Source organism: Drosophila eugracilis, unplaced genomic scaffold (assembly GCF_018153835.1).
Source record: "Drosophila eugracilis isolate 14026-0451.02 unplaced genomic scaffold, ASM1815383v1 contig_415, whole genome shotgun sequence".
Lineage (NCBI taxonomy): Eukaryota > Metazoa > Arthropoda > Insecta > Diptera > Drosophilidae > Drosophila > Drosophila eugracilis.
In genome coordinates this window covers 1,647,550-1,786,044 of record NW_024573278.1, presented here as the reverse complement: position 1 = coordinate 1,786,044, position 138,495 = coordinate 1,647,550, and the positions used below count along the sequence as shown (strand labels likewise).

General features: G+C 38.9%; 22 protein-coding genes across 23 annotated transcripts in view; 13 read left to right on the top strand and 9 right to left on the bottom strand.

Moving 5' to 3' along the window:
* LOC108116864 overlaps window positions 1-2,228 on the bottom strand; it is a 10,232-nt gene extending 8,004 nt beyond the window's left edge. The window contains 6 exon segments of the mRNA XM_017228930.2: window positions 1-63; window positions 145-290; window positions 370-531; window positions 596-786; window positions 845-928; window positions 1,236-2,228. The exon segment at window positions 1-63 is cut by the window's left edge and continues 520 nt beyond it. Of these exon segments, the coding sequence (XP_017084419.2) occupies window positions 1-63; window positions 145-290; window positions 370-531; window positions 596-786; window positions 845-928; window positions 1,236-1,736 (1,147 nt within the window). The 5' untranslated portion in view covers window positions 1,737-2,228.
* Window positions 2,229-2,917: 689 nt separating this feature from the next.
* On the top strand, window positions 2,918-3,178 carry LOC108116989 (cytochrome c oxidase assembly factor 4 homolog, mitochondrial). The gene has a single exon (XM_017229154.2). The coding sequence runs from the start codon at window positions 2,981-2,983 to the stop codon at window positions 3,176-3,178; it is 198 nt and encodes a 65-aa protein (XP_017084643.1). The 5' UTR covers window positions 2,918-2,980.
* On the top strand, window positions 3,162-3,631 carry LOC108116988 (probable peptidyl-tRNA hydrolase 2). The gene has a single exon (XM_017229153.2). It carries the CDS (start codon window positions 3,162-3,164, stop codon window positions 3,579-3,581), a length of 420 nt encoding a protein of 139 aa, XP_017084642.1. The 3' UTR covers window positions 3,582-3,631.
* Window positions 3,583-4,854, bottom strand: LOC108116987 (GTPase Era, mitochondrial). Its single transcript, XM_017229152.2, has 2 exons — window positions 3,880-4,854; window positions 3,583-3,824 (listed from the first exon to the last, which is right to left on the bottom strand). Exons 1-2 carry the CDS (start codon window positions 4,811-4,813, stop codon window positions 3,634-3,636), a joined length of 1,125 nt encoding a protein of 374 aa, XP_017084641.2. The 5' UTR covers window positions 4,814-4,854; the 3' UTR covers window positions 3,583-3,633.
* A 601-nt stretch (window positions 4,855-5,455) lies between these two features.
* LOC108117003 (L-dopachrome tautomerase yellow-f2) lies at window positions 5,456-7,225 on the top strand. The gene is given in 6 exon segments (XM_017229170.2): window positions 5,456-5,699; window positions 5,889-6,278; window positions 6,344-6,708; window positions 6,710-7,000; window positions 7,069-7,131; window positions 7,133-7,225. Coding segments are annotated over 6 exon segments (1,359 nt in total). The 5' UTR covers window positions 5,456-5,527; the 3' UTR covers window positions 7,211-7,225.
* Window positions 7,226-7,493: 268 nt separating this feature from the next.
* LOC108116921 (L-dopachrome tautomerase yellow-f-like) lies at window positions 7,494-9,376 on the top strand. The gene is made up of 4 exons (XM_017229061.2): window positions 7,494-7,742; window positions 7,997-8,341; window positions 8,398-9,053; window positions 9,114-9,376. The coding sequence occupies exons 1-4, from the start codon at window positions 7,580-7,582 to the stop codon at window positions 9,252-9,254; spliced, it is 1,305 nt and encodes a 434-aa protein (XP_017084550.2). The 5' UTR covers window positions 7,494-7,579; the 3' UTR covers window positions 9,255-9,376.
* LOC108116920 (mucin-5AC) lies at window positions 9,252-14,761 on the bottom strand. Its single transcript, XM_017229059.2, is given in 9 exon segments — window positions 9,252-10,251; window positions 10,312-10,470; window positions 10,540-10,681; window positions 10,792-12,219; window positions 13,338-13,389; window positions 13,487-14,025; window positions 14,102-14,322; window positions 14,380-14,442; window positions 14,444-14,761. Coding segments are annotated over 9 exon segments (2,961 nt in total). The 5' UTR covers window positions 14,585-14,761; the 3' UTR covers window positions 9,252-10,035.
* LOC108116922 lies at window positions 12,249-13,322 on the top strand. The gene has a single exon (XM_017229062.2). It carries the CDS (start codon window positions 12,326-12,328, stop codon window positions 13,319-13,321), a length of 996 nt encoding a protein of 331 aa, XP_017084551.2. The 5' UTR covers window positions 12,249-12,325; the 3' UTR covers window position 13,322.
* Window positions 14,762-15,012: 251 nt separating the features above from the next.
* LOC108116923 (polyadenylate-binding protein-interacting protein 2) lies at window positions 15,013-19,773 on the bottom strand. The gene is made up of 4 exons (XM_017229063.2): window positions 19,452-19,773; window positions 16,792-16,943; window positions 16,622-16,722; window positions 15,013-16,557 (listed from the first exon to the last, which is right to left on the bottom strand). The coding sequence occupies exons 2-4, from the start codon at window positions 16,933-16,935 to the stop codon at window positions 16,428-16,430; spliced, it is 375 nt and encodes a 124-aa protein (XP_017084552.1). The 5' UTR covers window positions 16,936-16,943; window positions 19,452-19,773; the 3' UTR covers window positions 15,013-16,427.
* Window positions 19,774-20,299: 526 nt separating this feature from the next.
* Window positions 20,300-22,579, bottom strand: LOC108117007 (sialin). The gene is made up of 6 exons (XM_017229177.2): window positions 22,102-22,579; window positions 21,604-21,837; window positions 21,235-21,543; window positions 20,897-21,179; window positions 20,592-20,833; window positions 20,300-20,533 (listed from the first exon to the last, which is right to left on the bottom strand). The coding sequence occupies exons 1-6, from the start codon at window positions 22,387-22,389 to the stop codon at window positions 20,369-20,371; spliced, it is 1,521 nt and encodes a 506-aa protein (XP_017084666.2). The 5' UTR covers window positions 22,390-22,579; the 3' UTR covers window positions 20,300-20,368.
* Window positions 22,580-29,146: 6,567 nt separating this feature from the next.
* On the top strand, window positions 29,147-34,445 carry LOC108116915 (prion-like-(Q/N-rich) domain-bearing protein 25). Its single transcript, XM_041818935.1, has 10 exons — window positions 29,147-29,778; window positions 31,331-31,638; window positions 31,703-31,820; window positions 31,942-32,547; window positions 32,659-32,778; window positions 32,841-32,960; window positions 33,024-33,428; window positions 33,538-33,669; window positions 33,734-33,883; window positions 33,964-34,445. Exons 1-10 carry the CDS (start codon window positions 29,715-29,717, stop codon window positions 34,062-34,064), a joined length of 2,124 nt encoding a protein of 707 aa, XP_041674869.1. The 5' UTR covers window positions 29,147-29,714; the 3' UTR covers window positions 34,065-34,445.
* Window positions 34,446-35,785: 1,340 nt separating this feature from the next.
* LOC108116919 lies at window positions 35,786-36,677 on the top strand. Its single transcript, XM_017229058.2, has 2 exons — window positions 35,786-35,953; window positions 36,014-36,677. The coding sequence occupies exons 1-2, from the start codon at window positions 35,901-35,903 to the stop codon at window positions 36,612-36,614; spliced, it is 654 nt and encodes a 217-aa protein (XP_017084547.2). The 5' UTR covers window positions 35,786-35,900; the 3' UTR covers window positions 36,615-36,677.
* Window positions 36,678-36,782: 105 nt separating this feature from the next.
* LOC108116917 (probable cytochrome P450 304a1) lies at window positions 36,783-39,182 on the bottom strand. Its single transcript, XM_041818908.1, is given in 5 exon segments — window positions 36,783-37,048; window positions 37,050-37,322; window positions 37,325-38,112; window positions 38,710-38,961; window positions 39,023-39,182. Coding segments are annotated over 5 exon segments (1,593 nt in total). The 5' UTR covers window positions 39,117-39,182; the 3' UTR covers window positions 36,783-36,862.
* Window positions 39,183-39,351: 169 nt separating this feature from the next.
* On the bottom strand, window positions 39,352-41,098 carry LOC108116918 (kinetochore protein Spc25). Its single transcript, XM_017229057.2, has 3 exons — window positions 40,883-41,098; window positions 40,601-40,817; window positions 39,352-40,167 (listed from the first exon to the last, which is right to left on the bottom strand). The coding sequence occupies exons 1-3, from the start codon at window positions 41,007-41,009 to the stop codon at window positions 39,846-39,848; spliced, it is 666 nt and encodes a 221-aa protein (XP_017084546.2). The 5' UTR covers window positions 41,010-41,098; the 3' UTR covers window positions 39,352-39,845.
* A 123-nt stretch (window positions 41,099-41,221) lies between these two features.
* LOC108116916 (probable aminopeptidase NPEPL1) lies at window positions 41,222-54,186 on the top strand. Its single transcript, XM_041818907.1, has 6 exons — window positions 41,222-41,404; window positions 42,325-43,358; window positions 43,424-43,580; window positions 46,271-46,447; window positions 53,710-53,820; window positions 53,903-54,186. Exons 1-6 carry the CDS (start codon window positions 41,330-41,332, stop codon window positions 54,032-54,034), a joined length of 1,686 nt encoding a protein of 561 aa, XP_041674841.1. The 5' UTR covers window positions 41,222-41,329; the 3' UTR covers window positions 54,035-54,186.
* A 369-nt stretch (window positions 54,187-54,555) lies between these two features.
* LOC108116802 (odorant receptor 67a-like) lies at window positions 54,556-61,072 on the top strand. Its single transcript, XM_041818954.1, has 2 exons — window positions 54,556-54,618; window positions 60,656-61,072. Exons 1-2 carry the CDS (start codon window positions 54,556-54,558, stop codon window positions 61,070-61,072), a joined length of 480 nt encoding a protein of 159 aa, XP_041674888.1.
* Window positions 61,073-61,939: 867 nt separating this feature from the next.
* LOC108116860 (odorant receptor 67a-like) lies at window positions 61,940-63,486 on the top strand. The gene is made up of 4 exons (XM_017228922.2): window positions 61,940-62,849; window positions 62,927-63,128; window positions 63,187-63,342; window positions 63,400-63,486. Exons 1-4 carry the CDS (start codon window positions 62,014-62,016, stop codon window positions 63,451-63,453), a joined length of 1,248 nt encoding a protein of 415 aa, XP_017084411.2. The 5' UTR covers window positions 61,940-62,013; the 3' UTR covers window positions 63,454-63,486.
* A 10,861-nt stretch (window positions 63,487-74,347) lies between these two features.
* Window positions 74,348-88,494, bottom strand: LOC108117004. Of its 2 annotated transcripts, XM_017229172.2 has the most exons (7): window positions 88,179-88,494; window positions 85,603-85,940; window positions 80,231-80,384; window positions 77,294-77,502; window positions 75,567-75,700; window positions 75,205-75,505; window positions 74,348-74,772 (listed from the first exon to the last, which is right to left on the bottom strand). In XM_017229172.2, exons 2-7 carry the CDS (start codon window positions 85,649-85,651, stop codon window positions 74,639-74,641), a joined length of 981 nt encoding a protein of 326 aa, XP_017084661.1. In that variant the 5' UTR covers window positions 85,652-85,940; window positions 88,179-88,494; the 3' UTR covers window positions 74,348-74,638. The 2 variants fall into 2 exon arrangements, with proteins under 2 accessions (XP_017084661.1, XP_041674874.1); XM_041818940.1 differs by lacking the exon at window positions 88,179-88,494 and having other exon boundaries at window positions 85,603-86,024.
* Window positions 88,495-92,999: 4,505 nt separating this feature from the next.
* LOC108116832 (rRNA 2'-O-methyltransferase fibrillarin) lies at window positions 93,000-95,117 on the top strand. Its single transcript, XM_017228883.2, has one exon. It carries the CDS (start codon window positions 93,472-93,474, stop codon window positions 94,507-94,509), a length of 1,038 nt encoding a protein of 345 aa, XP_017084372.2. The 5' UTR covers window positions 93,000-93,471; the 3' UTR covers window positions 94,510-95,117.
* A 6,894-nt stretch (window positions 95,118-102,011) lies between these two features.
* LOC108116803 lies at window positions 102,012-102,668 on the top strand. The gene is made up of 3 exons (XM_017228851.2): window positions 102,012-102,068; window positions 102,123-102,440; window positions 102,504-102,668. The coding sequence occupies exons 1-3, from the start codon at window positions 102,012-102,014 to the stop codon at window positions 102,666-102,668; spliced, it is 540 nt and encodes a 179-aa protein (XP_017084340.2).
* Window positions 102,669-102,744: 76 nt separating this feature from the next.
* On the top strand, window positions 102,745-114,497 carry LOC108116804. The gene is made up of 4 exons (XM_041818953.1): window positions 102,745-102,846; window positions 113,910-114,065; window positions 114,124-114,291; window positions 114,342-114,497. The coding sequence occupies exons 1-4, from the start codon at window positions 102,745-102,747 to the stop codon at window positions 114,495-114,497; spliced, it is 582 nt and encodes a 193-aa protein (XP_041674887.1).
* A 1,108-nt stretch (window positions 114,498-115,605) lies between these two features.
* Window positions 115,606-116,564, bottom strand: LOC108116839. The gene is made up of 3 exons (XM_017228895.2): window positions 116,124-116,564; window positions 115,959-116,060; window positions 115,606-115,899 (listed from the first exon to the last, which is right to left on the bottom strand). The coding sequence occupies exons 1-3, from the start codon at window positions 116,478-116,480 to the stop codon at window positions 115,699-115,701; spliced, it is 660 nt and encodes a 219-aa protein (XP_017084384.2). The 5' UTR covers window positions 116,481-116,564; the 3' UTR covers window positions 115,606-115,698.
* Window positions 116,565-138,495: the final 21,931 nt, after the last annotated feature.

The following is a 138,495-nucleotide window of genomic DNA, read 5'->3' as shown; positions in this document are numbered from 1 at the left end:
CAAAAAGGCTGAGGGATATTTTCTGCGAGATGCAATTCAGATCGGAATAGCCGTCAAGAATGTCTAAATGGGATTAAATGAAAAAGATAGTTATCAATTTATTCGAAGAGTAAGATTAATTATGTGAGCATTCTAGGGCATTACATGTCAGCATCCTTTCTGCGGAAATTTTCTCGTTCTCCTGAATATTCTGAGCAATTTCGATCATGCCCTCGGAGAATGCCTTCACAATGCATTCCACATTATAGGCGAGTATTTGTAGCAACAGCATCGGATTGTTTGCCATTAGACTGGATGGTAGAAATTGTTTAATTAAAGGCTGATAATCATAGAGTAAACAAATGATGCCCTGCGGTGGCATTAACTTACATGGCGCTGAAAAGCACTAATATCATATTATCGGAGATCGCTGTGTCATCAATAAAATCAAGATATTCGGCATTTTTGTCGTAGAGGTAGCCGCTTGTTATCCAATAGATTTCCTTGTTGCACTCAAGCAGCTTCTCAAACTTATTGTAGGCAGCATCGTTTCTGTAAAAAAGAGAAATAAGTAATTAGTCGGCAACTTTTTTTTAGGACTATATAGTTGGCTTACTTCAACATGGGGCTGTAGGCCTTGATCAGTACGTCTAGCAACATGACCACCATGTGTGCAGCCTTAAATTGATCCATCATGATAGCCATGATGGTTTCGCGGTATTCGAGACATTCCTTGCAGGAACAAAACGTGAAGAACTCCTCCTTCCGGTGCTTCACAAATATGAAGGCAAGATTCTGGAAATAAAGCTACAATGGATTAGGAGTACGTTTCAATATAAATATCACATATTCCAAACACACGCACCGTAATTGCACGCAGCTGTCCGTCGGCATCACGCAGTGGATTCTTTGGATCCTCGGAGAACAGACGCATGTTCTCAATGGCCATCTGGGAAAAGAGGTATTATGGGAATTTAATTTTATTTAAAAGATCCAATATGGCTTTTCATAGCATACTATATTAATTATTATTCCTATTTTGCCCTTTTTAAAAAGCCACGGAATAGTAAGTATCAAGGTTTTCATTTATAATCAGTACATCTTACTGATCCAAAAAGTTGATTTCAATATCTTTAAAGTTTAAACGCATCTTATCGTTTCTAGTAATTCCAGAAATGCGATTCGCACTTGACTTATGATTAGGTAGGACTTATATACTCTGGCTTTCTAGCCGATGTAAATAACCAAGGACCTACCAAATACGACCGCGTCTCATCGTTAGGATCGCCGCTCTTGTGCTTGCACTCGTGAAGCAGCTTATCACTAAGCTCCAGCTCGATGGCATTATCCTCACGTTGGCTCCACTGCATCAGCGATACTACCTCTTTGTAGACCGTTTCCGCTTTGGGAGCGGGGGCATAAGGATCAAACGGTGGCAGAGCGAGGATCGTGTGCAGCGTATTTATAATGTTGCCCTCGGGAAAGTTGAGACGCTCCAAAAGATGGCATGGCGGTGTGCTGCTCCGTGCCGGCTTCGCCTGTTGGACACCAACAGGCGGTGGCGACGGATTTAGCTGGGAAGTGGCGACGCAGGAGGATGTGGATGTGGTATCCACATCCACATCCGCATCCACGTCCATGGAGGACAAGGACATCACATGGCAGCAGGAAGGCGCCTCCTCCGATGGCAGTACTACGCCATTGACCAGCGGCTCATCCGCGTCCGTTTCTTTGGTGTGCGCCACCTGATCGGCCATTTCACGTGGAAAGCGGGGGTAGTGGGCAATTAGCCCAACCAACTCAATCCCCGGATCTCCGAATCACTTGTTAGTCTTTGGTGCTCCTACTGCTGGCCAAATCCGCGTATGCGCGACGCATTATTATATACGAAATCACAGATGTAGATGCACTTTCACTCGTTCACTGTATGCGCGCGCGTGTCTGTGTGTTTGTGTTGGTATATGTATATGTGTGTGGGGATTGGATTGGTTTGGTTTTGGAATCGGAATCGGAATTGGAAAAGAACGCAACGCGATTTCCCCCTTCGAAACGCGCCAAGTGCGCCTCTGCTTTACGGGGTTTCACTGCCGGTCCATCCGATTATATACCGTGACTTCCCTCTCCTCGCAGTTTCGTTTCCGTTTCGTTTGCACCCACGATTGTTGTGATTTTCCGCTTTTTGTGATTTTTCGCCTGCTCGTTGCAATTCGCTCGTTTCTTTTCTCGTTGATTGCAATTGTGCAGTGTGACCGTCGTGACTTTCACTCTGTATTCCATAGCGCAGTGTTGAGGTTGATCGAAATATGCTGTCTTAATAGGCAAGCTTTATCGAATCTATGTACATAGGTGTATAGAATAAGCGCGCGAATAGCTGAAAGTACAATTTAAAAAATTATAGCGTACGTTACAGTTTCAAACATATTTATACAACAACACAATGATATACTCTATACAAAAAAGAAAGTTTCCAATTTATAATTGATTAAAAAAGCAGAAAATGGAAGAAAATGCTTTGAATTTCTTCGATTCAAATCAAATCATATCATTATATTTAACTTAACAAAGTTTAGCTACGAAATTCTTTAAATACAAAACTTTGTTATGTCCAACATAATGGTAATCAAGGCAAACAGCACAACCTAATTTTTATATTTACATTTAGTAGTATTTACATATTGATTTGTATTTTAGGTTTGGCCTCTTCTGCTGAAAATATTTTCTTTTTTGCAAAATAAGAAATTTATTTATAATGAAATTGAAATCTTATTATATTTAAAAAGCCCTGTGGGAAATATAATTTGTACTGAAATTCTTTTTGCAATATATATATTAACTAATACATATATCTGATCAATTTGTTGGAAAACAATGCCGCGCGAGGTTATAAAAATCGATTCGATTGTAGCAACAAATATCGGAATTCTCATGCGAGTTGTTGACAACCCTGCCCGAATTTCGTAATTCGAAACGAACGATTTCAGCCGGCGAAGAACAGTGGAAAATGTCCGCATCGACGGATCAGGATCCTGTGGAACTTATGCTAAAAAAGACGGGCTGCATAGAGCTCCACTACAAGGTGCAAGAGTGCATCGCCGAGACGGGAGACTGGAGAGCTTGCCAGGACAAAGTAAAGGAGTTCAAAGCGTGCATGCAAAAGTACGTGGAACAACAGAGCCAGAAGTATGCCCACGTCAAGTAACATCCTGCAGAAGTTCCTCAGCAACAGTTTGTCTTTTGGCAAGTCCACCAAATTGGCGTTGGTGGTTCGTTCCGATCTGAAGATGTCTAAGGGCAAAACGGCAGCTCAGTGTGCACATGCGGCGGTCATGTGCTATCAGAGTTCCGTCCAGGGGACCAAAATCCAGAACGCCATTCTGCAGCGATGGTGTCGTCTGGGGCAGCCAAAGATTGTGTTACGAGTTGACAACTTTGAACAGCTCAATTCCCTGGAACAGCAGGCCCAGGAGGCGAACGTGGTGGCCGCCATGGTTCGGGATGCCGGTCGCACTCAGCTGGAATCCGGAACAGCCACGGTCCTAGGCTTGGGACCCGCACCTGCCGAAGATCTAGACAAACTGGTTGCGCATTTGAAGCTTTTGTGAACTCTTAGGTTTATTGAACGTTACAAATAAAATACAAGTAGTTAACAACAGGTTAGGAGGCGGTTTTCTTGATGCCCTTTGAAACCGTGGATATGGTAAGGGACACTGCTTGGCCAAACATCTCCACCAAATCTGACGTAACCCTCTCCGTAATTTGCCTTAGTTTTCCATTCCCTTCGCCGCAAATCAGGCGCTCTATCCGCGTGGTGGGGCATTGAACCTGCACGGAAGTGTAGATCACATCTGCAAAAAATTAGTATTAGAATTTATCTTTGATAGAGATTAGTAAACTGCGTACTCTTCTCTACACTGTAGTACTCTAGCTCGCACTTCAGGTTGTAGGGAATCTCCTGGGGCAAGTAATCCAGTAGGCGGGCTCGCACGCTCTCTACAATCTGAGCCTCTGGGCTGCAGTCGGTTCGGACATCGGCTGGGTACTTCCAAACCCTAGGCTTTGCCTGACCAACTAGGTAGTTTTGTAGCTCATGCAGGCCACTACCCGTCACGGCGGAGACGAGGAACACGTCGCTGAAGTGGCTCCAGCTTGACTCCCGCTTATTTATCCTTACTTCCTTGGTCAACGACACTGCTCCTTGAGCCCCGCGCTTATCAGCTTTCAATGTATCATTGGTGAGAGTCTTTATCAGATCCAGCAGCAAACGCTTCGACTTGAGTGCGTCGATCTTGTTAAGAACTAAGAAGCTGGGAAGGTTGCTATATGCCTTTAGTGTGTCCAAAACAGTGGGGTGCAGCTCTTTCCTCGTCCAGCCATTTGAGGCATCATGCACCACGGCGATGATATCTGCATGTTGGATGGCATGACGGTATGCACTTTTGAAGTTCTGGTCCAAGTGGTGCCGACGTATCTCGTGTTGGGTCACTAGACCAGGAGTATCGTAAAAGACCAACTGCGTTTGACCGGTGGTCAAGATTGCTGTGCTCGACTGACGCGTAGTGTGCACCTTAGCCGATGTTGGACACACTCGATGGTTAACAGTGTTGTTGATGAAGGTGCTTTTGCCTACATTGGGCACCCCGATTACGGCGATGTGCAGCGACCGTTGTTCCTCTTCGTGATTTCCAGATTCCGTTGGAGGTGGACGTGTTGTTGGAGCAACTGCATCATTTGTTTGGGCAGCACCGGTTAGGCTGCGCACATTTACCACGAATAAATTGTGGTTTTTGGTGCTATTGAGCAGTTTCAAGGCACTGGCAAACAGATTATACCGCATTTTTCAAAGCTTCGTTTACACTACGTTAAATGCCATTCACAAAACCGTATGTACGATAACGATATAGATTATCGATTTCGACAGGAAATTAATTGTTTTCATTCGCTACATTTGAATTGGCGCAAAATTTTTGAAAGATTAAACGTTAACAATTTAAATAATCTTCATTTAAGATTAAAATCCGTTACCCATGGAAAATATATAACCAAAATGTTCTCTTTAAAAATATATGAATATTATTATTATTTCCGCTCATTAAAATGTTATATGGGTTTGGAATAAAAACTAAGTTTGTTTTATTATTTGTTTTTAAATTCATAACAGAATGCTTTGCACTATACATATAAATTAAAATGCATTACATTGCGAATCAAAAAATGGTGTCAATAACCTCGATATTCATATTTCCGCACTTGTCGTAAACATATTCAAAATATTTTAATCAATAATATTTGAGTCGTGAGATTAATATGTATGCAAATAATTAGATTTTTATAGTCGATTAGTATTGACAATACTATTAGGTTAACAAGTCATAGAACCGGTTTGAGAACTCGTGAGAGTATCACTTCTCTTATCAATATTAATATTTAACTTTCGAAGCACAGAGCGTATAGGTTTGCAGTTGGGAACATATTAGCTTTCAGTTCCTATTGAATTCTCAGCCTGGAAAGACGAACATCATTCAATTCCCCCTAAGCAAACAAACATTAAATGTTATCGCCACATTTACTGATTCTCTACCTAATCGCAGGGTTAGGCCTGTTTTCCTTGGCAGATGGTGATCCAATGATAGAGGTCTTCAGATGGAAGCAGATGGACTTCTACAATCGTGGGGACGGGCACTTGGGCTTGAGCGGCAGGCCAGATAGGCCAAGCGTTTCAGGTGAGTTAAAGTAACAATAAAATATTTAAGTACATACAATAAATAATTGTTAACCACCTAGTAAATATAATGTAGCAAACACAAGTCCAACACAAATTTAATCTACCTAATCTATTGTAATTTTCTTATTTAATTAGACATGATTTTATTTTATAACCACATATAAAATATTCTTCTACTTTAAACTAGGTCCGGTTGTCTTCCCTGGGAAATATTCGCGTCGAAAACGTCAAGTTATGACCTCCCGTGATACCCCAGTTGTTATAAATAACCGAGTCAACACTGATGACCCCAATGCCCCTTACATTCCGTACAACAATGTGCCCATGGGAGTCACTCACTTCCGGGGACGCCTCTTTGTCACGATGCCCCGTCGACGGGTGGGCATCCCATCCACCTTGAATTACATCGATCTGGCCAAGGACGGCTCAAATCCCAGTCCCAAGTTGAGCGCTTATCCAAACTTTGCTCTAAATCAGTTCAATGCGAGTGCGAAAAACCTGGTATCAGTCTATAGAACCTCAGTGGACGCATGCCAACGCCTCTGGTTCATCGACACTGGTATGCTGGAGTATCCAAGTGATTTAAAAATAATTAATTAATGTATATTTTCATTTAAAATTTCTAACAATTTATCGTTTTAGATAATCGTCAACAAATCCGCCGTCCCAGCATTTGGATAGTTGACTTGGCCACGGACGAAGTGCTGAAACGTTTCGACATCCCGGAGAGTATTGCAGAGACGGGTCGCGGCCTGGCCAGCATTACCATCGATGTCAAGGCGGATCAGTGCGGCGATGCCTACGCCTATATCCCGGATCTGGTGTACCGTCGATTGTATGTGTATCATCTGAGAAATGATCGAATGTGGTCCTTCGAGCACAACTACTTCAACTTTGATCCGCTTTCCGGGGATCTAAGCATTGGAGGGCAGACCTTCCGCTGGGATGATGGTATCTTCTCGGTTACTTTGGGTGCCCATAAGCCAGATGGTAGCCGTGATGTCTACTTTCCATCCCATGGCCAGTACAAATGAATTTGTGGTTTCCAACCGAGTTCTGCAGCAGGAGTCCAATGCAGCACGAGACGATCAGGGTAACGATTTTCGCGTACTGGGAAACCGAGGACCATCCACGCAGTGTACGATGCATTCTTACGATCCCGGGACCGGAGTGATCTTCTTCGCTGAGATCCAGAAAAATGGAGTGGGATGTTGGAGGACAACAAGGCCAGTCTCAGCGGAGAACTATGGCAGTGTTTATTCCAATGCTATGGACATGATTTACCCCAGCGACTTGTCGGTAAGAAAATATAAAAAAATAATGTTGCCTCAGTATTTTAAACTATTATTTTATTTTTATTTTTTCAGATTGATGAGGAGGGAACCATTTGGATGATGTCCAACTCCATGCCCATCTTTATTTACTCCAACATTGGACACGAATATATACAATTTTAGGATTTGGAAGCAAAAGGCTTCGAGGGCCAAGAGAGGAACTGTTTGTGAGTGATTCGTGTGGGAGTCTTTTATAAAAATAATAATAAGTTAATGTATGGAAATTATTCATTAAACGTTTAAATAAATAAAATAAGAAATTATCTGAATATTTTTAAATTTTCGTTACAATTATTACTAAAAACTTTGTCAGATAGAGCTCTTTTTATTCACTAGAAATAAAGAGATATTCGTAAATATCTATTAAAAGCTGAGTAAGAGCAAGATTCGCACTTCTCTTATAATTCTTTTGTATTATATTTTCGACTCGCATCGCACGTATAGCTCGGTTAATCTCGAAAATGTCATCACTCTGCAGTGAAATCTCAGCCTAAAAAGTCCAACAATCGGAGCTTAACTCAAATTTACAAGCTAAGACATATAAATGTTATCTCCACGCTTTGTGCTCCTCTTCACAATCGCTGGGTTAGAGTTGCTAACCTTTGCAAATGGGGATCCCATGATAGAGGTCTTCAAATGGAAACAGATGGACTTCTATAATCGGGGGAATGGATATAAGGACTTGTGGAGCAGGTTATGCATTCCTGGTGAGTTTAACAATGAGTGACTTACTACATAATAATAAATTTTATTTTTTGATGACGCACATTTTGTGAATCATTCAGATTTTTCAAATATAATAATTTTTTGGGGATCTAAAATATTTCCTAAAATAAGTCTGAAAGAAATAATTAATAAGTAACATTAAAAAATTAATATTTCTTTCAATGAAGTTAATACATTTTTCTAATTTATATATTATTAAAAATAAAATAATAAATATTTTGTGCTTATTACCAAGATCTGCATGTCTACGGTTCCACTGCCTGCTTGGGCGAATCCCAACCCGATAACAATCGTAACGGAACCTTCATTCAATACAACAATGTGCCTCAGGGTGTAACTCACTTCCGAGGACGCCTCTTTGTGACAACACCCCGACGACAACCGGGCATCCCGTCCACCTTGAACTACATTGATCTTGACAAGGACGGTTGGAACCCTAGTCCCTATCTTCGGGCCTATCCCAACTTTGCCCTAAATCAGTTCAATGCAAGTGCTGAGGGTCTAGTATCCGTCTATAGAACCTCAGTGGATGTCTGCCAACGTCTGTGGTTTGTCGACACTGGAATGCTGGAGTACCCAAGTGAGTGTTTATATAATCGTAGGACTACTTAACTAAATAAAAATTCTTTTCTTTAGATAATCGCCAGCAAATCAAGCGTCCCAGTATTTGGGTTATCGATTTGACCACCGATCAGGTTCTAAAGCGCTTTGAGATTCCACAGAGTATAGTCGAGATTGGGCGGGGATTAGCTAGCATAACAGTCGATGTAAGAGCACGTAACTGCGGAGATGCCTATGCCTATATTCCGGATTTGGTCAATCGCCGATTGCACGTTTACCATTTGCAAAGCGATAGGATCTGGTCCTTCGTGCACAACTCTTTTAACTTTGATCCACTTTCTGATGATCTAAACATTGGTGGGCAAAAATTCCGCTGGGATGATGGCATCTTCTCGACTACTCTGGGACCATATCTAAACGATGGCAGCCGAGATGTCTACTTCCATGCCATGGCCAGTACAAATGAGTTTGTGGTGTCCAACCGTGTTCTGCAGCAGGAGTCCAATGCAGCACGCTCCGATCATGGTAATGATTTTCGGCTCCTTGGAAGCCGTGGTCCATCCTCTCAGTCAACGATGCATAAGTTCGATCCTAAAACGGGAGTGATCTTCTTCGCCGAGGTCCAGAAAAGTGGTGTTGGCTGCTGGCAGATCAGGAAGCCGTTTTCGTCAGAAAACATTGGATCTGTCTATTCCAATGCTACGGAGATGATCTATCCAAGCGACTTGACGGTGGGTGTAAAAATAAAACAATTTGTATATACTAAGAAACCTTTTATATTCATTTTTAAGATTGACGAGGAGGGAACCATTTGGGTGATGTCCAACTCCATGCCTATCTTTGTGTACTCAACGTTGGATAGGGAGAAGTTTAATTTCCGGATCTGGAAACAAAAGGGAGCGCTTGCGAAGAGGGGAACAGTTTGTGAGTGATTGTGTGGAATTGCTTTAATGAATGTTTCTCAAGTTCGTTACATAAGTAATAATATTGTTTTATCAATAATTACCCACTGAAACTTATATATAAAATAAATCAAAAAGCATTTACAAATGTACTTGGTTAAAAATTGCCTAAATTTGAGTACTCATTTTTATCACATCTTAAAAGTTACGACAGATGCTTTTGTCTTTTCGCACGAAACAAATGGAAACATGAAAGAAAACAACATCAATGAACAAAATCAGAGGCACTCCAATATTGCATAAGGATACTAAGTTGCACAGGTGTGTGTTTGATACGTGTGTATATATGTTAACCTAAAATACTTGAATTTCATGTTGTAAATTTTTCATAACTTTTCCGCATCTAAACAAATTCGAGGTGTAAATTTGGTAACCCTTTAAAGTGTCAGCTTTACATATAGTGTATATATATCTATATATATATATGTTCAATTTTGTATATATATGTATGAGTTTATATAAAATGTTGCAAAAATATATAGGTTTTTTTTTTGTTTTGTATATGATCCTTCAACGCTACACCTAAGTCCTTTAAGTAGTTTCGTTCATAGTAAGTGTAATGTGTAGTACGTAATATAGCAAAATGATTCTACCAGTTCTAGTTGACTATATAGTGGCTCCGTTCATTGACGTAAACACGAAAATGGAATGATTACTGGCCCAGAGCTATGCGAAATTGATTCGCTTATAGCTGCTTATTACAGTTACGAGTTATGTGTGGTTATATGGAATCGATCGGTATTGCTTGTGACTACTGTACTAAGTAATCCTTGTAGCTTCGCAGGGACTTTAGCTGCTTTTTCAGCTTGGTTATCAAATCCGACGGTTGCACCAAAATGGATATGTCCCGGCCAACAGAGTTCAGGCGATCGCGTATCTCAAGATCCTTGAAGAACAGATTCAGTGAACGACCATTGATCTCGGTTAGCATCCAGAAGGTGAGTGAACTGCCATCGCACGATTGCGTCTGAAATAGTTTCGTTTATAAGTATTCATTTTAATTCATTCTCTATTAATTTGGTTTTACCTTAGGTGGAAGACCATGCCGTGCAGCCAAACTGTTTGGCACCACATCCACTATTGTCGAAGTGTTTCCATCTCGAATCAGTCCCAAGCACTGACCCTCTCGATCTCGGCGAATGGCATATGCCCGGCCAAAAGGAATACGACGCAACAAGACCTCAACCTAGAAGTTCAGATATAAGTTTATTAGAGTTTAGTTAATAAATTGTTGGCAATCGTTTGAAGCTCTTACAAATAGCGTATTGGTGTTCCTTATTATTTTATTGGCCTCCGCAGCACTGCTAATGCTCACGCCTGCTATGGAGAGTAGCTGATCGCCAATGTGAAGGGCATTGTACAGCACCGGGTGCTCCTTTTGCTTCCAACCAGCAATCCTGTAAGGAAAACCATTACAGAAATTTGCAACACATTAAAAAAAATAAGCTTAGGATTAGACAACATACAATCTCCACAGAGATGATTCACGGAGAACTCCCAAACTTACCAAACGCCACCGAAGGCATCGACCCATGCGATTGAACCAACGCAATCTTTGCGCCTTAGATTCAGACGTACTCCACCCGGATGCATTATCTCCCTTCGCAGTTGCATCACCTGTTGCTCCCGCAGTGTCAATCGCTTATTGGGCGACTGCTGAGTGTGATTTGTGCTGGACGGCGGTGCTCCCTGTGGCGGTGGTTGCATGCGAAAGGCTCCATTTCGTGATGGCGTAAACTCGTTGTTGTTAGCGTTTCTTTGCGTTCCGGGCTGTGGGACTCTTTGAAGCGGCGCTTGAGCATCGGAGGTGGAAGAGCTGCGCCGGCGCTGCTCCTGACTGTCACCTGTTATATTCGAGGTGTTATTTCGTTGCGCTGGCGTTACTTGAGTACTGGTAGAGCTGGAAGGCGTGGACTGATGAGGCTGCTGTTCGATGTTGTTATTCGCTGCGCTCGTTGATTTATTTGATGTCTTAGTTTTTAGTGGAGTGTTCAGTAGCTTTAGGTAGTGAAAATCTCTTCTGCTGGGTCGCGAACTGATCACCAATTCGGTTAGTCCTCGAGTTAATTGAGGTGCCGCCCGTGGTGGTGCACTGGGGGTAACTGGTTGCGTTGTTGCCGGCGAAGCCAATCGACGGCGTGGTAGAGCTGGACTTCCATTGACCACCGATTGGGTGGTATTAGTGGTAGCTGCTCTTGTTGGACTGTTTCTGTTGGTAATTGGAATGCTGGAGGAGAGGAAAACCTTCTCGTAGTGCACATTACCACTGATAATGGAGTCACTGCTCTGTTCATTATTTACGCTAATATTCGTAATGCCCGAGGTGTTGGCACTGAGTATTATCTTCTTACTTAATCTCGGCGTCTGCGGCTTGGTAGGATTAACAGAGGAAGAGGCTGCAGAGGAGGTTGTGGCATTGCCACCGAGAGGTGGATAGCAAGTGCCATAGACAGCCACTGTGGTGGTTGCCTCGCCATCACCCAGCACCTTTACTTTGGTAGTGCCAGCAACCTGTGGACTGGGGCTACTGGAAGAGCTTTGCTTGACGGGCGTTGTATATGGATTACTGCTGCTGGACTGTTTTCCCAGGACTTGAATGGTACTAGTACTGCTACTGGCATTGGACGGAATGATTTGTACGTTGCTTTTATATTCATGATGGGACAGCTGCTTGGCATTTATGTGGGACTTGTTCTTCACCTCTGGAAAACGAAACACCTCGGCTGTGATGGCGTTCTTGGGCGGAAGTTCTGGCGGTTGTTCCTGGCCGTTGTTACTGATGTTAGAGACTTGAATGATTGTGATGTTGTCCTGAGAATCCTCGCTGTTAGCGGCAGCCGCAGCGGTGCTGGACGATTGGGAGTGGAGGGGTTTCCGTGGCGGTCTCTTGGATTTGTCGGCAGCGCCCGCGGACATTGATCGTGATGTTTGTGGTCTAAAGGAAAAGTAAAGATTAGTAAGCTTGAAATTAAATAAAACCATAGTAGACTGCTGTCTAAAACGCAATCAGTTTTATATATTTATATACGAATCCCAGAGGCATGGCTAAAAAGTTCTCTTTAACCGAAGAGAAGCTAGACGATCTTTTTGTGGAGGAGGTGGCCAGTGTGGTGAAACTGGTTGATCGGCTGCCCGATAAAGACCTCATAGTGCCCACCTGTACCCGGTGGCTCAAAATCTTTCACCTCGCAACGCCGAAGGAACGATTTTCCCGAAACTATATGCTCCTGCTCCTCCATAAACAACTGAATGATCACCGCTCATTAGGGTATCCATTTACGAATCCCGACAGTTCTGATATGGATTTGCGCGTTCTTCACGAAATGAGCCTAAAAACAGGTAATACAGAGCATCCCATAGGCAAGTATGACGTGCAATGCAAATCTGATGGGGAAGAGTTTTCCTCTTTCAGTTCTTGTGAAAATCTAGAGGAGGCTAACTGTAGGTTGGTTTGCGAAAATGCTGAATTGTCAAAAGAGTTGCAGGAGCTTCAGGGTCTAATTGAAAAATTGCAGATGAAGCGGGATAAGGCCGAGAAAGCCATCCAAATACAAAATGAGGATATTTACATGCTGGACAGGGAGAACCGCTACCTAAAGCGAATCTTTGCCGGCTCTTCGATCACCGCTCTAAAGGAACTGTGCACCGAACAAAATACCGCCTTATTTTTTGACACTCTATACAAGGTTCTTTGCGAAGACGAATCAGACGTTCAGCAGGTTAAGCACTTTAATGAACACTTTAAGGCCCTATTGCAAGCCCATATGGATCATTACCAGCGAGTGCAGCGTGCTCCTTTGCTGGATGAGGCTAGCCAAATGTACGACAAGCTACGATCCAAAGTGAGCAAGAAATACAAAAATGTGATGGCCATGAAACTAGATGCTCAGGGACAGGAGCTGATCCTAAGCGCCATGCGCTATTTGACAGTGCTGCGTAAAATTTTCCTCGCCACTTTTAAGGGCAAGCCAAGCACAAAGAAGGCAGTGGTTCAGTTTCTTCAACAGAGCTACGAGCAAATGGCCGATATGTTATAGGGAAAAAGTAACTCACCTGGGAATCAGACGTTCGCATTGCAGCATGTGTTCCAAATTCAGGATTTGATCTGTAATTGTAGATATATTTTTTATAATGATTTAAAATATAATTCGTTTAAATGTAACTATATTGCATTTATTATTTAAAAAGCAAATCTCATTTACCGGCAGAAGCGCGCTGTGCAGTAGCGGCTACGACATCGACGCGGACTCCATTCTCAGTGAGCACACAAGCCCTGCGCAACAGTGGCGAAAGGTATTCGTCGTCTGAGAGGTTAATTTCAGCATCGCTATTGGACGGTGGCTCCTCCGGTACTCCTGTACCTTCTGCTGCAGCCTCATGAGCAGCAGACGGCTCTGCTGACTCACTAATTTGCTCGCTGTAAGTGCTAATGGGGTCGGAGAGCATGTTGAGGAGGTGCTGCGACAATGTGTTGGACATGGCAGCTGGCGCAGGGGCAGGAGCAGCTGTCGTGGTAGAGACAGGTTGAGCCTGATGACTGGGGGCCACCACGCGCTCTACGCCAGGAACTAGAGCTGCTGGAACAGGAGGAGGTGGTGGTAGTGGCGATGTGGGATCCCTTGTGGGCAGCAACGGTGCGCGCACTTCAGGTAGCTTCGTGTAGAGGTTTTCGCGCGGCGACAGAATCTTCATTTCGCGCAGCTTGGAGCGCAGTGTTTCCACCCATTCTTGCATAATCTCCCTGTGAAAAAGCGAAAGTAAGTTGTTGGTGTTGAAATCTTAATTGACGTTGCGTGTGGAGAGCTTTTATTTCTTACCAAGAGACGGCATGGAACCGCAACACCTCATGGCTGAGCGTAACCACAAACTCGAACTCATGGGAATTGGGGATGAGGGAGTGGGATATGTGGAGGGTATCTCGCAGAGAAACGGCCCACTCGGGCAGATGTCCAGCTGCTTGACGAGGTTCCGCATATCCCTCCAGCAGAGCTTCCGTGTCGTCGTGCACGCAGAAAACTACCCAGCTGCATTCGGATTTCTAAAAGATAAGAGATGTAATAAACACGGACTGGAAGGTATCAAAATGTCCACCCACCTTGGGACCCACTGTGAAACGTTTGCCATCCGCTGTCAGTCGCTTTAGCCACGCATTCTTGTGTAATTTCCCGGAACTGGGCACCTGCTACTCCACCACCTGCCGCGCCCCCTCCTCCACTAGGGGCAGTCGCAGGCGATGGAGCAGGTGCACCAGTCGCATTCCCGCTGGATGTTGCAAGTGCTGCCGTTGCCGCAGCTGCCATGTCCGGTTCCCAAGACTTCGGTGTAAATTCCTTCCTGGGTTAGGCTTTTTTGCATGCCTTGGGCTCTTCGCTCTTCCGCTAATTATTCTCACATTTCACTCGTTTCTATTCGGGGGCACAATATGCTTCATTTTTTTCTGAACAACTGGGAAATCACGACGCCATTTTTGGTATCGGTATTTTGGATATATTTATCGTTTGCGTTACATCCGATATTTATCGAAACTGCAGCGCATTAGAGGTATTCTTCCTATTAAAAAACTGTTTTATTTTCAAAATTTAATAATAAACTTATTTTTCTTGATTAAATAAATTTAATGATCTTTATGAGGATATCTTTACATTAACGAAACATATATCAAATCAAGAACAAATATAAATAAAAAAATCTGTTATTTATCCCATTTAAATAAAATGAAAACTCCACATTTTAATGCTATAATAATACTTCTTTTTATTGAGATTTTTAAAATCATTTTTGATATTTTTTTGCTTGGGTTTTTTTTTGTATCTTTATATCACACGTAACGTAAGTAATGTAGTAGATCTTTTAATGCTGTCTTAAGTCACTAAGTCTAAGCTGATTGAAAAAATATAAATTTATCTTTGTCTACATGCCGAAACTAAAATAACAAAAATGAATTAGTTATTTGTGCATATGCATCAAAAGAAGTTTTCACTTAAAATTACAGAACTATTTGTTATTGCAGCGTTGGTTTCGTCTGTTATCATTTAACACTAGATATACATATATTTATGAAGTTTGTTTTTTGTATAAAGAGGCGTTAAACATTAGTATCTCAATTGGTTTTTAGTACACTAAATTACAATTGTAAATTACAAGTATTGCGAGAGTCAGAGGGAAAGTTAACAAGCGCTTCTTGTAACTTTTGCGTAAAACGTACAACGAGTTAACAATGGTGCAAAATTATTTTTAAAAAAACTAGTAAACACGTATCATTCACAATATGTCCAACTTAAAAACGAGTGTAGATAGTGGGCGGGGACGTTAAATTAAATACAAATTTAAACTACTATTAAAGTCTTTGAATATAATTTCAATTTAACGACATGAGGGTTACAAGTTCTGTTTGTTTAATATTGGTTTTTTTCTAACACAATCGAGTCTTGTTTGTTGCTTAACATTTGCTTTAGCTGGAAATTGGCATAGTTCAGTTGTAGTTTCAGTTATAGTTTGTTGACTCCTAGGTCGTTAGAAGTCACGACTCTCAGTTTTGTCGGGTGTAAAAAGTCATTTGTTTTCGTTTTGTACGTTAATACCAAAATTTTCACTAGCTTCAGCAAGCGCCTGCGTCTGCGTAACATTTTGGGTTCGGATTCTGGGGGCTCCGAATTTCTCGGCAAACAATATATTCGTGTTTAACTCTAATTACAGTGTACTTTTTGATGTACGTGGCATAGTTTGTTAATTGTTATTTGTCTGTTCTTAGTTTTTAGTTGTGTTTTTGTCGCTTTGTTGGTTTTTTTTAAACATATTTTTTTATATTTTTCTGCAGTGATTTTGTGTTTTTATAATGGTTTTTAAAAATATGATTCGTTTGCATTTCGGTCGCCAGCATTTTGGAGTTAGTAGAATCTATAGTTTCTTTTGGTATCTAGAAATTAGATATTCATGGGCTATACTTCCTCCGAATGCTCTAGCTGCTCAACTTGGGCATATTATCAATCTCAATCTCATTAGCGGAAATTTGTTTAGTCGAGTCTTAGCAAAAAAAAAAGAAGGATCTTCGGTTTATCTAAGGATATTCGCGTATGAGGTCCACGTGTTATGGGTTCGGGGTGGTTTGTGATTCTGTGGTGGCGGGCGGGTTATGAGCTGGCTTTATGAGGCAGGGATATCCATAACATGACTAAGCGGAATAAACTCATCGGCCATTGGATTTAGAACAGACTTTTCCACATTACACTGACTCTTGGGCAGTGCGGAAAGCGCCGTGTTCTGTTCTTCCGTTCTGTGGAGATCATTAGTTGATTAGATTAAGTTAACATTAAATATAGATGGTAGTCACTACTTACTTTGCCTTTTCCCACTCATTGATCTGCTCTTCCAGCTCGTCCTCAATCATGGCCTCGAAACACTCCTGCATAATCTCCTCCTCCTCCAGACGTTGCAGTTCCTATACGTTGATTAACCAGATAACAAGATTATTTTTTTTATATTATTTTTATAGGGTATGCAAGCTTACGTTCTTGTCAAACTCCTCCTCGTTTTCCATCCACATGTATTCGGAGAAATCTGGCTCATCGTCGATATCTGACAGCGACTCGTCGTCGTCCACGACGTAAATTATTTGATCCGTCCAGTCCACAGATGGCACTTTTAACAACATGATATTTACTGCAAGGAGATTTGGACTCGGATTACTATAAGCAATCTTATGAGATGGTCTTATATTTTTTTTTGCATATACTTATATGTATGCGAATGTAATGTATGTAAAATGGTAAAAACAAGCTTTATCTGCGATCCCGTGGAAATCGTTTATGATTAAAAATTCAATTGATTTATGAGCTTTAAAAATTAACATTCCAATTACCATTTAATCTCAGCAGTTTCAGAGTTTCTGAATTCATTGTCTAAAGTTTTAAGAATATTTTTACAATGACTACTGGTTTTTCAAACCCTTGAAAGTTGAAAAATTAAAAATCATGACCCTATATGTGTATATAAAAAGATATTAAATTATAAATATTTTAAAATGGAAATATTATTATCTAGCATTAAAAAATATAAAATAATAATAAGCTAGGATTAACATACGCAAGCTCTTCTGTATTTGAATACATTATCGTATTTGACCGGCAAAAAAGCAAAAAGCCGACCAGTTGTATTTGTGTTCTAAAAAACCGGTTTTTCTCACAATCTTATGGGATAAACAAAACAAAAATCGCACCTATACAGGTGAACAAAATTACACTAATACGTATTTGTTTATATAAATAAGCAAACATTTTCTCTTTTCTTTTTGCGCAACGTTTTTTTGTTTATGCGCGAGCGATGTCTATTTTTTGCGTTGTGGCCGCGGCATACAAAAATTTGAAAACAAAATGACTCAGCTTTTAGTTGAAGAGCGAAAAGAGCCCCAAATAAGTGGCCATATATGTAGGTACATATGTATATATTATGTACTATACTATATTATATAGTATCAGTTTATTACTCGTATCACTTGTAGACCCGTTAAACATTTTATGGGGTATAGAAATGCCGTTATCAGTTGGAAAACACAATAAGAAAGAAACAAGCAAACGTGTGAAATAACCCGAATGTCAAAAGTGGGAATTAATGCAAAAACGCAATAAGCCAAAGGCGACGATCGTCAGCGGTCAAAAACTAGGAGTTCATGGGCGTAACTAATTAAGTGTACGTGTGTACTTGTGACTGTAGTTTTGTTTGGTTTAAATTAATATAACAAAATTAGATATTAAACACAGCACAAAATCTCCTAACATTTATTTTTATTAATATATTATCACTTGGCTGTTTAAATTTAAACAAATTTGAGATACTTTTACATACCTAATAATCTTCCCACGCCTGTGCTAACATTTGTTTACAGTTTTTTTTGAATATGTGTAGGTGTTTGCTGGACATAAGATTTTATTACACTCAAATCTAGCTAGGTTCATATTCCCCTTAAGCAAGTCTTATCGTGTTATCAATAAGTGGAATTTTTTTCCTTTTCTCAACTTGTTTACTTAAATATTTATAGAAATCAGCTGGTTATTATCACCAAAACAAAACACTTGCAAAAAGGCACAGTAAATTGAGCTGGCAACTCTGGTGCTTTCTTGGTGTACGTGCCGCAACACACACACACGTACGCACAAATGAAGCTCATCGAATTGCAAGTAGAAGTTAAGTTAAGCAGCTACATTTTAAATGAAATTGCGAAAATTAAAATGTACTTGCACGGCGGACTCGACGAATTTCATGCATGTATTAAATATGTAAAGTAAATATGCATAAAATACAAAGGAGGTAAATAAACAATTACACAAACACACAGCTGGCTTTTCAAGTGCACTAGTGTTGGTGTGCCCGATTGAATGAACCTCCCTCAACCCAAAAAAAGCAGCAACAACAAATACAGCAGCGGCAATGATAATACAACACAATGTATTATTCAAGGTAACAAGTGTTTAAAGTTTAAACATTAATATTCTTTGGGTTTATGTACTTGGAGTCTAGCCCACGCACATGTACACGGAAAAAAATTAGAAAATGGGACTGAGGTAAGCTTTGGGATGATAAAACATCGTTTGTTTGTTCAAAAGTTTTATAACGAGAATATATATATTGTGGTATGATATAATATAACAAATATAAATCCTAAGAGAGGTTAAAATTTACTGGTAATAAAATCTGGGAAAATTTATATTTTTAGAGCAATTCAAAAGTTTAAAATAAATATTATATATGTTATTAGTCTTGCCTTTAATCATATTACTTAATATATTCCCAAAACGATGCATTTTTTTATTTAATATATTTAACGAAAATAGTTTCTTTGAAATTTGTTAGATATTGTATTTTTATAGTCATAAAAGGATATACAAAATTATAAAAGTGATCAATATTATATGCATTTTTCTCAAGTGTAAGTAGGGGGACGCTAAGTTAATGGCCGATCCGACACTTGGCCTTTATTGATTTGTCAAGAAGCGGTTTTACGTGAGCGTTTAAATGTTTTGGCGGAAGCGCCAAAAGGCAAATGAAAAACCAGGAAGCCAAGTTCTCTGACTTCCGCCTTTCCCCGTGCGCCTCTCAGATTTAGATAATTAAATTGTTAATAATTCGTTTGCTATATTTCGAAACCCTTCGATCTGATCGTCCCGTACTCACTTCCAATCCCGTCCAGATGCTTTTCCGATTTCCACTTGATATTTTGGAGTCAGTTCCTCCGGACGACTTGTTGTGTTTGTTATAATTCGATGATGGTGAATTGGTTTGTGTTGTTATAAGGCGTTTGTTTTTGTCTTGCACTGAGAATTTTGCGACGTTAGAAAATCGGGAAAACACCTGCAATTTAGTGTTGCATACAATCCAGATAGAATCCACACAGAGAATTTTGATATATCTATTGCGAAACGTATTCGAGTATGTGCTGTGTGCGGATACACGTCCGTGAACGTCAAGCAAACGAATTGAAAAAATTGAAATGATTAATAAAGCAAGTAGGGTAGAGGTGGAGAAGCATCGATGGCACTATCGATGCGTCGATTAATTTCAATCGATTTTTTTTTTTTTGAAAACTAAAGTCCCCCACTAATATATAGGATATAAATCTTCAAATTTTCCATTAATATTTTTATTATAAAAAATTGTTGTACTTTAATTGTATAATCAAAGTTCGATAATCAAACGCGGTTTATGTCTTTGCTTTGCAGTCGTGACTCAAGTCCAAAACGAGGGCTGCCAAATCTATATGTTAAAGCACACATTTATTGAAATGTCTTCGAGTGATCACCATTCGATTCACCGTTAATAAGTGTCTGGTTTAACGCATATTTTTATGTAATAAAATTAATTTTGAAAATATTCAACAAAAAAAAACAAACTATCCATTTAAAAATTAAAGGTAGGCTTGGTTTTTAAATTGTGAAACTATCGATAAAACTTGGTCTAATCAAAAAAATGAAATTATGCTTTTATTTTATTAAAGTAATTTAAAAGTTTTTAACAAAAAATGTACATGTATTCCGCGAATTTAAAATGCAAAAAAGTAAAAGCAAATAAAACATAAATACATAAAAGTACAGCTAACTATTGATTCCGTTTTCTGGAGGGGATCTTGTTTTCTCCTTTTCGCTGCGAGGATCCCAAGGTTGCAGGTTTGTACTGCTGCAGAATCCAAAAACCAACATAGCCATCATATTAAAGGCAATCAGTGAAATCAGTACCACATTCCACTCTTCTTTGCTACCCTGAAAGGTACGTTAAAATTGAAATATATACACAGTATTTAAATTTTTCCCATCTTACAGTATGCACCAGAGCGGCGACTAGATAAGGTGCTAGGAATCCGGAAAGATGGGCCATTCCATTCGCCAATCCCGAAAGTAATCCCGCGAAGGAAGGAGCAAAGTAGAGCAGCGTTGGCCAGTAGCCACTAAATCCCATATCCGTAGAAGCCATCACTAAAGCAAACATCACTAGGACCAATATTTTGTTACCGCAGTCAGCCAGGATGATGACTCCAATCAAAGACGTTGTCAAAATGCTGCCTGTTGTAAGGAAGTGACATTATATAAAAATGATTTCCAATCTTTGACATTAAGAAATCTTACATATTCCATACAGCATTCTCCGCATACAGCTTTGATCGCTACCCACTTTTCTTTCGACGTAGCTGCCACCCACAATGCATAACACCTTCGAACAGATACCTCCCAGATATGGAGCTGCCGAAAGAAAGCCCACTTCTCGCATTTCAAATTCCATAGCCTCGCGCATAAATCGCGGCATCAGCTGAGTGATGACCAGGAAGGTGTAGGTGTGGAACATGTGGGTCAGGACGAAAGCATATGCTGGTGGAGCCATTAGCAGGTGCTTCCAGGGAACTTTTAGTACCTACAAAGGATAGACAAGTTAGCTTTAAATTTCTGATCTTGTTCTTACCACTCACTTGCTGTTCCTGGAGTCCCTCATGACTCTTTTCTTGCTTCAGGTAATCCACCTCCTCATCTGAGATCCGTGGATGCTTATCCAAAGTATCGTATATGAGAAAGCAGCAGGCGATGCCAAAAAAAAGTGCAACCCCACCGACTACATAGAAAGACAGCTCCCAGCCAAAGTTGCTCAAATAATTGGCCACTGGGTAGACCAACATGGATCCCATTAGCAGTCCACTATAGGCGAACGACAAGAGCGCCGTTCGCTCTGTAGGATGAGCCCATGTGACAAATAGTTTGTACATCGCAGGATTTCCGGAGCCCTTTTAAAAAGTTTGTATTGCCTTAAGGAAGTTTTAAATTTCTGTTATTTTTCTCCTTACCGCCGATAGTCCACATATGACCAGGACAACAACTGCCGTCTCGAAACTGAAGTGAGCCATCATTGGAAGCAAGATATAGCCCACTGCCTCGCAGATCAGAGAAACTATAAATAATATCTTGCTGCTGCATCGGTCTGCCAGATAACCGGACAACGAGATAGAGACCACGTAGCCATAGTAGTAGACTCCCGGAAAAGCCAGCTCCTGTTTTCGAGTCCATGGTAAGTCGCCAGACTGCCAGAAATGAAATGAAACTTAAAATTTAGAGTAGAAATGACAACAAATATTTCTTTTTCTACATATTTTAATATTTTTTATTGGCTATGTATGTTTTTTATATTTATATTACTATCGTAAAACCCACTCATAAATATAAGAATCCATGTCTTTAAGCCATTAATCACATTCATTATTACGAACAATTTTTTTTTTTATTATTGCTTTTCATATTTTCAACTACTTATGCTAACTTTTATTTATTTTGTAGATTTGTCTTGCCTGAGTTTCTTCAATCAGTGGATTTAAAACAACCCTAGAGGATCCACATTTTCCCGTAGAGGTGATATTGCTCTCCGCCAATCGAAACAGTGCATTAATAAGGGCATCCTCCGGTCGTGGCATAACCATTTTGAGGATAATCATGCCGAGCATGTTCCTCATGGCAGCATGGAGGCATGTCGACAAGAAGGCGCATATGGCATAGGTCAAACGCACAGATCCCAGGAGATCATGGGTGGGCACACTCGATTGGGTGAGGCGTGGCAGTGTCCACGATCTGCTTTTCATGGTAATCAATTTTTAAACATATACGAGTACACAAAACACTAATTAAACGTTTGGTATTAAACCAAGCGTAGACCGAGCTATGGAGCGACTGATTGGCATTTCGTCGGCAATGCAAATGCGAACGCCTGTCGATCGGTTGGAGATGTTACAACGCCAACTTATTTGCTTTTTGTCACGATTTCACGGCTAGTTTATCGTCGCCCCTCTCACCAAAATATGGAGAATATGGAGAATTTATCTGCGAACTGTAAACTGTAAACGAGAAAGAAACACATGTAAATCTTATGGACAGTGGCGATAAGAATTCAAAATAAAATCAAAGCTCCGAAAGCTTTGTCAGTTTCAGTAAGTTTCTTGTTCGTTTTAATACATAAATTTTGACAAGTCGCTTAGAAAGAACTCTAAAGAGTTTAAATAATTATTGATTTTGATCAGTCATATCTGTATATAGTCGATGGATCTGTACTATATATGTTAATATTCAATTACTGAAATATTTCTTATATATTATTTAATTAAAAGCTTAAAAATACTTTCAAAAGAACAATTTTTGTTGAAAAGTGATTAAAATGAAATGATTTGTATATTGCATTCTCGCACAATTTTATGTCTTTCGTCACCTTAATTCTTTGCTCTTTGCATTTTATTTATAAAGTCAACAAAAGCTCAAATTTCATTAAAAGTTACTAGGCGGTAAATTTAAAGTCTCTTTTCTTATCAAACTTATTTCATAGATGTTTATTAGTAACCGTTAACCATATAATATGAGTGAATATTTAAAACGGGTACAAAAAAGCCAAAAATAAATCTTCTGATTTATAGAACAAAAAATTATATAGAAGAAACAATTATAAGCCCTTATTGTTATAAACAATATAAGATGTCATGTTTAATATATGTCAAGCTTATTAATAACCCAACTATTGACCTTTACCAATACCTAATTATTTCCCATTTAATTTTAGGCTGTCTGAAGGATTGTCCAGTAGACTGCTTAACTTGGTCAAAACACTCGTAAGAAAGGAAAATAAAAAAGAAAAGTAAAAAAATGACTTAAAGAAATGTCAGAAAAAAATTGTAAACAAAATGTGAATGTATTGTGCATGGCACGTCGGAAAACGTTTTTCACGTTCCGGTTTGTGCAATCAACCTTAGCTGCACTTTAATGGTTGACGAGAGAGAGGGAGTGGGTCGGAAGGTGCAGTCGGGTCAAAGTGCACGCTTTGGCCAGTTCAGTCCTGACAGTCAATTGGCTTTCGGATGGCCCGTGTCAGCCATGTCTTTCCCCATAAACTTGGATTCACACACGTGGCGCACACAAATAGATACACTGAAAATAATTAGCAAGTTGGTATGATGTCATATGAAATTACTTGTGCGTATATTTTACTTGGTTAAATTATAGATATCTTATCAGCTGACTGTATTATAAATTAACCTTTTATAAATTCAAATTTAATAATTGCCTAAGAAGTTCTCTCAGAAAAAAAAGATATACATATGGTCAATATACAGTTTGGGAAAAATAGCTATTTTTTAAAGTTCTCATAAGTATATTGTACACAGGTGAGTAAATAAAATAAATATTTTTATATATTGCTATTCAGTTTAGTAAATAAAATTCTAAAACTTATCTTTCCTTAAACTAATCGTTATCAATTGATACTTATTTATGGTATACCTTACCCAACTAAAGATGAAAGTAATATTTGTTAGTCGGAGCTTAATAGGCTTGAAAAACCAAGATGGGCTCTAGACTAAATAAATAAATTTACAATAATAATAAGTACTTAAATAAGAAAAATAATTAAAAATACATGTACACTTGTATATGATATATAGTCATGAAATACGTTCCCCGATTTGTGATGTATTTGGCACTATTTATCACCCTTATCCACGAACCGAACCCATAAATGAATTTGGAGACAACGGCATGCACTTTGCTTATCTATTTGGACGCATCGCGAGGTCTCAATGCGGCGTGTTCTATTTTCCGCTCCGCCTGCACTATGTTTCGATTAAAATTTTGAATTTTTTATGAGCCGCACATGTTAGTTGTCGTTGTTTCTGTTTCCGTTTCCGTATCTGCTTTTTACTTTTTTGTTATTGTTTTTCTGATGTTCTGTTGTTAGCTCATTTGGCATGCATATGGGAAATCGAGGGGGAGGATGTAGGTGGTTAGTCAGTCCTAGGACATTTTACATATTTACCGACTTTTTGATTGATTTTTTATTTATACGCCGCATATGTCGCGCCCACCATTCGAGTGACTAAACTTTCACATTTTCCCTACTTTATGGGATTCCTTATTCAGGTATTCCTCTACCGAATTCCAATTTCTACCATATTTGCTGTGAGCGCATATGTCGACATCGAATCTCGAGGGCAATGCATTGTTTGCATTTGCATAGCCAACATGTTACCATATATATATATTCGCCTTTTGGCGCAAAGTTACCTTGTGCCCTGGTCGCGTGTCCTGGCCAGGAAAACACTTTGTTTTCTCGGTCTAAAAATAGCCATTTTGGCCGCCAGGGACTCTAGTTTTTTTTTAGTTGGCCTAGCCAACTACGAGCGGGAAAATCCAACCAATTTCCACATTTACATCTACTTTTGGTCGTAAAAACAAATGTCCTGTGTACGCTGTTTTGGACATGCATGCTTTTCCTAAAACCGAAAATGACAAAACTTAACACCATTCATGAAGGTAACGGTATGTATAATCACCGCAGTGAAGCTTCGATAAAATAAGTCATTAAACATTTATGGTACAGTTTTGTTTAACAGTTTATAATTAATATTAAAAAAATATTTACTTTAATAAATATCTTAATATAACGTTTTGACCATCTGTTAAAGACCGTTTTGGTAACAAAAATGTAACTCATTGAGAAATCGGAATTTTATGTCCAGTACTTATAGTCATATGCTGTCATCTTCCACGTAAGTGTTGACGTTGTTGGTCAGTCATAGGTCAAAAGTGCGGCAGATGGTTAAATGAGGTCGTCAAAGGACTCATGATGACCTAAACAATGTACTCGAAAGAATTGAGAATGAATCTAAACCACAGAATGGCATATGGGCTACTAATTGCTATTTTGGGACTTTATTGTAATATTTTTATATTTTATTATATTTCTTTGTTTTTAATATTTATTTATTTGTATAATAAAAATTTAACTTATTTGTGAGTATTTGAAATTAAAAAAAAAATAAATGGTAAATTTATAATTAATAATATTACTTTAAAAAAGTTTTTAACTTATTAAATTCATTCTAAGACGACAATAACTTGTAAGCTAGATTAAAAAATAATAATCACGATGAGTTTCGGATGAGCTCCTAATACATCCTACACAAAGTCCAAAGGATTCCTCTTGATTTCCTTTATTTTTTCTAAAGAGAAACTTATCCTGTAGAGAGGATTGCCTTTCAATGGTATTGGGTTAACCCCAAGCCAAAGTTTTAATACATTTTAATTTTCTTTTCTCTCTCTGTAGTTCTTTTAGTTAGTGTTTTTTTCTATGTGGCTTAACATTTCCGACGAATCCTTTTATTCCCACCTGGCCAGAGAGAGAGAGAGAGAAAGAGCAAACAAGTGTTGTCCGAAATTGGTAGAGGGTTCAATTCCAATGCGGCCACTTGACCTAAATTTGTTACTTCTTCACTTTCTGGCAGGGATTTATTGCGGCTTATGTAAATTTTCTGTAGCCTTTGGGCCTCTCGTAGGAAATCATTTTGTAATAAAAACAAATAACAAGAAAAAACTTGCCTAAGTGCTTAAAAGTAATTTTCTATAATTTATTTTTGCTGTTCCATTTCGCTATCTTTGCTGAGTGAGTGGGTTTTTTTTTCGCTGCGAGAACTTTATGAACCCTCTAATAGTGCATAGTTTTCCTGACAGTTGAAGGGCGGAAAATTGTTGCTCTGCCAGCGGGTCAAAATACAGTCACCGTTGCCTTAACAATTAGGGCCCGAAGACGTGACTAAACCACGAGTCGCGTTCTTGGTGTCTCTCTTTAATGCACTGGAAAAAAATATAAGTTTACTCTTTGATAGGGAAAATACATTTTTTTAATAATCAATTACATTTTCTATATTTATTTCTATATTTTTGTAATAAAATACTGCATACTTTGTAACTTTTTAAAAAATTAAAAAAAATTTCTTTCCTTTCCGTTTAAAATTAGGGAAAGGATTTTATAAAACTGCTCTTATTAGAAACAAAAATAAAAGTTTTAGCACATTTTTGTGGGTGTATTTACTGCCTTCGTCCTGCTTTGACATTCTCACCTGCTCACCTGCTCTCACTCCTCTCGAATCGCGCTCAGTTTTTATTCATCGTCGCTGAGAGTCGTAAACCTACGAAGTCAAAGCAAAAGCCATTAGTAGCGGCTTGAAGTTCGCTACGAAAGGATCAAGTTACATTCGTCCTTTGAAACGTCGCTTCAAACAGAAGTCCTGTATTAACGGAGTGCGCGTAAAAGAATGCAGTGATATTTTAACGAGTGCCTAATGAAAATTAATCTTTGGCCAATAAATATCAATTTTTTTAAGCAATTAAACTAAAATATAATATAAACCAAAATTAAACAGCAATTAACAGCTGACAATAAAAAAAAAATTAAAAATTCCCATTACATAATTGTACCAAAGACTGTGTTGTAATTTATTTCAAAAATTTTTAATGAGCATCGATTCGGAGTGAAAAGTAAAATCATGTTTTTTCTCCGTTGACGGGTCATGGAGGTCATCACATTCGGCGCGCCAACGCTTAACGTATTTCAATCCATTATATGCATAACCACACGAAAATCACCAACACAGACACACTTATATACAGACACTAACCAACTAACTAACCAATACAATGTCATTAATAGGGCGTCATTTATTACATATCGAATGTGGAACTCATTCCCATTTCGATTCCCATAACCATCCCCATAACCATTCCCAGCTAACTAACGAGGCCCAATAGCATGTGTTCTTGAAATCCACTAATTTAGTTTATTATTAGTATTATTTGTTGACTTCATTGTTGCATGCATTAGTTGATTAAAGATGGCCAATAGATCTTAACCCAAAACTGGAAACATTTCTCTATTAATTAATGATAATTTCAAATTATTCAGTGGTCCTCTGAAGGCATAAAACATAAAATAAAAACCAATTAAAAAGTGTCCTGAGTTTAATATAGTGTTTGTGCTAACGAAAACCTGATTTAATTACTGGATTAAAACTAAAAAAAAAGCATCAACGGCAAAAGGAGAATCCCTTTAAGCCAAATGTAAGTGGACCAAAATAAAATCCCAGACTGAACTTAAATGGGGCAATACAAGTCGATAATTCCAAAGTGCGTCCTTGCACTTGTACCGAATAACTTTCGGGCCATATACAAATCCATATCTAAGTGTATATAAAAAAGTTATATATATAATATATATACATTTATATGTGTGTAGTTCGATAGGGTGGAGGAGAGGTGGGTATATAATTTCTCTTGCACCTGTCGCTGCTCTTTTCACTTCATCGCGTGCGTGGCAAAGCATTTTTATAGCCACAAAATGTCCTTTTACGTTATGTCTCCCTGAAAAGAAACAACAATAACAAAAAAAAAAAAAAGAAAGGGGAAAACAGAAAGAAAAACCACAAACAATAACAATACCAGCTAGCGGGAAAATTGAAACGCGGTCAGGAGAAGGCAACAAACAAATAGCGCCCCACGCATTATCACAGCCCTTTCATTAGTTTTTCTTTTCTGCTTAAATCTGAAGGAGTTACGGACTTAGTATTAATATTAAATTGCATTTGGCACTGATTGAGGGGATTACTTGGTTGAAAGGGCAACATTTAATTGTTTTGGCCACAGAAATTAACCCTGTTTTACATCGATTGGTCTTTATTTATGGACAATTCAATAAACACTTTCAAGGTCGTCTCTTGCGACACTCGTCGCCGACGTTATTTTACGCTATTTTTAACACATAACTCATATTCAATAATAAATACAATACAATTAGTAATTTTCAAAGCCGTCATTCGGGGTAACCTAACGACCATGAAGACTATGAAGCGCAGGCTCAAAAGACGATGAAATAATTGGTAACACGTAGAGTGCCCTTCCATGTGGTTACGCCTATTGAAGAGTCCCAAAATTTGGTATTTAAGAAAAGTACCTCAAAGTTTCTATATGTTCTATATGTTTTTCTATATATTAATAGTTTGCTGAGGGCTGAACAATAAATATAAAAGTTATAGTTCTTTGAAATAAGTTATAGGCATTTTTATAAAGTTCATTACATAATTGAAGAATAGTCGCCTTATATCTCAGAAACATTGACCTATCAAATCAGGATATTTAAATAGTTGGTCATAATACTTAATAGTTTTATTGTAAGTTTTTAAATGATAACAAGAAAAACAGTGATTCAACTTTAAGATTTTCAAATGCCTTTCCATTCAGGCAGATACTTCTATAAATCATATTTGGAATCTCAAAAGTTGAAAGACTTATTTCCGTTTTAAGCTGTTAATCGATTATTTGTTGATAATAATTCTTTGTATATATATCCCCTTGACTTTAACACTTTAATTTTTGTCATTATCATAAATGAACATTTTTCAAACAATATCCCATTCAATTATTAACAGTTTAAGAAGAAATCCCAGCTGGGCTAATTTTTATAGCAACAACCAATTATCAAAAACATTACAAGTTTTAATGGCAATTAACGTTGAGAAAACTAAATAAGCTTTCTGAATGAGTGATTCATAGATTAATTATTTTAGTTAGTTGTTGGTTGAGCTAATAAAAAGTAGCCAAACCATCGATACAAAATTGCCGTCTCAGCGTTATCAGCTTAACACTTTGATAATGGGAGAACAGAAGGGGTTAACATTTTACTACAACCATTAGACCCGATGAACAGGTGTGCACAGCCAGGTGTTGGGCGCTGATAAGTGGCCTCTTACTGATACCGATACCATTTTAAATGGCCAAAAAAACTGCTGGCAAACAAAGTGGGTAATCACTGTAGCCCTGGCAACCAATTCCGGTGACATTTGGCCAAAAACAAATTGCTGAAACTCCAATTTGGCGATAATTCCAAAAAGGGATTATCTGGAAAAACCATTGATTGCCACCGGTTAATCATTGTTGTATGAGTATTTCTTTATGGCCGCCATGGAGATAAGATTAACCGGAATCGAACACTCGATGTAGTCCAATCCCTACTCAAAATGGTCAGTTGCCTTTTAGCCATATTAGAAGGCAGTTCGGTGAAAACTCTCTCTATCCCTCTGTTTGCCAAAACGGAAAAATGTCAAACTTCCAATGGTTTCTAACGCTCGGCGTCCTTTTTTGTGCGGTTCTCAATCCTCAAGGTAAAAACACCAAAAAAAAAAAGAAACAAAAGAAAACGAAATGAAAACAAAAGTCGGAGAGAAAATCATATGGCCAAATGTTGTGGGCAATTTCCGGTAATTGAATTAAAGCCAACAATTAATCAAAAGTGTGAGAGGATATCAAAAGGTCAGCTGACCACCAAAATTGTTGGACAAATATTGTAGGCTCAGCCGGCGACAGTCATAACATTAAAGAACGACAAGTAATTAATGCAAACGCAATCAAGGTCAAGTACTTTGCCCTATTGACCCACCATCAACCCACCACCCCATTTATCGCATAAAAAAAGGACTCTCACGAATGTCCCAGGTTCCAAGGTCTTTTTTGCGGTTTGAGAAATTGTTTTGCCGGCCACGGAAAATGGAAATTAAAGTGGCAAAGCGTCGGGCGAAATTTCCAGCTTTCCTTTTTGTGTGTGTTCTATTGTTATTGTTATTACCATTTTTCGCGTTCTCATAGTTGTTCTTGTTATTATTATTGTTGTTATTGTTAGTTCAACTGCGTTTGATACTGTTTTATATGGAAATTTTTTCGTTTGCCGCAACCTCATCCGGAAGTCGTTGGCGTATACGTAATAAATTGTGGCCCCGACACGTTGCGTGCCAGAAGAAGCTTTGCCGTCGCGACGCAGGGAATTTGGCTTGCAGAAGCATGGGGCTGGCTTTTATAAGCTTAATAATCAGCTGGACAGGTAGATAAAAGGATAAGAGGGCGTGGCACCGCACAGGATTGACGAGGATGTTCAATCAATTAGCAATTTATCGCGTCAAGGAAAAGGGGTATTCTATGGGAAAAAGGGATTTAGAGTAAAAAGTTTACTGTTTTAAAGCAATTTTAAAGTTTGCAAAATTTAAGATGATGTTCATAGACGATTTTATAAGCTAAGGCTAGTTCTTTAATTAAAAAGCAAAGCATAAAACCTCTTTACGCTTGAGAAATTTCTTGCCACAAATCTCATATCTTTAAAAGATATTAATTTTATTTACTATAAGAATATGTGGTAAAATCTAGTGAGTCTAAGAGTTAATTATTTTGATATTTATAACAATAATTCCACCAACAATTTTGTATTCTTTTACATAAGTTAGTTGGGTTTCGATTAGTTTCTTAATTCATTTAAGGCATTCTTTTTAAAGGCATTCTTTGACTTTTACAAATACGAGTATGTTTGATTTCATAAACTCACTTTATTTCGGTTTGTCAGGCCATATTTTAATTTAACTTAAGGGTTCATATTTGATTTAATAGAATAGCTTCTTTAATATATGCCCAACTCTTCCTAAAAATTAATGAAAATGAAAATGAAGCAAGTGTGGGAACTGGAGCCCGACTTGAATAATTAAGCGGCTTGAAGGTGGACCCGAAAGTGAGGCACTAGGAACTAGGTCGCCTCGACACATCCGAGTGTGGTCACAGGCACCGTCGAGACGTTAATTTTTAACCAACCAACCAGGCTGGCTGGTTCGCCTGTGTCCCAAGCCCGTTCCCTAAAACACATTTGTTTTTTTTTTTTTTTGTAAACCATTGTAGGTGGAGGCGGCGCGCTGGCCGTATTTTGGCCATGTGAAAGCTCGGAGGACTGCACAGCTGACGGTTCAAGCTGCGATTTGGCCAGCGGTCAGTGCGAGTGCTCCACATTCGATACGGTCTTAGCGGCTAACTTCACCCAATGCCTGGCGACGTCGCTCATTGGTGACAAGTGCGACGAAAGCGTCCAGTGCAATCTTATGCCAACGGGGGCCAGTTGTAAAGCCGGGGTCTGCGATTGCGCCGATGGCCAGAACTATCTGCGTGGCAAGTGTCGCCCACTAAACGGACTCGGCGAGTCCTGCGAAACTGTAAGATTTTTTTCCTATATATATCTACTATATATCTTCTTTATTAAAAATAAACTATTAATAGGACTTGGACTGCTATTTTGGTTACGATCGTGCGTCTGTGAGTTGTCAGCAAAACGTGTGCGGCTGTGCAAATGGCTATTATAATAGATATGGAAACATCTGCCGTCGCAAATCAATGGGTAAGTGAAGTACAAAATCATATAAATTATATCATAAAGTAAATGATTTTTAAGGCATTTATAAATAAGACCTGACATTAAATTACTGAACTGGAATAATAATATAAATAAATATTTCCAGAAGAAAACGATGCCTGCGTCGTTAACGAGGACTGTGATGCACTGGGCGCCGATGCCGAGTGCGTGGGCCTAGTATGTACCTATGTTGACGAGATCACAACGACTCCGGGCCCCGGGGTCGAGGATACGGAGACCACCAATCCGGGATCGCAGGAGGATGACTCGACCACAGCGGAGGCGATCACCGAAACCGCCGAGGTTGAACAAGAGACATCCTTCCGAAGCCGACGACAGCTAACCAAGGCCTTTGTCCATGCTGCCCCGCCCACTCACAGCGATGCCTCCGCCCAGGTGTCCTTTGCTCCCCTTACCAATGGTGACACCGAACCGCTTATCTCACCGAGATCCCATGAGATCGCCGTCCAGACGAGCATCGAGCAATATGAGCTAAGGGAGGTGGGTAGAAGTGTAAGGAATGCGGCCACCACTACCACCGCTACAGCATCGACGAGCACTAGCAGTCGGCGGAACTCTAGCCGTAACCAAAGCCACGCCTATAGCCATCGCCGCCGCTTGCCCGCCCTCTTCCGCTTCGATGACGAGGACATCAAGACCTATTCCACGCTGGGATCCAGCCGCGATGACGATGACGTCGATGAGAAGAAGTGTGAGTGATCTTGGCCCCTTCTACTTTAAATTTAATTTGAATAGTTTTCACATATTAATATATTTATTATTCGGATAGTAAAACATAATTTAATATCATATTCCGATTTAGATGGTAGCAGCTGTACGGATAATGGAAAAACATGCTCGGGTCTGCCGCACTCGATTTGCACCAAAAATATTTGCCTTTGTCGTCAGGGTTACTATGGACGTAATGGAAAATGTTTTGCAGGTGAGTTAAAGGTAGTCTTACTTGTTATTGATCATAAAAATATTTTAAAATATATATCACAGAACTGGGTGAAATTGCGGAGAGCACAGACGAGTGCGAGTATGAGTTCGATGAGCTGACCAAAACTTGCGTTTGCCAAAAGAACTATTTCTACGAGAGGGATCTGCGGAACTGCAGAAAACGTAGGTTAATCCTCCTGACGTTTTTGAATCTATATAACACATTCTATTCATTCCCATCACTAGCCATCCAATATCACTTGTCCTGCACCTCGAATAGCCAATGCAGTCCATTTGGTGCCTCATATTGCCATCCGGAGATTCCGAGGAGGTGCACTTGCGAGGAGTACGCCCTGTACGATGCTATAAAACAGCTCTGCGAATATAAACATGGCCTGGGAGCTGAGTGCGAGTCGAATGATGCCTGTCCAGTGGATAACTCCGTGTGCTCCAATCGCCTGTGCGTTTGTGCGGAAAACTACTTTGAAAAGGACGAGACCTGTTTGCGGGGTATTGGTGCTGACTGCTCGGTGGAGGATGACTGCATAGCTGAGAACACCACCTGCCAGGAGAAAGACGAGGAGGATCCGTCGCGAACCTGCCAGTGCCGGAAGGGATACGTCCACTTCAAGGATCAGTGTCTCAAGGAAGGTTCGTATACTCTGAAAAATAAGTTTTGGGAATGAAATCAAGATATTTTATTTAGTTTTTAATTACATACTTGCTTTATAAATAAATAATTAAATATATTTCATTCTAGCTGAGGAGCTGGAGGATGAGTGCGTCGAGGATGAGCAGTGCAAGCCTCTCCTGGCCAGCTGTAATACGGAGGGCAAATGTGGATGCACAGATGAGCAGCACGAGAAGAACGGAGTTTGTGAGACAAAGCGAGGTAAGATATTACTTTATAAGTTTTAATATTTTTTTTTCTTAAATATTATAATCTTATTCTACAGAACTTGGAGAATCGTGCACCAAGGCCACCGAGTGCTATATAGAAAAGGATCCCGAGAACGTGGAGTGTCGCAACTCCGTCTGTCAGTGCAAATTTGGATACTCTACGAACACCGATCAGAAGCAGTGCATTCGAGTGATGCCCAGTAAAAGTGAGTATTAAGAAAGAGAGAGAAAATATATCATAAACACCTCTAATTTAATTTATCTTTTTACTTCCCTTTATCCACAGATTCTTCCGGTAGACCCAGTGCCCTTAAAATCATCACCTTCATGCTGATTGGCTCCGCTTTTCTGATCACCAGTGCGGCCATAAAGCAGGCCTACTACTAAAAAGCAAACCTAATCCCTTTTAAATGCGTTGTGAGGAATGTGGCAAGGATAATCGAAGGACCTTTTGGGGGGTAAAAATGGGGATCAGGGGTTAAACACCGGCCAGTATTAGCCAAGTTAGTGGCATGGAAACAGAACCATGCGCAACGTGAATATAAATCAAGTAGTCCATAAGCTGATATATAAGTGTCGAAGCAATATTTGAAGAAGAGTCCTCGAAAAGGGACTCTCGCTTAACTAATACGGCTAACAATAATGACAAATTATCTCTAAGTTTGAAGTTAAACTGCTTGTTGATAGGCTAAGCAAACAGTTTTTAACCAAATTGTAATATATACATCCTAAATAAACCAAGGCCAACGAGAAGTTGTATCAAATTCAGATATTTTTGTGTGCAAAATTATTTGTAAAAAAACTTTTCTTTTAAAAATTTTTAAATCAAACACCCTTGAAAATATTATCTAAATATAAATTTTTAAAATTAATTCAAATCTGCCTTATACCGTACTTCAAAATTCAAAATGAACTCTAAGGGTGAAGTCAAGAAGGAACCCTATGTAAATGGGTTTTTTAGTTATTTGATGGAAAATCATTTGCAATCCTCGGAAATGTCCTTGGAAGATGCACTGCATCAAGGAGCACAGAACTGGAATGCATTGAGCTTCAAGAAAAAGGACAATTATCGGTCAAGAGTGAGTATAAAATTGTAATTAAAGATATATTTAAATAGGAAAGGAAAACCTCAACCCCTTAGATTAAGAGGGGAAAACTGAATCAATGTAACAATCGCCGTCGCAAGCGTCAACCGGAAAAATGCCAAAGCGGGTTAAGGAAGACGCTCACTTATCGCCGACTTACCAGGTGTTAAGAGTGGTTGTAAGTCCAAGATGCGGCGTTCTTGCAGGCCAAGAAAATGCAAATCCCGGCACTTAAGACATTCGTGTATGCTTAAGAAATCACCTAATGTAAGTAAAGTTATATAATTTTTTGTTTTTTTAGACTTGAATTTTTAGTAAATAATATCTTACAAAATCATTAAATGGCATTTAAAATGCTTTATAACTATATGCTAAAATAATATAATTTGTCTATGGTATTTTCATGGCTTTTCCAAAAAATATATCAACTGGTATCTACCTTATAAAATATTACAACTTATATTTATTTTTATATACTTGAAAGGGTTTAAGCCTCCGATTGCCAAATGTATTATTAAATAATTCTTAACACATGACATTTTTGTCACACAACAGGATTTTTGATTACTCTTGTTTTAAGGTTTATTTGATGATTTATTTTTATACCCGTTACTATTAGAGTAAAAGATTCGTTTAAAAGTAAATAATATGTATCAGGTAGAAGGAAGCGTTTCCGATAAAGTATATATATTCTTGATCAGTATCAATTGTCGTCCGTATGACGCTGAGATCTAAAAATAAAATACAAAGTTCATTTTAGCGTATTGCCACGCCCACTCTAACGCCAACAAACCGCGGAAAACTGTGGCGTCCAAAATATTATAATGAATATCTTCGTTTGACCTTGTATATATACATATTTTTGATAATATCTATCGAATTACCAAAGATTTTTCAAATCGGAACATGATTTCGCTATTCATGAAGAAATTTTAATAAATCTAGTAGACTGTGGAAAAATTGACAGAGAGTTCTTGTATGTTTCACATGTCCAGAAAATCATTTCTCTCAAGATCCAAGACGACAAGACAACAGTGTCAGTTAGTTCCGGGTGAAATTTCAAAGTTGAAATACGTCAAGTCTATTTTGTCGTGAGACAATTGCTGAATTGAATTGCCTGTAAATTTCAAGTCTCAAAATGTCCCACCCTTGCCCGGTCCATAATAAGGATTCCTCCAGTGCTTTAATCATGTAAGTTTTAAATGGATACATTCGGATACCAAAAATAAATGGTTTTGGTTACCAATCTAGCACAAAATCCGCAAATTCGGACGACGCTAAGATAGCCATGTGTGCTTCCTTGGAATTGGCCAACTGTCGCGCTGAGAACTGCCAATTAAAGAAGAAGCTCATTGAATACGAGGCCACCATCAGGAGTCTCGAGCAGCTGGTGTCCACCATTGCCGACAAGCAGCATCAGATCCTAAACGAAGTCGTGGAGATGCGCAAAGAGAGTCGCGCCGCTCCGATGGCTATCACTGACCAGGAGAACATACCAGGCGGCCCATCTATTATGCTTCAGGATGATGATGAGGCTGAGGATGGTTATAGGCCGGATTCAGAATCCGAAAGCAACGATCCATCAATGATCGTCTCAGTCCGTTCATCGACAGTTTCGCTCGGTTCCTTGTGTATTTCGTCGACCAGCTCGATGGGCGTCTCCATGCTCGATGAGATGGCAGATTCTGAATTCGAAGATGAAGATTTAACAAGCGATTTTGAATTTGATAACTATTCCGACCAGGAGATGGATCTACCAGAAGTTGTGGAGGGAACTGATCCGCTTTTAATTACTTCTGACGTAATGTCGCCTGTACAGGATTCCCTAACCGAATCCGATGGCGATCAATAGTTTCTCTCGCATATTTAGGCATACTTGCTGAATCAGAGAAATATATGTTATGTTTAAAAACTATATGTTCTTGTTATTAATTACTTTTTGGGACTCGAGGGTTAAATCTTTACAATTGATTTAATTAAACTAAAATATACAATTTAAACTTGGTAATAGAAAATCTCTATCCCAAAATAATAGATTCATATTAAGAATATGCCTTAAAATTAGTTAACTGAATATTTTCTCATTGGTACTTGAAGTCATTAGTGCCGATCCTGCAGTTGCACCCAGAAATCAGGCGGCGAGATTATCAGCCCATTGAGGTTTTGAGAGAGATCTGGCAACTGATCATTTGGACCTAGGACAAAGTCAAAGTGCTGGCACATGGTCGCCGTCATCAAGAAGAGCATGTTGCGGGCAAAGGTCTCTCCAGCACAGAGTCTTTTTCCCTGCTCCGAAGGGCAAAGAGACATCCAGCTTAAGGCTGAGCTTGCCCTCTGAGTCAAGAAACCTGTCCGGTCGAAATTGTTCCGGATCCGACCAGACACGGGAATCCGAGTGGAAGGCATATAAGCTGGGCACGACAATGGTGTCCTATCGGGAATAGTAATAGTATTATAAATTAATAATACTAGATATAAAAGAAAACTAACCTTTGGGTATCCGGTAGCCCAGCAACTCGGTGTCCTCCAGTGCCTTGTGCGGCACATCCGAGGGAACCAAAGGGTTTCAATGCGTAGACCCTCTCGAACAGTGGCCTCCGTGAAGGGCAAGTTCTTTCTGTCCTCCAGAGTGGGGAGCCTTCCGCATCCCACTACCTCATCGATTTCGTTCTGCATTCGTCGCAGAACTTTTGGATACAACATGAGATACTGGACGAGTAGCGCTAATTGCACTCCAATGGCAGTGAAAGCTGGAAAGGAGAAGTCCACCAGGCCCATGATTAACTGATCCCGATTGAAACCATAACCAGGACATCGGCGCATCTCGGTTATATAGACATCCATGAAATTGCGCTCCATACCCTCTTCAAAACTATCCAAATACTTATCCACAAAGTCGGCAAAGAAGTGGCGTACAAAGAGATTGGCTTCATTCAGCTTATTGTAGCCACTCCACTCTGGCCAAAAGTAACGTATCCATGGCATGATGCTCAACATCCTTCCGTAATCATCAGCATTCCTTTGGAACTGCATTCCCATCTGGCAGAGTTTTACCATTCTACCCATTTCTTCCCTACTCTGGCACTCATTGTAGACAATGTGAAAGTGACAGTTGGCCGAGAAGGGGTTAAAGAGCAGCGGCAGGAGTACACGATATCCCCCTGGCTTCACCATTTCATGCTCATGTCGATACTTTGGTCCATTCCGGATCAGATCGAGCATGTCCGTCAGCTGCTCCTGAATGACCAACTCCAGTTGATCAAATCGTCGCCCAAAGCCAAAGTCTCGCAAATAGCGCAAGATGAAGCGACGCTGCTCCTTCCATAAGGGTCCATCCTGAAAGAAAATACCTACGGAAATTTAAATTTATTAATAATATTAACCGTCTAGGCTACTTGGGCTTATCACTCAAGGTGGCGGAAGCTATTTAATATTTTTTTTTAATGATTAGGCTTTGTAACGTTCAGCTGTGTTTAAACAATTAGTGCACGTCGTTGTGAAAAGTTTTATTTTAAAAATTAAACACACTTCAGTTATCAACGATTTCTTTATAATTTGTTATTTACCAAACTAAGAAAAATCTTAATTTTTAACTAGAATCATTTTTAATTGCCGATATCCAAATCCGCAAGGAACTGCAGATGTTAGTCTAGTTGTTAAGCTTGCAAAAATATTTCTTTTTAATAAAATTGATAAGATAGATTAGTGAATATCTTATACCAAATATACCTGAACCGAATTATGAGAAAATAATAATAATCTTTAAAAGATCGTAAAGTAAACAAGCTTTCACTTTCTATGGCTGAAGTGCACCAAGTGTTAATGGGTTTCGAGCGATAAGAATGTTTTGTTCGCCAACAGCGACAATTAACTCGCGATTGACCCCAATATTTTTAACAACGCCATTATAATTGTCCACTATCAATGATGGATTTGATTAGACTCACCTCGGACATCTTGGCCGGGATCTCGCATAGCGGCTACGAAGAGCTTAGGACGTCCATCGAATACCCTATTGTTAAGAATCTCACGTACTCCTTCTGAGCTATGGACAACAGCCACCGGAAAAGGACCCACATGGAGTCCTATGATATCCGATTTATACCAACGACTTAAGGTCAAAGCAGCCTTATGGAGATACTTAAAGTTTATCATTAGCATGAAAAGATAGCTCCCGAACATCGGAATCCTTGGAGGTCCTGTAAATAATCCATAAAGTTTGCGGACTTCTAGTTGAGGACTCTATTTCCCAAAACGAACCAGGAGGAAAACCGGAGGGTCTAAACACTGCATATCGATACGAAAGGCAAAGTAACACTGCGGAGCAGATCGCCAGGAGAATTTCCGTGATCATCTTAAAGTCCGGACACCAACTGAACCCGTAGCTGCCGTGCAGCTGCGTTTTTGTAGCCACGATAAGTCACTCACACTTTCGCCGGACAATAGCAATTAAGCAACGCCAATCTATATGGATCGGTGTTTATTCATAGATCGGCTAGTCGGTGGCACTCTGTCTCGCTTATGAGTTTTGTGATTTCCCGATCAACAGCGGTCGCTAATACAAAAGATTAAAGGTAATAATAAAAATGTAAGATCTAAAAGATATTTTTAATGTTTTTAACTTTATCAAGAACTAACTATGTATATGATAAGAATTAAAAAGTGTATATGTGAAAGCGGATAAAGCACATTTACAAATCAAGTGGACAGTAATATTTAAAATCCGATCAATCAAATCGAATGATAATATAAACCAACTACATGTATAGATATGGGCATTAAAATGATAGATGATATAAATTTTAAATGCAATTTTAATCTAGAAAAATTGTATTTAAAACTTTCTTAACGCTTCTTAGCGTAGAAAATAATCATATAATTGTGAGTGCTATTAAACAATTACAATGTGTACTTAGCACGCTAAAAATAAATGCACTAATCCGGATAATATGCCCAAACCGTTAAGCTTAAATCGCAATTAATCTTAACTGTGTGCTATTATTTTGTCGCCAACTATTTATAATGCCGATTGGAAGTGTTATAAAGGCCATGGGGGGCTTCACCAGTCTCAGCTAATCGGAAGTCAAGCCTGAATCGTCGGAGAGGTGAGATCAATCTCAATTATGGACTTGCACTTGGCCGCGTCCTTGGGCGGTGTAGCAGGATGGGATTCCATAGACATTTCCGTTGCCAGCGAGACGAGCTGTTGCCACTGAGATACATCGATATTTAAGCTATGAAGATGCTGACACAGTGAGTCCAACCCTTCGACATCGGTGGCCTTTAGATCAAAGGGTATCAACTCGTCGCGATTATCGCCATGCAGTACAGTGACACCTTTCACACGTGCCGGCAACGCCTCGCGATTAATATAGGTCCCTGTTGCCTTCGACAGCGTGTGGATGCTATTAAATTAAACAAAAGAACATTTATTATTTTCATTATTACTTATATACACTTTATATAGCATAATGGGCACTGCGTGAATGCTTTACACTTTTACTTGAGAAAATATTTTTTTTATGTCTTTTATGTATAATTCGTTTTTTAACAAATGAGTCTTATAAATCATTTTTATTGTTCAGGGGTTACGGGTATGTCCTACTAATGTTAATAACAAATGATCAAAATACCCATTGCGCATTAAGGTAAAATATGTCTTGTTTTTTTAAAGAAACTTAACATTTTGACAATTAGGTGTAATTTAGAAATATTTTTCAATTTATTCTAAGTTTTATTTAATTATTATAAGGTTTTCAAATGAATAATACTAGGATAGCATACTGTAAACAATTGTGTTTGTAAGAAAATAGTATTTAAAAACCTCTAAATACCCACCTTTCCATGATTTCGTTTTTGCGCTGTCTGACCAACATTTTTTGTTGTTTTATTTGCTCTCTCATAACCAAATTCCTCTGTTTCGTGGCCTCCACTTCTTGGGCAAGTTCCTCCATGAAGGAAACTCGCTTTTCCATCTCCTCACGACGTTGAATTACCACTTTTTGTAATTTTTCCACATCTCGATGATGATTAACAACAGCCTCCTTGACATCCACTAAGGCATTTAAGCAAAATTAAGCAATTAATACAAAAATGGTTCAATTGCACAAGTTAACTCACATAAATTGCTGTTGAATTTGAATACTTTCTTGATGACACTCGCTTCACGGGCTTCCATTTGAACCTGTTTGTCGAACAAAGCCTTTATACGTTTCTCGTAAGACGATTCTGCAGTTGTAATGGCCATATTTTAGTTTAGTTAAAGGAATTAATTAAATTATTTTAAAAATTCAGCGCCGCTTTTTGACTTCCAAGACGCTTGTTTTGCTTTCCAGTTAGCGGTGGCACTTCAAATAGAGATGACACTTTCATGGCGCGATAGGGCTGCCAGACCGTTATACAATGAATTTGTTCTACATATCGATTATAGCCATCGATCTATTGTTGTGAAAGTTACATCTCTAGGAGCCGGCAAGCAGAAAATTGCAAGTCAAATTGGCAAGACGAAAAACATAAAGTAATCGCATTTTCTGCAACAATTTGTTCAATTTGTGAAGTTATAAATTAATGCGTTTGCTGTTCGGCGTCCAGGCAATACGCAATCGTCTCGCTCGCACCTACAGCAGCAGCCGTTTTCGAAAGGTGAGCAAATAATTTAGTGCAAAATTTGCAAAAACAATTTGCAAAACAAGAACAAAGAGGCTAAAAATAGAGAATATAGATTTTGCATAATGCTTCTTGGGAATATCTACGTTTTAAGTGTTGTTTTAAATATTTATTGCAATGGATGGGTAAGGTGTTCTACTTGGTTTTGGAATTAGAAACCCCGCGAATCGGTCAACGACCCACTTGTTGTTCTTGTCGCGCCGAAACCAAGGTCACGATGGCATTTTTTAATTTGAGATTTAAAAATGTTTTGTTGGTTTATTTTTATCTTTGTTATCAAACCTATTGGTGCTATAAAGTATCATAAAGAAAGTTTGTAGAACTATTATTATATTTTTATTGCCTTACAACTGAAAAAACAGAAAATAAATGTCCCCAAAACGGTAATGTTTAAAATACTTAAATACTACCTTAACCAATTCCTAACTTAATTACATTATATACTTCTGTCCAATCTCAGATGGTAATAATCTGAAAGCTTAGACAAAATATATTATAATGAAAACTGAATACTATTCTTCGAATAATGAAATAAACATGAGATTGTTTTACAATCCTAACATTATTTCTCAATAAAAATTACATTACCTTACAATTACTTTAGAATCGCAATGAGTAACTGCTCGATTAGCTCAGATGGCATCCATCTAAAACCCCAAACCCGGACCTTATCTCTACGCTTTTCGCTCTCGTGATTTATAGGTGGGGTGGCTGCAACAATTGGCCGCCTCTGTGGTGCAAAGTCGTCGACTGATAAGCAACTGGGGCATTTTGAGTGGTAAACGGTAGATTAGCATCGATAAGATAGTACCAGTGGTTTATCGCTGGGATTCGACTGGGCTTCCCGGGTCTTGAAATCTGAATCTTTGCTCATTCACAATCATCTTCTCTTACAGATGGCAACGGACGTGAAGTTCAACGAGTCGCTGGGATGCAGCGATCCGCAAACACATCCGGTACTGATCATCGGACAGCTGCGCCATCTCAATCTGCTGAAGTTCAGTCATCTGGAGAGTAAGCTGAGTCCGCGAGTAACGGAAGAGACTTTCCTGAATGCTGTGGCATGTTTGCATCCGGCGCCCACCGATAAGGTTTCTCTTTACCTTGATGTGGCCACAGTGGCTGCCCTGCCATTGAAGGCCTCGCGACATAATACTGCCTCCCGGGCCCATGCCATCACCCGACTGGTGAAGAACCATGTGCTGAACGTTTCCGAGGAGAGTGTAGTGCTGGTCTGTGAACGTGAGAATCTATTCGCCAGTGCCTGTGCTGTGGTCCGGGCTTTTCCTCTCTATTCCCGTAAAACAGGGAACTTACTGGCTGCAAGCCAAGCAAAGTCAGGTTTCGGTTGCGGAGATCAAGGAGATGGAAACAAAGATATAGGACGGAATGTAGTAAACGTCGAGTTTCTGCTAATCAACAAAGATGGGGGCATAGAAAGCGAACCTTTGACGGAAGATGAGCTAAATTGCCTGAATGAGACCACCCGGGCGATACGACTGACTGCTCGCATTGTGGACATGCCCTGCAACGAGATGAACGTGGACCACTTCATCCAGGCAGTCGAGGACGTGGGTAGAGAGCTTGGCATCGCACCGCAAATAATCCGCGGTGAGGAGCTGCAGGAGCGCGGTTTTGGTGGTATCTATGGCGTGGGTAAGGCGGCAGCTGTGCCACCTGCTCTTGTAGTGCTATCTCATCAGCCACAGGGAGCCCAGGAGACCATCGCCTTGGTCGGCAAGGGCATTGTCTATGACACCGGTGGTCTAAGCATCAAGGCCAAGACGGGCATGCCCGGTATGAAACGCGATTGCGGTGGAGCCGCTGCGATTCTTGGCGCCTTTTATGCAGCTGTCCGTTGTGGATTTAAGGATAATTTGCATGCTGTTTTCTGCTTGGCAGAGAACTCAGTGGGTCCAAATGCCACTCGGTGAGTTTTAACTTGTTTACTTATGTGATTAGATTTCATTTACTCATTATTTCTACTTCTTACAGTCCCGATGACATTCACACGCTTTATTCGGGCCGTACAGTAGAGATCAATAACACGGATGCCGAGGGACGATTGGTACTTGCAGATGGCGTTTGTTTTGCCAATAAGGATCTAAAAGCCAATATCATCCTCGACATGGCAACATTAACTGGAGCTCAGGTGAGATATAATGTTCGACTTTTATAATTTCATAAATGTTGATAAGAACAATGTTCTCAACACGTGATTAAAGAGGAAATTCCGCTTTTAATCAACAAATCAGCGATTACACATGAGATGCTTTTAGGTTTAAAAATGTTAATTTTTAATAGTGTTTCATCATGATTTAATATTTGAGTAATCAATAGTGTAATATTTTAAAATATTCATTTGATTACGTAAAACTAAAACTGTCTTAAACATAGATAAATAAGTTTTACTCTCATTGATTTGTTTAGATGTTAGATTTATTGAGACTGTCAGCTTCACCGACTGACCTATTCTTTCCTTGAACCTCCAATTATTTAGCAGCTTCCTTTGTACCCTTTAATCGCATTAAAGGCAACAATTCACCAGATTGAATGCACATTTCCGCCACTAATGCAGCCAGCAAATTATTTCGCTGTTGGTGTCCAAGGTAATTTCGGTTTCGAGAGATCTTTGCGTCAGGTAAACGAAAACGGGGAGCTGGCAGGTAGTGGGTGGGTGGCCTTGGTATGTACTGTGTTCGGCTGCCTTGTTATGCGAGAATTTATGCCACGCTTTATAAAAGTCACGATGCAATTGACTTATGATCTGTATTCTTATACGCATCTGCAAAAACGGGAATACATTTGCAGGTAGATGGTTTGATAACAACACGGAAAATCTAAAATATTGATGCAATGTACGTTTTTTTGGGTTTTTTTAAACTTTGTCATTAAATACTTGTAATGATTATAAACTCTTATTTTTTAATATTAGTTACTGAAGACGGCAATAATTTGTATTATTAGAAATATACTTTTCTAATATTAAATTATTGGGATTTCCTTCTTTCCTTTCATGTAAAATTATTCGGTCAACCCTCAATGACCTGCTCATGCAATACAGCTGAAGACACCCGAAACACCCGACTCATTTCAAGACACTCGACTCATTTCAAGACACTCGACTCATTTTCAAGACACCCGACTCACTTTCCCAAAAATCATGGGTGCCTCAGACACTCGCTTCATTTGCTATGAGTGTTTAGGGTGTCTGTGCATTAGACTCATGTGCCTAGAATTGAGCGGGTGTCAAAAACGCAAACACCCTAAACGCACAAAGCGATCTGTGCACTCCGGGTGTGTGCTCTTTTCTTGCTGTTCATGAGTGCGACACACACTCGAAATGTATGAGTGTGATTCGGGTGCCGAAAAAAGACACCCTTGACGTTCTCTGGTCACGAGGTTAATTGGAAAAATAAATTGCAAATTTGGTTTTCACTGGCAACTTGGAGGAATAGCAGCAGCGGCAGCATTGGCAGACCAACAACAGCAAAGGATTCGTCGTTTGTGGTCGCTTTTGGGTTGCATCAGCGGAGGAGTGGGGAACAGTGTGGGGTAAAACTGGGGGTTTTTTTTAGGGTGGAGTTTCATTTTCCATTGCAGTGAGAAGGGGAGAGAAAGCGTAGAGGGAAAGAGAGAGCGTTAGCAACTGAGTAGCTGCTGCGATGGCGCACAATTACCATAAATCTTGACTGCAATTTGCTTAAAATATGATGCCAATTTACGTTATTTGTGGTTCGATGGGAAATAAATCGAAACTGGTCAGAGGGGCGTGGCATCCATGGCTTTTCCTCCCCATTTCGAAAGCTGCATTGTTCGCAGGGAAATTCCTTGCAAAATCGCAAGCCTAAAAACCGACAAAAACAACCAGCTAGCTATGCTCTTCTAAAAATTTCCACAATTTTGCCATTTTGTTCAGAATTTTCATTTTTGGCGCTTGTTGTGCTTAATTTCATTACACCCAGACACACACCTAGACGGGTGGATGCAATAATATTAATTGCCAGCATTGGGGCAACTGCCACTGCCACAGCCACTGCCACTGCAAGAACAAAAAGCAGGCAGCCAACACTTTTTCGCTTTTACATTTTATGTTCCTGCCGCTTGTTACACCTTTTGCTGTTGTTTTTGGCTGTGTGTGGCGGCTACTGGTTGCACTGGGAGAAAATGATCGTAACCTATGTTAGTTTATGGAAAGTATATAGTTTTCTATTTAGGAAAAATGTAGAGTTCCTTTAAGATTTAACTTTCAGAAAACCTATTGATGATTAAGTTAAAAAATTCAATTTGAACATTTAATGTAGCTCTGCTGTAAAGTTGTTGCTTTTCATTGACTTTAGGAACAATTAGAGATATCATTTCAAAGTGTTACACGCTTTTTAATAGTGTATTTGTACTGCTGTTGCTTTCAGCACTGATGTTTTTGGTGCTTTTGTTGCAACTCCTGGTGCTGCCTTCATTTGTCCAGCTGCAGCTGAACACGCGCCACGGAGTCCTTGCCTGTTGTTTGGGTGTTGCTCGTTCTAAATAACCTTGCACCTTTTTATTGCCAGTCGCGTCGGAAGCTCGCAATTTTTGTGCACCCCATTCCCTTTCTCCGTTCAACACCTTGCATCCACCCCTTTGTCTTCATCGTAACATTGTTAGTTGCCGTACAGTTTTATTGCTGGCATTTTGTTGATTGTTGCTTGTTTTCTATCAAACCCTCCCCAGCGAGTTCGAAAACCCATTCTTAAATATATATGTATATTATCTAGCCTAGCAGGTACTTGAATATTTCATTTGCGATTTCTCACAATACTCACTATATTTTTCTCTGTACTCTTTTTATTTTCCTTCCAGGGCGTTGCAACAGGCAAATATCATGGTGCCGTATTGACAAATTCGGAGACATGGGAGGCAAAGTCGTTGCAGGCTGGACGCAAATCCGGCGATTTATTGGCCTCCATTATTTATTGTCCCGAATTGCATTTCTCGGAATTCGCATCGGCCATTGCTGATATGAAAAACTCCGTGGCGGTAAGTACTTGGCTTGTACGATTAAAAATAGTTTGTAAAAGAAGAAGAACTTTACACTGTTTCTATAGCAAAAAAGGATATGAGCAAATTATGGTTCAAGAATTTATTAATTTTCATTTTCTGCATTGGGTAAACCATGCAAGAAGTGGGGAAATATTCATGGGGCATGGTAAATCTTGCAAATAACTTTTTAGGAAAAACAATTGTGGTGTAAATATTTTGTAATATTTAATTAAAGAATATTGCTTTTAAAATTGTTTTCAGAATTTATAAATGAAAATAATTGGAATGTTTAAGGAAATATTCAAAGTAATTGTTGGATACTGATTACTTCTCACATTTTAGTCTGTCTAGAGGCTTTTCATATCAGTCTTAGATTTACAATTTAAAAACCCAAACTAGTTTTGTTTTAAGGAAAAACTTTTACTTGGCAATATTTTTCCTGCTATCTTGATATCACTTTAAAAGCTTTTTCTACCCATCCCCAATCAAACTATCTGCAGATGCCATCTCATCCTCGTCACTCTAGCTCTCTTCTCAAATCCTTTTTTTCGGTATTTTCTTGGATTAACAGAGGGTTTTTTCCCCCAAATCAATCCCCAAAAGTACCTTAATTTATGCATTATCGAAGACACCCAAATGCTGTGAACTTTTCCGGCCGCCCGCATTTGATAGAGAAAGCGAATGACTTTGAGAAAGTTTTAATCAAGTTTCGGTGTAACTTTATTCATTTGTTTTCAATTCATTTTCATTTTGCGTTTGCGTTTGCGTTTTCCCCACAATCCATACATCCACTCTGCCTTTTGCACTCTCTCGCCCTCCAGAGATATATTTTACACACATTTTTAATTAACTTTATCGGTTGCACTCAATGTTGTTCTTTTGTCTTACACTCGACCGCACCGTTGCGGAAAAATGATGAACGTCATGTTTGGTTTAAAGATTGATTAGTATTACTCTGATTTATGCCATACACACGCCGCACTCTCCGGCATTCGCATGTATCAAAAACTTTGGCGTTCAATCTACGCCACCAGCCACTTTCGCAGCCATTAGAAAGGCCAGCCAGAGAGTCCGGTCCTGGCGGTCTGTTGGTTCTGGCCCTGGGATGGCACTAGGTGAGCCATAAACCCATCTCTGGGCACTAGCCAACGGAACGAGGTGGTTCGTCGTCGTCGTCGCCGTTGTCGTTTCTGCCCCCGGGCTCCCTTGCTCCATTCGGTTCGGTTCCCGTTTGGTTCGGTTCCAGTTCCTGCCACAACAGTCAACCAAATCGAGTTACCTTATTGTACGTCGCAAGCGCCTCGGATCAATGGTCATTCATCATTGTCACGCCGTGGGCGGATGGGGGGTGGTTGGAGGTTGTGGAGCTTGGATTCCTGGTGAGATGCCAGGAGGACGGAGAGTAGGAGGTAGGGTTGGCTGGCTGGCTGGTGCGTAGATGCCGGGCAGGTCAAGTGGCGTGGCAATTTTGGCTACCTGCCAATCGCCCACCCTGCAACCTTTCGATAAGTACACGGTGCAAAAATACATATTATATTTTTATTTTTAATTTTTAAATATTTAATACAAATTTATTTTAATTTAATTTTTAAAAATGGGTATTGGGGTAAACATTAATAATACATTTTGCTTAAGTTTAGAAAATTTTTTATTTTTATTTTTAAGTTTTTTTCCTCTGCAATTTGACTGTTTGATTTTTCGTCAGTCTGTCCTATCTCGCAGTTGGAAAAAATGGGGAATCAAGTCAAAATATCACACCATAGCATGTTGGCCATGCCACACACACACACACACACCACACCTCTTAACCCCTTGATGCCCAAACTGCAGTTGATGTGACAGCGCCGCGCACTTTGTCAATGGTGTCTGTGATAAAGTGTTTTAAATTCCAAATGCATTCAACGTTAAATGCGAAAAAAGGTGAAATACCAGCCCACCTATCACCCATTTGCTACCCATCAGCGTCACATTTTTTTCTGGCTTTGAGGCAAATTCCCACGCGCAGCGTTTAAATTACATGAGCTAGCTTTTTGTGCCCCTCCCCACACCTACAAACAGACATATCTACCTGTATTTTTTTGTGTAGAGTCTTTTGGGTGTCTTTTCCCCTAGTTTACCACTAAATGGAGGGATTATGAGTGTTGTTAGCGGTCGCCAGGGCTCTTTGTTGGCCGCTGGCTTTGGCTTCAGCTCATTTTGGCAAGCACCAGCAGTAGGTAGGCGGTGGTGGTCAGGTGATGATCCCCATCCTTCTCAACTCACCCCCCAGTCTGGTCCTTAAATAACCGATTCCCATTTGTTTTACGCCCCTCTTTGCCACGGCAGTCGTGATCCCCTGGCGCGTGGTGATATCTGCGGCTGTTGGCTGTCAGGATGCGATTGTCCTCGATAACGAGAACAACATGCTGCGTATTTCGCGAATTAAGCGAAACCATTTAAGCCGATAATTAGGAGGTTCTCTTTTTGTGGGTCGAGCTGCAGAAATCGATGTGGGTCATTCGATTCTGTTTTGGGGGACCGCATTTCGAATGCCATTTATGTAATAGTCGGTCTGTGGTTTCGCTTTGTTAAATGAGAATGTCTATTTCAAAATGGAAAGCCATTTAAGATATTTTAAGCTTGGGATGTTAATAATTGAAGAGAATATAATGACTGCGCCATAGATTAGGATATAAAATCATGGCCCACCATTAAGGGATTATTTTTGTTTAGGGTAAAAAAAGTACCAAAAAGTATTATTTTCATTAATATTAAAATTAAAGGGATTATTAGAATAATAGCTCTTTTAAAAAACTTTCTTCGGATTTTATAAAGTAATCTTTTCTGTTTAATAACGTATTTTAATACATTAATTAATATATATTTTCACCTCAACTTAACAACGGTTTATTAAAAGTTAAAGGCTAATGTAAGATATGGAAAAGCATAACTGAAATATTCAAATGTCTTAAGATTGGTGCTGCTTTATTAAAAATCAACTTTTATTTATTTTCCATAAACATGAATGTGAGCAGTCTCAAAGTGCTTCAGCGACTGCTCATTAAATTTCAATATTCGGCGAATTACTTTTAACTTGCCTTTAACCTCTAGGCCTTTTGCTTTTTAAAACCAAATTCCCTCTTCCACACCGCTAAGCAGAAGACAACAAAAATTGAGCAGAATAAAAATAATATTATCCCGAAATTTCAACAACTTTATGACCGTGAGGCTGTCCGACCTAGAAATCATTCATCCAGCCATTAAACTGGCTTCTTTTCTTGAGTAAATCAGACTTCTAGCAGTCTGGGTTGCGGCTTTCTTGTTTTTGTTCCCCCCGTTTAGTATCTACGTGGGGGAGAACTGTACTCGTGGAGCACTGTTCTGTGTCATAAGTAAAACATAAGCAACACGGCGGCGGCGACGGCAGGACAATAAAATTTGCTTAAACATTTCCAATTGTTTCTCAATTTCCCAACGAAGGCGCAAAGGAATCTAAGTCGAAAGTTACTCGACGTTTTATGACTGTGAAATTTTCCCATTGTTGGTAATTGATTTTTATGTTAAATCGTAAAAACGATGCTCCCCAGCTTCCTTATTTGTTGGGATGGCGGGAAGAGAGGGATGGGGGCATGAATTTTAGATAAACCCATTCTGTGGCAGCAACGTGTTGCAGTCTTTTGCTTTGCCGCACATGCGGCGTATGCGTAATTGTTTTTGTTTTGGCCCCGCCTTGTCCGCCTTGTATGCTTCTTCACTTTTGAGTTTTTATTGGGCGTCGACATTTTAAATTCAATTGTACGGCGACTTTTTACGTGGTTTAATGAATTAAATTGAACTTTTTATGCGGCAAAAGTTTTTTTACGGCACGACCTCCAGGCGCCAAGTATTTCATCGTTGTTGCGGTTATGCTTAGCCGGGGTTAAGTTTTTTGATTAAAGCCAGCCGCAGCAGTTTATAAATAATGCCCAAGCTCAGTGGTTTAAATGCAGATTTCACCAGGGAGATTTTGCCATGGTTTTAAAAAAAAAAAAACAAAATGAAAGGGGGTGGTGGAAAGTCACGTAATTTGCGAAATGATCCCCATTTCCGTTGCCTACTTGAGGGGGCGGCGACTTTGTTAACACAAATCTTTCCGCTTGTTATTTCTCGGTTTCCGTTCAACTTTTGCTGTTACCAGAGATGGCAATAGATGGTTAAAATCAATACAAAATTGTAGAATAAAAAAGCAATTAACAATAAATTATAATGGGAGACTACCAAGAAGTTTAAACATATTAAAGTCTATATTTCTACCCCATCTTATGTGATATTTCAACATTTCTTAATTTATTTTGTTTAATTAAATATATAAGGTTTTATTCAAGTATATTTATAAATAAATATTACATCTCAATAGTCATCTTTTTTAATCTTAAGATTGTTTTTAAAGCTGTTCCCCTTTTTAAAGTCGAATGGGCATCACCAAAGTTTTCTAATATTTTCTTTTCCCTTACTGAATCCTCTCGTTGTAAATGTCTATATATATATATATACATTTTTTATCCGCTTTGCCCTGCGGCGGCAAAGTTTTTAAAGCGCTGGATGCGACATTGTGAAAATTGAATAAAAACTGTAGCCGCCTTCAGCAAAACCATTTGATGGCATCGATGCCGGCAAATCCTTTTCAGTGCCCGCTCCGATTATTGAATGAATGCGTAATTGATACTCCCGACTGCTGCTGCTGGTGCTTGATGCCACAGGGCGTGAATCAGTCACCGATGTAATCTCGCTCGTTACCCCTTAACCACCACCCCTTGCATTCATTCATACATACATACATACATCGATACAGTTATCGTAGATTGAATATCACTAACCGCAGCTTAAATGTGAGACAATGTCGCCGGTTGGCTAATTTCAATTCAAGTTAATCGCAAATGAATCGCGTCATTGCAAATGCGGATGTTTAGGATATGGGACAGCGGATCCAGATGAGGATGCGGATACGGATGGTGTTGGTCTGAGCGATGTATATATATATATATATATCGGCGGGGTATATGCCACAGGGCGGTCCTCGAACGGTCACGTTCCACAACCGCAATTAGTCGGCGACCCATTGTCAAACTCTGAGGGAGATTTTGGTTTTAGGGGTGATGTGGGGGTGTGGATGGTTGACTGGTTGGCTGGGAGATTTGATGTTGCTTCGTTATTTACAAAAGGCCAAGAGAGATACAAACTCACATCATCATCGGGCACAAACACACACGCAGACAATCAGAACCCGGCCTAATGCAATCAATGTTAATGACATTATGTTGACAAATGTTTGCCATTATTGATGAAAGGCCGACTCGATTCGACTGAATTCGATTCGGTCAGAATCCATGTGCGTGAGTGCTCTGATCAGGCTCGACAAACGTTAAACATTTAATTAGCGCCACAGTTACATCGAGACCTTATTGACCTACCATTTTTGATAGGAATTCTCAGCTGCTTTTAGGTAGAAAATGGTATTAAAATAGAGGAAGAGATTTGAGAGATGCAAAAGGGTGTTAATTCTTTATAAGCTAGAAGGTTAACCAAGTTTTCTGCAGATCGTTTAAGCCGTATAAGAAACTTATTTTAATTAAATATCTTTTATGACTTGTTCTACATAATTTGAAAGATTAGAACTACTCCCCCTAGAACATTCGAATCACTTGCTTTGCTTTAAACTCCAACAGCAACTTTGTGGCTTACCACTTCCGCTTGTTTTCGACTGAATTGGTTCATTGGGAAACATTGCATTTGGAAAGTTTTGCTAGCACACATACTCACACACACACATGTTGCCCAAAATCCAGGCAAATCAAATCGAAGTGGATCAGCCAAGACATACTGGCTATGTGCACTATCGGCCAGAGAAGCGTCAGCCGCAAGTTTCATAACAAAAGCTGGTTATTAGCTGCAAAACCGCCAAAAGCAGTAGCAGCAATGTTAGGAGAAGAAATAGAGTTTCGTCAGCAGGAGTAGGAACAACAGACACTGGAACATTTGCGGCACTGAGAAAAATATTGCAACGATTAGAAACTTATTTTTAACTAAAACAACAAAACTGTAAAAGTAATTCCAGATAATATTTTAAAAAACCATTTATAAAAAAAATATTATTCGAATCTTTAAAGTTTTTAAATCTTTAAAACTTTCTTCTACGTGTTAGGGGCCAAACGCTGACTGCAGTCTTCAGTTTTCAGATTTCATTCTTCAAGTCTGGATTCTAGGGGGTTCTTGGGGCTCTGTTGCTTCAATGGACTTTTGACTTCCGCTTTTCGACGGACGATGTTTGCACGTCCCCTGAGAATGTGTGTATGGATGTATGTATGGGTGTGTGATTTTCATCTTGAGGAGGAACTGAGCGCGTTGTCATGTAATTTTCGCAGCAATGCATCCCCAAGTTGTCCGCTTGCCCTGTCGTCCCATCGTCCTGCCGTCGTGTCCGCTCGATTCCGTGGCTCCTGCTGCTGAAGTCTGCCAGTTAACTCCTTTTTTTGGCCAACTGTCAGCAGAGTGTTCACATGTGTGCGTTGGTTCCTCCTTTATTTGGCTGGTCGCTAGTGTGTGTGCAAAGTGTACTTTATGTTTGGCATTTAAGCGCTGCAATTTCCGCTCAAGTTAGTAGAGCGACTGCTTCCGCTACGCAGCTGCCAGTGCATGGCATATAATTTAGGCATTAGCACACCCAGGCATGCCACTAGCGAGGTGTGCTTGAAAAAGTATTTCAATGTAAATGGGAGAGATGTAATATTTAATAAAAATATATATTTCATCTTAAAATATATTTTTTGAATTGTATAAGTTCTAAAAGTCAAAATAAACTATCCAAATATGTAGGTATTATTATATTGATATCATCTTTAGCTTTTTCGGTAAAACCGAAAACTTAACTGCTGAAAGAAAAGTTTACTGTAAAAAAAGATTCAAAAAGTTATTAGTCTTTAGTTAGTTATTTTACGCATTTTTAGAACATTTTTAGCAAATATTTTCAATATTAGTTAAGAAAACATTTCATAAACATTTCCCACTTTCAATTATCTTTTCAATCTACCCTCTTTCGTTCATCTATCTCTATAAATATATTTTCTTGTTGCACTGCACCACAGGACGCTTTTTTAATAAAGCGACGCCAAGTTTTGCTTGTTGCATGCAGCACATCACCACGAACACCAACACCACCACCCACAACCAGATTCACATCCACAAAATGTATACTCCCCATATATGTCACCATGTCTAACTGAGATTTCCCCTTCCGTCTGCAGGATCGACAGAATGCCCAATCCTCTTGCGCCGGCCTCTTCATTGCCGCCCATCTGGGCTTTGATTATCCCGGCATTTGGTTGCACGTCGATATGGCCACGCCCGTTCATTGTGTAAGTGATTTCAGTTTCAGCTTCAATCCGCTTTATTATTTCACTTTGTACGTATTTAATATGATTTCTGTTCGGGTTCTAGGGAGAGCGCGCCACTGGCTATGGTGTTGCCCTGTTGCTGACCCTCTTCGGTGGCCACACGGACTCCAAGTTGCTGCAATCGATTGCCCCCACCGACGAGGAGCCACCATCGAAACGGCTGTGCCGCGATTAACTCAGCCTGCCTGCCATGTGCCTGACCCCGATAAATACGCATTTTAATCATTTTTTGTCTAATTGTGCTCAAGCATCCAATTTGTATAGCCGACAGGCACTAAACAAAAAAAAAAACAATATTATTTAGAAATAAACGAAGTACGATATTAATATGGGCTTTAGTTTTTTTAAACCAGTTTAAGGTTATCAACAAAAACACATTCCCTTGAAAGCAATAAAGAAAAACCTTAAATTTTTTTCAGCAAACAAATGAGTTGAGTAATTCCTAACCTTATTCTAAGCCCGCTTAAATGAATGGTATTTTTTGAGCCAATTTAATTTGCAGTTTTTGTAGTGTTAACATGCTAAAGTACACGCCCCCATGTCCACGTGTACTTCGCCAGCTTTGTCTTTGTCTGTCATTTCGTCCTTTGGCTGTTCAATTAAGCGACACTCTGGCTGCTGCTGCTGCTGCAGAAGTTTCTGTTGCCACTGTCGTTGCCAGGCGCCCGACATCTAAGTGGATTCATCAGCCGCGGCATGGCCATCGCCATTCTCATCATCGTCAGCGTGATCATCACCAGAGCTGGCATTCTCTTTGCCGTCAGTGCAATTGTGTCGGTGGCAACCATTCCATTCCATCTCCATCACCATACCAAGCCAAGCCATGCCATACCATACCATACCATTCCATTCCCGCCGACAATACAAATTAAATTGCAACATCATTGTGCCACGTCGTCACCGTCAGCGTTGCAATCGCATCGCATCGCTGCAGCCGTCTTTGTTGCCTACTTTTGTGCGCTCCAGAGCTTCACGCTCGCGAGTTTGTCAGCTGTCAGAGAGGGAGGACAAGGGTGGTGGGTTGGAATGCCACGCCCTCACCTCTCCCCAGACAACGCCCACCGACTAATGCCAATGCCGTGCACTTTTATTTGCTGAATTACCCGAACATCCGCCCGCCTTCATTTTTATTTGCTTTGTTATTCCATTTGCTTTTTGGGGGGTGTTGAAGCCCTTTTGCGCTTTTATTGTTTAATTAGCTTGAAATGCGTTTATTTTCATTCGTAAGTGCTGTAAACAACGCGTCAGGTTGGTCTATATATATATATATATATATTCAGGTGATTTGTTAAATCCTAGTAATTCTACCACCTTACCACCCTCGGGTATCATTCGTCCTCCATTTTGCTTAAGCCAGCAATTGCAATTGCACTTGCAACTGAATGGTGGCACATGCTGCAAGTGCAGTTAACATTCCGTAGTGGATGCCAAGTGTAGTTACCCCACTTTTGCCATGGCATAGTCTGGGGTTTTATCTTGTTAGCGGATCAGTCGAGGTCGCCTTTCAGGGAATTGGCAATATCGAACACTGGCAATTGTATTTTAAGCGGTGATTCCCTGTTGAGATAAATGTTAGTTATATGAAACGTTGAGTTAATGGTAGTTCTAATTGGACTGCATGAAAGTGAAAATATATTAGACATTCTAAGAACAAAGATGGGTAAATTATATGTCAGTCGATTTCATAATCTCTTTTCCTAAAATGTGGTTATAATTTGTCTGTAAACTACTAAGAATTAGAAAGTAATTTATCCGTTTAAACAAAGTACTGTTGCACATTACTGAATAGAATTTCTACATTATTTACACAAAACATGCCACAAATATTTCATAGCCATTAAATGATTTGCATAATTCAATTACTAAACATAAACTGCTGCCAGCTAGCTTAGTAGGTGGGATTATTTGAGCTTTGCACACAAAAAGCCAAATTATAACAGCTTTTTATTAAAGGCAGAGCGTAAATAAATGATACTTGACAGATGTTATATATCCACTGCTATTGCAATTTACTTTGGTGTGAATTTATTGATTTTTAAATAATTAGTTGAACTTTTTTTTTTTTTGTTAAATTTATAGAAAAAAATATGGTTAGCAAAACACATAAAAATTTAAATCCATATTTTGACACTTTATGTTTTTCATTGGCCAATTTGAGTGGGAAACATAAGCGCTGTGGAATCTGTGGCATCAGTTGCAAGTGAATTACAAACAGCAATGAAATTGGATTGTTGACTGCATACATATCACTCATACGACGCGTTGGCGGCAAACGATCGACCTCGACCCCATAGAGACTGAACCCTAAACTAAACGGCTTACCAGCGGGGCTCAAGGCAACTGCTCGATGGACGGCACAGCAGACACCATCTACCACTCCCTGGACATTGGTCATAAATATCTTCACACTGCCACTTGGACAACAGACTTTAAATACACTCAAAGAAAATCTTAATATAATTTCATATTTGCTTTAAAGAACCTGTATGAAGTCTTCCAAAAAAGATGTGTTGTTTTGTTTTGAAATCTAGTTAAACATTCGAAATTTCTGACATATTCAAAAGTTTTCCTTCAGTGCAATATCGTTCATTGTCCAGTCATCCAGGATGCCTCTGCAGCAGCAGTTGACTTTTGCCGCATTGGCGCTTGGCCCCCAGAGCATTTGCCCGGGTTTTTTATGCTCACAACTCAATTTGAAGGCAACTGGCCGAAGTGCGTGCCCGGGAAAACAAGAGCAAGAGGACAGGAGAAGACTGTGGGAACACAAGAAGCCGGGAGAAGGAACAAAAGCAATATTAGAATTTGTTGCCGGGCCGTGCGGCTTTTGTGGCACTTCTCATTGTTTTTCCCACAGAGCATCCTTGTTGTTTCTCCTATCCATGGCATGGCCAGGACGTCAGCACGACAGCTTAACCCCAGCACAGCGTTTAAGCTGCACAAGTTTCGAAACAAATCCCGCCCAGATCCATAATTCTTTTCCGCACCTAAAGTGACAGAGATCTCGGCTTAGTGTGCCGTCGCTGCCGTTGCCATCTTAATGTTTAATTTTTATGCCAGTCCCCTGAATTATGCAAGGCGCCACAGAGCCACTGAGATTTCCTCCCTCAATTCCCAATGCTCAATATGAAAAATAGATAATAATTTTATCCGCTACTGAAGTGCGTGTGCGTGTGCGGGGAGGGGCAGGGGTGAAAAATCACAGATAAATAATAGAAAACGATGAGAGGCACATAACAAATTGTCAATTTATAAAGTGAAAGTTTTTTGGCCAGAAGCTAATGGATGCCAAAAGTTTAATAAATAATAAATTAACCGAAATATCTTTGTGGCTAGGGTTTGGAAAAACAAAAGCGAACTGCGAAAAATATGGAGAAAATGATTCTCGGCGGAGCAATAGCTGTCATAAAAAAAAAAAAAACATTGGGTACTGGAAAACGAATGAAAAGGCGCAAGGAAAACCGCAGAGCAGGTGGCAGCGGGGGTGGTCGGTTGCTGATTTTCCCTTTGGCGGCCTTGGGGCAATAGCTTAAAATTAGCCATAAGCAAAATTACTGTAAAATGGTTTAAATGAGTGTAAGGGCAGGGGAATATAATAAGCCCACAAAAAGCGCATAATAGAAAGGCCAGCTCAGAGTGGTCCGCGAAATAAAGGTCGCGATGGGTGGGCGCCACATAGCCAACTCCCAACTCCCATGGGGCGTCCTGTTAAATGAAGAATAAAGCAACAAATACAAATACAAAATGTGCCTTGCAGACTGGTTATATACAGTCGGGGAAGAATAATAAAAGCAACAAAAAAAAATTTTTTTTTTAATTATTAAAATTATAATTTGTATCTCCAAAAAGGAAATAAAAATATTGATGCACGACTTTTGGTCATAAATACTTTCTAAAAATATTATTCCTTAAAGTAAATAAGTATAAGTTTTTAATATGGAAAAAGGTTCACAAGGAAAGGCAATTAATAATATAAATTCATTGATAAAAAAAAACTAAAAAAGAAACAGTATACTTTGTAATCAACTTCGTTAAGTTAGTAAAATTTTAGAGTGTATAAATATTTTTGTATATAATTACATACGAATTATGTAAAATATGTCAATGTTTTCTATATTATCCTTTTTTTTGTAAAATCTTCTTTTATACAACTCTTTTTCTTTAAATCTAAAATACAAAAATGTTCTATAACTTTTACAACTCCTATTATTTTTCCCACGACTGTATTACCTTCTGTCGGATGGCAAACATATTTTATGAGTTTTATTGTTGCCGCTGTTGGTTCTTGTCTCCTGGCGAGGCTGATAATAAAACTTGGCCGCTGGCAAGCATCGCAGCCCGCTGGGAGCATAATCGAGCCTTTTACATTGGTCCTGGGTGCCGGCACATGTAACTGTGTGTGGGTGTTAAAGTGAGAGTATATTTGTGTCTGATTTCATGCTAAAAAGGAAAAGAACAAATATTCAAAAATCCCGCACATTTCTACGAATTTCACACACACTCTTGAATCTAATAAATTATTTAAATATGCATTTTTTTCATTTGAAGTGCCGAAAGATACATTTATCAATTTGTGAAAATTAAAAGGAAATACAATCGCGCTTTTGAAGTGTTTTACTTGATTTTATGATGAAAATTAAAAGAGCCAAAGATTTGGTCTCAGGATTTATTAAGTGACTTTTTTTTAATATAAAATGTCTTATTTGCTAAAGGGATAATATAAAATATATATATATATGAATTCCCTGGACAAAGCTCTCTTTCAAGGAGGATTAACCGGAAAGTACCAAATGGTGTCCCCTGTTTCAGTCTTGTATATTTTTTACTACTATTGCTCCTTTTCGAGTTTTAACAAAATTGAAAATGCAGGAGCGCAACTGCAGTAGGAGCAGCAACAGCAGCAGCAGGTGAAACAGGCTGCCCGAAGGACTCTACTTAAATACCCAAAAGCGACTTTGACAAGCCTCATTAAGGATACATCGACAGTGTGCAGTAATAAGGAACGTAATAAAATAATGCTGTTGCAAATTGTGCTCCCTTATCTGTTGTCTGTTCAAGTACAGATAATATCATGCACTTATGCTGCTAAATATGCTTTTTGCTCACACACTTTTTTGCTCCCAGGTTCATGGGGATAAAATGCTTTAAGGCGTAAGTAAAAAATAAAAAAAAAGAAAGAAGGACCTGGTACAGGATTGACAACGGCATGAGCATATTCAAATTGCTTTCGGGCAGCTAATAAAAAGCTTGTAATCAAGTGGGACGGCACTGTAGATGGGGGGTGGCAGCAAACTTTTAGCTTTACTCAAGTCACAAACTTGGACATGTCAGAGGCAAAAAGAAAAAAAAATTTACTAAAAATAAAATAAAATAAAAATAAAAAATAAAAAGGGGAAATATGCTACTAGGATATGCATGAGCAGCAGCTTATGCACAGCATAGCTCATGAGTTTTGCATGGAGTTGTGCAGTTGATAGTTCCTTGCAGGACGAGATGGAAAAGTATTTGGAAAAGCAGCTGACTGGTTGGGGGGGCTGGCTGGCAGGCAGGCGGCTTCTCCTTGCACTTATCCAAGTGCACAAAGCAGCTAAGCAAAACACTCGTTGCAGCCAACTTAAGGCTAATTTAAGTGACTGAATCTGTATCTATCCGAGTGAGTGGCTATGTGTGTGAGTAGAGTGCGTGGCTCTCGGCTTTTACTCCAGGGCCTTCAATGGAACAGCAGAAAGAGAAGGTCTCTCCAAGGAGCTGCTTTCGACTTTTACCTGGCCCAAAGTGTCCCGGGTTAAGCTGCTCGCCTGCCTTTTCCGTTCAGCTTGCCATCATCAATGAAAATGCTCGTAAATTATGCAAGCCTAGGAAAATAAGCTGCACTCAAAAGCGTTTCCTTCCTTCTCGCCGTCGTCGTTGTCGTTCTTCACTGCAAGCACTTCTCTGTTCTTTGCCAGCACTTTGCCAATAGCTGAACCGAACGGGTGGCGTATGCGTGATATTCAATTAAATTACATAACGGCCACGCAACGTTGCCGCTTGAAAACAGCATCGAGTATTATATTTTAATTTTTAATCTCCCCTGAGATTGATTACTCGAAAATTGCAATATTTGATTGCCCATCTTGGCACGAGTTGTCGATTGCTTAAAAACGTAAATATCTGCTATATAAACAATCTTAAAAGAAAATCTTGAAAGACAAAATAGCAGTTTGAACTTTTACGAACAATCACCAAAACGGTCTTATCTTACTAATTAGTATAGTGATATTTCCATATAAATTTTATTGTCGGGCTAGACGGTAGCAGTTTTGGATTATCCATGGATATATTAGAAGCTTTTTGATTCAATTAATTTTAATGGAGGAAATAGAAATCTATTTGGCAGACAAAAAAAACTTTAAAAGGGTATTTTAACTTCAACTTTCAAAAGTGGAAAGACTTTTTGACTTCAGCCTATATAAAGAGCAAAGTCTTTTGGAGAGTTTCCATTTGTAAAATCGAATCAAAGGCGAAATGAAACTGAAGTCTTTTTGCTAGAGAAGTCTAATTTCACTGAGAAAGTGAAAAAACCCACATGGATTTCTTGAGGCTTCCGTTGATTTACTATAACACCGTTGGCCTAGCACCTTTTCAATTTTCGGAAAACGAACAGAAAGCTAAACTGCTTCGCCACATATACTTTGCTGTCCAGATGACCAACCTGAGCTTTATGCTTACTATGGAGATTTGTTGTAGTGTCCATGCGGAATAAGGTGAACTTTCTTAGAATCCTCTGAAGAAATGAATTAAATTTTGTTGATAATAGTTGGACTTTCAAAGTTCATTCCGGAGATCATTCAACAACAGAATTCCATCACCTCAGCAAAAGTTGCATCAGGAGTATGCCGTAAGTGATTACCTGAAGCGAAGTCACTGGATCACCAAGGGTTTTGGTGGCCTCTACCCCATCCAGTACACTATCCTTAAGATGCTAGATTCGCCAAGTGCCAAGCAATCAATGCCATATTTTATGTTGGCTCCATGGGACTACCACGATGACTGGAAATTCTACTTCACCTATATGTCCCAAGCGATTGCTCGCTATACGGCCACCTTTGGTCACATCAATATCGATATCATGATCTTCGCTGTCACTGTACAGGCCACCATGCACTTCGATCCCTTGTCCAGGGCTCTCAGGGAGTTTAAAGTGCGAGAAAGGGGATCTGTAAAGAGGATATAAGGGAACTAGAATCCTTGGTTAGTTATCATAACCAAATTCTTTGGTAAGTATAAGGTTTTTCTAATATTTCACCGATGTGATGAACGAAGTGTTTGGTTTGGATTTTGATTTGCTTGATGGGTTTCAAGATGATTTATATTACCGACTGTAGAGATATACCTTCTCTGCTCCATGAGACAGATGCTGATCGATGCGGTAAGCTAATATAAGTTAAATACTCCATTTAGTAGTAACTAATATTTTCATTATTCATAGTTTAGAGTGAAAATGTAGGCTTTGCTACCTATGACTTGAATTGGCTTGAAACGGATCATCGCTTTTGAAAGATGCAGATGGTGATTGCTTTTTTGTTTAAGAATATTTTTAATTTCATTTAACAACATTTTCTTGCAGTACTTGCAAATGACGTATAAGTTTTTCTGCGCTATTGAAATGTACCAGTTAAAGGATGAAGTGCACAAACTAAAATTAGTAAAACCAATAAAATTCGTTTTTTCATTTTCAAGGATATTGTTTAGGAAGTCTGACGTTCAAAGTTTCTGTAGGAATTTTTGTTTTGCCTTTAAAATCAATAAATATTGCCTTGTTTGAAAAAAAAAAAACATTAATAATGAACTTTACGAACTGAATGACTTCGCATTAATTTAAATTACACAGCTGAAATAAAGGTTAGCTTTTCGCCTATGAAGTTTGTTATTCCTTAAATTTGGAAACTCGAAATTGTGATTTGAATAATATCTAAAATTGGCTTAAGTACAATAATGATTTATAGATTAAGTGGAAACTTTAGAACTAAAAGGAATCCTCATTCCTCGATTTCTTCTCAGTGTACGAATGTCTTTGAAATGGTTTTTATAAATAAAAAATAAAATTTTGCACCGACTATAAAAGCGCGTTCGTTTTTCTCTTCGACGCAATTTTGTTGAGAAATCGTAACCGTAATGTGTTTCAAGTTTTTAAGGAACATTTTTCCAACCAAAAACCCGGAGCAAGTGCATCCTGAGGTTGCAGATTTTTTGAGGCTGCCGGTGATATACTACAATACCGTTGGCCTGGATCCCTACGAATCCTCGACCGGTGAAAATAAACGAGGAATCCTGTTCCACATATACTTTGCCATTCAGATAACCAACTTGACGTTCGTGCTGGCCATGGAGATCTCGTATGTGGTTGTTTCGTTTCGAAACAACGAGAACTTCCTGGAATCCTGCATGGTGATGAGTTATATAGGTTTTGTAATAGTTGGAGAATTGAAGTTCATAACGGTGGTATTTCGCAAAAGTAAATTGACTAATCTTGTGAAGCATCTGGAGTCATTTTTTCCGGAACCGCAGGATCACGAGGAGTATGCAGTGAAGTATTATTTGAAGCGCTGCCATCGTTATACCAAGGGATTTGGTGGCCTCTACACGACCTTGGTGGTGGTTTATAATCTATTCGCTTTGACCCAATACACCATACTCCAACTGCTGCACTCGCCGAATGCCAAGCAAATTCTGCCGTACGTGAATATGGCTCCTTGGAATTATCGGGTCAAGTGGAGATTCTACTTGACCTATCTCTCGCAATCGATGGCTGGGTATATGGCCACGTGTGGTCATATTTCCGGTGACCTTATGATTTTTGCCGTCGCCATGCAGGTCATTATGCATTTCGATCGTCTGGCCAAGGCTCTTAAAAAATTTCAGCTGGAATTTTGTTCTGGATCTCCTGAGGCAGCTGAAAAGGACTTACAGAAGCTGCGGAATCTGATTGCATATCACAATAAAGTCCTAGGGTTAATAATTTTATCAATTACTTATTTTATGTATATATATAGAAGATATTTCGTATTTCATCAAATAACCTCTACAGGCTCACCGATGTGATGAACAATGTCTTTGGGATTCCTTTGCTCTTGAATTTTGCCGCATCCTCTATGCTTGTGTGTTTTGTGGGATTTCAAATGACCGTTGGCCTTGGCCCCGAGCAGGTGGCCAAGCTGTCATTGATACTGGTCTCTGCAATGGTGGAGATATATCTGCTGTGTTATTTTAGTCAAATGCTTATTGACGCGGTTTGCTGAGAATGTCTTAGTTATATTTCTCACTTTCTAACTGTTCATACTTTTCCAGAGTAATAGTGTATCCTTTGCCGTCTACGATATGAATTGGATGGATGCCGATTTACGTTTTCGGAAAATGCTCATTTTTCTAGCTCTCAGGGCTCAAAGGCCAGTATGCCTAAAGGCAACAGTTTTTCTGGATGTGTCCATTGCAACCATGAGTGCAGTAAGTTATTGTCGATTTCTTCTATTAAATTAAATTTACCTTTTTTTCTTCTTATAGTTCTTGCAAATGTCGTATAAGTTCTTTTGTGCTATTCGTACGATGTACCAGTAAAAAAGGAATCATTATCCTTAGAATGACTATAAACTATGGAAAAAACCCACTTTTATATTAGAGATAGTCAGCACAACATTACGTCTTTGTTATAATCTCTTGATAACCTTCATTATCCGAATTGAAACTGTTTAGCTGAAATATATGAGTTTGTATTAGAACTATAAAATCGTTCTGGACATAAAACTTTTAAAATGAATTGCTTGGATTCACTCATTTATTATTTTTCGCTGTTAAACACAAAATGACGGTAAACTTTTTAATTAGGCTGGCGAAGTTTATGCGACTTTAATAAGACTTTAATGATTAACGTGGAGAAGAATGAAAATAACCAGCAGTATGCCTGCAGTAGAAAAACAGTTTTAACGTAGACTAAGGCGACTTTAGACGACGTCATTCGCATCTGAAGAAAATGCTGTTCAGTGCTAGAGTTGAAAGCGGAAAAAAGAAGCAAAGCTAAAAGGAAAAGTTGCATAAGGTGAAGAGGCTATCTTATAGCACAAACACACACACATACACAGAGCTGGGCGTAAAGTAGGCGTGACACGGTCGAAAAACTTGAGCCACGTTGAACTTTGGCCTTTCGGAGCTTGGCCGCGTTTACCTTGGCCGTAAACTTGTCCCAAAGACTTGCCTTGCTTGGCAATTAGTGCACCTTTCACAAGGTAACTCTAGGGCCAGTGATGAGAAAGAGTGCAAGCTGGAACTTACTTTAAAGATATAATTTAATATTAAAGAAAATATTTAAATAATTAATTATCCTTTACTGGGAGAGCTACCTTTACTGTAGGTGTTACTAGCTTAGTAACTTTTTTATACAAATATTAAACTAAGGTTAAAAAACAATCTTTATAATCTCAAAAATATGTTCTTTTTATTTAGTAATTTGAGATAGTTATCAAAAATATTAATTCTTGTTCTTTGTGCATCTTCGAAATGCATATTTTTGCTTACCTACTTGAAATTATCATCTCTCCCCGCCCTTTTTTTTAACCCTTAAATGTGTATATATGTTAGTATGTAGGTCTGGGCGAGGCCATTTAATTCATTTTCAGTAGCAACAGCAGCAGGAAGCAGCGAACACTGTCGCTTTTGCACACAATTTCTCATTCAGTTCCAGAAGTTTCGCTCGCTCACAAGTTTGTAATTCTTGGCCTGTTAACAAAGTTCATAAATACTTGAGAAAGTTGGCTGGGTTTACCCCGGCCCAAGGCCAAAAGGATAAGCGAGGGAACCTGATTTCGCATCCACGTAATTGGTATTGTACTTGATTCATGTTCACAGGTGGGAACAGGTGGGATTGCAGTTCATTATCAGTTGATTGGCTGGGTTGAGTGACCTTTGGAATGTTCAAGGGAATCATTAAATACCACAGATATTCGCCGATATTCCCTTTTATGGCCAACCCAACTAACTAACTAACAGTTTTAATGGCTGGCAACTATTTGGTAAGTGCCTTGGCCATAAAATTGAATCGAGCATATTGAATACTTAGTTATATATTGCTTGGCGTCCGGAGAACAATTTGAAATCCCTCCGTTTCCATCCCCAAATGATTTTCTCCCCTTTCCCATTTCACCGACAGTCAAAAGCACAGCAATTGCAATTGAAAAGCGCGAAGGAAGTTTCGGGGGAAAGGGGGAAAACCAACCCATCGTTTGCCAATATCAATGAGATCTCCGGAACCCGGACTCAATTCGCTTTGTTGCTCACTCGCCGCTTAGTCCCCGTCTCTTTTTGCCCCAGCTTACCCGTCTCTTTCGCTCCCTCCAGCGAGGGAGCATTTGAAATTTTAATTATAAAATATTGCTGGCAAAAGTTCTCAGGTCGGCAACGGTAGACCGTGCTGATGTGTTGGATGTGTGCTATCAAAGGAGGTAGCTAAAGGCACAGTGGATATAGCTTAAAGGAAACTGAATAAAAATGAGAAAGAATTCAAGATGTTTACTAGAAATGTATTGAAAAATTTAAAGGGGTATAAAATATGTTTAAAAAGAAAAAAAGTTAAATCTTTCATTGAAATACATTTTTAATTCATATTTCTCAGGAACTACCCCATTTTCTTGAGGATTTATGTTTCTAATAAATATTTATTAAGGTTTTAAAATCCCTTTTAGGCATTAATAAGTGTATAATTTTGTTATTTTTCCTAAAATAAACTTAACATTTAATTCAAGAGCTATTTAAAGTGATATCTGAAATCCTGACAAGTGGATTAGGGATACGTTTAAACTGCATGAGCATTTGGGGACACTCTCGTATATACATCGCCATCCTGTATCCCCAATGCGTCCTGTGTCCTCGCCATCAGTGACTTCACCAACCCACTCGTAATCACGTTACACACACTGTGTCCGTGCGTCCTGTCAGAAGTTCTCGCTGCAGGCATTCCATCGATGGTTCGTTATCTGGCATTTGGCATGGGGCTAGATCAATGTGGCGCAGGTGAGTAGCACAGGTGATGCAGTGGGTCTTTCTAGGAGAGAGGAGAGGGATAAGGACGAGATGGAGCTGGAGATGTAGTGGAGCAAGCATGGAGACGGTGGGGCCTTTGCACTACTTCAAAAAGTAATTGTTTGCGATTTGGAGAGTGTGGCGTATGTCGGGTAGACTTTGCCGGGGATTGGGAGATGCAGTCAGGCAGTCAGGACGGCGAGACTCTTGAGACATTTGAGTGGCCAAATGGGCGATGGGTTGGTTAGTTGGTAGCTAGAATCGGGGGCATAACGATGACAGCAAACGAGCTGCAGTTAAAGCTGCCTTGGGCTCACCATTCGTATATATCTCCTTGTTCCCATCTCCAACCATTGTTCTCCTCCAATCGTTGTCTCTGGCAGTGACTTTCGCTTTAGGAACGAGTTTATTTGCAGTCGAAATATGTCCCCAGACGGCAACAATAGCAATTAGTTCATTGTCAATAGTTTGCTCGTTGAAAATTTTCAGGACTAGAAAAGGCAAGGACATAGTCGACTGGCAAAGGGGGAGGTAGGGTTGGGGAGAAGGCGGCAAATTTAACTAAATTGTAATCGGAATATGCGCATGCAAATGGCATTAGCCTGGAAATGCAAATTACTTTACGGCATGCCAGTTGGAAATTCAGGCGAAGGATGCCAAGGACAACTGCCACAACGATGATGATGATGATGTTGATTATGATGGGAATGAGAATGGAGAAAATAGGATGCACTCAAATTGCCAGAGCTTAAATGAAGTAAGCTAATTAATTTTGCATTGTCTTCACTGACCCTTATGCCAGTATTGCCATCACCACCATCACCCTTTCGATTTTGGGGCCTTCGGATTGCGAATCCTTTGTGCCCCGGATGTTTACTTTTCATTAATTGAGTTGTGCAAAAGTCGTCCATAATTTCCATGCGCCTGTCGCGCAGCCTGCTGGCCATTACACAATACGGCAATTCCACTACCACTACCCCCACCAATTTTCCCTCCCCCATGGCGCCAGACTGTTAATGACATCGTTGAGTGTCTTGGCGGCAATTGTGCAAACTTTATATTATCATCGCTGGCATGACATGGCCCAAAGAGCATTTACCCAAGTAAAATCCTTTTATTTCCTCCGTAATTTTCTGTATTCCCATTGGATACGGAATGAGAGTATGGCCAAAAAGATCTCGACTTACTTTCAGAGACATCGATACGTGATTGCTTGGCATGACTATGCCCTTTGGGACATCGATGGCTTAATGCACAATTATCCACTGAAAACTTGTTAATTTCGCATATTGTCTTCCGTTGAAAGCCGGAATGTTCGTAATCCAATAATTGCAAGACAGAGCATGGTTATTGTTTTTAGCATACATGGATTTTAGCAAATTTCAATTTTAAGTTCGTGTTTTGATTAATTACAACTTGTAATTGACTAATTAAGATGCTTCGCCTAGTCTATATTGTTATGATTTACTCTCATTGTGTTGTTTTTGTTAATCAAATGTTTGGTTGAGCTTTAGTAATTAAATATTATGATTTTTAGAGTCAATGAGAAATAACAGTTGCTATTTTGCAATGAATGCAATGCAAACTTTCAATTTACGTTTTTGTTGAAATTGTTTGACATGGATTAATGTTGATTATGAACATGTTAATTTTGAAATCTGTTTTAGTTAAACTGTGTAAAAATGATAATTTCAAATATTAGAAACTTAGAAAGTAGAAATTTAATAAAAAATATTATTCTGGATGTTTCTTTCCTTTAATTTATTCTTCAGATTTTAAGCATTATAAAATGTATTGTTATGTAAACCTTATAAGTTAGTTAAGTTACTTAAAAACTATTATAAATAAGTAACTTCCCCCACTAACATTTTTCTTTTGGCAATAAACCACTGTTATAGGCATTTTCAATGCAATTTTCTGTGTCACTTGGGACGCAATTACCTGGAGGGTCATCGGTTGAGCTCTGATTTAATTTCTTTTTTACCAACATATGCCATCCAGCGAATTTCCGCTTCATTACGTTCGCAAACCAATTCAGTGTGGGAGCGAGTAGAATGTTTCCCTATACATCGTATATCGGATCAGAGCAAAGTTCGGGATGGTGTTTTTTTTTCTTTAAGATTTTGTTTTTTGCCATTAGATTGGTAAACTAGCAAAAATAGAAGATTGCGGGCTGCCTTAGAGGGAAAAGAAAGAGCAGCAAAATATATAGGGAAAAGAAATGAGCGAAATGGTTTCTACGGCATTTGTGTAACCAAGCATAAAGATGCTCGCTAGCAAAAGCACAAGCAAGTGGGCGGGCGACATGCATAAGAGCCAGTGGGCGTGGCAAAGGGTGGGTGGTGTGTGTATATGTGTGTGTGTGTGTTGACGAGGTCGCGCCCAAGACGACAAATTGAGCGAATGGATGACAATTTCGATTTGTGTTGTAAAAACTGCAGTAAACTGCAAAAAAACATCAAGCAATAGAACGGAATGTCAGCGAAGGCAATGGACAAAGTAGGGTTGGAAAAAAAGGGGGGTGGTAAAATTGCAAAAAACAAACACACACACACACACACAACTACACGCAGAAAAAAGGGAACCAACTAGATTGGAATAGAGAATAGGAGCTGGGAAATGGGAATGGCCACTCTTCGCATGTGCATAAACATTCGCTTGTTATATGTTTAACTTTTTCGTCGGGCAGAAAAAACATTTTTATGGAGTTTTGTTTTCATTTTATTTGCCATGTTTGTTTATTTTTATTTGCCGCTCGTTGTCGTTGGTTGTTTGGTTGTTTTTCCCCCGATTTTTCCTCAAGCCGAACCCATACCCATACACATTTTCCAGCTGCTGCTGATGCTGCTGCTGGTGCTGCTCTAGCTGGTGTTTCACTATCTCTTCAGCTATTTTTCTTATATTTTGTAAATTTTTTGTTTGCCCTCCTTGTTTCGCCTGCACATTATGCTGTCTTGCGTTGTCCTGGCCATATCCTTCGATATCCTTTTTGTTGTACGGCGCAACGAGCAAATGAAAAATAAGCTTTGAAAACATTTTGTGCCATTTAAAGAACAACATTTTGTTATTGTCGTCCCCTTGTTTGTCTTATATTACAAGTTCTGGTCACCCAAAAATTTCTGGACATTCCTGTTTTTGTTGTCCTGTGTCCAATTTGATTTTTATTCGCTTTTTATATATATATTTGAACGTAGTGTTTTTTTGTTGTGTGTGCCCTCTGGTTCGTGTTGTGTCATAGATGAAATGAGTTTCTCGGCATTTTCCAGTTGATGTGCTTAATGGTGTTTGCTTTTACAACTTTCTATTTGCCAGTTGTTCTTTGGCCGCATCTTTATGCTAATCACCATGTCACATACACATACGAATGTGGTCGAGGTAATGGCTGTGTGGTTCTGGGAAACAATTGAAAAATATTTACTTATTGTTTTAAAGCTGTTTTAAGACTTTAACTATGGAAGTTTTGATTTGTTTTTCAATATTTTAATAACCGTACCTATCATTTTACTTTCTTTCAAAATAATTCTATAAAGATATTAAATATTATAAAAATTTAACTTATCAGAAATAAACATAAATCTCACTGAGAATCTTCATTCTCAATTTGAAGTTTGATTTGCGTTTAAGTCTTAACCCTTAGATTAATTAGGATTTTTCCTGTTACTTTCAAAGATTTTTGCTATCATAATTTGGACTCTTTTCTTACATAGACCTGCATGGACATCAAATGAAAACCTCTTTCTAAGGATGAGGAGAGCTTTGAAATGATCTGAAAGTGGGTGGTAAGGTAAGAGTCTAAAGGAAAACCAAAAGGAACAGTCATTTACACGGCTGCTGCTCAGTTGCTTTTAGTGTAATTAAAAATGCAGTCTACAAATCTCTTACCACTTTCACCATCTTCCATTTTCCGTTTTCCATTCGCTGCTTACTTTCTTATGCATTTTCCTTTTCGGCCCCGCTGCGGTTTGTTGTTGTTGTCGTTAGATGAAAACCTTTTGGCCGCCATCCGTATTTCTTTTCATTTTTTTCTTTCCGCAAGCTTTTCCTTCAAGACTTTAAGATGCCGCCCATGAAAATGATTTAATTCACCGCAGTTCGCAATTAAACGCAAGTCGTGGGTAGCGAGTGCAACACTAATTGCATTTTTTTTCACGCCATTTTCTGTTGATAAAGGGATTTGGTTTTCCTTGGCGCCTGCAACTGATTTTAAGGCAGGGATGGGGTGTGGCACAAACTTAATTAAGCCCCCAATGCCAACTGCCTACGGTTGTGTGGGGCAGGGATTGTGGGTGGCCATTCAATGGGCTGTGGCTCAGCATCTTTAATAATACGTGGGCCGGGAAGCCAACTTGGCCGCAGGTAATGAAAATCCCGATGACAATTTTTAGTTGCCACCATGAAAACATTTCAATTGCGGTTGCAAGGCAACGGCAACGGCAACGGAAGTCGTTGCGCCTGATTGCCAGGAATGGCCAGGATCTGGCAGGATCTGGCAGGACAACTGCTAAAAGCAAAGCGGATAAAGTCAATTGAAGTAAATGCTCTCCCACTATGGTTTCACTTCAATTCTCGATACTTTGCCACTGCAAGAAATCTGTATAAAAGGGAAGTTTTTCTTAAAATCTAGGAAAAGCCTAAAGGTTTGTATAAGGTAAAAGTTTTCTGTATCAAAAATCTTATTGGATTTTCCATGTAAATGCGATAAAAATCATTCATATAAGTAAATATTAAATCAATTTGTTATTCGTTTTACTTTTCTTTTCTTGTAAAATTATTAGAAGGAATATTTCTTAAAATGAAATCTTTGAATTTTGCGTAAACCCTTTTAAAAAATGCTAATAAGTAAGGCTAAAATTATTTCTAGGCCTTGAAAGGGTAAATTTCCATCATGGAAATCCATTTGTTTTCAACTTCAAAGAAAACTTTTCTTAGTGTTTTTCATCCCATTTAACCAGTAATTACAATACCCAATATTATTGTTTTTTCCTGGCTTAAACACTTTCTATTTTCCAGTATTTTTTTTGCTACATTTTTACTTTAAAAAATCCCTGGGGAAACGAACGCTGCTGACTGGTGGTGCATTTAATCACTCCGGTTGTGTTGGGAAGCGGGAATATTTAGATAGATTTGGCACATCCCGCCGCAAGGACACACTCGGCTTCATTAGCTGCACTCGGTGAAGAAATGTGCTTGCAAAGCAGATTGCATGCAATCTCAGCATCTCAGTATATCAGCATCTCAGCATCTCATCCTGCGGGGCCCAATTTCTCTTCTTTCCCCCTCAGGAAGTTTCTGCGTGACTATGTGTGTGAGGAAGGCTTAAATAAATAATGGTAGTATGTATATATACATATATATATAGTGCACTTTGATGCAGGGCAGATCGACTCTTGATGGATGTTATTTTCTCGTTTTTCTTAAAGGCGCTTAATTTTCATTTTGGCTTGAGCATTTTCTGCGGGCTTTCCCGGTTTCTATTTACCCTTATCCCTCAGTTGGCATAAATGCATTAAAAACAATAAATGTGCAAAGTGGAGCGGCGCTGAAACGCTCGTAAAGTGGAGCAAGCTAGACAAGAAGCCAGCCAGGATGTGCCAGTATGCTTCGCTGGTTACCCCTTTACCCATTTTTACCGCCTCGAGGGGTTTTTCCAAAGCCCCCAAACTCCCATTTTCCCAACAATTTCCCACCATCTCCCCGTCCACCGTCACGGTCATTGCAAATTAATGGCCTTCAAAGTGGTTAAGCAGCAGGAGATGCAGTTCGCTGGACGCTCGCCGTTTCTTGGCCACCAGCTCATCGAGTCCACAAAGGAGTGCCGGCGAATTTTATGAGTTTCCACGGTGAAATAAGAAATTTTGCACAAAATAATATTACCCCAAAAGAGAAGAGAGAGAGAGGAAAGTAAGGGAGCAGGAGGTGAACGAGGCAGCTCCTTTGGCTGTCTTTTTCCGTGTTGCCATTAAGTGCAAAAGGATTTTCATTCTTATGCGCATCCTGTGCATAATACAGCAGCCTCTGCACACGCAAAACTCATTGTGTCTGTGAGTGTATCTTCCTGGATATCTCTGTGTGTGTCGGTGTCTGTGTGTGTGGGTTGGCAAGGATATGCCAATTTATTGCACACACGAGTGCATTAGAGTGCCAGAGTCCTTGCCATTCCCTCTGTATGTATGTCTCACTCTCTCGCACAATCTCTGTCCGTCTCTTTCGCTGGGCCAAAGTTTTTGTGTTCATTTGGCGATTGCGGCTGCTGCATGTCTGGCAGAAATTACTTAATCCTTGTGGTTTTCTGGAGCAGCAAGTGCATTCTGTGACCATTTCCCTCAATCCTGTATTTTTCCCTTAACCCCCTCTGCTTTCCTTACCACACCCCTTTCGTCCGTTTTCATTTGCCCATTAAAGCAATTGTAATTGGCATTTGTTGTTATTTAAGCAAGCTGGCAAAATCATTTATTTGCTTCCCTTTAAAGACCGGCTGTTCACATTGTCGGGGAGTTTCCACTGGACTCTGGAGTTGGGAATTCTGCCCCTCCTCCTTCTCCCTGGCTCCAGATGCATCCACATTTTCCTGTCTGTTTTTTTCCCCCTCTTTTCCTGATCCCAATCGCCGCCACTGCTGACTGCCCCGTCTTAGCGCCTTTAAATATTTGCCTGGGCCATTGCCAGGATTCTGCTCCTGCTGCTTTTCCAGGCGCTTTATTGCCCCCTGAGATGAACTGGATCCGTGCCTCCTCCCTTGGTTTTGCTACACAGAGAAATATAGCTGATCGGTTTTGTATGTGTTGAAAATTATTTCTAAAATAAACATGGTAAGTGTGTTATGACTGTGAAATCAAGCTTTATTATATTTTAGACTTTTAAATAAAATGTGGAATATTTTAATTATTTTTAAAAGTTTATTGGGTTTTTGTTCGGTGTACGAGTGCAGTTGCCTGGTCGGATGAAGGATGTTGAAGGGCCCCGTCCGTCCACGTCGCAGATTACAAATAAATTATCGCTTAATAGTCTTTTTACGCTCCTCGTTGTTACTGCCATTCCTGGCCAGCAACTTTGATCCCCCGTTTTTACATGACGTCGCGGGGGTAGCTCCTGTCCACTGGGACGATTTAATATGGCATTACACCTTGATTTTGTCGACTTAATAAATTTATTATTTTACATGTTTATACTCATGGAAAATTAGTTGCTAATTATACCATTTAATAATTTGCAAGAATATTTAATATATTAAGAAAACAACCAAAAATTAAAGTTTCAGTTTTTTGCCTAAAAAATTTGTGAAATGTTTAAGGAAATTCAGTGTTTTGTGCTTAAATACTGCCAGATGGTAATTCGCCTCAGTGATCTCTGTATGCTGATACTGAGTCTTATAGGCGAAACACCACACGAGGAAGGGAACCTCAGCAGCTTTCAAATGGGGTGCGGACTTTAAAAATTCATCGAAAATATAAAAGAAATAATAAAAGCGAGCAGGACAGTTAATTTCTGTCTGACGAAGCAAGTTTGCTGTCTGTGTTTGCCTGAAAAATAAAATAAATATTGAAAGAATGGGATGAAATGAGACTTCACTATAGAAATGCTTTAAGTTGTGATTTCTGTTTTGTTTAAAATAAATTTTCTTTTCGATTCTGTATAGTAAAAAAGTCAATTTCTATTCAATGTTGTCAAGTATTGAAAAAATAACTCAAATTTAAACTTTTAATTCTGTATAATGATTGGGATTACACTTTAAATTATTAGCAACCAAAGCAAAGTTGAGTTACAGATTACTTTTCTTAATCATTTCATTTGTTCAAAACAAATTATTAATATCTCATTCGGTAAATCAGAAGTTGCATCTTGATTACATTGTAAACATTAAATTTGTCTTCATTAATTTTTATTACATTACACAGACTAAAGATAATAGCAGAAATTATTGATACTTTTTGTATTGATTAGAATTTCAAAGCTTTAATTCAAACGAAGCTTCCCACCCTCCACTTAAAAATGCCTGGGGCCAAACTTTGTTGTGCAGTGTCGGCAGTTGAAGGGAATGGTGCTGATGTTGTGGATTGGTCTTTCCAATGCCACAAACTTGCGTATGCAAAGGGGGGATTGCAATCGAATTCATTGAATTCGATTTAAAAGCGAAATGAAAACGAGACTGATGGCGAGGGATGAGGAGGTGGCGGTGGCGCTGGCTATGAATGCCTCTGTGGGCGTGGCGAACATAGTTGATATGCCCAAAGGCATGCGAGGCATGTGCCTCAAAAGGCCAGTAAAAAAGAAGTAAAGGGGAAAAAAATAAGTGAAACAATAAAGCGCAATGCGAAGAAGAGGGGTGCCCCAAACAACATATTTAACGGCACTTTTGCGGTTATCTGAGGGCGGCAAAGAGTTGGAGGCATGGCTGAAAAAGATCAAAAAAGAAATAAGGGAAAAAAATATCAGACAGTCATTTGTTTGCTTGCTTGTTTATTGACGATGATTTCATGGTGTTCTTAAAACTCGATTGCACACTTAAAGGCTATTTACAGGATTCGCTTGCCTAGACTTAAGTTTACTTTTCCCATCCCCTTTCGATTTAACACCGTGGCTTTTATTACAATTATACATAAATATTACATTGATTCTTTTTTGTTTTTTTTTGGTTTGTAAATTCTCACGTGCATTTCAGTTGCTTAGAGCTACGAAAATGGTTTAAAAAACAGGTAAAAAAACAAAGTGAAGGAAAAACAAAAATGGAAATTCATCGCATTTTGTAGCGTGCCGACTTCCGTGTGCCATATTGAAATGTCAGCGGTGTGAAGAGTCGCACTGCGGTCATCGTCATCGAAATTGCCACCAGCAGCAGATGCTGCACTTGTGCATTTGGAGTGGCATCTGCAACAGAAAAGGCAGAGATATAGATACAGAGTCAGGGAGAGAGAGGGACCGAGGTCAGAGGTCACACTTTTATTAATTTGCGTTAAAAATTGTCCAAATAGCGAGACCGCGACCCGACTGTCAGTCCGCGTGGAAACGTATTTATTTTTAATTAGCGGCCGCTGACATTGCGGTCAAGTGCATTAAAAGCAATGGTGGCAAAAGGCACTTTAAACACTAAATGTGTATGCCACATTTTCATGTCATTAAGTTTCAATTCGAAATTAATGAAAAAATCTATTAACTTTGGGGCATATAAAAAAATAAGGCAGAACATTTATATTAATCAATTTAGATTGCATTATAAAAATGTTAAACATTTGATGTTGTTTCGATCAACTTCTTTGTGAAGTAAGAAGATATGTAATTCATAGATTTTCAATCACCTACCTGATCTCGAATTAATCAGCTTTTGATTTTTCTGATCGATTTCATCCCTGAAGAGCTGGGCAAACATGCTTCCTTCTCGCTGCAAATGGGGATACCGATCAACCTCTGCCACACACCTTAGTTCAAGGCCAAGTCTGGAAGGTGAGATTGTACGCTTTTGCTGGATCAACTTTTGCAATTGCAGTTCATGAAATTTCGGTTCATTGGCATAAAAATTCAATTGGGAAATAATACGACGCATACTATAGCCATGGGCCACGATCGTGGTCTCTATACTGGGCAGTAGATGAACCAGGGAAACCTGCAAAATAGGGGGATTAATACCTAATTTAAAGAGAAATTTGAGTGGGTTTTTGACTTACTTTTACCCCATTGATGTACCAGGTGATTCTAGTGAAAAGGCTGGAAAAATCAGTGCTGCAGTTAACCTGTACAAAGTCATCAAAGCGATACGTTGAGTGAAAGCTGCTGATTAGTGGATTGTTTTGAGGAAGTGCTGAAAGTAGAGCAATGATTTAGAAATTAAGTTAATGTAATACTAAGCTTAACCTTAAGTTTTGTATCGAAAATACTTCTTAGCAGGTATGAAGAGAGTTCTTTATTTTTCTATTCAAGAAAATGTTTACTTAAGCAACTAACAAAAACGTACATGTCTAACTAGCCGGAACAATGTTGAGTTGAGCTACTAAAAAAGTCCTGCCACTGAAGTATCCTTGGGGGTTAAAGGAGCCCACTTACAAATGCGTATGAGTGTGAGACAGATGACTTTTTCCCTGGCTGAGTGCATCTCAGCTCTCAGTTACGTCCTTAGCTAATTTTAAACGCACATTACACATGCAAATGGCGCACCTTATTTTGCTCTGGTTTTTATTTTCCAGCTATTCCGCTTCTGTTTCTGTGCTTTTGTTTGTGTTTGTTTTTCACCCAACTTCTCTATTTGCTTTTGATAAATTTTTAAAAATATTTTAGCAACAGTAGAGCCGGGGAAAAGCAGTAGCAGCAGCAGCAACAGCAGAGCCCGCGAGGCATGACTGCCCCGCATCTACAAGATATTTATTTTATATCAGCGGAAAAATAGATGATCATAAAACACATGCAGAGAAACATCCTGTGGGGCAAAAGTAAAAGCGAAAATAAGAGAGGAAGGCGAAACGCACACGCTGCGAGGGCAAAAATGGATAGGGGGGAAAATGGAGAAAAGCGGAGGCACTGGCAGTGGCGGAGCTTTTCATTTTAGCGATATCCTTTTTAAGCATAAAGTGCTGCCGTAAATCACAGAGACCGCACACATATACACACACTCATACTATAACTACAAGGAGTAGCAGGATGGGTGCCCTCCTTCTGTATCTGTATGTGTGTGTGCGGATGCGAATCACATGCATCTCTTGGTTACATTTTATGAACGCGCGCTGTTCCTCTCGCGAGCACATCCTGAATGGCTGGCTGCCTCGCTTTCTCCTTCCTTCACAGTTTATCCTGTGCGTGTGCAACACTGCCACACAGCTACCATGAGACACCAACCTACTACCACCGCTAGGAGCCACCACCCACAGTGGGCCTGCAGAGGCAGCCACTTTGCCAGCTCGTCATATATGCAAACGGCCCTGCATGTTTCTTGCAGTTTTCTTCCCCCGTTGTTTACTATTAAAATATCACGGAAATTACACATTTTACTCTGTTTATGCTGTGCAGCAGCAAAGGAAACACGGCGGGAATACGCCAGCGAGAAAGGCACCTATACACTGCGGACAAAAAGTGACCTTCGTTTTTTGTTAAGCGGTGTTAAGTTGACTTAACCCCTTGAAAAATGCTTATAACGTCAAGTAAAACCCATTTTTTTTTCAGCTCTTAAATCTAGATTATTTATTTCTTAGTTTCCCGAAAATTTTTCTCAGTGATGTTAATGTTTTTCTGCATTTGCATCACGCCCCCGCTGATAGTTTCTGAGCACGTGCTTTTTGCGGGCGATAGTGTGGAGTTCGGATTACCCACTGGCCCACTCTCGTTAATTTAAGACTAACAATTGGAATTGCATTTCATTACTCAAGCACCCTTCCACCCACACACTTCTTGTCCCTGGACTCACCTTCGACGGTCATGTTGGCATCGCGAGCAGTTAGCTGGAAGTGAGGAGCATCGCCGGACACTTCACACCTGTAGACTCCCGACGACTTGACGCCCAATAAATTGAGTTCTACGCGACAGGAGGATTCGTTACACTCGTTGCCTTCATCGATCAGCTGAACGCCCTCCACAGCGAACGGGATGTAGGTGGGCGGGGTAAGAGGCGAGTATCTGGGAAAAGTGGGTGATTAATTCAGATATATATATATATGTAGCTATAGTGTTGTCTTGAAAAGGTGCCAAAAGGCATCTTTTTAGAGAATAATAACTTTTTAAAAATATGCTAAAGATATTTTTTTTATCGTTTTTATTTTAAAACCAATAGTTGAGTACAAAAACTAGCTAAAGAGAACTTATCTAAAAAGGGAACTAGATATTTTAAAAAGTTAAGAATACTATTCTTTGTTGCCGAATAGGTTTTCATGATAGCTTAACATTTTATATTTCAAAATGAAACACAACAAGCTTTCGTTTAAAATGTACTAAGAAATAGCCAAGATGTCAACACTTTTACTCGGAATAGTAGGAGTTGAGATGAGCTGGCAAAGTGGCCGCAAATTGCAAAGGATCTGCACCCTCTTCCTTTTGGAAAGCCAACTGATAATCGGCAGATGTGTGTCGTAGGCTTGGGTTAAAAGCTTTCAAAGCCATCAACGCAAACCGGCCAGGAAATGGAGGAATCGTTTCTCTTTTTCGCCACTCGCAGACAAGTGGCTTACATGCACTCAACCTTAACTGATTGCCAATGTGGGTTCGACGTGTGGAAAACCGGGACGAGTGGTCGAATCGATGGAAAATCGAGGATAGAAAGGAAGGAAAGCTGAGAGCTAGGAGCTGAGGGCACAGCCCTTTAATTTGTTTTGTATTGTGGATTGATGCTCATTAATCCCACAAATGCCTCAAAACATGTAAAAAGCGGAATCCACAACAAAAAGTGTTCAAGTGGAAAACTTGTCCAACACACACACACACACACACAGAGAGGCCAAGTAGCTTTTCCCCTGCTACAAAAACCACATAAATAAAATCCTAGCTAAGGCAAAAAAAAATCGTTGCCTACTTTTGTGCGCTGCTGTAGTGTTGATAAGTCGCCTTCGAGCGCTACTTGTTAATAGCCATGATAGAAAAGAAGTGGGCGTGGCAAGGGGGTCCTGGGCCCGATTTCGCATTATTTGCGGCTTAGGCGGTAACTGCGGCAGCAAATCAACAAATTTGATAAGCAATATAAACGGCAACCACCGCCGTCCGATGCTCGTTACAAGGGGATTTGTTTGGGACAGAACCAGTGGGTCTTTTTTGTTCGTTGGGATTCACACACACAAAAAAAGGCCAAACTAAAATAAACATTGAATTAATTTCACTAAAGAAAGAGAAACAGTTGTTCTTTGAGTCTTAAGGACAACAATAAATTGGAAACTAGCAAAGAAGTTCGATTTGTTAAAATATTAAATTTTAAATAAAAACATTGACTAAGAATAATTTATTTATTTTGTAACAGTTTTGATTTAGAATTTTCGACAAATACTTCAAACTTAAAACTTTTATTTAAATAATATTTTATGAAAGTTTTGGGAACTGTGTGCCATTGGCAATTAGTTGCCAAAAAAAAAACTCAAAGAAAAGAGAAATGTTGCAAGTTATTTGTGAACTTCTGGCGCTCGCTCTTTGTTGCACTAGTGTTTGCCTTTAATTTGCATTCGGCTGGCAAGTGCAAGTGGAATTGCAATTTGCCTCCAGTTGACTTTTACGTGCTGCTGTCTAATTAAAACTTTCCCTCGCCCCATGGGACTCGCTAACTGTCTCGTTCCCTTCTCTTCTTCTCTCTTTTTTCCTATATATTTTTCTACTTTTTTTTTTTTATTTCTGCCAGCTTTTCTCGCAGATTTTGCCTGTGCGGGAGTTCATATATGTTATATGTACTCTGCTCTAGTCATTTTTAATTAAGCAAAATGCTTGGGAGACACCGAAGATTTTTTTAATTTTCACATCCTAGTCGAGAAAGAGAGTCGGAGAGTCTCGGAGCTGACAATAATGAAGTGTTATCATGCCACTTGTTTGCGGCTAACTTGGGGTCAAATGGCCTTTTAATCATCATATTTGGCCTGCCCAGTCGAAATATGTGCTCTTTTGGGCAATTAATTTGTTGTTTGCTGTTTGGTCCGCTGCAAACGATGTGTGCATAAATAATAAAAGCTCGCTTAACGGCCAACTTGTGTGTAAGAGTGGATGTGAGTATAGGATGAAGGGCTCGAAGCTCCCTCCTCTCTCTCTCTCTGTTTGGCCAAACATTTAAATTAATTTGCCAACACAAATTAATTTATTTAATAATTAATTGAGCAAGAAAGTCGGCCGACAATGAACATATTTGTGGGTGCGTGTGTTGTGCATGCACAGAAAACCACTCGGGGGTCAGAGGTCATGGGGACCGTGGCCCAGATTCTCATGCATCTGACAGCTGCGTGTTGAAATAAATATAATAAATTTATGAGGCAAAAAGAGTCTGGTACGAAACTATCAGGTCAAGTGATCATATTTGTTCGTTCGTTGAATAAACAAATACATAATTGCTGTGAGGTTCTCCTCTGACATACTAAACTGAATGGCTCTATAATTGTTTTATAATTGTCCACTCGATAACAGCTAGATCATGTTAAATTATATTTTAATTTGTGTGCTTAGTTGATGAGATAATGTTTTATTATTTGCTAGCCTATAGCATTAGAGAAAGAAAATTTGATGACCTAACAAGATCTAAATATTCATAATATAATAATTATAATTATAATTAAATTTTAAAATCAAATTATTTATAGCTATGTGAAGTACTGTTTATATTTTATACAGCAAACTAAGGGACATCCCAACAAAAAATGATTTAATGCGCCATTTCTGTACTTACCTAAAGAACTCCTTTCCGTTTTTGTACCACTTAACCGAATTTAACGTGTGACCACTTATGTCATAGCTGCAGGATAATGTCACGTTATCACGAAAATCAACAATTTGTGGCACATTGATGTCAGTCACACGTAGACACTGAATGCGCCGCACAACTGCCAGGGTTGCAAATGTTTGGGATTTTCCGGGGGAAAAGCAAGAGAGAGAGAGAGTAAGAGAGAAATGTTAGTCCCATGCAGCGAGATGAAAAACGTCAGATAAAATGATGAGAAATGCCATAAAAATGGTGAATATAAAAAAGAATAAATACGAAAAACTGGCAACGAAATGAAAATGTTTTGCATTCGTCGTCTGCTTTAAATTGAGGCATTAAACCAGTCCCATAGAATCTCGATTCCCTCACAGAGATTGTGTGGTAATAAAAAATTATCATTTGATTCTTTTTCGAAGCCAAGAGGGGAAAAAACTTCTTCCCTGCCAGACAAGTGACTGCAGAAAAAAAAAGTGAAAATCTCATTGGACAGATCGATTTTGTGTCTTTTATGGTTAAGAAATAAAATTTTACATTTTCAGTACTTTTTCTGTTTTTTAAAGAATTGTTCTTTAATTTTTGATAAAACTGAAATACCTGAGCATAAATAAGGTGTAAGGCTTTATTTAGATAATCCTATTAATACTACATAATTTAAATATTTTTTTCAAGGTCTTTCATTCTTCTGTAACATTTTATAATATTAATTCATTTCAAATTCTTTTCTCTCACTTTTTCCCACAAAATTTCTGCTCCTTCTTCCCCTAGCGCTCTCTTTGTCTGCTTAATTCATTGTTGCAAATTGAGAAACACTTTTAATCGCTGCTCTGCATTTTAAGCTTATCAAAAGTAAAATGAAAATGGCACGATTTAAAGCGTTGCAGTAGGAGAATTACGAACAAGAGCAACCGACGCACAACTCCTAATTGAATGAACTTGTAGAAATGCTGAGCACTAAAACTCAGACAAAGCTCTTTCCACAGCAACAAAAAAAAAAAACACACTAAACGCTGCCACCGCCAACAACAACAACAACAACAACAATAGCAATAACAACAACAACAAACCGCGTGCTGGTTTTTACAATTTGCAGAACGCTTTTAAGTGCAAACAGACAGAGAGAGTAAGGAATGAAAAAAAAAGGAGATAGGGAAAATGCCGGAAAAAATGGTTAATATCATTAGCTGCAATGGGTTTTTTCTTGCCATTGCCGCCGCCGTGGTGTTTTTTTTTCCGAGTTCCGAGTTCCTTGCATTGCACTAAATGCCGAAGTTGCTGGTGGTACAGAAATTTCCATAATCTTGGCCCTGTCAGTTGCTGCAGTTGAAGTTGCAATTGCAACTGGAGCACACTGCCGCATGATAAGCAAGAAATCCGCGAGACGTCGCCAAGTGGAAGCCAACAACTTGTGCATAATTTTCGCAAATCGCATTAGGTAACAGCAGCAGCAACAGTAGCAACAGCAACAACAGCAACAGCAGCGACATCAACAACACTAGCAACAACAGCACCTTGCAGCAACAGTTGCAACTGCAACACTCGTGAATTTAATTTGTCGCAGTTTACAGTTGAAATAACTTGCAAGGATGTCAAAAGTTGCAATTGCCGAAGGCGCACCACGAGCAGAGTATTTATTTTTCGGCTTGTTCGAGTTCGTCCTTCGAGTAAGAGGCGAAAAAAAAGGGAAGAAAACTCTTTGAGTTGGTGCAACATCTGGAAAATGGGAAAACGGGCCAGACAAACTTGTTTAAACTTTCAATAGACAAACAGACAAAAGTGCCTCTGCCTGATTCTGATTCCGATTCTGATTCGGATTCCTATCCCAGTGACATGAGTCCTTTGAAGCATGTCAAAGCAGCCGACGAACAACAACAGGAGCAGCAACAGCAACAGCAGCAGCAACAGCAGCAACAAGGACGACAATGGCAAACACATTTGCAAATGGCAGCGGCAACCGCAGCTTAATGACAGCCGTAGAGGAAAAGTAAATGGAAAACTTCACCTGCGCGACTAAAAAGACAGGACACAACTGTTGTTTGCGGTTGTGTGCGTGTCGTATTTATGTGTGTGTGTGTGTGTGTCTGCCTGCTTTGTATATGTAAATAATAAAAATAAGTACATCAAATACAGACAAACGAAACTTTTTTGCACGGCAATCAACGCACTTGAGTGAACTTTGCTGCCTAATAACGAAAACCAGGAGGAAAAACCATCGGCTCAGACTGAGGATGAAACCGAGTCGAAGGAACAACCAAGACAAGACAGCATATCAATTTGTTGCTGCTCCAAGGCACTGGAAAAAACTTGATGCAAAAAACAATTTTATAAGTTATAAGATGGGTTTAGCTATATAAATTTAAATTTTAAATTTAAAGATAAGTCTAAGGTGCTTAATACGAAATTGTATCCTTCTACCCCAGAGTTTGTTTCAGCGAGTTAATAGTTAGTCATTTTCTATGAATCAAACTCGAATTTTCGTAAATTAGAACCGCAGTTTACAATTTGTTAAATTGCAAGAATAAAACAAAAATATTTTCAATAAAGCTGAAAAGAAAGTGTGAAATTATTTGACCGGAAAATGTTTCTTTTATTTTGTTTTGTTTTGCTTTGCTTATATAAATAATTTGCAGGCCATTTCGATTCCAGCTTATGTAAATACCCACCCAATATTTATTATTATTATTATTTTTCTCTAAATAAATTTGCCCTATTAAAGTTCAGTGAAAGTGGAAATCGGAAAATTGCAGCAAATATTTGGTAGCTTTTTAGTTTTTTCTTGAAAAATATTTTAAGCATTCTAGCTATTTGTTGATGATTTTCCCGAGTGCCGACTTTCCCATTCCGTTTGACTGGCGCAGCTGTTCGGTTGTGGCCCACGAAGCTCCGCAAACAAAGAAGACATCTCAGCCAGCTCTAATGAAAGTCAAGGGCCAAAAGCAGTTCAATAAGCTCTTCTACTTCGAAGGCTTTGAGATGGCTTTAATAGGGAGTGCTCTAGCAGGACTCTAGGTTCTGGAATAGTTTGAGGAAAATACCAAATGTATTTTGGCTATTTTTCCTCGACTACTGGAATCAAATCCGCTTTAAGCATTTGCCGCCAAAACGAACGATAAACGCTCGAATAGACAAATCTGCAGTAAACCAAGGGAAAAGTAAGCAGCCCAAGGAGCCGGAAAGAAGTGGTGAAAAATCGAGGAAAATCGTGGGGCCAAGCGTCTATAATTTGCATACAAATGCGCTACCAACAACGACAAGTGGGACATTGGATTTCTGGGCGCCAGTTTTTAGGATCGAGGTGGGAGTTTGTTTTAGTTTGGCTTTGGGCTGTACTGCGGCAAACAAACACAAATAAAGATGCTAATCTCAGCAAAGCGCACTGGCTTCAAAAACAAAAACAAAAAAAAAACTACAAAATCACACAAAAAACAAGAGGAAAATCGAGCAGCTAAACGAGCAACACGAGCAGGCCAAGTTAGCTAGAAAAAGCATGGCCAAAAAGCATGGTCGAGATTTCTCAGCTGATGCGTGGCTCTGTTGTTTTTGGCTTCAGTTTTCCCAGATTTTTTTTTGTTCAAATCCCATTTGGTATGCAGCTGCAAACGCGTGAAAGTTTAAACTTGATTTGAGAGACTCCAGCTTTAGCTGCAACTTCAACTTCAACTTCAGAATTGGCAAGCGGCTTTGTCAGGGTCTCTTGGCCACATGACATGTGAAAGTCCATGTACCATCCAGAAATTTTCCGAGGGCGGAAATGTGTAATTTTTGTGTGCAAACATGGCAAAGACATTTACTCAGCCTTCGGGGAGAAATGGGGAAACGCACACTTACTAAAATTGAAGACACTTATAAAATCGGCAATTTGTTTAAATAAACTTTATGGCACTTGGGGCCGGGAGTCTCTTTGGCTCCTCTGCTCCTCGTCTCCTCGCTGTTGTAGCCAAATATTTATTTTCTTAGCAGCCAGTCACTGTTTGCAGTGAATTTTAAGAGCGTCTATAAATTTGAGAAAAGTGCAAATAAAATATAGCGACCGAGATAGATAGAGAGGCAAGGCAAGTCCTTGCCACAGTTTTTACTCAATGGTAGAGGGGTAAATCCTTTAAGGCGTACTCCGGTTTTGAAATTGTCGCATTTATGTTTGGTTTATGCAAATGTCCTGCCATCGCAGCCGAGTGTCGTGGCATTTGTCAATGTCTGTGTCCATGTCCTTGTCCTTGCCATTTGAGGTTCCTCAAACAATGCATGAACTCGTTAAAAAGAAAGAAACTCAGTTTGATATTTTGTTGGCATACATTTCCTCTTTTTTTCACTTTTTTGGTAATGAATGTGCTTTGCATATTGCAAATTGGAATAACCAAATATTGTTCAGTGAATTGTAAAAAAAAGTAAAAGAGGTAAAATTGATTGAAATTTAATTTTCAACGAGAACAAAACATTGGCACAGCGAATAAACTTCACAAAAATGGATCCTGTTAGTAAAACGCATATTTTTGTTTAAATGGGTGTTAGAAAAAGTAAATTTGATTAGCATTTCCATAAACTAATTCAATTTAGTTTATTTGATTAGCTAATCTAGCTAAAAAACAGTTTAATGAAAATTTTAAATGTTTTGTTTTTTTTACAGACAGATTTCATTCAATTTAAAGGATTGTTGACAAAATGTTATTTTTAGAATTTTCCTTTTGTAGCCATCTGGATATTATTTTCAACTTTCGTCTTTAAGTATTGCTCATCCGACGTGTTGTCTGAGCAATAATAGAAGAAAAGACATGGCTTATCGGCGGCAGACACATTAAAGCTAATTGAAATTATTATTATTTTTATTTCGATGCCAAGTTCTGGCCGTTTCGGTTCATTTTGCCTTTCATTGGGTCCATAATTAAAAGTGTATTTAAAAAACAATTTCGGCGGCATAAAATTAACATAAATTGATGCGGTCGAGGTCGGGTCAGAAGAGAGATAGAGAGAGAAAGACTATCATCCGAGCGGGTCAAAAGGCGGCGACACCCAAACAAACACATTTATTGCTATGCTAATTTCGTGTTCGGGTCACACAGAAGCCAAATGCACAAAAGCGGCGAGCGGAAACGGAAATACCTAAATGACTATGGCCATAGTGTATATGTGTGTGTGTGTAAGTGTGTATGTATATATGCTTGCCACAAAGTTGCCGACATCGTGGACTTTGTCGTAAAAAAGGTTTGCGGCTGCTTGCCAAAGGATTAAAAGCAAAAGGCAATAAAATGAAAAGTTTCAAATATTTTCATTATTACGACCGTGGTCTTTCGGCCGGGCTCTCTATAGGTTATATCCTGTGGGCCAGGACTTTAACGTTAACTTACCCAGCAGCATGTGCACGCCCAGCTGCAGCAGCCAGCGGCCAAGGTCCATTGTGGCCGGTCGCCTTTTAAAGTCCCCAGCTGATTTCGATCCTGGGCTTTGGCCTCATAGGACTCGGTATGCCAATGGAGGACGATGCGGCTGGTAAAGCGGAAAACTTTTCGCTCTTTTTGGCCAAACTCAATGGCCGGCCATATTTTCTATTAGTCCAAACTTTTTTGGGGGGGGGCAAAACTTTTTCAGCTCTACGCGCCGCCTCTCATGATTACAACGTCCTCTATCTACATAGATATAGTTTCGATATCGATAAATGCCATTGACAGGTCAGTGGGCCAATGAGCTAGAAAAATAAATGGAGAATCCTTGTTAGCAAAAAGAAATCGTTCACATTTGCCTTTTTGTTTTAAGGTTATTAAATTCGAAAACTTTTTTGGCGTCAAAGCACAAAAAACATTCATCGTGTAACATCAGTACACGAAGAAAAAAAGGAAGTAGTGTTTTATATTATATAAAATAAAAAATGTCAATTTATGAAAGTCGATCTGCTATAGCTTAAACTGGTAACTTCAAGATATGCAGATATTCATCTGCCAGCTATTTTATTTTTGGCATATAAATAAAATATTTTTCTCTCTGTATTTGAATACTCCCCTCTTACCCGTACATGTCTGACTTTTGTAAAGTTTCTCTTTGGATTTTTTATTAAACTTTTCTCGGCTATTTTTTTTCGCTTTCATTTTGCTTGGCCACTGCATTTGTTTATTGTCATTGTCAGCGTTATTTAAACGTTGACAGTTTCAAAAATTCACAGGAAAGCCAAAAAAAAAAAAAAAAAACAGAATATCCAAAAATATAGCAGACAACTTTGTCTGCCATGGAAGCCAAAACAAAAATTCCCATAGCTTGGCCATGGTCCAGGCAAAATTTCAAAGTCTGGGAGTAGAGGAACAGACATCCTGACCTCGGCAGGACGCTTCGGGCTTTTGTGGCTCAAAGTCCTTTAATGCTCTAATCAAATTGTGGCTTCTTTTTTGGTGGGCTTCCCCTCGTTAATGTTGTTGTTGTTTTTGTTATTACTGCTGATGCTGTCCTCATTGTTTTGGTTTCATTGACGCGTTTATTAAAATTACCGAGACAAAGTTTTTTCCTGCGGAACGGCAGTTTATTTTTTTATAAAAAAAAAAGTAAGCAGAAACAGACAGGCCAGGGAGGTGCGATTGTTGCTGAAAATATTCGGTAAATTTACAGGCAGTCGAGGAATCTGAATGAACAAATTACAATTGTGATTGGAGCAGACAGGAAGGCAAAAATTGCCAAAGGAAGGAAGGAACAATTGCACAAAGTGTATCAGTTAAATATTTGATTATTATGACTAAATTTGAATCAATGCGAAAATAACTGAGCCAAGGATGCTTGTTTCCGGAAATATTAATTTAAGAGACAGCTGGAAAGATTGTTCTTTAACAAATTCTTAAAATTAAAGAAGTACTTCAAGGAATTTCGTTTTTATTTTGTTAATTTACAAAATAAATTGTTTTAATTGCAATAAAGAAGATAAACAAAAAGCTTAAATTAAACAAGAAAAACATATCTAAGATAAAAAAATAAATTCAAATATTTTGATTCAAAGCTTTATATTTCGTAATTCGTTATCTACAATTCTTGGATGAGTAAGCAAAACAAATCATTGTCAAATTAGCAAGCGAAATGGCATTGTTCTTGGGGCCAGAGACCAGTTTGAATACATTGTTAATTGAATTATTTCTATGCAATTTATATTGCTGATTGACATGATCTTTCTGAGGGATGGCATTAGATGCCAGGCAACAAAAATATTTAGACAGAAATATGATTGCTGCAATTCCCCAAACCTTAAAAGATTGCCACTCATAGCATGCACATGACATGATAACGAAATCAAATGGAGAACTTGGCCGAATGCACAAAGAATTCTTTTATATAAAATGCCAATGCAGAGACACAATCACAATAATCGAAATGATTTTCAATTGATTGTTGCGAAAGCAGACTTCGCTTATGCAATTAGACAAAATGCTTTGTGATTCTGACTTGCTGATGAATCACAAGGACTTTTACCCTCGGGGCTTACTGAAAATTTCTCGAAATTCGCCTGTCTTTCAATTATAATGTAAATATCAAATTAATGCCAAGTATCGGCTAGCACTTGACGTTTTCATTTCCATTTCGAATTACATTTCCATTGCCAGTTGCAGTTGTTTGGCATATCAATTTGCTCTCAATTTGTTGTTGTGCATTAACATGGCGTATACGCAACATGTTTCCCATCGAAGCAGACAATGTCAAGAACTCACACACACGAGCAGATATACTCGCATAACCCTAAATGGAACACCTACACACACACACACATGCACACTCTTAGCGAGAGAGGGAGAGAGCGATAGTGACTTAAACAGCTCTGCTTGAAGCTGAGTTAATTACTTAATGGCAATGTAATGTATACACATACATAATTAACAAACATTTCATTGACTGGCTTAAATGACACACATGCACAAACACGTCCGCATCTGTCTCTTTTTAGCATTATACATACCCCTTTCTCTCTCTTTCACTCCGGTTGTCTAAAATCTACACATGACTTTTGAAATATTTATGCGCTTTTCAGCCTGCCGCCTGTGCAGTTGTTGCATTTCATATTTTCCCTTGTATGGTGAAATTTACATAAATCCATAATTTTACAGCATGCGTGGTAATATTTTTTTTATATATAACTTTATTTTAAAAATTCATTGGAAAAAGTCTAGTACATATTGAAGTTCCCTGTGTTTTCGTTTTTCGTCGACGCCGTTTAACAACAACAAATGCTGAACAACCGTACCGCCACGTAATCGGCAGCGTTTTCCCTTCGTACCGCTACGCACCAAAGTTGCCGTGAAACTGACTCCGGCATGCGAGTTCCAGATTCGGGATTCCGCTACGGATTCTGAGCAACTCTTTGATGCCGTGTCTAGACTTTCGCAGGACCAACGCCGATCCAGCTTCGTTTTCTGTCGGAAAATCAACAGAGAAAATGCTCAATTCAAGAGAAAAATGGAAAATCAAGTTGCAAAGCTAAAGAGAAAATTAGAAATGATACCTTTGGGCGCGGTAAGTCTCCTGGATTTTCTCTTGTTTTTAACATTTTTGGGATGCTGTTGCCTTTAGTTTGCAGCTTTGTGGTGTCTGTTAAGTTCTCATAATGCTAAGATTACAGAGTGGAGACTTTAAATCGACGTCGGTCAAGGCAAACCATGAAATGTTATTATTAACATATGTTCTTTAACAGCAATGTAAACCACGAAGGCTGTCTATTAACTTTAAGGATTTACAGATTAAAATTTTAATAATAGAATAAAGGAGGTCGTAGGAGGATATTTAATCTGAAGATTGTTTCGGATATAAAACTAAAAAAGTGAAGCTAAGAAAACTTGTAAGCTAAGGATGTAACAAGCCGTTCATCTAAATATTTAAAAGAAATCTTTAGTTTGAAATCTTGACTTATTGCCTTAAGCCAAAACTTCTAAACAAAAGGTTAAAAAATAAGAAATAATAAAGTTAGAATCATAAATTACAAACTTCCTAAGATAATTTACTACTACTAGTACTAGGCTGCCCTAGTCTAGCAACAATATTTGGACAACTCCGGGATAAAGCCAAATCTCCAACTGCTTAGTGCCGAATTAACCCGCGGCGGTCTTGTGCATCGAGGTAGACAATTGAAAACTACATTTTCCGCCCAATGCCACACCCACTTCCACTGCCACTCCCACTCGAATTGTCGGCAATGTGGCGGCCAAATCCTATTAGCCACATGCCAGTCTTTGTCGCTGTTGGCCGCATTTTGGCCGGCAGACATGGCGGAATGCATCCAGCAGCTTAAGCCGCAACTGCAGTTCCAGCTTGGTTCGGAAAAGAAATGGAATTTCGCCGGCAAGCCGCTTAGTTTCTTATCGATTTCATTTGTTGTGCTTGAAAAGGACTGCCGACGGAAAATTGAGGGGAAACGGAGGTGGGGGCTTGCGAAACAAATGGCAAATGGCTCCAGTTATCAGTCACTCGCAGAGTTGCAGCTGCTGCTGCTGCTCTTGGCAAGGCCAAATCGGGGTTATCTCATCCTGTTTCCGATTCTGCAGCTGAAGCCTCTGCAGCTGTCTGCCAATCTGATGTTAATGTTGTGCTGTGGTTTGTTGTACTCCTGTCATCCAGATGAAACACACTGCCATTGTTGCATGCACTTAAAAAAATGATGTAACATAAAATTATTTCATTGGTAACTCTTGAAAAGACTTAGAAATGTTTATCCAATAGGGATTTGTGATATCCAACAGCATTTGGAATATTTTGCTAATATTTCGTTCTAACTTAATATCTAAGTGACAGATTGAATTCCATATAAGTATAACATTTCCTTGATAAGTCAAAAGAAAAACTCATTAATCAATTAAAAAACTTTTAATATTTTTAATTGCATAGTCATTATATTCCTTCACACCTTCTCAACTTTTGATAAAACGTTTCAATCGCTAAGTGATTATGCTGTCAAGAAATATCCTGCGAAACATAACGCCCTATAATGCAATCGAGTTTACTCTTAATGGGTTGCAAGTTGATGGTTAAATTAAATTGCGTTAAAAATAAAATCAGCTCAAATCAATTCAAATGAATTTTCCACTCTGCTCGGCTGGCAATAATTAATTTTTGTAAATTTACGTCACAGCCGTTGGAGAGCTTGTTAAAAATCAATAAAGCTTATGGGCTTAATGAGCTCGCTAGGTAAAGTGCCACGCCCTCAACGTTTCGTCTGCATTAAGCTGATTTAATATTCAAGTATTTATCGAATATATATGTTTCGCACACTTTGCCACCAACTTTCATCCCGCCGTAAACTGAAAATATTCGAGCATATTTATTTAATTTCAGGCATTATTGTCGCCTGTCCTCTACAGGGATTTGTTCTAGGTCACGAGGCGAGCTCATAAACTATGTGGAATTTTGGCACAATCCGATTATTCGTTGGCCTCTACAGGAATGAAATTTTAGTGAAGTATTAAAGGAAATGATTAATAAATTCAATTGATTTGCACTCTGCTTAATCACTTTGTTTCTGAAATATTACATATTATAAAGGTCAAGTGGTGGTTTCTTTTTATAATTTATTACATTCAAATTTTAAATATTATATTATATTTAACCCTTGTAGACCCTCGGATGTTGCGCACTTAAATGCCTGAAAAATTGATTCAAATGTGGACCGGAAAGTATGCCGATGCAATGGCAAATGTATCACCACAGCTATTTCCCCCCGGTCAAGGGCCATTATCGTATTTTGCCTTCGTTGTTGTCGCCGGTAAAGTTCTTGCGGTTAAGTTTTTATTTTTGGCCCTTTACCTTTTCTTTTTTTTTTTGCCTAGCAATAGCTGCATATCCGTAGATGGCACGTGAGTTTCCCGTACCAGGGACATGACCAAGGGACTAATGGCACTCACACACACACACACTCGCACACTTGTCACGTGTTTAGACTACAACAAATATGCTAAAAATGTTATGCCAAAAGCCATGCAGGCGATGGGCAAAAAAAAGGGGAGCAGGGCATTTGGATTTTGCATTTTACAGCACCCGAAGGCAGCGCAGCTGCTAAACTTGGCGCCGTTTGTTGCCATTTGCGAAAATGCGCGCGAGTATTTTAAAAATGCATTCCTTCCCCCTCCCAACCAACTCACGCTATTCGGAATGGAACCCATTTGATCTCCCTACCCATTCCGCCCATCACGTTCCGGCCAAGTTAAGCAAGCAAAAGGCAGAAGCTGCAACGGCACCAGCTTATGGTCATATGATACTGAACGGAAAGTGTCAGTAAACGTTTCGAAAAATGGGAATTTCAAAAAAAAAATTATAATCATTATTTGAAATTAGTTTATGACTTTATAAAAGAAATTATATTCATATTTTCACAGATTTTATTGTTTTCTTTTTTAATGTATTATTCTTAATTGTAAACTAATCTGCTTATCTAATTAAATGTTTTTAGTTTTAAATTTGAAACTTAATTTCCATTTTTCTAGCATCTTCTGTTTCTTAGAACCGTGTCATTCCAGCATAAGGGTTTTCTGTAAAGGGTCTGCCATACGGATATGTGTGGTGTCATCTCGGTTCCCAGCGGGTTAATGGAGTTACAGCAGACGTGTCGTGTAGGTGGTCCCAACATGGACAAGAAATACCACTGCCATTGCCACTGCCCTCAAACCAACCTCTGGATAAACTTCAAACATGATCAAGCGAAATTTACATTGAGCCAAAGTTTGGCGGCTAAAAAAGTTCTTGGCTCTTGATTTTTCATGAACTGCCGTCGTCTGGCGTTTTCGGTGGCTCATTATACAGATGAGAGGGATGAGTTTTTTTTTGTGTTATTTTTTTTGGCTACTTGGCAAGACGCTCGCCACATTCCTAGGCAAATAGTCGTAAATAAGCAGCCGCTGTGGCAACAATAATGCGACTATTGTCGCTGCTGCGCCCAGAAGTATGCAATGCGAAATGCGAAAAGCGAGAAGGAGCCGCGGCAAGTTTATTAAAAATCTGAGTTTTCCCCGCCTTTCACCCACGGCCTCTGGTGTATTATTATTGTTTTCCTTTTTGGCCTTTCTTGCGCCTGTTTTATTTGATTTTCCCTGTGTTTTTTTTTTCATTTTTGTGATGTTTTCCGACATTGGTTTGTTTTTATACCCTGATAAGAGGGTACTCTAAAATTTAAAAAAATCTGGTTTATAAAAAAGGAATCCTTTTTGGTTACTTAATATTTATATTATTTTTTACGAGATAAAAAATGAAGATATATAATAATACAGCATACCATAACTTTTACAAATTGATTAAAGAGCATTTTAAAGTTCGACTGTAAAACAAATTTTTATGTTTGAGTTTTTTTTACTGTACCACTTGGCCAGGCTAGCGCTACATGCACTTGAGTTTCATTTGCTTGTTCTTCAGCAGAATGGCCCCCTTTCACCACCCCCTTGGCCCCACCCACAATGTCAGAGAGTGCATTAAAAATTGTAGTGGCCCGAAAAGTTTTATGTACATTGCCAGAAAAAGCGGGACAAAGAGGGGGGTGGCCCTAGCGAGCGCCAAAAGAAAACCACAACAAAATGAAGTCGAAATGTTGCTGCCTGCTGTTGTTTCGTTAGGTGTTCTTGTTTTTGCCCTGTTCTGGGCCATTATTATTGCCCATGATGTCGTTGTTGTTGTTGTTATTGTTGTTATTGTTGTTACTGCCACTAGTGCGGTGCAGTTCACTTTGTTAAATTATGTGCAGCATTTGTGGGCACACTTTCTAGACGCGGCGAATCGACTGACCTTTGTCCCACCACCCAACTCAGTACAAACCACCCTCTATGCTGTTCTCGCGGGGCATTTTCCCTCTGAGGTTCCCGCGGGCGGAGAATAAAATTAATTATTATTCGCATACAAAAAAAAAACGGAGCCATAAGGATGAGTTATGAATAGAATTTATAGTGATTACCATTTATGCATATTCAGTAATGGGAAATACTTGAAATAGCGATTACTTATTCAAATAATTGTGAAATTCAACGGTTTTAAGGGATCTTGAAAGATAAATGCTTAAAGTTAGTAAAAATATTGAGGTTATATTATTTGAAAAAATTCTTTATAATTTTAATGATTAGGTATTTGATCTTAGCTTGATAAATGCCATTAGAATCAAAAACTAAAAATTCATTTGGGGCAGTCTGAATCGCAACCTTTGAGATCCAAATCAAATTTTGATTAGTCTACCCATTTGGTTATAAATCGTTTTCGAATATTTCAAAAAAGAAAGAATCAATACGATGAGCAAGAAATCCAAGCGTCAAGCCCGCTCAAAAAAGCCTCGTAGTGGAGGAGGTAATGGAAGATCTTCTCATGCTGAACCATCGAAAAACACCTCCAAGAACTCCGTCGAAAAAGCTAAAAACACTTCAGCTAAGAGTCCGATCCAGAGCTCCATTAAGCAACCAAAGAACCTAGAAGCCGACATCTCAAAGGGCATTGAATCAGAAGATGAAGAACAGCTTCAAACTGATTGGGATAATGAAACCAAATATCAAGATGAGATTCAGGTTCAGGAGGTCAAGTTGGAGAGCCAGATATACGAGAATGTTGAAAACTCCTACCGCATCGAATCACATCGCCATTTCGGAGTATTTTTATCACGCAATCGCTTTGATGCCATCCTATTGTTAACCCGAAACATAAGCACCAATACAGATGACTATGGAGAGCATCGAATTAAATCGGATTTCCGGGGAAAACGCAGTGAGTTCCGTGCCTGGTCTCCCTTTCAATCCAAACTGGCAGCTGGGATCATGAGTGGTGCCAGTGATTTACATTTGCGTAGTGGTTCGAAAGTCCTTTACTTGGGAGCTGGCTTTGGTCGATCGGTATCCCATATCTCGGATATTGTGGGTGAATCTGGAATGGTGTATGCCGTGGAGCAGGGTCCGTGGGCGGGTCGTCAGTTAACAACTCTCGCGAATGGTCGTTTAAATATCGTACCTGTCATCGATGATGCCACCATGCCATATAAATATCGCTTTGAGGTTCCAGCCTGCATTGATGTTATTATCTCTGATTTACCGCAGGCAGATCAGGCTCGCTCCCTGATGCTAAATGCTAGACATTACCTGGTATCAGGAGGTAACTTTTTGACCTTTATGCATTCGGTTGCTGGTAGCAATGGGATGTCCAATAAGGAGGCAGTTGCCGCTGAGAGAGAGCTTTTAAAAAAGAACCATTTGGAGCCCACTGAAATGATCTCATTAGAGCCTTTTAAGCCAGGTTACTCCCTTGTTATGGGCGTATACACGCGAAAGGATGAGGCTGCTTAGATTGTTTAAGCTAAATGTTAGGCTTTTACTAAGCTTAATCAAAAAATATAAAAATAGAAACAAGTAAATGTAAATAAATATTTGAAATATAAATCAAAATATTGAAATCTTTATATTAGTAAAACCTTCAGAAATCTTCTAAATATTCTTGTAAAAATAAAGAATATATTTTGCATTTAAAAAAACGCAATTGATTTTGCCTTTCTTCCTATAGGAGAATGATAATTTATTATTTACAAACTCAATTGTTTATTCAGTTATTTTTTATTACCATTGAATAAAGGCAGACTGTGCACAAAATTGAATTAATCGGAAATTATTTATGCCCCAGTGCCGCCGAGCGAGAATATATCAACATATTAATGAAAATAGCTTGCATATAATTAATGAATTAAGTGAAATGCCTTGCCCATATATACATAGGTCCAAATACATTCGTGAAGAGCACTCGAACGGCTAAATCACTTTGAATTGGGGTTAATCAAATATTTATTCCGTTTTTTTTTTCGAATAAATATGTAATTTTATTTTCGCTCTGATGATTCTCCAGATTATTTCTGTTTCCAATTAACAGCAGACTTCAAAAAGGTTTGGTTTTTCATTAAATGTAAATTGTTTCAAAACGGTTTTATGGAAGAGAAAGAATGCTGTAAGTTTAAATATTTCATGTTACCCAAAGCTTCTTTCCCGTTTAAAATTTTAAACAATTATCACCTAGTAAATATAGTTTAATCCCTTAATTCTCTTAATTTTTTTCGCCAATGATTAAGGGCAAGAGTCCCTAATAATCTAATTCATCATATATCACGCATTCAGCCCGCATTTAATTAGAGGGAACAGTTTTAATTTAATTAGGGATTACAACTAATAAAACTTTTTCATTTCGCTGACTCGGCTGGATTGGAGCACAAACACCATTTGTTCAAACAAATGCATGGCAAAATCTTAATTAACCTCGGGGTGCAGAGCATAAACCAACGCACACCCATTCTATATACTCCATATATATATCTATATATATGTATATATAAGAGGATGTCTATTACGCGAGGGTCTCGAATGAAAGAAGGCAAGCTGAGCAAATAAAACTATGTCTGAGTCTGTGTGTCTGTGCGCGCACACATTCATTTTGTATGTTGCGCACTTTATTCCATCTATCCCAAAGACAAAACCAGTCAGTTAACCAGCAGCACACCCCAGCCCAGCCCAGTCTATAGCCTTACATATCTCTATATATCCCCCCTCCCCCAGTATCAGGAGCCAACTCAACCCAACTCCCATTCACCATGTGAAGCGAAAATTTCGCTGCTCGGGAATTACATTAAGCGTTGGGCATAATAAATTATTCCGTATGATATGATTCTGGTACATGATAAGCGTTTGTAATTTTAACTGTCAGTTAAATGAGTAAATGGCACTGAGTACCAAGTGGGGAATACTGGGCGGGTAGAGGCGGGTGGTTAGGTTTTTTGGTGGGATAGGAAGTACGAGCTCGGCATGGCAACGATTTAGAATACTTCATATTTATCTTTTGTTGGAAACTTGAACATTTGTGTGCGTAAATAAAAGTTGAGCGTCAATATTTGCCAACCTACACGCACACACACACACACACATACACTCACCCATTATATAGATACTGTACTAACACATGCACACATGTGTAATTACAACTCAGCGGTGGGCGGGGTGACAAGTACGTGACTATAATCATCGCGATTTCGCCACTGCCACCGCCTCATAATCTCCACAAGCACCACGCCCATCCATCCAGCTGACCCAAAACTCCCGCCCTACGACAACCTCCCCCCACCCCCTGCCTTCACTCCACGAAAAATCCCCTCCGCTATTTGCTTTGAAATTAAAAAAGTTTCGCACTGAGCTCTGTTAGATTTTTCGCTTCTGCCGCTGCCTTGATTTACATGTTAAATAATTTCGTGCTGCTCTGGCTGTTAGCCACCCACAACCCACTTTTATTACACTGAAAGAAAAGCTTGTAAATGGACATTAAAGGTTTATGATGGCTTCTGATTACTCTTTAATTTTTCTGATTAAATCTATTATATTTTTTATATGAAAAGCTATTAACAAAAATAAAAAAAATTTTGCACAACTATTAAATTAAATTAAAATAAATTTAATAAGTTTTGTTGCTTAAACAGTTGATTTTTATATTTATTCAAAGTTTTTTTTATACCTTATTAACCTGATATGAGTTTTTCTCAGCGCACGCACTTTTGCCCGCCCTTCCTGTCACATTGAAAAACTGTTTGAAACGCATAGCACAAAAGTCAAATATGAGCGGAATGGCAGACAGATGGGTGCTGAAGAAGGGAAGTTAGTCAATATGTACGCTGCCATCCCGGATCGCGCATTTGCCAAATCAACAGTTCATTAAATCACGTAGCTTATAAGGGGAAAGCAGCCGGACATGTCCGCATGAAAACCAACCCAATAATCCGAACTTAAAGGAATAATATCTAAGTCACAATGCAAACCTAGAAAGACTCAGTACTGAATGGTATTTTATTAGTTATTTATAAAGTGAATACAAATTGTTAAAATATTCCTATAGATAATCAAACTGTGGAATGTTGTTTGGGCTTATTTATTTAAATAGTTCTCTAAATTAAAGAGTACATTATTATCGAATACTTTGCTTTCAGACTTTACATTTTAAAACAGTGAAATGCATAAAAGTTTACAACATTTTTTCCATTCTAGCTATCATCATGCATTTAAAAGTTTTTCTATTGTTCGCTAATTGAGTGAAAATAATTGTAAACTATTTATTTTATATATATTGTTATTGATGCTGAAAGCTTCGAACTGATATCCTGTGCCCTCGAGACGTCCACGTTCGTTAGAGTAAATTCGTATTGAAATCAATTAATTCCCGATACACGATTTTGCAATTAGACTTGCAGTTTTTTGTATTCACAAAATTCGCTAATTAATTAGATTCACTTATGCGGTTGGCTGCTGGGCACATAAAATGCTGCCACATATACAAATTTCAACGTGCAACCGAAAATGTGGAACATACGACTTGCAACACGCAATAAGCTAAAACAGAATTTTAGTGCCAAAACCTCGGTAAAAAGTGAAAATCTGCATTTGAGCTGGGAGCTAAGCAAAAAACTAAAAAAAAAAAAGAAAAGTATCAAAAAAGAATAATAAAGTTCAAACTGCAAAATGGCAACAATGGCAAGTGGAAATGCGAATCGAGCGTGGAAATATTATGCCCCAAAGTCACTGAAATGCAATGCACAAAGCGCTGTCGAGGATTTTTGCCGCTGAAAGCAAATCGCTGGGAATCGAATGGCATTTTTAGCGGGGGGCGGCGGGAACAACGGTAAAGGGGCGTGGCAATGCAAAACAACTTAAAATGTCATATGAAATTTGTAGCGTTGCTGATTGCGCGTGTTAAACAGTCAAAGCGGGGAATTGGAAATGGCTCTACCAGCCACCCAAAAAGGACCCTTTTTTTCTCTCTTTCCATGAAGAACAACGCGTAAATCCAGTCACGCCCCAAAGACACACACATAACCACACCGAAAAAAGTAGGGGGCGGAACGTAAAACAAAAAGAAAGTGCACCAAGCCGCAAGCGAAACGTACAAAAATAAAAAGCGAATGCGAGAAATCACAAATTCCAACGAAATCTTTAAATCCCACGGATTTATGCATTTTAACGTTGCATTTTCTTTTCCACGGCCAATGCATGTGGGCTGTCCCTGATCTCGTCCTAGGTGCCCCTTTTTCCATACTTATGCTTTGGTTTTCCTTTTTTTTGATTCTGGATATGCGGGCTAGGACCTGGACTTTTCCGGGTGGCAGGCTGCGGGAGTTGGGGGTGTGGCGTTTATGTGATTTCTATAGTTTGCCAACAGCGCCTCAAGGTGTCACTGCACTCTGCTGCACTCGTATCCTCATCTCTCCCTATCCCCCATGTGACATGATTTGTTTTTGGGTGGACTTACACATTTATTATTTATTTCTAAAATTAAGTAAAATTTATTTTACCCAATTTTTGACTAGTTTTTATTAATTTTTAAGTTTTTTAAATATTTTTTGCATATTTTAAAATCTATACAGGTCTTAGACCCACTCTAATGTGCTTTCCCCAACAAACAGCACAGCCATCGATGACGCTACTGCGTTTCGTCCGTGTTCCCCGCGGCTCTCTGAAATTGCTGGTGCAGTCTGTCTGTGCTCGCTATCAGGACGACGACAGCAGCAGCAGGAGCAGGAACACTTTTTCCCCTCTGATTTTCCCGAGAGCCAACACTTAACGCCACCGAAAAAATGCACACAATCGATTGGCGCTGCCTCCAATGGCGCCCACAATCACCGACAGCAGCAAAAGCAATAGCAAGAGGAAAAGCTGGAGCAGACGCAGAATCGGAATCGGAATCAGGACCAGAGAATCAGAAGCTATAGAGCAGCGAGGCAGACATTCGGGGGCTGCAAAACTATCTGGCGCTTTTGTTTTACGATTCCTTTTGGTCCTGATGATCGTCGTCCCTGTCTCCGCTCATGGCCATGGGCATAATCGTGTTACTGTTTGCTGCATTGGATGTTTGTTTGTCTTCGGTGCTGCTTTCCCTTGCTTGTCCTACTCATACTCCTTTAACTACCTACACACCACCTCTCACAACTCCACAGCCGCCACCTCGTTGTCCTTTGAACTCCATGCCCCACATCCCCTCTGCCACTTCTGCTGCTGCTGCTGCTGCTGCAATCTCTGTGTAATATTTTATTTTCAATTCGCATTTAGTGCAGCCGTGGCAGGATCTAGGGGAGCGGGAATAAATTGTATCTGACAATTGGCAATTGGCCTATCCGAACGTTTGATAGTATCCCAGCACCAGCACCCAGCACCGTGCCCAGACTGAGCCCCTTTCTGAATCCCAGTATCCTATTCTAGTTTTAGCTTCAATCACACCTAGAAAAAGTAAGGTAAGCATAGTCATTAAAGGGTCTATCTTAACTCAGAAATTATACTACAAAATAAGTGCTAAAAATACAGATCAATCTCCAATTTTAAAAATTACATAGACAATTTATATTTAGATAACAACGTTTAAAAATCAGTTAATATTTGACGTATTTCTCACGGTGCATGCGCAACTTTTAGGGCTTGCCAATAAATCCATTGGGGGCGTAGTGGGCGTGCCAGCCGGCAGTTTATGCTGAATCACGAATTACATTAGACAAGGCCGGGCTTTGCCACAGTGGCACACACATCCGCAATCGCACGGCCACTGCCACAGTGCCTGCCAATTGGATTATCACATTGGCCAGGGTTCTGGGTCTCCAATTCCATCCAATTCCATTCCAGGGGATTCCCAAACACACACACACACACACACACGCAGAAAGACTCCCATGAACAGTGCCATATTCGCTGACAGTTTTCATTAAAATTTCGCACTGCCGCCAAAGTGCGTTTGGCATGCCTCAAACGACTCCATCAATGACAAATCCCGCTCCTGGCGGCCAGCGGAAAATCGAAAGTCGCCAGTGCAGTGATAAATGTCAAATCAGCTCTGTCGAGTATCCTGGCCTCTTTCTCGTCCACATCCTTATCCACAAAACTCATCCTCAAATGCTTTTTAAGCACTCACATGCCTGCCGTCGCACTTACGAGAGTTGTGAATGGATCAGGGAAATACGAACAAGGGGGGAAGGAACCTGATGTCCGGGACCATGTTGGAGGTACATTACGGGCAAACAAAAATTTGCCCTGTCAACTAAATGTCAGAAAAATGGTTTGGCAACGAGTTCTTCCTTGGAACATCCCGCTGCATCCTTACACTAGGGAGATAAGTCTCTACAGCTAGTCCCAGCAGCTATGGCTTTGCTACCTATTTTTATTTACTAATTTAATTTTTATCATTTTAACATTCTAACATTAAATCAGTAACTTTTTTCTCTTATTAAAGGAATAGTAATACTTTTTAAGATGTAAATATTTTAGTTTTAATGTTAATTTCTTAAAACTTTTCTCTTAGTGAAGCTAGCAGCTTGACACTGTCCCTGGCACGCACGCACTTGATCAATCATGCGACGCCATCGATGTTACCATCGTGGAGGACGAGGTTGTGGATTTTGCGGAGGATGCGGTTAAGGATGTGGAGGTGGATGTAGATGCCGCTGACAAGTGCGCTGCGTGGTATTTGCATTGATGACAACTACACGTCCGCAAACGATTATGGAGCACCTTTACCAATCCTGCCCGATTTGGGTTTGAAATGTGGGCAACACTTCGTTTTCTATCGTTAAACCATCATCTAGCCCATCGAAAATCCCTTCACCTTGTGGTCTGGGCATATTAATAAACCGCTCCGCCAGACATCGATAACAAATCGATGGCCATTCATCTTGGCTGACAAAATCGAGCGACATTAACCACCAGCCGAGTGGCAGTTCTACAAAAATAATAGCTAAAAATTATGTGTATAAAGCAAATATTGGAAAGCGACAGGCAAATCCAAACAAATGTTAGAGCTTTTAACCGGGATTATCGGCGCGTTATTTATGCATCATCATTTGTCTTGAGCTCAGTCCGCGGCGGGGAAAATGTCTGACCGCAGCATCTGGTTCTCTCTCTCTCTCTTGAACGCTCGCCAAGAAATGGTTAATTCATACCAAATTTTGGGTGTCTGCCATAATCCCTGGTAGCTAATTTGATTTTAAAGTTTTTAAATGTTGCTTCTAGACGAATTTGGCAGATAAAATTTAAAAGTACCTATAGCTCTTATACAATATGCCTAAAAGTTTGCAACAAAAGGTTGTGAATATCTAAATACGGTAAAGTTAAAATTTTGTTCTAACCTTTTAACACCAACTATGTGCTAGATTATTGATCAGTATAATGACCTGCAAGATTGTTGAGTTTTAAATTTTAGCTGCCTAATGATTTTTTATATTTCGAGCTATGTGAGCGTAAGAGTGGGCGTGGTCGGATAATGGTACCTAATGATGTGCTGGAATTTCAAAATTATAAATGCTTTATCCCTTTATATCACTAACAGTTCCTGGGAAACTAAGCGATTTTAGTTTTTCATGATTAGTGGGCGTTATAGTGGGCATGGCAGAAAGCTGCTTATAGAACTCAAGAATATCCATGCTTAATCCCAACTTTGTATCTTATAGTTTCTGAGATTTCCGCGTTCATACGCAGAGACAGAGAGACAGACGGGCATGGCTTGATCGACTTCGCTAATGATCCTAATCAAGAATATATTTACGGGTATAATTAAAGTGGGCAACTTATTTTATGCCGAAATTCACATATCATTACAGTATTAAAATGATTTCATTGGAGACTCAAACACCACACGTATATGATTGGTCACTTTTAGATTATCTTCTTAATTTTTAAATGCAAAATTAAGTCATTATAAAAACTTTATAAGTATGGTCGCTTAATGACTTTTTAAGTTTCTGCATACCATTTGGTTGTTCAAATTGGGCTATCTTTCAAAAGCTTCCAGTATGCGGTGCAGTTTAGTCATTTGTGCGGTCGTTGGATTGATTTTAACAGAGTTCAGTGTAGGTTCATGAAGTATTTAAATTTTTAACTAAATTTTCAGAAAGATTTTTTAGGGGGCGGTTGTTTTTAAGATGACAAACTTTGTATGTGAAAGCTATAATAAATCTTGGGTTGTACTCCATAATTGTCGCCTGAAGGCCATAAGTCGAAACAAGGTTATACTTAATATGAACGGAACATTTCTATATCCAGCATATGAAATAGAAGCTCATGGTAAAGTGTATAAAAGAGAAAATGGCTACAAGCCTTGGCTGTTTGACACCAAAGTTGATGCCTGTCGTTTCATGAGAGGAAAATACAATCCTGTCGCAAAAATAATCTACAGCCTCTTTGAACCATTCAGCAATCTTAACCACACGTGTCCCTATGTGGTAAGTTATCATCGATTCATTATCTTTTTGATAAACAACGTTTTGAAATAAACATATTAATAGGGACCACAGATTGTCCAAGGATTTTATCTGAAGCCCGAACTGTTACTTCTACCGTTTCCATCTGGCCAATATATGCTGGCCATAAGATGGTTTTTTCACAAGAAGCTGCAGTTCGATACAAACGTCAGCTTTTTGTTTGAGGAAGATATTTCGAAAAAGAAATAATAAGACAAAATGGAAGTGTATAAAAAATGAGATCTAAAAAGTTAACGTCGAGCTGGAGAAAGAAGTAGAAACGACGATGACTAAAAAGACAAAGAGGAGAAAATCAGAGAAAGAAGACAAAAACGTCTACACGAGGAACGAGGAGAGGAAGGAGGAGTATTCGAGAAGATCTGACGAAGTGATCAAGCGCTATAATTTTGGGATCTATAAAAAATAAATCGTTTTCATAGAAAATATTCAATGGAGTAAAAAATATAATATACATATTTTTGTAGAATATATTGTAAATATTATATTTTTAATTGTTCAAATGCTAAATTTCAAAGTATTAAAATTTTTCAATTGATTGCTTTTTAAATTTGAGCTGTTTAGTTGATCGTTGAAAGAAAGTCTGTTCTAAAGCTCGAACTGTTACTCCTACCGTTTCCGTCTGGCATATATATGCTGGCAATAAGAATGTTCTTTGACGGGAAATTGCAGTTTGATACAAACGTCACTTCTTTGTTTGAAGGAGATTTTGGAAAATCGCAATGAATATTTTTTTAAATACTATTGAAATGACTTCATGCTAAATTAAGGCATCATTAAGACAATAAAAGTAAAACAAAAACTGTTCGTTGTACCATTAATAGTTGCCGCTTGATGGGTTTTTATGCCGGTTACTCGCAGAGTAAAAGAGTATATTGTATTCGTTGAAAAGTATATAAAAGGCAGAAGGAATCGTTTTTGACCCTATAAAGTATATATATTCTTGATCAGGATCAATAGGCGAGTCGATTAAGCCATGCCCCTCTGGCCGTATGAACCCTGAGACCTCAGGAACTGAGATTAAGCATGCAGATTCTCGAGTTTCCTACGCAAGTTTATTTCAGCATTCTACCAAGCCCACCATAACGCCCACCAATCCTGAGAAACTAAAATCGATATAACCTCTGGAACTTTTTGAATGTGTGTCTTCGTTTTAACTTGTATAACATTTCTAGTTTATATCTAGCGATTTACCAAATATATTTTAAATTGAAAATTATTTCGCTATTTATGAAGAAATATGGGTCGTAAAGCCTGCTTTTTCCTTTGTTTCAACTAGCAAAATGAATATTTTAAAATTGTGTAAAAGAGAAACGGGTATCTTATAATCGCGACGCTCGATCAAAGCGTTTCTTCTTGTAATATATATTTAGTAGCATAGAATGTATTCTATAAATCAAAGTTGTAGTAAAGCTTCGATTTATAAGCTCAATATAAAATCTATATAAATATCTTTTCTAACAATAGTATGTTTGATTAATTTTAAAAATGAACGAATATCCCTTACTAATGGTCGCTGTAAATTCAAATGAATTCCTTTGTTGGACTCCTCCACTTAGTTGTGTGTGTGTGTGAGTTCCTTCTGTACTTAATTGAAAGTGGATTAGCGGCGTTTTATGCTCGGGCACGTTGCCACGCTTTGGCAGACTGTTTTGCTGGTTTCGGAAATGTTCTCTTTTTTTCAACCCACAAATACATTGAAAATTAATTAAGCCACACGATGAAACCATGCTAACAAGATGCTTAAAACAAAATGTTCTTCTTGGAAAAACAAATACCCAGCCCCGCCTGCGTGTTTCTTTTTTTTTTCATTTTGCGGTTACCTAAGATTACGCATACGCAGTGTGGTGCGCGTGTGAAAAATACTTTGCAAGAAAGTTTTATCAAACCAAAGCAAAAAGAAATTGCTAAGCCGGCCGTGTCTCTAACTCCTAACGCCTCCTTCTATTACTTTAATGGATTCACAAAAGCCCTTTTTTCATTAAGGTGAATGCTGGGGCTAGGATCTCTGGAGGCCAACACTTGGGCTTTCTTTTCGGCTCAACTTTATCAGACACCCAATTAAAAGGGCTTTATAACAATTACAGCTAATAACACGCTTCAATTGTGCCAGCAAGGCCAGAGGGCAGGAATCCACACCCAACATTTTTCCTGCTTTTATTTTTTTTTGCTGCTGGCTTTGGATTTTTATTGGAATTTTTGTCAGGCTGGTTTTTATTTTTATTTCTATTTTTGCGGAAAACGGAATTGTGGCGGCAATTAAAAGGCAAGACCACAGCAATTAGCAAATTGACAACCGGATTTGTTTATGCATTTAGCAGGCTTAGTTTAGCCGCTGACGTTGCCGCTGCTGTCACTTAAATAATTGAAATTATTATGGCCATTGTTTCGGCCTCTGTAATCTGTAAGCCAAGTCGAAAGCGAGTGGGCAAACTCAAACAGATAGCACGAACAAAATCTCTGAAATTTGATAAATTAGTTGTGGAACTAAAAAAGTTTTTTCCTATTTTCGTTGAGCATTGCATTGGCTTGCATTTCTGTGAGCGGCTTATCCCCCAGTCTGCTGATGGGCGCAAACTTTTCCTCGGCATCCTCGGCAGGCTAAATGCAAAATCCAATTTTTCGAATGAAAAGTCAAACAGGAATTTAACTTTTGATCCGTTTTTGGCAAAAGAGTCGGCAATCAGTGAAGAAGGGGTAAACTCGCTGTGCAGCTAGCACTTTTTTTCTCCCCATTTTCCATTTTCCGTTTAACAGCTAATAAATTTTTCGACCCTCAAATCAATATGTATTTCGTTCGACCTAAAAACCATCAATGAATCGATAGCAATTTCAATTTAACGCCCATTCTCGGCAACTAATTTGCAATCATGAGAGTTTTTGTTAATTTTAATTTGATTATACCATATTACGCATACGCCACCTAAGCCCATTTCCACATTTTCCCATTTACCACACAGCCATTTCGATCGCGATTTTTGGGGCTGTCAGTTTTGATGGCTCGGCGAAATGATTATCATTGGAAGCACATAAAAATAATATTTGTCGATTTGTGTTTGCATTTTATGCAAGCCCACTGTCGTCCTCGGCCATCGGCCATTGGCCATTGTTTTAGCGTTTTATTTGCTTTTGGTCCTGGGAAAATATTCCAAAATTCAAATCTAATTAACATTTGGCGCAAAAATGTTTATAATGGCAAATGGACAAATGACAGGAGATGGGGAGAATTGGATGATTTGAATTTTAATGAGCTGCGATTGGCATTAATTGTCAGCGGCCTAATGACAGACGGCCGGGAATTATTTACATAGCGTGTAATTTAATAAAAACCATTCGAGAATCATGGAAAATATCTCTGGGCATTCCGTGCATGGCAAATGCGAGAAGTTCGATTTAAATCGAGTTTGATTATTGACAAAGCCGTTGTAGATCTCGTATCGCTTTCAGCCCATAAGTGACAATGCAACAAGCGGAGCAGTAAGAGCGCAACAATGCCTCAAATACAACACAACGCAACACAATATATCACGCATACGCAACCATGCCGTCACTCAATCCACACATCCATACATATCGCACTCACACAGTTGCAGATGGAAACTTAGGAGCATATGGATGTGCCGTTGCAAACACATGCTCAATTGAATTGAAATTGAATTTGCAATTCTATGCGCTGCAGCTAACGCCATTTTCTTTGCCATGCGGGAAGCCCCATTGCCGATTGCCATCTCACTCACACACTCTTCTCTCTCGCAATCGAAATCCCACTCACTCCTCATTTTTTTGTAGTGTTTTTATTTTATTTACTCTGGGGATGGAAGTCTCCTGACATGGTTATGAACTTGGTCGGCGAAAAGTTATGCCCTCGTGTTGCAGCATCTGATAGCCAGCATCATACGAAACAGTTTAAATTCTACTAACTTGAAGGGTTTAGGGAATAAGTTTGTTTTATTGATATGGGATAGAAAGAAATAATATGTTTTTGATATTTTATATACCACAAATCTCAGTTTAGTTCGTAAAATAATAATAATAATAATATTGTTAAAGAGTTTTTTTTAGACAAAAATGTTAACTTATTTCTTTTGTTTATTTAATATTAAGAATATTAAATATTTATTATTAATTAAGAGCACTTTCTTCATCAAATACCAAGTGATTAATAGAGTTGCTTAAATCTTTTATATCTATGTTAGGGCATTGGTATATTCCGGGTTTATCGAAACCATTTTTTAGCCCGCCTTTTTTTTTTTGCAAATTTCTTTGCCGGGCACTTGGCAGCTTTCCGTTCGCCTCCATACCATTCGATTTGCTTTGGTCCTGCCATCCTGCTTTCCTACCGTCCTGCCACTTTTCCACTCTCCGGCTCTTCTAGTCGCTCCTCTTCTCATGCGTATTTGTGTGTTTGCTTTCGCTTTTTGCCGTATTTGCATTTCGTTATTGAGACTGAGACAAAGCGTCGCACAAAAAAAGTGCCGAGGAGCCTGCTCCGCCTCCTGCTCCTGCTTCTGCATTCAATCATCAATGAGATTTTGCATTTTACACTTTTCACTCTGGTTACGCTTTTGCTGCATTTGCTTCTTCTCTATCTACTGCTCCTGCGGATTCCCTTTGCCATTCGATGCAGCCCTTTGTTTGGTTTTGCCAGCTGGAAGCTCCTGCTCCTTTGAGTCCTTCAGCCCCGGCTGAGTGCCTCTTGAGCCGCTCTCTGCCGTTCCGCATAATTGTTGCCCACACTTGGGATCTTCGGATCCACCATCCTTGTAAGATTTTGATTGATAAGACCCGGCCAAGTGTCTCTGATTTATTGATTAGTTGTCAAAGCGATTGCTGGCGCAATGGTTAAATTTGCCGGTGGTCAAAGCAATTAATATGTAAATGTGACAAATATCTTATCGGGTTGTAGAAACATTGAATGTGTTTCTTAAGAAGATCTAAGTGAGAGACTGAAAAAGGAATACGTTCCAAAAAAAAAGACGGACAGACATGGGTGTTAAATTGAAACTCGCCTCTACTTGTAGTTTTTTGCTGAATTTCTTAAGACATTTTATAGGATTAACTTTACTTAAGAACTATTAAAACTATCCAATAAATTGTGCAATATTTTGATTTATGTTTATCCATTTTTGACACCTTTTGACTTCAACTTTTAATAGCTTGCTTTTATAATGGTTTCTTCTTTATGATTTCGAGGAGAAGAAACCAGAGTTCAGAATAGGCTTTTTTACAGTGCTCCTGGAGGCATTCATTCCAGTTGCATTATGGCTCCCCACTCGACATTCGGTACTCGGCAAAATGATTTGTATGTCAGCCGGAGGACCGAAATGGGGGGCACATGTTTGGCATGCCAAGCGCCACAAAGTATGCCGCACTTTTGCTTTGTTTTTGTTTGACTATTGAGGTAAGTGTGTTGCTTTCTTCTCGCCGTTATGGCTGTGCTTTTGCCAAATGCAAATGGCATTTTGCAAGGACAAGTAGACCAGCAGTAACAACAACAAAAACAGCAACAAACAAAAAAACAAAAACATGAGAAAACTGAGAACTGAGAATAGGGAACAAGAGCAAATTGCATGTAGCGAAACTTTTCCTCATTACGCAGACGAAAGAAAAACAACGTGCCCGGGCGCTCCTCTCATTTTCCCTTCGGGCAAGTGCTGTATTAAAAATTTAAAATGCCATTGGAGTTTTTTTTTGTTTTTCGTTTTTTTTTTGGCATTGAAGCTGCACTAGGAGGGATTACTAACCATTTCCGGACAGGTGGCGTCGCCTATAGATTCCCAAAGATCGTGGAAAACCATCAAAGAGCGCAACCATTTCCGTATGCAAATTATCTAGCTGAGTGGCATCAAGTTTTTGCGGACCAAGGCCGAATGAAAGGCAACCCCCGCTTGGGGTTTTTCACCATGAGCAGCGTCCCTCCCTTTTCGTTACCTGCAAAAAATTTTCCGGGAAATTCGCAAAGGCTTCTGCTCGAAGTTTTTTACGTGCGCCGTCATAGTTTGTCAGCTACTTTCGTTGGCGGTTTATGCAGCTGCATAAATGTTACTTCTACTTACGTAAATTACAAAATAAAGTTATTACGAAAAGTAATTTAAGTTAAAAATTTTCGTGAGCCATCGCAAATGTGCAGCCAACTGGCAACTGGTAACTGGTAGCTGGTAGAACCAAAGGTGGGATGTAAAATCAGTTAACAAGTTGCCAGCGAACGCTCTTCCTTCCCAGCGGGCTTAATTGTAACTTAAAGCCGTTTTGCAAATTCGCTTAAGTAAAAGTTGGCATTGCTTAAAAAATGGTAAAAGAAAATAAAAACAGAAGAGGATAAATCAATTTGCATTAAACATTCAAAGGCTGCAAACAAAAATAAAAAAAAAAAAAAGAAAAGAGAAATGCAGAGCATGCAACAAAAAGTGGCAGGCAGAAACACTCATAAAGAATGCAAACTGGAGGTTAAAACCGTAGCACAAACTTTTAGTTTGCTTTGATTGAGTGAACGTGGCCAAAAGAGCGGGCGGAAAATCCCATCCAGCTTTGGCCACGCTTAATCAATGGCCCAATGGTCAAATGGGCTCACAAAAACAGGAACAACACGATCGCCTTCTACCTCTGCAACCTCTCTTACCTGCAATCGCAATCATGGACACATTCAGTTGGCCGACAACAGGACAACAAAACCGTAAGCAATTGCCAGTCGCATAATGTCCTGGCCATCATCATTGTTGTTGTTGTTGTTGTTGTTAGTGTTAGTGCTGTTGTTATTGTTGTTGCAGTGGCTCGGAAAATCAAGTTGAAAGTTCCTGGCAACTTGAGGTGCTAGTGTCGTGTTTTTGTCAACGGGCCAACAGCAGCAATTTCCGTTTCCTGTTCGCCGCTGATGGAAAAACGAGGCAACGAGTCAACGAGTATAAAAGTTTAGATTACAAATTCACATACGTAACTGCAGCCGTACACTGGTCAGCAGTTGATTTACCGCTCAGTTACTGTTGTTGCAGTACAGTGAGAAAAAAATGAGTGAGAACTTGCAATAAATGAAAGTTAAATTAAAATGTTCTCTTTTACAAATGCATACAAGTTCAAATTTGATTAAAAGAGTTTTTTATATAAAATATTAATAATTGCATTCCTTAAAATCCTTCTTTCTAAAGTACATATATTGGAAATCATTTTGATCCTTACATAAAAGACTTTTAAAATTTCAATTCCATTTTATTAGCTTCCAAATTTCCAGTGCAGCTTTTCTTTAGCCTTGTTCCGTTTGGCGTGTTTTCTTTTTTGGCCAGGCTTGTGTTGGCTTGGTTTTTCGTAGCCGGGCGCATGTTTTGTGGTCAACTCGGGGCAATGGCAATGCAATTGGGGCTGCCTTGGCTTCAGATGCTTCTCCAGCTGCTCCTGCCGCTGTACTTTTTGCCATTGCCACTCATGCGTGCCACGTGCTATGCTTTGATGTGGTGTTCCATGCCCACCACCGCCTTCATGCCTCTGCCAGATTCCAGCTCCTAAATAAACTTGGAATAATAAGAGTCAAAAAAAAAAAAAAAAAAGAAAAAGGAAAAGAGAAGGAAACGAATTGCCACACAAGCTCGCCTCAAATGTTACTTCTGCATTTGGGCAAATTGGACTCGGCGAAAACCACACGGAGACACGAAACTTTGTAAATATTTTATGCATAAACACATACCACCTGGAAATGGCTTTCGACACAGCATCAAATAATATTTACTCGGCTAACACATACACACACACACACATTCGCTTAGAGGACTATTCGGTTCATTAGGCCCAAAGAGCAAGTTGGGCCACAAAAACCTGCAGATCAAGTCCGGATTGCGGCAGCTCAATGAATTTACCAACGATTGGACAACCCACAGTAACGGATACGAATTCGGTCATCTCAGGGAATCGACGAGAATCCCAGAAAAGGATATGGTTGTGTATGAGGATGTGGATGTGGATCAGATGTCGCAACGGAAAGCGGTCCATAAATAAAGCAGCCTAATCAACACTGCCATTGGCAGCATTATTGTCACGTATTATTTTACATTTGTCTACGTTTGGCTTTCTCCTCCATCAATATTCTTTTTTTTTTTTTTGTGTCTTATTTTTGTATTTTTCCATTGTTCCTGGCATTGTCCTTTCGCTGCCAAGTGCATCCATAAATTGTGAGCTCGGTTCGGGCATCCTTTTTATTTATTTACTCCGTGTAAGTGGAGTTCACTTTGCAATGCAATGCGCTGAGTGGAAGCTTCTCGCCGTCGTTTTCCCTTTAAATTCTTCTTATATGTCTCAGTCTGGAATGTTTCTTGGCATCATCATCATCTCTATCATGACTGCATTCTTTGGCTATTTTTTGGAAGGATCAATATATTTTCTTCTCCTAAATGCCACGAACTTTTGACTGTATTTGGGCTGAAATTTAGATAAACTGACATTAAAATATTCTTTTTATTTTTTATTAATTTATTTAGTTACAATATTAAAGCGGAATCGTCGAACTTTCAACTTTTAGCTGAAATTTTTAGTCTTAAAATGAAGGAAAATGCATTAAAATTCTAATAAAATGTATATCTTTCTTAAAGTAACATTAAAGGAAGACCCATTTCCATTGAGGTTATATCCTAATTCACATTTCTCGGCTTTTATGCTGCCCTATGCTAATTTGAGCCCTTACTCGCATTCTTGCTGGCAGCTTAATCATGCATGTTTACACGCAAGTTCGAGTGGCAAACTCAAACACCCAGAGTTAACAACAGCAAAGTAAATGAATTGCACGGATGAAGAAAGGTGGCCCCTTCAACCATCCAGCCCCCTCATTGTTATTTGCTTACCCTGGGGGGCGTGGCAACCCATTTCCAGTTCCAGTTCCAGTCCGTTAATCAACGAGCGCCTGCCTGAACTCAAACATTTAACTAAATTAAGTTTGTTTGGCAAGAATTTTTGCATAAATAATTACAAATGCAAAAGGCTTAGACAGCTGTGATCAGATATGGGTTAAGAACAAGGATATATGTAAATTATAATTCCAGGAAATATCATTATTTTTATAGTTCTTCTAGATGTTAACGGTTTTTAGAGTTCTTAAAATTGAGTCTCCTGTTATTTTATTTATTTTGTTTTAAGATTTTGAAAAATACTATCACCATAACGCATGAAAAGTATTATTATCAAGGGTCTTGAAGTAGAAAATATTAAATATTTTATAAACTTTTTATATACTATTGGCTAGGGTATATGGAAATTGTATGCATTATTCATTTTATCGGGATTTGAATGTGACTTTCTTCTCGAATATCCCTTTTTCAGAGTGTCAGAGTTCTGTTTGTTAACTTTTTGTTTCATGTTTCGCTGGTTCGTTACTTGTTCTGAATTTCTTTCAGACTGTTATGTAAATGTGCCCACTTTTCTAGCCATTAGCCTGCCTTTCGAAGAAATCAAGCAGTCAGGGCTGACAAGTACTGCATGAAGTTGGGGCAAAAGATTTGTTAATTAATCCCAGAAAACAGGGTTTCATTTGCTCTAAACTCTGAACATTTAAGCCATATACTCGTGTGGGATACGTGAATTATTTTGAATAGCTTTCAAATATTAACCATTTTGGAAAAGCTAAGCTCTTAAATCGTTTCCGCGCAATTTAAATATTTAACATTATAATTAAAGAGCATACTATTTTAAAAGCTATTCGCCGAATAAAAAAACAATATTGTTATTAACATCTTTGAAACAGTTTTGGCTTATTATTTTGTTAGTTTATGTTACATATAAAATCTATTAAAAAAAGTAAATTTCATATAATTTGTGCTGTTTTACTATAGACCAATAATAATCCATTTTTAATAATCTGCGTGTAATTAGTTTAAAATGGGCGTTATGGTGGGCGTGGCAAGATGCTGAAAAAAAATGCAAATGATAAGTATGGACTCAAGAATATGCCTGCTTAATCTCAACTCTGTATCTCTTTTAGTTCTTGAGATTTCAGCATTCATACGGACAGACGGATAGACGGACAGACGGAAGGACAGACGGACATGGCTTGATCGATTTCCCTATTGATCTTGATGAAGAATACATATACTTTATAGGGTCGGAAAAGCTTCCTTCTACCTGTTACATACTTTTCAACGAATCTAGTATACCCTTTAACTCTACGAGTAACGGGTATAATAACCAATATATATTCTAGTTTTTGTGAGTGCATGAATCCATATTTTTCTATAGTAGATAGAATATATAGAATATATAATTGACATATCGACTTTTTTTTCAATAAATCTTCTACCCTTTAAATATAACAAATATAATGACCGTATTTGTCATTATAAAAAACAATTACTTTTCAACGAGTGAGTAAACATTAAACTTCATAATATAACATTACTGAATTCAGTGCTTTTGAGTGATATTCACCGCTCGCAATGTGTTGCCAAATATCTGTGTTCGCTCCGGCTCTACTGTTCTTTTCGATGGTCCAAAATGTAAGTGCTCTAAAAAAGTATTAAGTTATCGAACTCCTTGCTTATTTCTTCATAGGCATACTCCGCTTTCGAGTTTACAAATGTTAATTGCACTTTCATGGACGAATCAGTCTGTTCATTCGAGTATTGCTTTCTAAAAACCGTTAATCGAACCTACAAATACGGATCCCTGACAGTTAATCTACACAAGGTGCCCATTAGGAAAGTTAAATTATGAAATCAATTTAATTAAAGACATTCTGACACTAAAAATAGGACAAGTTTAGATCAATTTTGCGTTATATGAACGTCTGCAGGTTGATGAAAAATAGAAAACATTCTCCAATCGCCTCATTCATTTTTAACCTCCTTGGTCCCTATTCGAATATGAATCATACTTGTCAAGGCTTACCTTAAAAAATGGGTGGAAAACCACCAAAACACCAATAAAAAAGTTTTTTAAAATTTATCTAAATAATTTAAAATCAAACATTACCTGGGTTTTTGGACCATGGAGACCATATAATTTTAGCTACATCAAAAAAAATCGGTATTTTATGGATCATTTCGTAATAGTTAATAATAAAACGTTTTGTACACCATCAGAAGAATACTCAAAAAATTATAAAAAAATTAAAAAATATTTTTATATAATAATAAATAGGTATATCTTTTCACAGGTATTCTTCTCCCTTTAATAATCAGATTATAAAATAGTATATTCACATCATTATTGTGTTCAATGCTTTGGAATATTATTCATTATTCATGAACATTTTATTAATGTGATATTAATGAGTTTAACATGACTAAAATTTATATAAAATATAAAATCGAATTTATATTTTGATCAGTACTTTTTCGCACTCACACTGTTTCGGAAGTTCTTTGTCTATTGTTTGCTTTTTTTGCTCTTCTTAATCGTTTATGATGTGCGTATGGATTATTAATAAACTTATAAAATTTTGTGTATTGTTTATATCCTAAGAACTTAGCAAGTTTTGAGCTAACGAATGTGGTTTGCACTTCCATGGACGAGTCATTTTCTTCTTTCGAGTATTGCTACATAAAGTCTGTGAATAGGACTTACAAATACGGATCCTTGAAAGTTAATTTACACAAGGTGCCTATATGGAAAATTAAAGTATGAAATGGACTTTGATTAGAGGCATGCCAAAAACTAAAAATCATTCAAATTTCAGGTTAATGCTGCTTTATATCAACGGCTTAACGGATACAAACCTTTTCTTTACAATATCACTGTTGATGGATGCAAGTTCATAAAAAACCAAAAATATTCCCCAGTCGCCTCATTCATATTTAACCTCTTTGCTCCCTATTCGAACATGAACCACAGCTGCCCATATGATGTAAGTCCTCCCAAAAACCTTCTATCTATTCTATAATAAGTATCTTTCAGCATGATGTTATTGTGGATAAAGTGCCGACTTCTTACTTAAACCATCAACTAACGAATGTGCTGCCATTTCCAGCATCTGCGTATGGATTTTACAGCGATTGGTATGCCGGTGGGATAAAACGGGCATCAGTTAATGTTTATGGTACGCTGACATAGTAAAAATATATATATATATATGTATACCCGCTTAATGGATTAAAAAATGATGTATGAAACGAAATTAAAAATAAATTTTCTTTAAAGTTCAGAAAATAAAAATTGTCAAATTATAGAAAAAATACAAAATGAATTACTAATGACAAATTTCATTAAATCGAGTTTCTTGACCCCATTCAAAATAGCCAATAAGACAGTACTTAGCTGTTTTCCCTGAAGGTAATGTCTCATTTAATATTATAATAGATACTCAAGAACCTTTATCTAGTAGAATGCGTAATAAACCTTTAAATGTTATTTAAAAAAAAAGTTAAATCGTAAATACCGGTTAATTAAGATGTGGGACCGGAAACCAATGTCTGTATTAGATATTGTGACTTAATTGCCATTGTAATGTCTCAATTAAAAAGTGTTTTAATGGTGCGCCGAAACTACTGGAATAACGATAATTAGAGCAACCGGCCAAGGGGAAAACTTCAAGGGCCTGCAGTGGCTCAACGGTCGCCGACTGCAGTTAGAGAGATAGAGCTGGAATGGAGAATGTCCCGACAATGTAGAACACCATCCATCAAATGTCAATTGTATGCCAACTGCCAACAAATCAAGCTGTCATGAGGCAATGGCAAAAGGCAGTCGTCGAGCCAGTGGAGCGTTCAACCAGAGCAAAGTATTTCTGGAGCTCCGCTCCATATTTAAAATTATGCCACTAAAGCAGGCAGTACACTGGGGAAAAAAGTGTAAACCTAAATGAATATGTTCTATACAATGAAGAACGATGTGGAGTTTATATTTTAATTAAAAAATTTCTTTAATTATTAAATTAAGTGAAAGAAGTTCAATACAAAAATCAGAAATGAATATTTCTTCGCTGATTTATGTAATGAATTTGTTAATATTTCTTAAGAGAAAAACCCCCTTAAAATAAATCAAATTTCTTTCTGTGGAGCTGAGAGGCAGCTGGTGTCCCCTATATATGCTCCATCCATCTATCCATCCAGCGTCTCGTTGCAGCTGTCAGTGCTCTATTCTGCAGTTCATCATCATTGTCATTGACATTTTCGAGTGGCTACAATGGCTGAACAGAGGAAAACGCGGTGGGCGGGTCGCACTGATTTGCATTGCTTTCGATTTATTTGTGCCTGAAAGATTTATGCGACTGGGCGGAAGGTCTATGCTGGCACACAGCCACATACCCTAACATCTACATCAAACCTATTTCGGGGATGTGAGAGTACATGGCTGTGCAGTAGGCAACCACCAGACGCGTCTCGTCCGAGGGAAAGATGGGTCCAAGGAACTCCAGCATGCTAGGCTGTTGCAGCACGATCGATCTGTATTCCTCAAATGTGATGACAGTATCTTGGTCTTCATCAAATTTGAGGAGTAGAAAATCAACCATGTCCTAGAATAGTTTAAGAAACGATGGATATGTGATTGAAATTGAGTCTAGTTCCAGCTCACCAGTCGCATCTCAAGTACCTCGTCATCGTCCCCGGGAAAAAACCTCTCGACCGAACTGGAAATAATCTCTCGATTGATGCCCAATCCATTTTTGTCATAAACCTGTTATTGGGTTAATTATTATGTTTAAAAAACTTAAATAGAACCTAAGTTTAACTCTCTTACCCTGTAGGCAAACTCCATTTTCCGTTCCATGTCACCACTCATTAGGATGGTCATATAGTTGACAAACTCCATAGGAGTCACGTATTTTCTACCCCCTGATATCAGGGTGACAATGCGATCCACTACGTCCATGTCGTACAGCTGTTGGAATCCAATCACAATGTTAACGAACTGAGCGGAGGTTATCCGGCGGGCAGTGGTTCCATTTTGGAGGCAATACTTGTAGTAGATCAGCAGAATGCAAGTCACCTCCGAGTCGTTGAAGGGCACCATTCGGGCGATCTGAGGAACCAGTCCACTATATATCGACTGGAACCGCAGGTTGTGACGATCGTTCATGGTGAGGTCCAACTTCATCTTAACTGGCTGGAAAAACAACTAATCAGAATGAAAAAAACAAGAAAAAATAAGGAAACTTGAGTTTCAATAACAAGAATAAGAATGAAAAACTAAACTGACTGCTGATAAATGAAAAGAGAAACCTTAAAGAGGTGATTCATTTTTGACTCTACATATTCCTTTCTATTTCTAGATTTTCTCCAATCGATAACCATTGTATAATCTTAGCATTTTTCTATATCTCTAGCAAATAAAAGTAACAAAATACCAGGAGAAGTTCAATCTGATCTGTGGTAATAATAGAAACCAGAGGAGGAGTTACCATAGCTCCATTTAAATTTTTTTGGGGCTGCAGGAAATTGATGCCATTACCCTCTTGTCTGACATTTTAGTGCAGTCACCGGAAGTGGCTTGGGGCGTCGATTTATTTAAAGAAAAAATCAAAGAGCATAAAAGTGAAAGTGGGTGGGCGGTTGGTCGGCTTGTTTGGCCGTGTAGGAGGACACTTTTCCGGGCAGACGCATACATCAAACTGCCAGACAGACGATGGCGGCCCACAACATGCATATCAGTCAATTTATCTCCAATTGTGTGTGCGTGTAAAAAAATTACGCAATTTATATGGCATGAGGATGTCCATGGGTGTATGTGCTTGTGTGTGTGTGTGTGCTCCTGCGGACCCATTGAACTTTCCCAGGAAAATCTACATATTGATAAATGACCCCAACAGGCAGCGAGGCAGAAAAATCGATGGACGAGCCCCACTTGACATTTAAAGCGCCGTAGCGAATTTATGCGAATTTATATTGCCTTTGGCTTGGCCTGTCTTTGATTTCATTTAATCAGATGTCGATAATTGCAATGTCCCCTGCCCCTCGAAAACTGGGTCACATTACAGGCACTGGCAGGGATTTAATAAACTTAAAGTAAACTTTATTATGCACAGACGACAGATGGAATGACCAAACTGTGAGTCCTCTGGGGAAAAAAACTTCATCAAAATGCAGCCTCTACATGGTGGAGGACTACTGTTGGAAAATGGTGGAAAATCGTAAAGCGACAGCAGCGGTAGCAAAGTGTAAAATAATTACTCGGCTTTTTCTGCATTACTTGGGCGCTTTTTGACGCACTGTTTCAAGTAATTAATTGAATAAGCGCCTTGGCCCGCAATTGTATTAAATTGCCCGCTGCATTCCCACTGATTGACTTTCTGTCTCTGCGTCAATAATTATTCAAAGTGGCATCGCACGCAGATCCTGCTGCGAGAGAGCCTTGCAACACAGTTTAAAGTTCGCCTGCAATTGATTTCACTTAAATTTGTCAGCAGGTTCATTGGGAAGAAAATCTGCAGAAAAAGAAAGGAATATCCAATAGTTAAGATTTTTTAAATGATTTTCTAAGTAAAATTTATTGGCTTAAAAATGTTTAAACTTAACTTAGTCCAAAAATATATAAATTTTAAAATCTAAGAATTTCTTGTTTTTCTCCCAGTTTTCTTTTTAAGAAATCTTATTAAAAGAGATGGCAACATCAATATCGTACGAAAATTAAACAAGGGAAAGTCTTTCTCAGTCTTAAAAAGGTAATTACATCGAAGCCCTGAAAGCCCTTTTGTTTGAGATGTGCAGTAATATGAAGAGAACATTTTAAATATATTTCATTGCCTTGACTTCTGGGCGAAGGAAGGTTTTGAAGGAGTTCAGATATTTGTGTTTTTTAAGTATCTGGTTTGCATGACCTTCTCCCTTCCATAAAACATCGTGAAAACTTGCAAAGTAGTTGGTAACTTTTATTGCCTGGCCAGTACTTGTCGACAACGTACTTGGGAAACGGCGGGAAATGAGTGATCATAGTGTTTCTCATTTTTTTTTGATGACCATCAAAAATACATGGCTTGTTGGGAGTCCTGGCAAACATGGCCTTTGCATTGCATAATTGCACTGGCAAAGTTTACGAGAAACATTTAGGTGCATACATCATTATATATGTATATTACATATTTGGTAGAAAGGGTCTGAAAAATAAAGGAGGAGAAAATCAGAGGCGGTAAGCGCTGTGTGAATAATTGTCTGTTGCCACATAGCTGGGAAATAATTTGCAGCCAAACGTAAAAAGCCGCACGGTAGCACACATGAAATTATAACATTTAATTTTTAATTATGAGTGTTATTAACATGCCGGCAACTTTTCGCCACAGACACACGGCAACCGAGGCAACTATGAAATAAATGGGAGAATAAAAAAGAAAAACCCGCACTGAGAGATAGAGAAAACAGCAAGGGGGCATGCATCATGAGTTCATATGTGAATGCAATTATTTTGCATTTTAAAAAAAAAGGAGCCATGGAGCCCTTGTAAGCCGTTTGCCACCTAATTATCTTGACTAATTGTAAGGCAAATAAAAGCCACAGCCGCTGCCTTAATAATATAACACTTTAGTCAACCCAATGGTCACCTTGAATGGCAACCAACTTTATTATAAAGTAATAAAGCCAGGCCTGCGGTAAAGGGGATTATTCTGGGGCTTTTCGAAAAAATAAACAATGGAAACGCCAAACAATTGAATTATTTTCCGAGAAAGGGCAACTTTAATGGAAATGTTTCAAGGAATTAAATGATTTAAATGAATGTTGTATAGTAGCACATTTAATGGCTATAATTAAGTAGTTCTTCAGTTAAAATGCATTTTAAGGGGGAGTTTTAAAGTTTTATTATATTAAAATAAGTTAAAAACTTATTAGGAAGGCTCATAACTTTTAGTTTGTTTTGAAACTCAGAATATGAGCTTTAGAGGTTTAACAACTGAACTAAGATGGTCATTAAATTGTATTCGCACCTGATTGTCGGTATAAATGGAGGAATTATTTTGCATTTACATGCAACAAAAGCGATAAATATGATCGTGCGCCATTTGTTTGTGTTTATATAGTGGAAAAAAAAACAATGCCAGTTGGTCACTGATTTATGGCCAGAGCTGGACTCGGGTCATGTCACTTACAAGTCGAACAGCAGCTGTTGGTTGGTGCAACTGGGGCAGCATCAGCAGTTGCAGTTGCATCTGTATCTGCGGTCGCATTGGCTTTGTTTCCGGGCCACGTTCATTATTCATCAATAGTTTTTTGGCCAGACCGGTTTAATGTAAAGTGCGCTGGGCTTTTTGTGCATGTTTATTTTAAGCGCGTGTACTGCAGGTGTTGATGCAATATTAATGGCATTTTAAATGCCACAAATGCCGGCTTGCGTAGAAAGTCTTTTTGATATTTTTCACCAATTAATTTGCCATTTAATTTTTAATTATATTATTGCCGACGGCCGAGTGGCTTTTGTAACACGAACATTGCACATTTCATATGCAAGTTTTGCACCAAATTTATTGTAATTTACTTAAGAGCCATTCCCCATCACATTCGAATATCCAGCGAGTTTACGAGTATATGGTAAAAATGCAATTTGCTTGTTATGTGCATTTTTAATGGCACGTAAATAAATTGCTGCCGCGCCATATTAAGCTCAATGCAGCAAACCCAATTAACATTGCCTCAAATAGCTTGTCGATGCTTGCTGTTTGCCAATGTTATGTTTGTAGGACCAACTTTAAGCTTCCCGGACTTCGTTGTATGTGAAAATTTACTACGGCAAACTATTTACCGATTCTCTGGTGTCTCGTTAGCTGTTTCTGTTAGTTAAGGGCAGGGGGCGTATGCGCAATGTGGTCGATGTACGCACAACATAGCCTCTTCCCAATCATCATTGCGGGGGCCTAATATCGCCCTGGTGTCACGTTTGTCTAGCAATCATCATTACAGACATTAAAATGCCCGGAGGCCCAATTTCTTTGCAGTTAATTTGATGAGAAATTCCCAATATTCAAATAGCATCAAAAGGCACTTGGTTTTGATGCCAATTTTCAATCATGTTGAAGTAATTTATTCTGTAAGCTTTAAATATAAGGTTTTTTATAAAATATTTCTCTTTAAATATTAAATAAAATATTTATACTCAAAAGAAAGGTTTTTCTAAGGCTTATCATAAAATAGCAGGTAACGTAATGCTTATCCCTACTTGCTGGTGTTGAAGCAAGTTTCCTGGTAACTAAATCCGTTGAAGAGGAGAAGCTGGCCATCCAATTCAGTGGCTTATTCAATTTACGGTCACTACTATCTGCAACAATTGCCGGGAGAAGAGTTTTCAGGCTCAACTACTCTGGGTATTCCAGTTTGTCTTGTAATTTACTTGGCTAATTAGATGCAGCGACTGTTGCCGCCAAACGAAGGACACACCCATTCCAAAGTTGCAGGCGGTCGTGAAATTTGCATAAATTTGGCATGCAACTTGTGAAGGCCGTCACATTGTGTTGGACATGTTGGGTTTCCAGAAATTTCAAATTTCTCTGGCCCCCACCGCTCATGACAAATACAGTGTCAACGTTTCTTGGGGCAGGGGGCGGCTACACCCTTGGGACATAAATTAATATAAATTAATTTAAATGTTAATTCGTTTATCGCGTTTTGTCAAGCCCGGCGCGTTGTCTTTGTCGTAATTGCCAATCAGCTGGACGGACCACGCCCCTCGTCTCTTTTTGTATTTTTTTTTGGTTCGCCCTTTAATGGTCAGAAAGTCAATTAGTCTTTATTAAGCTGCAGGTCGCTGACTCGACGGACGCGTAATGCAAATGCTGTGTCTTTTGGCCCCATAAAAATGCACTGCACAGATACGTGAATTTCAGATACAGATACAGATACAGATTCAGATACTGAAATACAGATACAGAACACAGATACAGTTACGAACAGTATGGATGGCATGGCGTTGATAATAAGCAACATTCACCAAACAACAAAAGGCAATTTTAATGAAATAACCATGTGCGTGGGGGCTCGTGGAACTGGCATCCTGGGCAAGAGAGTTCACTAACAGCGTGCGTGTACAAGATGGAATCATTAAAGGAAATGAGTTTTTTCCCCATCGGGTTATGACAAAAAATGCGTTAAAATAAATTATTTTAATGTAGTTCTCATGTCAGTTGTATGTTTGAGATCCCCACCATTCCCGCCATTTCCACCTTTGTGCGAGTGCGCGCTTTTAAAATATTCATGTAATCACAAAAGTACACATGTAATAAAAAAAAGAGGCAAAAAGAAGTGTATGAGCACACTCGAAATGGGACCGAGTTGTGTGCAAATGTTTGCCCAGCCTACGGATGTTGAAGGTAAGAGCTTACACTGGACAAAACACGATGGTAAATGAAGGGAAATATCCTAAGAAAAAGATAGAGTTTTAAAAGAAGCCTATTATATAAAGGTACAAGATCTTTAAATACTAAATATTTTATGTTAATAAATTTTAAATAACTTTTAACAAGTGGTAGATGGTTTGAAACATTCGTTCATAATCATTGATTCTTCCTTGTACAGAATATAACGTAGCATACTTATTGGCATATATGTGATATAAGAACCCATATAACTTGTTTGAAATGAACTAAAACTCTATTTTTCTGCCAGTGTGCAGTTAGTCTTACTGGTAATAAGCCCAGCGACTCGGAAATATGGGCCAGGGCTAGCGCCTTTGACAGCCGCAGCCACAAAGCCTGACCAGAGCTCAGTTCAATTTGTCTCAGCTACTGGCTGCTGCTGCTGCTGTGAGTATTGGATTTATCGGGGTCGAGGGTCTGGCCTGTTGTCGCCAGCAATTTGTGCAGCTGCTTGGCCCCGAAACTAATTGATTTCGATTCTGTCCAGGCCTACGCAGGGTATAGGATGCACGATGCAGGGTGCAAGATCCTCAATGTAGGAGGCTGGGAGGGCACCTGCTGGTTGAATTGCAGACGCCACCGCACACATAAAACAATGTCAGTTGGGAGAGAAACGGTCCTCACTAAATTGAAATCAACGGTTTGGGGCTAAAGCATTTTTAGTTTAACTTAAAAATGGATACGAAAAGAGCTAATTGAAAATTTGTATTGGAGGTTTTAAAATTTAATGAACATATTTAAATCTAAATTTGATAAGGTCAAATATTGAGTTTAAATTCGTTCAACCGTTCATAATAGGCACATGGAATTCCTTGAATCAAAAGCACATTGAGCTGAGCTTACGGTGGGGTAAGCTTGGTCATCTCTTTGAAGGGCAACGCGGCGTGTGATTCATAAATAGAGTTTCGCCCACATATCCGGCAAAAAACACATAACACATAAACGAATTAGGAAAATTGTTTTTTGTGCGAATGCTGCCATGCATTTGACACAAGTGGCGCGGCATCAAAATTCAACTGAAAAATTAGCCTCACATTCGGGATCAGCGACTCGTGTCCGTCGGGGTCAAAAACAACTGACCCCGTGTTCAGGCGTAGCCACAATTATTGAAAGCATTTTGGGTTTTGTGGCCAAATGCAGCTGCTGACCATTTGCCTCGTGCCACGCCCACACAGGGAACTCGGTTAGATAGCCATTATGTGTTTAACATGTTTTAATGAACACAAACTAACACGACGAGTCGGCACAAAAGGATGTATGTATACACGACTGAAAAATCGCTGATTAACTATTACTAATTGGATGAATAAGCGAAAAAAAAAAGAACAGGAATGCTTGTTTAAAAAATCTATATACTTTAATCAGAAAGGCAGGTAAATGCTGTACATTTTTTGATTTTCAGATAACATTTAATAGCAGCATTAAAACTAAAATAAAGCTAATAGGCTTTTGTTTATTTAATTTTCCAATTAAAATGTTTAGAAGTTAAAGCATGAAAAGGTTTTTCAACAGCAGCTTTTTCAATATGTTTTTAAAACCGCTTTATTTATTAAAGTTATTATATAACAAACTATTTAAAGTCTTCCATAGACTAGAGAAAAGTACGTTTCTATACTGCCTTAGGATATGCTTCCTTGCTTTTGTAAATCGAAACTGAATATTTGACCAACACTTAATCAGTGTGAAAGTGGCCGATTGTTAGCCCACTTATTACCACGTATCATAGTAAAATAGGAAAATTTATTCAAATTGTATTTACTCTGTATTGGCATTCAAGCAGTTGAGCATTTTCAATTGACGTTTTAATTTTCCCCATTAAGTAGTTGTCAATACGATATGCAAATCTTTCGCACGGCAACGCAGATTAAGTAAGTGCAATCAATAATCAAATATAAACGAATTAAATATCAAATTCACATTTGACTTTAGACAAATTGAATTCTATTGTGCAAGAATTTTAACATGCGATTGGCATTGCCATTAAATTAAAGTCTACTTTGACGGATGTCCCCAACCAATGGAGGCTGTGCATCGATCAAATGTTTGTCAATGGTTTCATTTTTTTTTTTCAACTTATCCTACTGTCAGTTGGTGTTTGAAAAACTTTGACATCGCTGGCGTTGTTTGGCTTAATTTAAAATTCAATTAAATGCAATTTAATTTATGGATCGCAGTGCAAATGGAAAAATCTCCAATTAATAATCTGTTTACAAATTATTTCCGAATTAATTCTCGCTTGCGCACATTACGCTTGTAATATAATTAAAAGCCATGGCCTGACAAATCAAAGTGAATTATGCAAAAACAATTCAAAAAGGCGCGCAATGTCAGTGTTAATTAAACTATGATTTCTCTAAATAAAAATATTGCATCCCCGCAAATGCTGTTTCAATTTTCCTGAGGACACCTTACATATTCTGTGTACCTGTACTTGCTCTGTGTGGAAATCCTTTAAGAACCAGGCATAGTAGTTATTCAAGAGGTAAGCCTCATATACACACTCCACCCACTGAGAAGTCGACCATCCGCTTGTTTATTTTACACAGGAGTATTTTTAGTCCTTTTTCTACTGCTGCTCCAGGGCTCGTAAATATATTTGCTTTCGCTTTTTGCCGTTACAGAAACTTGGCCGCCACCGTTTGCCGTTGTTGCCGCCGCCTTTAGTTGCAGCCACAAATCTTGGACGAAACTGAAACAATGCCCAGAAACAAAGGCCGGCGGAATGACATCGACAACAACTTAAATGACAGTTTATAGCTCCCACGTTGAACACGTTTTAGGTTCTCTTCTACTGGCTACTGGCGGACAATGGTTATTAAGCGGCAGCGGGAGCAACAATATGCACAGGGAAGAAATTTAAGTTAAAGATATAATTTTGTATAAATATTAAACTAAAAATATTATCATTGGATTGGAATCAGAATGTAAAATGCATGCATTTCTGGCATCATTCTTTAGTAATGTCAACATTTCTCCACCTAAAATATAAATTTTTTTCTCCGTGTAGAAACGCCGTTGAGTAAACCCAAAACGGCAATGAGCGGATTTGTTGGCACAAACAGCAGAGGCAATTTATTTTCCAAGCCAAAAGCGTAAAATGAACAGGCGAATCGGGGAAGGGGAAGGCAGCAAATCAGCGCCAGCGAAATGCTTTCTTTTTTCGTTGTTTTTCTAGTGTGTATGTATGAGTGTGTGATTGTGTTGGTTTTGGCGTCCACAGTGTCAATTTGATGTATCGATGCGTGTGGTCACCTCACCTCCCAGCTCATTCGGTGGCAATTGTCCATTTCATTTGCAGTTGATTAGGCATTGCTCATGATATTCATCATAAGCCGCGTGGCCGCCAAAACAGGACACTGACACTGGCAAAAAAAAAGGTTACATTCTACTTAACGCCAAATGAACTTATGTACAAAAAGATATATGTATATCTTATAATCTTATTTTCCTGTTTAAAGAGATATTATGGTTTCTGTCAAGAAATTGATTTTCTAATATGTATTTTTTCTTCATGTGCAAAGTGTGGCTTAGGCCTCTGAATAACTGGGCATACAAAACCAAATTATTGTCATCCAATGGAACAATACTGGGAATTCAGCCTGCCCGAGATGGGCAAATATACACATGTTGCGAAGAGCCATGCCCAAGGGGATCAATGGCGTTAAATAACTTGAAAATTGAGTCTTGTCCCAAGATGGGAATTGTCGCAGGAATAATGTCAAGTGAAAATATTTAGTTCAAGAGAGAGAGAGAGAGAGCCAAGGCGATTAGTTTGCGACGAGCCAGGGACATCAATTATAATCCAAATGAGCCGCACACACAGAGAACCAGAAATTGCCGGGTCCCAAGTAATCCGCCTTGGCAATAAAATCAAACAAACTTCTTCTGCCCACTTGAAGGCTCTTGGCTCTGGCTTAGCTCCTCAATCGCTTAATCGTTTTGTTATTTATACATCTAATTTGATCTGTAATCGATGGCGAACCGCCCACAACTGCGAATGGGAGTCACTTCTACATCTATATAGGTTGCTACTTCCTTCCGCTCCTCTTCAGTCTGATACATGACACTTGTAAGCGAGCGTTTTGTAATCGGAATCCTTGTTAGGCCCAGTATCAATATGTCGACGCAAAGCCTGGTACATAAAATGACAAAAATTATTGAACAGCGATTACAAATGCCACAACAATTGTGGGGGCTTACTCTATGGCAAACATGGATTTAATTGTTTGGCAATTTTGGGTTTATTGTTTGCTGTATTTTATCAATTTATTGATATTTGCAGATTGGCGGGCTGGGGAAATGTCAACTAAGATCAAGTAGGAAATTCTAGATTTGGAATCATTGCAAAAGAGATATGTACACATTAAAGCGAGCTTATAGTTTGAAGTTTTCTGCTTTTATGAATGAAAATAGTTGTTGAAATCTTAATGACTTTCTTGTTTCCATATTGAAAGTTTTAGTTTTCAGTACTTTAAGTTTGCCAACCCCATCTGTAATTTAATAGGGACCGCCTGTCCTTGCTCTAGTTATGCACTAATCAAATCTTCGAATACACATGTGGCCGCCATTAAGATCCGCATAAACCAAACCAAACCAAACCGAAACCAAAACCAGAATCCATAGCCCGCGGCGCAGAATGCCATGTTGGTTGGCAAGTCGAGGTGGTAAATGATGGTGGTATGGCATTCCCTTCCATGCCGAGTTGAAACGCATAATTCAATAATAATACCACATCAGAGACGCTGGGCGCTAAATGAAGTTGCCAGTTTTGCCCGTTTACCAGTCGAAAGCTGAAATCCCAAATCCAAGGACACCTACTGATGCCAAGCGAATTCCCAGAGCAATTCCCCCTTTTTCCTGATTTTCCACAGAGCACAGAGAACAGCACAGCACAGCACGCATTTAGCACAACTTCATTTATCTTTTGCATTTTCCTTTAGCATTTAATTAAAAAGACAAGTTCCCATTGTCAGTGGCGGCAGTCAGCCTGCCTTTTATCCTCGCCTGCTCCAGACATCCTGTTGGCTGCTAATGTGTGTCCTCCTCTATATGTTTAAATGGAATATATATATATATATATATTTCTATGTGTGTGTAAGTATGTAGGTAGTCCTTTGTGGCACAACAACACATCTACAAAGACATATTTGCGGTTTCTGCGCCAACATTGTCGCCCCTGCGACTGTCACTGTCACATATGCTAGCCCAACCCTTGTGTTCCTCGCTGTTCCCGTTGTCTGCAAATCGTCTCCCTACCCCCCTGCCTCTGCCATTGCCCCGCCCCTAATCTGCCTTATCTCAGGGACTTCCGCCCACTCACCTGCCCATTAAAAGCATAATCATGTTGCCGTGATAAATGCCTAAATGCCGGGCCACAGCTAGCTGCCTCCGATCAATTAAAGCCGCTGAAAAACCAGCAGGCAGGTAACGAAAAAATTAAAGGTAGATAAGCTTTGCTGTGCGATGATTAAAATACCCTTGAATGGCTTAATAAAATTAATTACATTTTTGTATATTGATTTAATTTATGTTTTAAGAAGGTAGGAAACTCCTATAAGTTTATCTTCTTATAATTATTTGATTTGTATAGTTTTTATCTTCTTGTTTATTTATCTTCTTTAAAAATGTCTCCTTGTTGACCTATTAATAATACATTAAAATAATTTCTGATTTAAAATGAGTTGTATCTTAACAAAATTAATAAATATGAATATTGATTTTTATTATATTTTAATTACAAAATAATATTTCTAGATTTAAAGGATCTATTCGGGATTTAGCTGCCAAGTTCTTAGCCGTTAGCAAAATCAATGAATTATAATTTTCATTATTGTATATTTTAATTAATAAACTTTAAGCCGTATTCAATTATCTTAAAGATAATTTTAATTAAATTAAAGTTAAGCACAGTCACAGTTTGGTAATCCCCAATAATGATAATACCCTTAAAAAGTGTAAAAAGTGTTGCGAAAGGACAGAGGCCTATGTAAAATTCATAATGCGACGTTGATGGCGAAAAACAGCAATTAAAGCACTCACCCACACTGCAGGGCGAATGAAAGAGACAGCGCAAGAGAGAGGGAGAAAGAGAGGGATTGAAGTGCCCTCAACACACACTCACACACTCACTATGCCACAAAAGGCAAAAGCTTATTAACATTTCCACAAATCTGCGTCTGCATGTGAGTGTGTGTGTGTGTGAGAGATGCGAAATTAAATGACAACATATTTGACACTGATTCTTGTCACATGACAGTGTGCAGCGTGTCATGAAAATTTATCAGCCCGGCCTAAATGCCCCCCCTTTCTACCATTTTATTTTTTTTTTGCTTTCACTTCAGCAGTAGCTGCCACACCGCCGCCTCTGGCAATTCGCGCATGTAATTTTTTTTAAGGACAAAGAGGAAAAAAGTTCACTTCATTTCAATAAAATTACAACGAGTGTCGCTTTTCCTCCCGCTCGCCTTTTCGTTTCGTTTCTTTGCCACCTGACAAATGCTGAAAAATTGTCTTACATTAACTTGTAGCAGCTTTGGGATTACATAGCCAGAATACCTTTATCATCATTTTTTGTGGCATGTCTTTAATTATAATTTTAATTCGAAGGATGTTCACTTTTAATGTAATTAAATTATGCTTGGAAATTAATAAGATTAATTCTTGCAAGGCATTTTTTGGTGCTTAAATTTGGTTTTATCAGGATATCTTTTACTGCAAAATGATTTTGAAATTAAATAAATGTACATGAAATTAACTTCATATATTAATTTAATTTTACATATTTTTAAACTCGCTTAATGGGTAATTTTAAAAGTAAATATTCCTGCCACATAAGTGCAAAAATAATCGTTTAGGGAGAAGTAGAAGTTTGGCTTACACTAAAAGTCATTTAAGAGAGAACTACAAAACTATCATCCAACTTTTATAGTTATTACGTTTTCATCATTTATTGTAGTTATAATATTTATATAGTTAGTTATTACTAAAACTATAATAAAGAATATTTTTTTACTTAACTAATATTACACCCTTTTTTTATACAGGATAAAAACTCATTCATTGAGTTGATTTTATTGATTTTCTCCATCCAAAACTAGCTGGTTAGCAACCACTTTTCTTTCAGTGAGAGACACCAACTGTAAAGACCGATCCGTGTAAAATTTAAGGATAACAGTGTGTGCCAGTGTCTGCGGAGAGGCGACACCTTAAAACATTTTCGTGTGATTTTGAAAAGATGTCAACAGAATTTATGCAAATGATATGTTAACGCTACTTATATGGAAATTAGTATAAGGAGTCAGAATGCGCCAAAGGCATCCACGACGAAAGTCGGAGTCTGGAAAACGACGGAGACATGGGCGGCGCTGGAGTCTGGCCTGGGTAATGTGGGTGTGGAAAAGTGTCAAGTAAAAGGGACTGTTCCTTGCGATGTGGCAGCAACACTTTCTGCACTTTTAGTCAAAGTTTTGATTTCGTGTTACATGTGTCAGAATTTTAATGATGCTGATAAAAGTTAACCTCCCAAAAAGCATCCTCTACCCCAAAATTGCTTATTATGTGCCTCAGTGTGTGTGCAAGTGGGTGCCCAAAAATATAAGTTTGCGTCAGTGCTTGTGTGTGTGTGTGTGTGGCAAGGTGTTGTTATCCTTTGAGCTCCTTGCCTGGCCTTATTTCCGGGGTGAACTATTTAATTATAAGCCCACTAAGCCGAAACTAAAATTGTAAGCTTCTTTGAGTTTCGGGCCTAAAGAGAAACCAATTTGGTGTAATGGGGTAATAGAAGGGTTCGGCAAAAGTCTCTATAAGTAATCCCATCTTCTACCAGTTAGATGAGTCAGTCAGGATAACGACAGCAAGAGAATGAGTCTTTTGGCTTTGTTTTTGTTTTGTACCGAAGACTTTGCATGTAAATCGCTAAACTTCATGACGCAAATAAAACGCGAAATTTTAGAGTTAATAAACAAGGCATAATGATCATGATAATTACCCTAGAGCCAAGACGATTTTCTAGCAGTTGAGTGCCATAATTTAGCATTTCATTTCAGCGTGGCAAAGCGTGCACTACCACAGTCCAGCACTATAGATTCGATACACTGAAAGAAACTCTCTTAAAAGATTTTTTTGTAAGTCCCTCTGACAAATGAATAAACCAAAATCCACAGATATAATTATTGAGAACAATAAGGAGGATTCCTTCAGTGCAAAACGGGACCTGGTATCGCCAAAAGGACTTTTCCATCTGGTGGCGTCATCAGCAGCTCCTGCAGCTCAAACACTCGCCAAAGGGCCAACTGAACAAAGCCACTTGAGGTGCGCTCGAGCACTTTAACGGCTTCATGTCGCACACACCTGCCCACAGTCCCACCCCCAGAACTCAGGTGGCGTTTCATTTGGGTGGAGGTGTGTGTGTGTGTGGGCGTGGTTAGGGCTGTTTTAACACCTTCCGACAGGCAAGGAAGGAAAAGGAGAAGGGGAAAGGAAAAGCGAATAGGAATGGAAATGGAAACGGGCCGCCGCTTAGCGTTGCTGTTTAAAATGTTAATGAGCTTTTGGGGTGGCTTAAACGGAGGTTCAGATGGGTAAGTTGGGTGGCGGCTTTCGCTCTTTCGACCGGATGTGGTGCCGCCAGCTTCCGGTTAGCTGAGTCTTAAGCGCCCGCTACGTGAGTGGTGTGCAAATAGTTTCAATTGCGGCTTTTGCGCCCGTTTGTTTTATTTATTTTTATTAAAACATAAAGAGCTCTGAGCGAAAAGAATGACATTGACTTTGCCCACCTGGCGGTAAATTGCTCGGCGGGCATTCATTAAAAACAAGATGTTTAAGCAAACAAAGAGCACTCCCCGCCACTTCTTCTCCTTCTTCTTATTCCACTTGCACTTTTTATCAACCGTAATTTCGGTCTAACCGAGACAATGGCAATGGCAGTGACAATGGCCCACGAAAACACAATACACACAAAAGGCAATGCTCAATAGTTGAAAACTTGAAGTGTATTCGCGATAAGGAAACAATTCTACAAGCAACACTCTCTCCTTCCAAAAAGAAATGTTGCAACAAACAGGGAAAACTCGTGGAAAACTAATCAGTACGACAAGTAACAGGACAAAGACCCGTAAGACAATGAAGTGAAACTCTTAAAGAGTTAAAGTGCGGATCACGCATACGACCCGTGTACCGGCTAACTCCAGGACTGGCAAGCAAAATAAATAAATTTCAATGCTACGCAAATGATAATAAATGTAAAATAAACGCAAAATTCTACGACCATCAGTGGCAGTGGAATATTGGAGTTGTGGCAGGCAGATGCATACCGAAAATTAAGAACAAAGTTTTGCACAAGAAGTCAAAACAATAACAAGGACAAACATTTTGTGTGTCCAGGCAGAGCGAGGTGTGATTGAATAATTTGAAAATCAGGGAATTAAGATTAGAAATGTATGTTTTAGGTAATTTACAAAATTTTAAAGAACATGCTGTTTAAAAATATGTTTAATTTAATATTTCTAAATGCTTGATTTTTAAAATCATTTCTAAAAATTACTAAAAATAAAGTTGACATATATTTAATAAGGGTTTCTATTATTTACATCCAATTAACAGTTCTTGAAAATAATTGTCATCGAACACAGAACACATTTCCTATTTCAATTCAACAACTTAACTAGCACAGCAGACAAAGTCAAACAATCGAATGGAAAATAGAGAATAGAAAATAGTGCCCGTGTCGAATGAAAAGTTTTCAAATCAACCCACTTGGAGGAGCTGGGCTATACGCTTTGTGCTTTTTGCACATGATTTTTACCATTGCCAGTTGTGATAATGTTTATTTTATCGGCCACGACACATTCTGCTGCACTTTTGGCAGCACTTAGCACAGAGACCAGACCGGGGTCAGAACAACAGAGAGCGGAGTGCACAGTTTTTCGTACAGTTTGTCCATTAAAAGTTAATATCACTTTGCGAAAGTTACCCCCCTTCCTACCAACTCTTTAGTTCAACTTTAACTGGAACTGAGGCCGAGAATGCAACTGTGACTTTCAGTTTCAGTTTCTGGTTTGGGTTTGCGTTTGGTTTGCCCCTTAACTTTGTGCCAGCGACAATCAACGATTTTCATAGTCAGTTGCACATGTAAAACAAACAGACCTTGTGCTAAAGGCCCCTTCCCACTCCACCCCCCCAGCTAATTTATCGCCTGGTACAGTTCCCACCCGCTAAGACCCACTATGGTGCTCTGTGGGGAAAATTCTAGGGACATCCATTTGCCATTTATGACCACTGACGATGACATTTATAGCGCCTTTCCAGCGCTTTCTTATAATTCTCATAATCTTAATGCCCTGGCTAAAAAGCAAAATGGTACACGGTTAGAAAAAACTCTGAATTGGTAATTTTAAATCATATAAAAGTATCTTATGTCAAAAGAATGGTTCAGTAGTCTTCATTTTTATCAACAATACTTGCCGAAAATATTATTTTTCATTCTCGTGGAGTGAATGAAAATATTTAATAGGGAATTTTATATCTTAATATTAAAACGGATATGGATTTATATCCAAAGTATTAACGAATGTATTTGTAATTTTTTATTTGGACGAGAAACAACATAATTTTTGTCCGTGGATTTTTTGGACAGAACCTCTGCCGCTGTCCAGTGGAAGGCAGCCTAAAGTCTGAATGCCGAGCTCACCGTTTGCCGAGTGAATGATGATAAAGCGCTTTAATGCCTTTATTGCGACCGATTGTGCCGTAGGAAATCCGTTATAATCCACAGCAAGTGACAGTAAACGAGTTGGCTTAAGGAGGAGGACGAGGGACGGGTCAATTGCCAAATGGGAAACTATCTCGTTGTCTTAAGCCCCAGAATGGCCCCAAATATCCAGGTCAAAACAAAGGCTTTTCAGAGGCCCTAAAGACTGTGTGCAGGGCTTGGCCTTTGTCTTCGAAAACTTGGCGATCCTACGATTATTACAAGAACACATTTTCAAAAAGAAAGACCTTTGCCCAGATTTCCATTGAAAATTTAATTAGAAAACGCTCTCAGCTTAAACTGCTTTAAGACGGGATCTGTAGTCGCTTATTTGTCTGTCGTTTTGAGGCACGTTTCCCCATTTGGTTTGGCACGTTTTTAGCCACCGGGCCCACTAGGCCACATTCTGTTCCATCCCCTTTTTTCGTCGACAGGTCCATGACTTTATTAGTTCACGCATAATGACAAAAATGGGTCGGCACGTAATGCGTGTGCGTTGCTTATTTTGCTTTTGCTGCAAGGATTTCAATGCCCCACAGTCATAAAACGGGTGACAAACTCAAAGGCGTCCTTAGACGACACAAAATCAGCATCGGACAGAGGTTTTTTAAAAGTCATGTCTGTGGAGGCGTTCTGAGTTGTATTTGGGGTTTAAGTTTGAAATATTCTGGTTATTCTTAAGCTTCTCAATTTAGCTTTGAATGCTATTTTTAGTAAAATGTATTTAAAACTATAGTTTTCATGATTAATACCAATGTTTTATATCTTATTTATACCCATAAAATAATGTTCTACTTTCCTTAATATAAGTTCATTCCTCTTACACGATACAGCCACCATATATAGCCCATCGATTGACACTGCCTTTGGGGAAGTGAAATGCACTGGCGGCGGGTCAGGTCCTGTCACTCTGAAGGACGGTTCCATTTTTTATGCTTTATAATGTGATATCATGATTTATTGCACATTAAAGTTGCAGCCACTCCCACAGAGTGCTTTCCCAGACCCCATTTTCCTTATTTTTTCCTTGTGCCCCGCTATTCGATGAACACGGACAATGCAATGGATATGATATTGCCACTGCCATCGTCCTTTTGTTGGAAATCAATGTGATGCGATGCGTGGTATACATCAAAGTGTTGATCAGGGGGTAAAGAGGAGTGTGTGTGTGTGTGTGTAAAAAGGGGTGGCGAATAAAGAGAGAGGCATGTGGAAAAGTGGGCGGAAAATGTAGAGTTCTTCCCTGCTTCTACCACCGAGATGTTGTTTACGTATGCGTGACGCATCATGCGGCCGCTAAGCTGCAAATCTCTTTAAGATGATACTTTGCAACATTTACAAATGTTTTAGTGCCCCCCAATGTGCGTGTGTATTTGTGAGATGTGTCCTGCGCTGCGTATACGTCTGCGTATATAGATGTGTGTGTATTTTGTGCCGTGTCTGTGTGTCTGCGTCTGTGATTAGCATTCCAGGCATATCTTACATTTATGTTGGATGTTTCCGTTGCAGCAAATACACGCATGTGTGTGTTGGAGCCCAGGGAAAGTATAAAGGCATGGCCGACAGGCAGGGGTGGGGTAGTAAAAAGGGAACAGGGAAAGGGGAGAAATGTGGGCGGTAAGTGTACAGGGAGTCGTGTAATGTTACGGTTACGGCTCGTTATGCCCTTTTGCCAACATTAAGCTGTTACTGCTACTGGTGTTGGATTCACTGAGAGGTTATATTAAGTCCATAAAAAATATTGATTAAATAATTATAACGATCATAAAGATTTCTCTTGCTAAGCAATTAGTCAGCTATTTTACAATAATGCTAATGCTATTTTTGTGGTATTTTTGCCTTTTTCTGTTCACAACGAATGACAGTTTTTCCCAGTGCTACGTCTGTAAGTCTGTTGCTTTTGTAGCTGATGTATTCCTCAGACACAGATACATATGAATACATATAGCCTGTGTCAGTCCATTTATATTTGATTTTGATGTTTATGCTGGCTGATGGCTCAATGCAGTCACAACTCCGCCTTCCTTCCAAGTCATGTAAATAATTTCAAAATGTTTGCACTCCTTGTGTGGCTAACCCATTATGTGCGGTCGAATCCTGATTTGCAGTCACTCCTCGGATCCGAAAGGATATGGCTGTGGGTCGATGTGTGTGCGCTGCTGCCCGTCACTTGAGTGAATCAAATTTAGTGCAGCAGGATCACAAAAGGATAACTGTCTTAGACACTCGGCACATCCCTTTTGGCTTCTGACAATCATTTGTTTGGTATCTCGTTCCTTGGCTCGTGCGTCGTATATTACAGCTCCTGCTCCAATTTCTTAGACATTATATATGGTGCCTCCTTACCACGCCCCCGTACCACATATGGTTTTTCCACAGCCCCTGCAGCCCTTGCCCTGCCCCTGGGGGGCAATGCGGCTTTTAACTTTTGCGCTTTTCTTGTTGCGTCCAAGAGCTGTGAAAATGAGATAATGTGTATGTGTGTCACATTTTTCGCCAACATCCAGCACTCCCTCCCTCCCGCTCCGCCCTGTCTTTTTGCACAGCTTGGCATTGTTTTTTGCCAGAGACTTGAAATATGTTACCTTCACGTTGAGCTCATAAACTAACACCAACACCTTGACACGTGCACTTTTTGTAGCCAAACACATATACTTGCACGTGGCCCAAGAATACATACACTAACACACACATGGACATATATAGATGTCATTAAAATTGCAGTAAGAGGATGGCTCGACTTGGCTTTAGCTTTGGCTTTGGCTTCAGTTTGGCTTTAGCCTTAGCTTTAGCCACGACTTGGCAAGGACGAATCTCTTCCTGCTGGATATTCTCCATTCTGGCACACGATGCGACCTCATCCTTAAGTATTTCTTAGCTGTTCCCTAACCCTGTGCAGTGATAGCATTTAGAGAGGTCTGGGAAATACAGTTTTAGAGTTTATTTAAGTATTTACATTTTAATAATAATATTTTAATGCATTTTTAGAAATAATTACTCTTCATTCACATTTAAATTTTCAATTTAACAAATAATAAAAACAAATTAATTTAAGAGTACTTTTCCCTTCGTCGTTTATGGAATAACTTTGTTTATACTTTCCTCTCGGCTGTTCAAACCCACTTTTTATATTTTCGCACTTGCACTCGTAGCCATATAGAGGTTTATTTCGCCGGAGTCGGTGGGTGGGTTACGGATGTCCGTATATTTGTGCGGGCGACTGCTTTTGTTTGTTTGGATTGCCAGTTGGTTCCATAAGCGCGTTTCCCAGCTCGCCACTTGATTTATTTGTCAGCTAAAAACGTGCTTAATCATATTAGAGTGCATTTGTGAGATTAAGTGTGAAGCCGAGAATGGTAAGGAGAAATATGGAATCGTGGAGCATTTATACGCTCACATGGACCAGCTTAAGCCGTCTTTGATCACATAATGTGCTCGGAATGTGTACCTCATTATCTCTGTTTTCATAACGTTTTGATATGGTTTATAAATAGGTCTCTTATTATAATTTTCTACTTATAATTGAGTAACTTTAGAACTTGGAAAGCACTTAATCCCTATGGTAGGTCAGGCAACTAAACTCATTATGCCCAATATGTCATGCATGCCCGATAAACATTGGCTCTAGTTAATGGAGAGTGCTTTTGGTTGGACTTGAAGTTGAGCGAGTTCCTTTCTAAATCGTAGCCAGGAGTTGCAGTTCCAACTGCAGGATGGGTTATAGTTCGGTTCATCCGACTTCTGTCGTCACTGTGTCTGCGCTTGTCGGTCATCAGCGTCATGGTCTATAACTATGTGATCCACTGGTGTGTGCTAATCCACTGGAAAATAATTTAGATTAAAGTTGGCAATTAAAAATAGCAAGAAAATATGAGAAACGATTAAGAAGTAAGAGTTATTTAAGTTTAAAGTATAAATCCCCATAAGTTAACCAAATTTAAATCTTTAGACAATCCCTCCGTAAAACCACACTTTCTCTCAGTGCCTTGATGGTTGAGTAGTTGGCGGGTTCCAGCTTGAATGGTTCCGCCGAGACTAAGCCTGTCAACGTCCAGAACAGAACCAGGTTTGACCACACCCCACCAGATCATACCCACACCTAGGAGCATGTGAAAAGCCACCCACCGTTGTGACAGAAGCGTAATGCACAAAGTGGCAGTAGTGAAGGTAGTGCAACGGGTGGAAGTGGGTGGTATTGGATGGGTGGCAACTCCTTTTGCCTCCTGTTCTTCTTGTACGCTTGTGGCATGTGTGAATTTTTCATTAAAATTCAAGTGACATCAAAAGGGTTGACTGCGGCATTACACATACACATCCACCCACTCAAACACATACTCTCAGAATGTCAGTGTGTGTGTGTGTGGGTGTGGGTGTCGATAGTGACACAACTGTGACGACATACTTGCCGCTTGTTCGCTGTCAACCCCACACACACTTCATTCAAAGTTCCCGTTTCCGGTTCCGATTCGAAAGGGATAAAATATAAATGGTAAGTCAGTATGAAATCAAGTATTTAGACTATAAAAAAGTGGCTGACTTAACACCTTCCACAGAAGAACCTCCTAAATTTTAAATAAGTTTATTTAAGAAGATATCAAAAACCAGAACACGGCTTACAATCAAATCCAGACTTGCATAAGTAGTTGGCTGTCATCACTTAGTCGGCTGTCAACTTCGTCACTAAGCCCAGTTGATAGCCAATAATTGTCAGGCGCTTTAAAATTGAAATTAATGCAGAAAAGTGGGAGTGAAGCCCAAATGAGGAGATGACATATAGCCTTCAGCCTGAGGCTCATTAAATACGGAGATCCCGGATCCCAGATCCCGGATGTCGCTCGGCGCTCATCTATTAATAAGCATAATTTATGGCTGGCCATTTATAAGACATAAATGGCGGTGGAAAGGGAGGATGGAGGCGGGTTACGAAAATAATTAAATTTAAATATTAAACAGCTCACGCGTATTTGTCAAAAAATACTCGGGAAATCCGCACGAACGAGGATGCCATAATTCACCTAAGAACCACTCACCGCAAAACTGCGAGGAAAAGCGGCCAAAGGGCGGAGTTAGGGACTCTATATGCCTCATGCTATCCGTGCCACATAGATATATATGCCGGCTGGGTGCTTTGTCATGTTTTTGTTTGCCACTCCGGGATGTGCTCACCGACATATTTAGCATTCAAGTTTTTGATGAAGTGCCGGCGAAACAAAAACAAAAACTCCCCAAGAAAACTAAAACGTGAATAAATGGGCTGACTTCAAAGGTTGACATCGAAGTGTTTGCAAGCTTTTCTTCTTTGTTTGTATGATGAAGTTTGTGCTTAAGCAAGGAATTCTAGCACTGGGGAAAATATTTTTTGGATTCAAGAGGCTACAAATCATGGAGTAATAAAATTATAAAATCTTATATTAATATTCTTAAAATTTTTAACTACAACATTATCTAAAGGCAAGACAATATAAACGATCTTTCATTTCTACTTTATTATTAAATCACCTTTTAATACATTTATTTTCCTTAGTGTACTTATCCAAAGAACTCCTTCCTTTTGGCTTATGAATATGCAGAGCAAAGGTCAGAGGGTGTTTCGTGTTTTCCCCATTGACTTGTATTCCTTATCAAATGCTGTGAAAAAAGGGCTTGGCTTTTATATAGACCCACAATCCAACCAGACACTCAAGGCCAAAGGCAGATTATGATAAGGGGGCGGGAAATGAAAGGGGAAGCTCTTGTGATGGGAGGTGGGGCAGAAAATAGACTTTTGGTTTTTCGTCTTTGGGCCAAATTGTTTATGCAAATTTTGAATAAATAAACAAGATTGTTAATTTAGTTAAATATTTCATTTTTGTGCCGTTTTCATCAGCACGTTCGAAGGACCTGCTGCTGCCTTCAGGAGAGAGAGCTCCATCATCTGGATCTCTATCTCTAACTGTATCTGTGTATCTGTGTGTTTGTTCGTGTGCTCGTCGTCTCTGTGAACGTGTGTAGGTGCTGCCATGAATTTTGATGTCGACTCTCATTAGGCGAAG

Excerpts from the sequence above, each read along its gene's own strand:
- LOC108116989 (XM_017229154.2), top strand. The coding sequence starts at position 2,981 with ATGTCCGCATCGACGGATCAGGATCCTGTGGAACTTATGCTAAAAAAG.
- LOC108116988 (XM_017229153.2), top strand. The coding sequence starts at position 3,162 with ATGCCCACGTCAAGTAACATCCTGCAGAAGTTCCTCAGCAACAGTTTG.
- LOC108116987 (XM_017229152.2), bottom strand. The coding sequence starts at position 4,813 with ATGCGGTATAATCTGTTTGCCAGTGCCTTGAAACTGCTCAATAGCACC. Across the intron at positions 3,825-3,879 it reads GTACTACAGTGTAGAGAAGA|ATGTGATCTACACTTCCGTG; the intron begins GTACGCAGTTTA and ends AATTTTTTGCAG.
- LOC108116921 (XM_017229061.2), top strand. The coding sequence starts at position 7,580 with ATGTTATCTCCACGCTTTGTGCTCCTCTTCACAATCGCTGGGTTAGAG. Across the intron at positions 8,342-8,397 it reads TGGAATGCTGGAGTACCCAA|ATAATCGCCAGCAAATCAAG; the intron begins GTGAGTGTTTAT and ends TCTTTTCTTTAG. Across the intron at positions 9,054-9,113 it reads TCTATCCAAGCGACTTGACG|ATTGACGAGGAGGGAACCAT; the intron begins GTGGGTGTAAAA and ends TTCATTTTTAAG.
- LOC108116922 (XM_017229062.2), top strand. The coding sequence starts at position 12,326 with ATGGCTAAAAAGTTCTCTTTAACCGAAGAGAAGCTAGACGATCTTTTT.
- LOC108116923 (XM_017229063.2), bottom strand. The coding sequence starts at position 16,935 with ATGTTGTTAAAAGTGCCATCTGTGGACTGGACGGATCAAATAATTTAC. Across the intron at positions 16,723-16,791 it reads AGGAGGAGTTTGACAAGAAC|GAACTGCAACGTCTGGAGGA; the intron begins GTAAGCTTGCAT and ends ATCAACGTATAG. Across the intron at positions 16,558-16,621 it reads AATGAGTGGGAAAAGGCAAA|AACGGAAGAACAGAACACGG; the intron begins GTAAGTAGTGAC and ends TGATCTCCACAG.
- LOC108117007 (XM_017229177.2), bottom strand. The coding sequence starts at position 22,389 with ATGAAAAGCAGATCGTGGACACTGCCACGCCTCACCCAATCGAGTGTG. Across the intron at positions 21,838-22,101 it reads CACTGATTGAAGAAACTCAG|TCTGGCGACTTACCATGGAC; the intron begins GCAAGACAAATC and ends CATTTCTGGCAG. Across the intron at positions 20,834-20,896 it reads GAGAATGCTGTATGGAATAT|GCAGCATTTTGACAACGTCT; the intron begins GTAAGATTTCTT and ends TCCTTACAACAG.
- LOC108116915 (XM_041818935.1), top strand. The coding sequence starts at position 29,715 with ATGTCAAACTTCCAATGGTTTCTAACGCTCGGCGTCCTTTTTTGTGCG. Across the intron at positions 33,429-33,537 it reads GGATCAGTGTCTCAAGGAAG|CTGAGGAGCTGGAGGATGAG; the intron begins GTTCGTATACTC and ends ATTTCATTCTAG. Across the intron at positions 33,884-33,963 it reads TCGAGTGATGCCCAGTAAAA|ATTCTTCCGGTAGACCCAGT; the intron begins GTGAGTATTAAG and ends CTTTATCCACAG.
- LOC108116919 (XM_017229058.2), top strand. The coding sequence starts at position 35,901 with ATGTCCCACCCTTGCCCGGTCCATAATAAGGATTCCTCCAGTGCTTTA. Across the intron at positions 35,954-36,013 it reads TCCTCCAGTGCTTTAATCAT|CACAAAATCCGCAAATTCGG; the intron begins GTAAGTTTTAAA and ends TTACCAATCTAG.
- LOC108116918 (XM_017229057.2), bottom strand. The coding sequence starts at position 41,009 with ATGGCCATTACAACTGCAGAATCGTCTTACGAGAAACGTATAAAGGCT. Across the intron at positions 40,818-40,882 it reads CAAATTCAACAGCAATTTAT|TGGATGTCAAGGAGGCTGTT; the intron begins GTGAGTTAACTT and ends TAAATGCCTTAG. Across the intron at positions 40,168-40,600 it reads AAAAACGAAATCATGGAAAG|CATCCACACGCTGTCGAAGG; the intron begins GTGGGTATTTAG and ends TTAATTTAATAG.
- LOC108116916 (XM_041818907.1), top strand. The coding sequence starts at position 41,330 with ATGCGTTTGCTGTTCGGCGTCCAGGCAATACGCAATCGTCTCGCTCGC. Across the intron at positions 41,405-42,324 it reads GCAGCAGCCGTTTTCGAAAG|ATGGCAACGGACGTGAAGTT; the intron begins GTGAGCAAATAA and ends CTTCTCTTACAG. Across the intron at positions 43,359-43,423 it reads GTGGGTCCAAATGCCACTCG|TCCCGATGACATTCACACGC; the intron begins GTGAGTTTTAAC and ends TACTTCTTACAG.
- LOC108116802 (XM_041818954.1), top strand. The coding sequence starts at position 54,556 with ATGGCCATCGCCATTCTCATCATCGTCAGCGTGATCATCACCAGAGCT. Across the intron at positions 54,619-60,655 it reads GAGCTGGCATTCTCTTTGCC|TTGGACTTTCAAAGTTCATT; the intron begins GTCAGTGCAATT and ends TGTTGATAATAG.
- LOC108116860 (XM_017228922.2), top strand. The coding sequence starts at position 62,014 with ATGTGTTTCAAGTTTTTAAGGAACATTTTTCCAACCAAAAACCCGGAG. Across the intron at positions 63,129-63,186 it reads GTCAAATGCTTATTGACGCG|AGTAATAGTGTATCCTTTGC; the intron begins GTTTGCTGAGAA and ends ATACTTTTCCAG. Across the intron at positions 63,343-63,399 it reads CCATTGCAACCATGAGTGCA|TTCTTGCAAATGTCGTATAA; the intron begins GTAAGTTATTGT and ends TTCTTCTTATAG.
- LOC108117004 (XM_017229172.2), bottom strand. The coding sequence starts at position 85,651 with ATGGACCTTGGCCGCTGGCTGCTGCAGCTGGGCGTGCACATGCTGCTG. Across the intron at positions 77,503-80,230 it reads AACGGAAAGGAGTTCTTTAG|ATACTCGCCTCTTACCCCGC; the intron begins GTAAGTACAGAA and ends CACTTTTCCCAG. Across the intron at positions 74,773-75,204 it reads GCTGATTAATTCGAGATCAG|ATGCCACTCCAAATGCACAA; the intron begins GTAGGTGATTGA and ends TTTCTGTTGCAG.
- LOC108116832 (XM_017228883.2), top strand. The coding sequence starts at position 93,472 with ATGAGCAAGAAATCCAAGCGTCAAGCCCGCTCAAAAAAGCCTCGTAGT.
- LOC108116803 (XM_017228851.2), top strand. The coding sequence starts at position 102,012 with ATGCGGTGCAGTTTAGTCATTTGTGCGGTCGTTGGATTGATTTTAACA. Across the intron at positions 102,069-102,122 it reads TGATTTTAACAGAGTTCAGT|GGGGCGGTTGTTTTTAAGAT; the intron begins GTAGGTTCATGA and ends AAGATTTTTTAG. Across the intron at positions 102,441-102,503 it reads ACCACACGTGTCCCTATGTG|GGACCACAGATTGTCCAAGG; the intron begins GTAAGTTATCAT and ends ACATATTAATAG.
- LOC108116804 (XM_041818953.1), top strand. The coding sequence starts at position 102,745 with ATGACTAAAAAGACAAAGAGGAGAAAATCAGAGAAAGAAGACAAAAAC. Across the intron at positions 114,066-114,123 it reads TGCCTATATGGAAAATTAAA|GTTAATGCTGCTTTATATCA; the intron begins GTATGAAATGGA and ends TTCAAATTTCAG. Across the intron at positions 114,292-114,341 it reads ACCACAGCTGCCCATATGAT|CATGATGTTATTGTGGATAA; the intron begins GTAAGTCCTCCC and ends AGTATCTTTCAG.
- LOC108116839 (XM_017228895.2), bottom strand. The coding sequence starts at position 116,480 with ATGAAGTTGGACCTCACCATGAACGATCGTCACAACCTGCGGTTCCAG. Across the intron at positions 116,061-116,123 it reads AAATGGAGTTTGCCTACAGG|GTTTATGACAAAAATGGATT; the intron begins GTAAGAGAGTTA and ends ACCCAATAACAG. Across the intron at positions 115,900-115,958 it reads AGGTACTTGAGATGCGACTG|GACATGGTTGATTTTCTACT; the intron begins GTGAGCTGGAAC and ends AAACTATTCTAG.